Here is a 144,179-nt window from a genome sequence, read left to right on the forward strand (position 1 = left end):
AATCTGTTTTAGCATATTCAACAATTGTACATTACAAAAACTTCCAAAATTCATTTCAGTTCTTATGTATTTTATTGTTTTCAGAATTTCTTATGTATTTCTCTGTTTTTCATCTTTTGTTTTTTCTTTGCTTTTTCATTGGAAATTGTCACTGACAACTTTTCTACCATAATTAGCACAAAACTAATCAATGAAAGCGATTAATTGTAAAAATAATCAGGTTTTTATGACTTTCATGACAGAGCACTGTTCACCATAGGAAATGTACACAAAATCACAAAATTGTGCCCGTTTTGGGGGGGACTTTCCGTTACAAAAATGGGCGTGGCATCACAAAAGTATGCGCGGACGTCGCAAATTTGGTCTCAAAAGTTGCGCGAGACTTGAACAAACAAAGTCAAGAAGCCTCGCGACGAGGCCTTCTCGCGTTACAAATTATAGCGCGAAACGTCGAGGGGGGGGGGGGGGGAGGGGGCGGATTCCGCCCCCGGCCCTTTTAGGGTTAAAGGTTCAAAGCTTACAAGAAAACAGTGCTTACCACATTAAAAATAAAGACAAAAATCAAGAGGGCGCTACAACCGTTTTAACAATAAAAGAATATTTCTTAAAAACAGCCTTTGTTATCGTATATGACAGTACATATGCATTGTTCTGAAGCAGATTATAGCAGGTTTTATCGCAACTTTTATGGAGAAGGTACTAAAAACAGTATTAATTAGGCAAAAACTTCACTTCAAAAAATGTAAATCAAATGCACAAAACTTATCAAATCATGTTTCTTATCTCACGTGAAGAAATTATATCGAGCCATGCTAGTGACTTTTCCCAACCATACATCATTAGGAAAGGACATTATAAAGTTATTGACAACTTACTTTTGTATGCTGGTTGCAGTGATGAATAAAACATATTTTGTTTGAAATAATTTTCTTATGAAACTCACCACATTTGGAGGTCATCGGACAAAAAACTTAGCAAAGGACGTATATGGTAAAAAGGGAGGCCCTAACTTCACTGCCATTGACTCGATGAGCGTTTAATAGCTCTTTTGATTTCGCTTTTGAGCAAGCGACTATCGTACTACAAGATATACATTATATCAAATTTTAGCAAGTTAGAGTGATTATGTCCAAGTATTTATTGACCGTATCTTTTACTTTTCATCTTAGATTTCATCATCATGATCAGCAATAGTTGTTTTGAATATCCATTTTTTTTTGCCAAACACGTCATGTCGACTACAGTTTATTCATATAGACTTCTTTATCTCTAATATTCATCTGTAATTGCAATATGAACTATTATTGTGTTTATAATCTTAATTGACAGTTTGATCCGGATCATCAAATTCCTTATTTGTGATATTCATTTAACATACTTATGTGTAATCCACGTGTAGACTTTTCAACATTCAATTTAAGTTCAAAATGTCCCTTTTTTTTTTGATGGACAGGTATAATTTGAATACTGTTCTTGTGATTTTATTATTATTGATAAACGAAATTGAATACTCGGAAAGAATTGGGGACAGGTACAGAAGGATTTGAATAACCTTTGCTGAAATGTACGAGCAGTCTGTCATCAATAATTTAGAGTGCGCAAATCGGTTAATTAGTTGATTAGAACGATGACAAGCGGTTTTGAATGACGATATTTTGATGCCTGAGCAAATGTAGCATTATTGAATGCTCAGTCTAATATGAAATTTAACGTCAAAAACAATGAAATTAGCGGAAAACATATCATAAAGAAAATTTACTATATCTTCACTTATCCAATCTCGAGGAAGTCTGAACTAGGTTTAACATAGACTTCTATATCCACTTACAACATTTATGTGGTCCTCGAATTAGCTGTAAAACACTGCTCAAAATAATATAGGGCTGTCACATTTACCATATCTAAAGTTTGGATGTCCTCAGAATAAAAAAGAAGAAGCACAGTCTAGGCTGTTTTTTCATAATACCCTCAACATGCTCATAACATTATGCTCATAACATTCCTGCAACAGAGACTCATTTTACTGAATTTTTAGGTCAGCGTAACTTGATTCTATATTTTTCACACCAACTAACAGATTTGAAATTATTGATATAGTTTCCTCTTTTGAAAATAAACGTAGTTCTGGTTATGATGAGATAGATAATTTTATACTTAAGGGTGTTATTTTCTCGGTTGCTGATCCACTTGCTCATATATTTAATTTGTTAATTTTTAATGGTGCGTTTCCTGATAAAATGAAATCAGCTAAAGTATTCCCAATATTTAAGGCAGGTGATAACATTGAAATCAGCAATTATCGCCCAATTTCATTATTATCGTCATTGTCCAAGGACTTAGAAAAACTCATTTATAAGAGAATGATTAATTTTTTGAAGGCACATGAGGTTATTACGAATTATCAGTTTGGTTTTCGCGAGAAACATAGTACTACGCATGCTCTTTTGCATTTTGTTGATAGAGTTGTTCATGCAAATTCTCATTTAGTTAGTATTTTCTTGGACTTCTCCAAGGCCTTCGACACTATCAATCATGATGTTTTACTTTATAAGTTATCGCATTATGGAATACGTGGGAAGGCCTTGGAGTGGCTCAGGAGTTATCTAGTTGATAGAAAACAATTTGTAACAATTAAAAACAATGATTCAGTTGTCAGAGAAGTTAAATGCGGCGTCCCACAGGGAAGTCTTTTAGGGCCGTTATTGTTCATTATTTATATCAATGATTTTTGTCGCGTATCCGACAGCCTCTCTTTTATTCATTTTGCAGATGACACAAATGTATTTATTGCCCATAATGATATTGATTTTCTTGTTCATAAAATCAACATTGAGTTGAAGAAAGTGACAAATTGGGTCAGGGCCAATAGGCTATCACTCAATGCTCAAAAAACGAAATATATGCTTTTTAGTAACACTGTTGATAGTTTAAGTATGAATATAGTATTAGATGACTCTCATCTACAAAGAGTCTCACATACCAAATTTTTGGGTGTCATTGTGGATGACAAACTTTCCTGGAAATCGCATGTTGATAATGTTTGTAATATAGTATCACGCAATATAGGTATAATAAATAGATTGAAATTTCATATTTCACAAAAATCATTACTTATGTTATATTCGTCGTTAATATTGCCTCATCTTAATTATGGAGTATTAGTTTGGGGCAACACGCATCAGAATTTATTAGACAAAGTGTTCCTTTTACAAAAGAAAGCTCTTCGTGTTATCTGTAATTCTTCTGTGCGTTCTCATACAAATATGTTGTTTGCCTCCAACAAGCTCTTAAAAATGACAGATTTGTTTTTGTTTATGATAACTTGCTTCCATCTATTTTTGATTCTATGTGAATTTTGAGTTAAAATATATATTTTCATTTATTTTGGAGTGACCTCGGATCACTCGAAAATTTTGGAGTGATCCCTGAGGTCACTCCAAAGTTAGTGAAAATGAACATTGTCACTCAAAATTCACTCCAATTTCACTCGAAACACTCTTTTTTGTTATTCGTCCCTTCAAGAGTGAACATGTTCACTCTTCTTTTTTTAAAGAGTATATATATATATATATATATATATATATATATATATATATCAACATGCATCAATATACATGTTCAAACATGATAACAGAGAACAAAATGGCAAACAACAAGCAAACATATATCAGATAAAGAATGCATTTGTTCCGAACATTACAGACAGTAAGAATACTAGTAGTCCTCGTGGAGTGTGAGAGGAACAGATACGTTTTAAGTTTGGATTTCAATGTTTCTGTAGATGACAATTGCGTTAACTGAAGAGGTAACTGATTCCACAATTTTGGTCCCATAACGGAGAAATCACGATCATCCCATCCCTGTATTACTCTGGTTGTTTGGATTACCACCAATGCATCTGATGATAAACGTCAGTTATAAAAAACAAACAAACAAACACTCCTATTCCAAATACATGTAGCTAAATATACACGTAGATACGATATTGGTGCAATATTTTTATTGAACTCATTGCTCAAAATTCGTGCATGACTGAATTAGAACAATAGACAGTAGTGCTACTAAATTTTCATTTGCACGTCGAGCAAAGAAATGTCGACTTTGAATGAGTTTTTTCAGACTTTTTCAGCAAACTTTTGCAAAAAATAAAATCATAGCCTTAATATCCATTCTTTTTCCTTTCATATGATATCCCATGCGTCAAAAATGATCAACGCCTGCTCGAGAACTGAATTTGAAAATACGTGTATGATTCCATTTTACCCTGATGGATAGATAGTGAATAAGGAGCCAGTTAGCTTTCCCGACATGCCCAACTTGGCAGATAACCATGGCTTTCATGCTTCAATGAATTTACGCAAACCTGAAGGGAGAGGGTAAAAGAGATTGTTACTGACGGTTGTGAATAGGGTCTTGAATTAGCACATGAATCGTGAGCTTGCCTGACCATGCAGCTAAATACAGAACAAAGAGTGTTCATCAGCGGAATGTTTGGGAAGGTGAGGTGGGAGAAACGGTCCGGAAAAAAACCCAAACCTTCCGAGCCCCCCCCCCCCCCCCCCCCCGAAAAAGACGACTTTCTGCCCTGCACTTGAAACTTTGAAATGTTAGAAGCGCAAGATCAGTGTAAATAAAGTGATGTACCCTCTCTTTCTACTTCACCTCCCCCTTCAAAAACTTCAAAACCCTGTCAGTGATGAAGGACTAACCACGCGTGAGGGAAATGTAGAGAGGAATGAAAACAGTGAAATAAGTTTGAGGTACAAAATCATCAAAATGTGTATCATTGTTGTAATGTTGTTTCCCATAGCCATTGGACTGCGTGCAGCCTGAGCATACTCACGATATTCGTCTTCAATAATTTTGGTTATGTCTCATAGCTTATTCTTAATAAATGACAACAAAGGGTTTTCCATCTCATACAGCATTCTCTGTAAATACCTCCCCTTCCCCCCGAACAACATTCACTGTAGCACTGCGGTTGCTTTGTGGGAATTCAATGGTGCAGATGAGCCCATTGTCTAATGCTAAGTCGGGAGAGCTGAAAGCTTGTTTTTCGACTATCCGTAGAATCGGTAGAAATGAAGCATGTTTTCATGCAATTTTTTTTTAAAGCATGCGTTATTCATATTTGACGCGTTAGGTCTCATTATGAAAGAAGAAAATATGAATATTTGGCTTATGAACTGTGTTTTCCGAAAACGTAACGTTAAAGGTCTGAACAATTCACTAAAAGTCACAATTTGCGCGTGCAAATGAAAATTTGGTAGCACCATTGTTCATTGTTCTAACTCAGTCATGCATAAACAATGAACATTAAGTTGTACATTAAATGAAAGAAGAAAAGTTCATCTTTCCATTGATGTATATCTCATAAAGAAAATGTATGATTTCGATAGTAAAATGTTGCATGGAAACCAGGTTTTGTTTTTTGTTTTTCTGGGACACGCTGTATAGATATATACGCAGGTGAGATACAGGCTACACAGGTGAGATACCACAGGATAATGTACACATAATGTACATGTACACAATCCTTTTCCATGGAAAGGAACAAGATTTGTCACTTACGGTGGATGGTGTGTTGCAAGTCCAGTTTATGCTTTTGTGCTGTTTCTTGATTTCACAAGAGCACAATTTAGATGTTCAATTCCAATGATTCGATATTGATAATTGACAACTTTTTTTTGGATATTTCAGCCATTTCAAAACCAATTTGCATCAAATAAACGTTGAATTCCTCATAAAATTACGTGCTCTTTCACATTTTTTTTTATATAAGAGGTTTCTCATTAGCTTACAAAAAAAATGTTAGAAACCTGAAATTAGGTCTCACCAAAACTGTACGATCTCTTTAATGGCCCGTGGCCATATCCAACTGCCATACCAATTCTACTGGGGTATACTGAGAACCATAAATCAGCGGTGACACTTTGAAATTATCTCACTAGACCTAATCATCAGATCAGAGTTTGTCAATAGTAACTTATCAGATTATGACAGTCTGTAGGCATATATACGGCGATGTCATCTCAGTTGGCCTGATTTACTCAGTGAAATGTTTCACCGGTACTTGAGGTGATCGCACTACATGCCTTTAGGAATATCCAGCTTTCATTACAGTCTATGTAAAACACTTAATGTATCATCGGAAACATTTCGAACTTTTTAAAACTAGTGGCTAGTGATGGGCATATCGAGCTGTCATTTCGATTCTATTGAAGTACTTTAACCCTCTTAAGCCCAAGCTATTTTTTACCCCTCGCAGGGCCAAGGGGGGGGGGGGGGGGCACATTGTGCCCCCCTATATATATATATATATATATTAAATTATTTAATATATCATCATCATATTTGGCACATGGGTAGAGTAACTCATACTCTTCATGATCATACATTTAAATTTTCTCAACGTCACCCATGGAGGGCGCTATTTACCAAAACATAAAGAAATTGAAATATGCTAAAAACATGATTTTTCTGTATAATTACTTTATTCCCATTATATATGTCTTATTATAGATCAATCATTTTCATATTTGCCACAAATGATAGGCAAGTGGAATCTTATCATTTGTTATGGTTGAAATTTCTCAAGGTCACCCAATGGGGGCGCTATTCATATCAACATAAAGGACTACATTATGAGACCTGAGATGTAATGTTTGGGATGGGTACATGTATAGTTATGATATATCATAATTATTTGCATAATAGTGGAATTTTGAGATTGCAAATTGATAACATGATCATAAACTAATGATATTAGAGGCATAACTTGGGTGAAGGTCCTGGGAATCAAAATTTCCCCAAATAGAAGGGCAATCTTTAGAAAATATCATTGTTTTCAATTATTTCTATTATATCTATTGTTTTATGCCTTCGTCACATAAAAACAAAGGAAATAATGAGAAAAGATTTCCAGGACAATAATTACTTAAAATTTTGCTCCTTCAAAAAATTTCAGCCAAGAAACACCGATTTCATACACTGTAATGCTGTTAAATGAAATGGGAAAAGAAAAATGATGCAAAATCTGACTGACATGGTTGTCAGTTTATGGTTGCCATGGCAACCATCAACATCAAATATAGCTAAATTATATATCAAAATGTTCGCAATAAGATCTTAGGAAAAGTCACCAAATTTGGTAGAAATCGGATTACGGGGGAATGAGTGCCCTCCCTCCCCCCACCCCCACCCCTTGGGCTTTATAGGGTTAATGTATCAGCAGTAATACTTTGAGCCAAACTTACAAAACTAAATATCACTTGGCAGTTTATCAAGGATTCATCTCATGAAGTACTTGGTGTAAGGAACCAAGAAGTAACGCATCAGTTATGTATAAAGACCCGTAGGCATATCACTGTGATTGTCATCTCAGTTTGACCAAAGTTCTAAAAGCATGTATCATTTGTGATACTTTGAACTTTTCTCACTAGGCTCAAACATCAGTTCACATTTTATCATAGGAACTTACTAGATATGGACAGTATCTTCAGGGCAATTACCCCCGGCTAAATAATCGTCAGTGACAAGGTTAAAGTGAAGATTAGGGTTATTGTTACGCTTAGGGTTGGGTACGTCTTTGTCGTAGAGGGCTCTTTATTACATGTATTCATTTATGTAATGGGAGTGTGCTTCTCTTCTTTGAAAATATTTCTCAAAAATTTCTTTACAGAATTTAATTTTCTCGTTTTTTAAATTGATTAAACGTCTTATATCCGTAGATCAAATTTTGTCGTGAGATTTTGTGATAGGTAAGAGTCGCCTTTTTTTCGGGCGGTGTCATTTCTGGGTGCTGCGCCCTTTTGGCTTTATCTTACTTACTATGGTTAGGGTAAGGGTTTAGGGTTAGAGTTAGGGTTAGAGAGTTAGGACCCAATGTTGAAAATGATGTTTCTAGTTTACAACAGATACACACAGATGTGTTAGAGATCCTCGAGATATAATTACTGTATTAACTCCTAAAATCTGAAATCTTCACTCTTAGTAGTTTTTGCTCCAGCCGTTTTTAAATTTTCCCCATATATTGTACATGAATATTTGTTCGTTTTGTTTTTTGTTTTTTAAAGCAGATGGAGTTCGATTGTATTGCGGAGTGGTTGGCTCTGGATACTCTCTGTTCCATCATTTGAGTAGGGATTCCCCTTTGTTTAGAAGTATCTGTTCTAAATCTGCATGTTTCTATTTGGTCCTCAATATTGTTCTTTAATCTTGGTAAAAAGTCAGTGTAACACGTGTATCATATCTGGGATGTGTCAATCCAATGCACCCTGCGGGAAACTGTACCACATGCTGCTTTAATACATGATCACATTATATCAATATCGTAAACATAAACACACAACACGACTAGGGAATACACACACAAATATGCTGCTCTCATCAAACTTTTTTTTTTATATTATTCTTGCATGCCAACGATGAACATAACGCAGATGTTGAATTATTTGTAGTTTTATGACATAATTGTAAACGCCTTGTTTTTTAACCTTGAATTATATGAGCCACTATCTTTATGTATACATGTATGTAAACGCAATATCTCGTAACTTTAAACATAACACGTGCGAGGGTGTCTTTTCCAAGCTAAGAAAATATCGTCTGCCTTTGAAATAATCACATACATAATGTATTTATAATACAACACATATATTTGCAGACTTTATTATAAGATATAAAATGAAGTTCTTCAAACACTACGTCTTTCTCTATCATGTCTATGCTCTTACGTGTAGACCCTAACTTGATTCATTACTATGCTACCATTTTAGATATATGAACTTTCCTAGTATATCCTCACATGTTTAATCTTAAGCTTGTGGCTCCATAAGCTTTTGCACCGATGTTTTTGAATCTTGTGTATGTATAAAAATAGCAAGAGGTACCACATACATTTTTTGGTAAGTTTGCGAAATGTACTGATTGTATATTCCAGGTGAACTATGCTGTAAACTTTGAACATTCCAAGATCGAAAGGAGATTTAGCGGTTCTCCATCCCAACAGTGTTTTATTTTTCTTTTTACAAAGCAAACACATCTCATCAAATTGCGTAAAAAATGGGGAGAGATAGGCAAACTAAAACAACAACAAATGTAAAAGTGAACATCACTTTTCTGATTTCCGTCAGCTGAAGTCAGTATCAGTCTATATTCATGCAATCCACAAGTCTTTCAAATCTATACTGTTTCTGGTCTGTCACTTCTATCAATGTATTTCTCTCACTCACCTCACTACAAAACAAGACTTTTCATGCTTGTAATGTAACTTCCCGATTGTCTTTAAAGAGAGGGGAAGTGATATACAAGTTTAATCACAAACCATCTATTTGTCCTCAGGAAAGCAATATGAGGTAGGAAATAGATATTGGCCTGCAGTTGATATTTCACGTATTTACATAAACATTACAAAGTGATACAACACAGTACAAAAAGGCGTATTTCGAGTTCGCCTTTGATTGATATGACTTAGTAGTCAATGCACTAAATTCTGGTATTGAACGTTTTCAGTTTTGACCCATACTTGATGCAGTACATAGATTTCATGTAGATAAACGGGCTATTCGAGTTATCCTAGGAACAGCATATTTACAATTTATAAGAATCATAATGTGGAATTCACAGGGCTATAATCAGTCTGTATTTGCAACCTTCGTAAGTATTTTCACCGAATCTGCTACTCACAATTCATAAATTTCGTTCACATGCATTTAACATACGCTTCACCATGTGAAATACATTGTTTAGTAAGTGTTTTGTGGAACTTGACAGAGCACGAGATATCTTAATCATAATACAACATTGTCTTCTTCTTCATTATTCATATTTAGTCGTATATGTACAAGAAAACAAAACACGCGAAGAGTCATAATTATAGACCAAAAGTAAACTATACCTTCAAATAATGTCATAGACTGTTCTGCACAACGACAGAACATTGTAAACTGATTTCCAATGTCATCACAATGTATAAGATACACTGTGTACCTGATAAACAACCGGAAGAGAGTGAGTTTTAAGTAGTGAAATAAAATAACATCAATGAACGAAGGCAAACGTTATCCGCATTCATTCACACAATTGACACACATAGTAGTACTTGTAGTAGACACACGATGTATCATACTGGATTCTTTCTTCTTACATATGACAATATAATAGTATTTAGATAAGCATTTCTGTACAAATAAAGTTACAGATTTGGAAGTACAATGTATTTGAAATTGCAGTCATTCCAATGTTACAAAGTGACATCATAACTTCTACCATGTGTAATCATTGTGAATGTAAACTGTCGACTGTATGACATATTATGAAACATATGGTGAGACACTGCCTCGTCTAAACAGCATAATGTTTCAGAGATTCAGATAGACAGAGGAATTCTGTGATAAACATTATCACATCAAACATGAAGTATAATTATGGATATAGACCCTCATAGCATTGTAAATTGTATATCCATATGTTGTAAAATAGTTTCACACATTTTATTCATGCTCTGTAGCACCAACTTGACTTATTGCCATATTATACACAGACTTGTACACTATTGATACATAAGACAGGCTATGTGTACCGGTGTGTCTGTTTCTTGGCTATGTAACCATATAAACGGACACAAGTAAAGCTACAAAACACAAGTTTGCTAAGTGCGCAAATGGAATTGTTTGTACATTCCAAGAGCTCTTAAAGGAGCCTGCCCGGTTCTCCATGTATTATCATTTTTTCCTTCACGACAAAGCAAACGCCTCACATCATACTTCATCAAATATAAGGAGAATTACGCTTATTTAAAAAAAAAAAAAAAATCTTCTCTGATTTCGTCCAGCTAACGTAAGTATCCGTCTTTACCAGTCTAGAGACCTTTCAAACTAGCATTGTTTCTATGCTGTCACTTCCATCAAAACTTTATTTTGTTCAACTCAATATCAAACAACACTTTTCTTACTGATAACTGATTATAATCAAAAGTATATGGATAAAAAGGAAAGCTATAGTGTACAATAACTGCGGCTAGTTATCAAAGAAACGCCCACTTATTTTTCTTTTCATGTTAAATGCAGCTATGGTGGACTCTTCCGTGGTCGTGCCTTATCCCACAGAGATACTGGTCATTTTATACATTACCTTTTACCACACTCTCCACTACTTGTCTTTAAGAGAGAAGGAGTAAAAGAAATTAGAGTCTCCTCATGCAGCCAGTAGTAGGTCACACCGGTAGTGATATATAAATAGGATATTACACTGGATAGTTCAGATAAACCAAAATGACAGATAAACTACGGTAAAAATGCACTGCACTTTTACAAATTGCAAGAACATGTACAACAGCAGCGGCAACAACAGACACAAGTACATGTTAAATCAAATTCATTAAACGACATGCACTGTTTAACATTCGTGGAAACTTAACATACACACTCTGTAAAATGCATAATAATTCATGAACATTTATCAAAACATACAATACACCTACTTAATGAAACATATCTTCTTATTCCCATTTGCGGAAGGAGACAAGGATTTCACGAATCAATTTCGGGTTTTCTTTCAAATAGTAAAAAAAAAGTGATTAAGAAAAACATTGTCAGAATTACCCAATGCGATCTAACCGAAACGAAATACTTCATGAACACTAGAAACAGAGCACGGATTCCTGCCAGACAAACTCAGCATCAGACTCTTTCGATTCATATACTTTTTAGATTCCCATCATCTCTATCCAGTCACTCATTCTATTCTACAGACCTCAGCTAATTTACCAAATCCATTCCATAACGTAAAATCATTATAAGCGAAAATGCCTGGATTACCAGACGCTAAGCTGTGTCCAGATGAAAACAACAACAACAAGAACAACTTGCTACATTGGAGTCACGGTGAACTCAACTAGAGTTGCCTACTGTCATACACAGTTATACTTCTCTCATTTTCACAGAGAGGAGAATGATAAATGTTGAAACAACCTACGTTTACGCAAGTAAATCGAGTAAACAGAAAAAAAAAAAAAACAATCAACATACATGAATAGGCCGACGTGCATATGTTAGATACAGGTGTACATGTACTTTCATAAAGTATTAAAGCACACAAAAAAACCCCACATTGATTAAAAATACAAAACCGATTCCTTGACTTCAAATAGATGGGGAATGATACAAGTTGAAAATAAACTGCATTTATGCAAGCAATATTATAGGTGAAAAATGTACATTGTACTGAAGTGGATATTTCACGTATTTACACAAAGTCTGAAACACTTACAAAATGCATACACTTTATTCGTACAAGTCATAAAAAACAGTGCAGCAATCATCACTCGTGTATTTCGAGTTCACCTTTGACTGATAATGTAGCCAATAGCCATTTAATTGGCATAGTTTGCTTTCAGTATGAACCATACTGAATGCCTTACATCAACATCATAATTATGAATAAACAAGCTATTCAGATTATCCTAGGCATAACAAATTTTCATTATGTATAATAACGTGCATGGAATCCAGTGGGCGTTACTGTATTTTCACAAAATCTGCAGTTCATAATTTCCAACTTATTTTCGTTCGCAATCAACATACACTTCACTTTAGAAATACATTCTTTAGGAATTATTTTGTGGAAAGCATACTTAACAAAGTACGAGATATCTTGAACATAATACAACTTTGTCTTTTACTTCAGACTCAGACATGTCATAAAATTAATGAATAACAACTACTTAGTCGTATCTGCATATGACAGAAAACGTGCATGAGACATCAATTGAGAAGACAAAAAAAAAAACCCCACCGATATTTAAACTATCATACCTTCAATTTCATAAGACAAGACCCTATATAATGTAGAAACTGATTTTCTAATTTCATCACAATGTATCACTCAAGCTTTCCCTGTAAAAGAGCGGGAAGGGAGTGGGGTTTCTTGAAAGCAGTGAAATAAAAGAGTACCAGTGAACAAAGGCAATCATTATCGGCATCCATTCACCCCAATAATAAACACAGTAGTAGCTGTCGCAAACACATAATACTTTATACTGGATCCTTTCTATACATACAATCATAAACATAAGACATTATACAGGTGCTTCAAAAATAAGCATTCTGTCGACAAAAAGTTACATTTTGCGAAGTATCGACTATACGTTGATTGTAGTCCTTCCAATCCAATATTTACAAAGTGAAATCTATGATAAGTTGTGTAAAGTATATCATTGCGTATGCATACTGCCAATTTTAAAGGACAAGTTCACCTTCATAAACATAAGGATTGAGAGAATGTAGCAATATTAGTAGAACACATCATTGAAAGTTTGAGGAAAATCAGACAATCCGTTCAAAAGTTATGAATTTTTGAAGTTTTTGTGCAGTACCCGCTGGATGAGAAGACTACTGCAGTGTATGAATAACTTAGATGTCACATGCGTACAACAATATAAGGAAAACATAAAGAGAATTTCACAAAATTCCATCTTTTGAAAAAAGTACACATTCCCCTGACTTGTTACCGACAAATGTTATGGGTAATATTATTCCCCCTGCCTTTAGAAAGAGGCAAGTCAAGTGCTCTTTTATTATGCGAAAAAAAGTGAAAATATGTTGAATTTTCTTTTACATTTTCTTTATACTGTTGTACGCATATGTCTCACAAGCTGCAGTAGTCTCCTCATCCAGCGGTTCCAACACAAAAATTTAAAAAATTCATAACTTCTGCATCGATTGTCCAATTTTCCTCAAACTTTCACTGATGTGTTCTACTAATATTGTTGCATGTTCTCAATCCTTATGTTTATGAAGGTGAACTTGTCCTTTAATACTCATCGAATAGAACTACCCTCAATGTCTACTCAAACCTACGTTGAAAAGAATCATGTAAAGGAATGTAGACATAACATAAGTGCAGGGATCATAGTTTCACGGAGGAAATAAAACAAGGACTAAATCTGTTCCTGAAATTTGCATAGGTCAAAGGTCAACTATCCTTCTTTGTGCTATGAAACCAAGGAACTGGCAGGTGGTGGGACTATACATCCAACATCATCGCAGCAAAGCCGAACGTAGTGTCTTGACTTGTCTCTTGGAACGAATGATTTACGATCAAACCATCACACTTTATCTGTCGCTTGGTCTTAGCGTCTTGCTCAGAACCCGTTTGGCATCTAATCAAGAGGAGCCATAAGGGTGGGTGCGACTTGCACATCGACATTGACATTATGCAACAAATGGGAGAGTTTGAGTGCCTTTCTTGTTTTCATTGTTACAGTCACCTTATATGAACCAAATGTATAAAGTGTAAAAGTGCTATAATACGTACATTGGAAGATGGAAATATCTAAATGACACTATTATGCTACGATTTTGCAAAAAAAAAAAAAAAAAAATGATCAGAGTAGTAATGTTACTGGTACACTGAATTCGAGGAACACTTTCAAGTTTTAAGATATAATGGAAACACGTGAAAACTCTATGACAGACCATAAGATTTTTTGCTGGCATCGCATCCCGGATTGTCAAAGTTGGCATACCAAGAATGTTCACATGACATGTTTCTCCTGTACAGTACCGATCCTGTCAAGACTCCGTTTAGGTCTTTATTGCAGATTCCAGCGATCATCTTCTGCAATTTCAAATTCAAGCAATGACAATGGTTAGGAGTGTTACAAAACATAACAGGCTTCGCATCATACATTATAAAAGATATCTTTACATTCCTTCCATTCATTTTCAGAGTAGTTGTTTTCATCTATAATAGGTTCATTTGAATAGTATCTGATACGGGACACACTGAACACAGTTCTACGAAATTTCATTAACATTCTCTTTCATTCAAATCGGATCTGCAGTTAAGCCCATTGCAATAGCAGGTTTGATGTAAAGAAGTCAGGGGTAAAAATTTCACAGACAGAAATATCAGAGCTAAGGACTAAACTTCTCAATACTTTTTCTACGTATTTGAACAGCGTGCACTAGATTGTTGAATTTCATTTCTAAAAATGAGCAAGCAAAAAGATAGCTTCGACCCTCGACTCGGTCGGTGTGTTCGCCTAGTACATTTTCCAAAAAAAAGTTTCAAGCGATTTAGATGATTCATGTAACTAAGGAATTGTCTTATTCATCTGAATGGAAAATTAAAAAAAATATTCCACCAGAACGCTGCACCTGACCGTTGAATTTCACGTCTAGAAATAATGCTAAAGCTCCCTCGTATAGAAGGGAGGGGGACCCTCCCACGTCCTCCCCTGGCTTGTGTATTATCCCAAATGCACTGAACATAATTTATTTTCGCATCCCCATTAAAACTTACAGCCATGAACTCGACAAAAGTCTCTTACTATCATGCTGACACTACGTTACATTCATTACCATGCAGGAAGTGATAAAAAGAAGTGGTTTATCTCAAGGATTTTTTTTAACGCAAATCCCTCCCCCCCCCCAAAAAAAAAGATGATGCTAAACTTGACAACTATAGTCACGAAGAGATGAGATTCATTTTTTTTTCTTTTCTTGCCTGATAGGCCACATACGTGTAACCAAAATATATCATATAGGTAAACAAATTGGATTTTTTTCGCATAAGAAATTCCCCTCCCAGAAAGTATGGCCCAAGCTAGAAGGAGGGGGGGGGGGGGGCGCCTCGGGAGTGGTACATATATTTACTTTATTTATTCATTTATTGCAGAAAGGCTATACATTTTTAATTATTATACACAGTACATAAAAAAACGTTCCGCAGCGCCTGTAATCATTTATACAACTGCGAACTGGAAATAGTACGTCACAGTTCGGCACCTCAACAGCATTTTTGAGCAATAAATTTGTAATTTATTCAATCACCTCCATGTTTCAAATGTTTTGCTGTTCATCAAAACTACACCACATCTGAACCTCTATTTGTTACTTTGCTCCCTCAGAATCATAAATGCTGTGCTATTCACTGTGAAACAAAAACCAGAACCAGTAAATGACATTTATACCATTTAAAAACAAACAAACAAACAAACAAACAAAGAAACAAACAAACACACAAACAGATCAGAGGGCTCCTACTCTACTATCAACGAGCAGGCTCAGGATCATCTCTCCAAGTCTGGTGTTTTTTTATCCAAACTGTCATGGTAATCTCAATTTTTTTTTTGCCTTTTTTTTCCTCCCTCACTGGGAAATTTGTTATTCTCTTTCATCTGTACACGTATTACAACGTATTTCAAATAACATCATACTTTTTTTCGAATTCAATACAATATACATCAAGAAAAAAGGTGTCTAAAGAGACATCATTTTTTCTGAAACACTGCATCTTATAATTATTTCTTGCAATGAATTTCTCTTTATCATAATATTCCCTTATACTATATTTACATAAATCAAAACGAGGTATTATTCTTTTAATTATTTTACAAACATAAATTTCATACCTCACAGGCATGATAATACAATTCAATGCCAAATAATTGATTTCCCGTCGTAAATGTTATTTCTAACCCCGTGTTAACATTAATCCATTCTCTTAATTCAACCCATGATCTATCAACATTATTGACACTCAAATCTCAAAATTTGACGTTAAGCGGCCTGACTATAAGCGATCAGAACCACCACCAGCTACCGGGCGCAAGGTTGTTAGTTTATTGTGAATTGTGGATATAATGTCTGTCTAGCACACAAGAGGTCCTTGGTTTGAATTCTATCCGATTATATCATCCCCAATATTGTTTTTTTTTTATCATGGTTATTATACTACCTAGCACTCATAATCGGTGTATAGATATGTCGATGAGGGTATATTTGACAAATAATGAATTCTCATGTCTCTAAAAAGTCCAATAATAGCAATAATCTGTGGAAATTGTATGACCTATTTGGCATGGCAACTAACATCCAGAGATTTCTACAAAATCATATCATCAAATGGATTCTTCATGAATTATTCCCATTACTGATGTTGAGCACAAAATTATGAATAATTAATAGTTGTACCTCAAATTTACAAGGTTAGTTTTAACACCACCGGAAAATAGCATATAAAGGTCATTCATTTGCCAAGAAAGGGGCATAAAATAAGGGCAACATACATCATTAGAAGGGCAGACTTATGATGGTGTTAAAAAGTTTATAAGAGGATTTATACAGGTCATAGAGAATTAGATTTGTCATGATACTGTGTAACTCGAATGCATACTTGGTATCCCATGCTCAATGGTAAGGACGAGTTTCCCTTCGGCGTTGACCGCTGCACAGAACGGGTCCAGATCCTGTGAAGTCCGACATCTGATCAGCCTGGATGAAAGACCAATGTGTTCATGAATCTGGCTGATGTAGTGAATATGAAGTCAGACAGTGTCTCACCGGCTAGATATTACTGACAATCTCTATTAACTGTTTTGCTTGCCCTATATGTATCACACAAGCATAGTCACTCCCGCTGTCATTTTATTCCTGTATAGGCCTAATCATGTAACTATGTTTCTCTCCTCCCCTATATAGACCATAGCTCTCGGTGAAAAGAACACTTGTATTTATAAGACTTCTGACTTCTGTATGATTCCATCAATACATGGGAAGAAATGTAAGGATGTGATATGAGTTTGTACTTTTTATAGCGATTTGATTTGATTTGAATTTATTTCCACTGTGTTCTCAAACACACAAAACAAAGAAAGTTGAGTTACAGTGATTACTTTTTGTCTTTTTGACGTACACACACAAAAATTGGAATATAGATATTCTAACAACATATTTTGCAACAAAATTGATAATAGTAGTAGTAAGAAACAAAGAGGGTAGCCTATTCAAAAGCACAGTTTGTAGTACTTAGGCTCCCGACAACTAAATCACATCACAGTGAGACAATTAACACATATTTTCTCCCTTTATTCCTCCTAGTAGTGTGACATACTGGATTCAAAATCAATTAACCAAGAAGTCTTTGTTGTCGTGATTTATGCAAAATACAGAAACCAAAGGCCTGTTCCATAAAGATTGAGAGTAAGATTTATCGTAACTCTTTATAAAACATGACACAGATATGAAAGGTGTCAGAGCGCTCTTATCATACACATTGCTCATATCCACTATGTCAGTTTGTGAGAATTGAGAGGGCTTGCAGGGCATTACGTCTTTTCAAAACATTGAAAATAAAACATCATAACGTTAAAGTGTTGGGCTTCTTGTAAACTCACGATATATTCTTGAGATGAGGGTAAGAGCTCCCAGATCTGATCAACTCCTCGGCTGCTTCATCCCCCAAATACTCATCTGTTACAGACAGTCTGGTTACTATAGGTGGTGCTAGCAATGAATGGCGAATTTGACCGTCCCTTGCGACTAGCGATACGTTGCCCTGTAGGTTTATCTCCACGTTGCGAGAATAGAGTGGCCACGCCTTGTCCACGTCCGAAGAAAAGGTAGGCTGGTCATATTCGATGTAAAGAGATACCATCTCCACATTGGGGCACAGGGAGGCTACGTTTAGCTGCTTGAGAAGTGAGAGGGATTTGACGTCTACCCCGAGATGGACGATGGGACTTCTAACCGAACCACTCTGTAGAGGAATCAGCGACAGAGATAACAAGAACATTCACACTCACTGCCGTACAATCATGTACCAATTATTGGTCTTAAGGCCGTGTCACACCTTTCCGGGCAAGCTACGCGATCTTGCTGCTATTAGGGATTTTCAAGCACGCATGAGAATTTTCTACAGGCGGACAAGAATGTTTCAGCGAATTTCGCACTTGTCTTACCTGCGAGACGCGTGCTACTTACCTTCTACTAATTATGTGAGAACTGCGTAAGAGCTTTGAAACCGATTCGTTTTTTAAGAGAGACTTACGGGTACTGCGAAATACCTGTGTTGGAGTTGCCTGCGATGTGCTGCCGGTATGGGTCTCCTATTGGTGTTCTGCGTGTACCTCTGCCGACAACCCCCCCGCGACCCACCCGTGAAAAAGTTTTGAGCATGCCCAAGGCCTTGACATACCGTATCTTGGGAAGTTTTGCGGCTTAGCTTGCGGGGAAACAAATTTGCTACACGGAGCTCTCCACAGTTGGCCCGCTCCTGACAGTAGGCCTACCTACATTGTTATCACTGTGCATATCTCGCCCATTGTAGTTGCCTGGAGGTGCGCATGTAAAGGCCGTCAGTGTCGATATCACACCTTTCCGGGCAAGCCTTGCGTGCGATTTGCAAAGAGCAATTTTTACTACCCGGAGTTCCCGTAGATGAGCCGCACATGACAGTACCTAGCACGTATATCACGCGTAGTCGCCCGGAGGTGCGCATGCAAATCTTTTTTACCCGCAACAATGTTTAGGCCCTGTCACACCTTTCCGGGCAAGCTACTCGGGCTTGTTGCGTGTAGGGATTTTCCAGCATACGTGACAATTTCTGAGGGTGGACAAGGAATGTGTCTTACTTGCTGGACGCGTTCTACTTCAATTCTACTTGCGAGTATACTGTGTGACCTGTGCACCAGATGCCTGGGGGCTGACAACTCAGTGAAGGAATCCCTCTGAAGGAATGGCAAGAGTCCCACGGAATGTGCGGGACTGCCAAGTACCTGCGCGGGAGTTGCCTACGAAGTGCTGCTGCTAAGGGCCTCCTACTTGCGTTCTGCGTGGACCTCTCCGGGCATCCCCGCGACTCACCCGGAAATAGATTTTGTCATGCTCAAAACTTAGCTGCGGTTAAATGGGACTTGCGTGCGCACCTCCGGGCAACTACAGGCGAGATACGGGACTGCGAAGTACCTGCGTGGGAATTGCCTGGGAAGTACTGCCGCTAAGGGTCTCGTACTACGCGCTAGATACTGTCAGGTGCGGACCAACTGCGGAGAGCTCCGGGTATATAGCAAATTTGTTTTCCCGCAAGTCAAGCCGCAAAACTTCCCCATATACGGTATGACAAGGCCTTAGGCATGCTCAAAACTTGTTCCGAGTGAGTCGTGGAGTCCGCTTGCAGAGGTACACGCAGAGCACCAGTAGGAGACCCTTAACGGCAGCATCTTTCAGGCAACTCTATTGCAGGTACTTCTCAGTACCTGTAAGTTGCTCGTAACAGAAAAAGGATCGGTTTCAAAGCTCTCACGCAGGTCACATGGAATACACCCAAGTAGAAGATATGTAGGTAGGTAAGAAACCAGTGCGAAACTCGCAAACATTCTTGTTCGTCCGGGGAAATTCTCCTCCGTGCTGGAATATCCCTCCTCGCAACAAGCCCGTGTAGCTTGCCCGGAAAGGTGTCACACCACATGACAGTACCTAGCATGTATCTCAAAAGTAGTCGCCCGGAGGTGTGCACGCATATCTTTTTTACCCGCAACCGTGTTTAGGCCCTATCACACCTTTCCGGGCAAGCTACTCGGGCTTGTTACGTGTAGGGATTTTCTAGCACACCGGACATTCCTGAGGGCGGAAAAGGATTTGTGCGAGTCAGCGTATGTGTCTTACTTGCTGGACGCGTTATACTTGCGAGTATACTGTGTGACCTTTGTACCAGTCGCGTGGGGGCTGACAACTCAGTGAAGGAATTCCTCTAATGGAATGGCTGAAATCTCACAGAATTTCATTATCTTTGCTGCATACGGGACTGCGAAGTACCTGCGTGGGAATTGCCTGGGAAGTACTGCCGCTAAGGGTCTCGTACTACGCGCTAGATACTGTCAGGTGCGGACCAACTGCGGAGAGCTCACCGAGGAGTAAATTTGTTTCCCCGCAAGTCAAGCCGCAGAAGTTCCCCCATACGGTATGATAAGGCATGAATGAAAATTGCAAACATTCTTGTTCGCCCGCTGAAAATCTTCTACGTGCTGGAAACTACCTCCTCGCCACAAGCCCGCGTATGTTAAGGTCTTAAAGTGTAACCCGGTTTTAAAGTGTAACTCGGTGCCTAGGCTTCTGAAAATGTGTCTGAGCGATGCGTATGCAGCGGTCGAGCACACATTTCGTGTGCCAATCTCCCATGGGAGAGAGGCTCAGCGCCAGTGGTCCTGTGGTGCAGAATCATTTACGACCAACAAGGGTGTGTGCCTGCAAACTAGCGGTATATCATGATAAATGATACATTTGTTATCATCAAGCACGTTCATTTCAATTCAATTCAATTCGATTCAATTCACTTGTTCTTCAACATGATATGAATGAAATCTTTAAAGAATACAAACTACTTTAAGGCAAAGGACCTTACCTTGTCACCAACGAAATAACATTATTCATGTCAAACTATTACAGATTAATAACACGTACTGAAGAACGTAGGAGTTCACTAAAAGCAATAGCTTGACGTGTACTCCTCAGAGTATAACCTTTCTAAAGAAATAGATTAGAGGGCAACTGGAGAGAGGAAAAGAAAGGAAACAAACTTCTTTTTTTTGCACAAAGAACTAAGGAATGAAAATAGTTACTATACAACGCAGCAGTGGTCCTGTGGTGCAGAATCATTTACGACCAACAAGGGTGTGTGCCTGCAAACTAGCGGTATATCATGATAAATGATACATTTGTCATCATCAAGCACGTTCATTTCAATTCAATTCAATTCAATTCAATTCACTTGTTCTTCAACATGATATGAATGAAATCTTTAAAGAATACAAACTACTTTAAGGCAAAGGACCTTACCTTGTCACCAACGAAATAACATTATTCATGTCAAACTATTACAGATTAATAACACGTACTGAAGAACGTAGGAGTTCACTAAAAGCAATAGCTTGACGTGTACTCCTCAGAGTATAACCTTTCTAAAGAAATAGATTAGAGGGCAACTGGAGAGAGGAAAAGAAAGGAAACAAACTTCTTTTTTTTTTGCACAAAGAACTAAGGAATGAAAATAGTTACTATACAACGCAGCACCCACATCTCGAGACATACGAGGAGGGACAATATTAGAACAAGATGCCTGTACTTCAGAATATAATAGGAAGGGGATGCAGACATGAGCTATAGGTTTGATATGCAGACATGAGCTATAGGTTTGATACATTTAAAGAAAAAGAACAAAATGAAGAAAAAAGAGCAAAATCAACGATAAATAGAACAATTACGATTTTTTTCATAATGTATTTCTTATTTTGTTTTAAGATTTATTAATTTTTCTTCAACATATTTTGCTATAAATTATGAATCAAAATCATTTTCAGCGTTCAGCGAAATCTCAGAAAATATCAGATTACTATGTACATGATTTAAAGGAAAAAATGAATGTGCACAATATTTCTATTATCAAGATATATTGCATTACTAAAATTAATGTGCAAATAATTACATAAGAAATTATGGATTTTTTGTATACCTTCTTCAATAATAAGAACCAAATGATAGAGCTAGGCAAATATTAGTATAGTTAAGTTAGAAGCCTCATGTTAGATCTTGGCGGTATCCAGGCGTGTCCATGGTAGGGGGAGGTGGAATTTTCACATTTCCAGCATCTTCTTGAAAAATATAATTATGACATGTACATCTCAACTAAACTTAAATTTGGGTAATAGCATCCCTGGGTAAAGGAATCCCACTTTGTTTGAAGGGGCACCAAATCCAAAGACCTCAACATACGGGACTGTTTGAACAAAATACACCCAAATCTGGAAATGCAAACTACATTCCCCATGCTTTCACTATATTCTTTTTATTTTATCTCTGCTTTCTTTCTTGATGATTTCCTTATTTCTCATTTGCAAAATTAGCCATGATTAATGGTGAACAAATAAGTATGTTTTCGAAGGTGTTTGTTGATACATTATACCAAACAGAAACAACAATAAATGATATGAAAAGAACTGCTCACATTATAGGACCTGACGTGTAGGCCTACATATTGGTATCTGCTCCACGTAATGTGTGGTTTATTGCACATGATTGTTCTCGAAAACACCCCACAAAATATCGTGCATACAGAAATGATCATCCCTATTGTGATTATTAAGTGTACAAACATTTTACAAGTCACTATGATAAGGAAAAGTTGCTTGGTATATATCAAATACTATTGTAGAGGTTTTAACATCTACAAGTATCATATTGCTGCTTAAAGGGATCGTACAGTTATGATTGAGACCTAATTTTAGGTTTCTAACATTTTTTGGTGAGATAATGAGAAACCTCTTATGAAATATGAAAGAGCACGTAATTCTATGCAGAATTCAACGTTTATTTGATGAAAATTGGTTTTGAAATGGCCGAGATATCCAAAAAGAGCGATTCTAATAAAGTGTGGGACCCACACTTTATTATGATCACTTTGTTTTGCTTTGTTTTTGGCTGTTTCATTCATTCCAAACCCAATTTCAATCACATAAACTTTGAATTCCTCTTAAAATGGTATACTCTGTACTATGATATTATCATAAGTGTTTTCTTGGTATCTCGCAAAAAGTTAAATGCCCAATTCTCATCTCCACCAATACTGTACTATACCTTTATAGTCATACAAGACACTCGCATATCACGCTATAACAACACACTGACACGAGACAATCAAGTTATACATAGATTAGCTGCCAAACCAAATTGTGAAAAGATGGCAATTTTCACTTCTTAAATTTAGGTTGCCAGTATGATGGTTTGCACACACACCTGTCATTCCACCACCACCCCCCTCCTTTCAGTGCTATTTAATCCGTCATCTCCTCATCTGTCATCCACCTCTTCATCTATAACGCCTCTTTTAGAAGAAATAAGCGCACTTCATATTATAATGATGGAATCTTGTAAGTAGGGGAGAAAATTATAATATTTCTTTATCTATGACATGTTGAAATATAGGCATGCAAAATAAATGTACTTTTTCTATTCTAAAACCATAGCAAATATAAAAGTTCTGATATAAATGAGTTGATAAGCTGTGAAAATATAACGTGATTCTGCTGACAGTCGCTTATACACACTGCACAGTATACCAAATCCTTTCCGAGCAATACAATATTAAGATGTATCTTTCATTTCATCTATTTCATTCCATCTTTCTTTTTCGTCAAACATAACATGAAATGAATCAGAAGATATAACATAGGCATGTATTTGACTTTACATGGTAGATAATGGTTAACAAATACGAAATTATACATGCACATCGGCAAAATACAAAGTTATGTTTGGAGGGAAAAAAGAAAGAAAGAACTGAGAGGTTCACTGAAAAGCATGCTTGTAAATTGTGAACCACTCAAAGGATTCTTATGAATACATTAAGATTTTTTTTTAAACAAAGACAGGAGAGTACAAGACAGGACAGAACAAGACAGTAGAAACACAACAACTTTACATGACTTTACAGTAGGGTATACCATGACAGTAATAAAACACAAAAGAATAATGGAAAGAAAGGAGAGAAAGAAAAAGGAAATGAAAGGAAAAGCCAACACGCTGAACATCGGGATCAGAAGAGGGAATTGAGGTGCTGAACATCGGGATCAGAAGAGGGAATTGAGGTGTTTCAGCTCGATCAGCCGAGCAAAGTTTATACAAATAAGATAATGTAAAAAATACACAATGATGAAATCAATGATTGACGATGAACCCTTAGGCTGTAAAGACCAGTTAAGTGATGAATCGTGTATTTCTTAATATGAGTTCACCAAAAAAAAAAAAATTAACTTACGCTTAAACGAATTCAAAGATAAAGAATTTGTTGTATCACAACTTAAAGAATTCCAAAATCTAGGTCCAGTGTATATAAATGTATTTTGAGCCAATAACGTTCTCAGAAGGGGTAAATGAAACTCATTTTATTTTGATCGCCTGGTGGGATAATTATGAAAAAATTGATTTCGTGGAAACATTGAATCAAAAATGCTAGGAAGTGCATTTGTGTTATAATTAAACATAAACTGACCCAGCTGAAAGAAAAACAAATCTTTGATTTTTAAAATCTTGTATCTAGCAAATAATGGATCTGCATGGGAACATGGAGAAATGCCACAAATAATACGAAGTGCTTTTTTTTTTGTAATAACAATAATCTATCTAATAAAGTTTGATGGGCACTGCCCCATGCTAAGATTCCATAATTTAAATAAGGTAATATCAATGAAAAATACAACGTCAGCAAAGAAGACAACGGGATATGAGATTTAAGTTTATTAATAATACCAATATTACGCGAAATTATTTTACTAATATTAATAATATGAGGCTTCCACGAAAGTTTATCGTCCACTGTAATACCGAGAAACTTTGTATGAGATACACGCTCTAAGTGAACGTCATCAAAGATGATATCTGTGCGTAAAACTTCTATAGACTTACTGAATAACATATACAGTGTAGTTCGTTTTCTGAAGATTCAGTGATAATTTATTGTCTCTAATCCATTGAGTCACTTTTTTAAATTTAGAATTAACAGTATCGCCAAGAGTGATTGGATTTTGGTGGGAGAAGAAAATATTTGAATCATCGGCAAAAAGTATAAAAGAAAGTATATCGGATGATCTACAAAAATCATTTATGTAAATGATGAAAAGTAAAGGTCCTATACTACCCTGAGGGACGCCACATTTAATAACTTCAAGACTAGAGCTGTGCTCGTTCAAGGATACATATTGTTTTCGGTTTTACAGGTAACTCCTGAACCACTCCAAGGCCTTCCCTCGTATACCATAATGAGACAATTTATGAAGTAAAATTTCGTGATTAATTGTATCGAAGGCCTTTGAGAAGTCCAGGAAGATACCAACAAGATGGGAATGGTCATCTATAGTATGTGCGGCGTTATCAATAAACTTCAAAAGAGCATGAATGGTGCTGTGTTTCTGACGAAACCCAAATTGAGAATTCGTAAAAACATTATAATAATTAAGAAATTTAATCGTTCTTGTAAATATCAATTTTTCCAAAACCTTAGATAGGGATGAAAGTAAAGAAATAGGTCTATAATTACTTATATCAAAACTGTCTCCTTTTTTGAATAAAGGACACACCTGAGCAATTTTCATACAATCAGGAAAAACAACATAAAATATAGATTTATCAAAAATATGAGAAAGTGGATCAGCAATAGAAAATAAGTTCCCTTTATAATAAAATTACTTACATCATCATATATAACCGGCACTTCGTTTATCATTCATTGCAGTAACAATGTCTATTATTTCATATTTCGTAGTTGGAGCTAAGAAAATAGAACTGGGATTGGATTGACTTAAACATTTTGCAAAAAAAAATAATGTGTATCGGACTGCGGTACTTCTTTTGCCAGATTCTCTCCAATCATTGAAAAATAAGAAATAAAAATATTTGCTATATCACCAGGATCTTCAACAATTTTATTATCAAATCTTATTTTTGTAATATTCAATTTCTTTTTTGATGTATTTATGGCCTGTTTTAATATCTTCCATGTATTCTTCACGTCATGTTTATATTTTTCTACCTGAATGGTATAATATTACCGCTTTTCAGATCGTATGACCTTAATCAAAATATTCTTATATGATGTATATCTATTTTTTGACTCCTCAGTTTTTTTTTTTCATTTTGAATTTATAATACAACCTATTTTTCCTGTTAATTGAACGGAGGAGAGATTTCGAAATCCATGGAAATTTAGGTGTTGTTTTACAATTTACTGACTTATCTTTTAGTTTAGGAATATAATCATCTAAATGCTTATTGATTATCTCCATAAAATTATCACAGTATCACAGACACTTGACCAATCAACCCTATATAAACAAGCGTCAAGACTAGCTAAATTTTCTGGTATGGCTCTACGTCAAAATGAAGGAAAATAAGACTTATTAACCGAATGTTTAAGATCACAGCATGTTATAATTGGAAAGTGATCGGTCATAATCGGATAAGATTATAGAAGAATTCAAAACTTGTAAAGAATTAGTAAAAATATTATCAAGGAGGGTGGCAGACTGATTTGTAACACGTGTAGGTTTGACATGACGTGCATCATAAGGTTGGTCACCTCAGAGTGACAATACATGTGTATGTACGTTTTACAGTGTGCACTAATCTACTTTGATAGTTCAAGGGAAACATTGCACACACGTATGTTATGGAGCCCATTTCAGTCCCCTCCTGAGCTTTGTTTGGGAGGGGAGGATCGATTACCGTACTATTCTTTTGAATTACAAATCGACAGTATTGCGTCATATGCCATCATTGATAATGCCCTTTTCGACAATGCAATGCATATTATATCTTTCTAAATCTGCCCTCAAAGGCTCTAATGTGTAAGATTCCATTATGATTACTCAAAAGCTGAGAAAATATCTTTAGCGAATATTTATTAAGACACTGAGAACAAAAAGAGCAAATACCCAGCCTATTACAAATTCCGAATTTGCTTGTGTCTAATGGTAACAATGAACATTTACATACAATATTTTTGCACACTAATGCATCAAATAAAAAAGGAATTATATGAATAAACAAATACTTGCTGATAAAAAGATGAAATACCCGTGAAATCGTGAAATAAATGACTATAGAAATGGCAAGATTGAAACCTTGTCACACTCCCAGGTACAATGACTTTCCAAAGTAGATATTTAACAAATGTTTAAATAGAAAACTTTTCATGGAGGATACTTTGGCAACTGAATGCAACTTACATTGTAAATTTTGACGATCATAGAATATGTACAGATTATTAGTTTATTTAGATACCGTCACACACTACTACAACAAATACAATACTACCGCTTGGAATACCAGAATGCTGAATAGGTCAACTGGCAGTGGAATAGCTGGAATGTAATTAACATATCCATGCATGTATACATCAGAAATGGCAAGATTGGGAGACTTGTTACAGTCCCAGTCCGAATGACTTCCAAGTCACAGAGGTTATTTGGCAACTGAAAACAACTCAAGTTGAACAATCATCGATTATGATTATAGTCCTATCCATTGCTTTTTTATATCATCACACACTACTACAACAAGTACAAAAAATGAGTCTGGAATGCTAACGCCGAGTAGGTTGGATTTGAAATGCTGCAGCTGAAATGCCAGCATCACCACTGCCTCGACACGCAAATGACTGTCCATCTTCTTGCCATTCGCCGAGCTTTTCTTCGCCATCATCATCTGATTTTCTGCCTGGACGTGGTTGACACTGACACTCAAATAGCGATGTAAACAGAAACAAACACCACAACAACAATACTCTGCAATTCATTTTCGAAATTTTCAAAGTGCAATTCTTATAGCAAGCGAGCGGAAGACGGAAAGAACTGGCTGATAACGTACTCAAAACCACGGATGGTGTGTGAGCAGACGACAGAAAGAAATGGCCTATAAAACTTATCCAAAACCACAGGTGGCGCTCTATATGCGAGACACATTTTCAGAAGCCTAGGCACCGAGTTACACTTTAAGACCGGGTTACACTTTAAGACCTTAACACGCGTAGCTTGCCCGGATAGGTGTGACACGGCCTTTAAATCCGATTTACCCGCAGCCAAGTTTTGAGCATAAACAAAACTTTTCCGGGTGAGTCGCGGGGATTGCCTGCAGAGGTCTGAGGAGAACGCCAGTAGGAGGCCAGTATCTGCCGCATGTCACAAGTAGTTGACCCGCTTTAAGTACGTAGGCTGCCCTTGGATCTATATGCATTTACGCATTTATGCAGGATAATGGCATTCTGTTGGAGTTCTGCTAACAGGAGGACTGTTATCAGACCTTTAGAGGGATGCCTTCACCAAGATGTCAGCCCTCACTCGCCACCCACGCGCCTGACACGCAGGCCACATGGAATGCACGTAGAACGGATCCAGCATTCTGGACGCATGCGAAGCGAAACTCGCCCATATCCTTGTCCTTCCGCAAAAATTGTCCTGCGTGCTGGAAAATCCCCATACGCAACAAGCCCGCGTAGCTTGCCCGAAAAGGTGGAGCAGGGCCAATTTTGGCTGCGGGTGAATAGGACCTGCGTGCGCAGCAACTGGTAACTACGGGTGAGATACGTGCTAGGTACTGTCCTGTGCATGCAGCTCATCTGCGGGTACCTCTGGGTAGCAGAAATTGTTCGCAAGTCGCACGCAAGGCTTGCCCGGAAAGGTGTGACACAGCCTTTACGAGATGATGATGATTTATCATAATCTATGTAATTTTTGTTCAATTGTAATAAAAAAATATATATATAATATGAATTTTGTCCATTCCGTTAAAACATGAAAGCAGAGTAAGTCGCGCGCTCATCTGAGTCTGGCAAGTTCACTTTCAAGCATTATTACAGATTATCATCTAAAAAGAACAGAGAAAAGTTGGGAAAAATGGGGGGGGGGGCTTAAGTGTAATGCATGGTGTTCATTTGAAAATTCTATGGGTTGTGATATATATAATAATTTTATAGTATGACCCTTCATCATTAGTTAAGGGCAGATTCGAAAGAGCAGACTACTATTAAGCTTTAAAATGATGTATTACTCAATTCAAATGGAATCCCCTAACCTATCTAAATACTGGAAAGAAAGCTCACACTCTGGAAAAGTGTGAACTGAGAAAAGAAGCTCTGAAGTATGGTGTCTATTCAAGCTCTTAGTCTTTACCAAGCCGTGCTAGCTGTGAAATGAAAAGGGGAAAAACACAGGATGTAAACCACTTGAGCAACAGCAATGAAGGGATTATCAGATTTGGCAGAAAATGAGCATGTTCTATCAACGTATTCTGTCCGCGATTAATTCCAACTTTCAAAGCGGTAGCGTTATCCTTTCGAAAGTTGTTACACTTGAAAGTGGAGAGTGTGCAAAGGATTTCAAGAAAAACAAAATGCCTCTAAGACATACCTGATCACTCTACTCTCCAAGAAATGAGGATTGTAGAAAAACTGGTGAAAACACACTTTCCCATTCATGGAGAAGAAGGAAAGCTCTTACAGAAAACATGAAAAACTAAAGATTGATTCGGTTGACACATTTCAACTTTTTGAGTCACCATGTAAAATCACGGGTGCGACTTTGTGCTGGTTGTTTTTTTTTTTTTTTGATGCATTTGTAATTTCAGCATTGAATAATATAAGAGATTATTTGTATTTGTATTTATATCATTAATATATTGACATTCGACCCCAAGACCTGAAGATTCCCAAGAGAATCATTGCAGGCAGTACATGCATTATCATGTATTATGTTTCATAACGATACCTTAAAGGACAAGTTCACCTTCATAAACATAAGGATTGAGAAAATGCAACAATATTAGTAGAACATATCAGTGAAAGTTTGAGGAAAATTGGACAATCGATGCAGAAGTTATGAATTTTTAAATTTTTGTGTTGGAACCGCTGGATGAGGAGACTACTACAGCTTGTGAGTCATATGCGTACTACAGTATAAAGAAAATGTAAAAGAAAATTCAACATATTTTCACTTTTTTCGCATAATAAAAGAGCACTTGACTTGCCTCTTTCTAAAGGCAGGGGGAATAATATTACCCATAACATTTGTCGGTAACGAGCCAGGGGAATGTGTACTTTTTTCAAAAGATGGAATTTTGTGAAATTCTCTTTATATTTTCCTTATATTGTTGTACGCATGTGACATCTAAGTTATTCATACACTGCAGTAGTCTTCTCATCCAGCGGGTACTGCACAAAAACTTCAAAAATTCATAACTTTTGAACGGATTGTCTGATTTTCCTCAAACTTTCAATGATGTGTTCTACTAATATTGCCACATTCTCTCAATCCTTATGTTTATGAAGGTGAACTTGTCCTTTAAGCAATTTCCGAGGCGTGGAGGAAAAAGTAAAATTTTAGTATTTTGACTTGACCTCTGATGCCATTGCCCAAACTTTCCTAGAGAATCTTTATCAAGTAATAGATGTATACATCAAGTTTAAAGAAAAGTTTGAATTGAACCTTCTGGCATGCATAGATAAGGGAAATGGAGAAATTTTAAGGATTTAACCTTGACCTCTGATCTTTGACTTGAGCATGTGCACTGAAAAAGTTGATATACATAACTTCGTCCACTCACACATACGATTATTGTATTTAAGGGTCATTGTACACCTCAAATAGTTTTTGAGGCTGTCCACAAAAGTCATTATGGACGGAGGGACGGCTGCATGCATGGATGGAAGGACGTCGGACGAATGGACAGAAGGACGGATGGACAACCCGAACACATAATGCCTCCGCCTCCATAAAACAGAAAAAAAAAAAGATCTCAAGAGAGGCATCCCCGGATATTTGTGTACAAACTGTCTTATGGGACATGACGCCTATTTTAATAATTTGAGATCATACACATGTAGGATGCTACATGCCAAGTTTGGTGAAAGTGCGTCGTGGGATTTTTCTTTTCAGTTTGCTCACGATGGACGCTGGGCATTAATGATAGTAATAGCTCAATCATGTGTCATTGCATCTTTTGCGTATCAGTGAGCTAAACACAAATATGTAATCATACATAATTATGATCACAAGTCCTTTATACATTCGAATCATGTCATTTCATTGGCAGACGAAAAAAACGAAAGCTGAATATTACACACACACACACACACACACACACACACACACACAAACACAAATAACATACATTGAGTGTTAGGTGCACTAAGGTTCTGCCATCATCTGTTCGCGTTCTTAGAGGTGTTTCATTTATAGTGAAACGACTGCCTTTTTGTGCTCCCATTCCGTATCCACCACTGGTGCACCCTTTGCACACCAGCATATCATGAGCGTTGATCCGAAACGATAGAAATGCAACTTTCTTCTTCTTTTTTCATTGATGTAAAGATAGTACATTATCTGTCATTCAAACACAACCTTTTTTTTTTCACTGGTCTGTGATAATGCATACTAAAGCAACATTAAAATACGTATCTCGAATGAAATTAGTTTGAAACAGTGCGTGCCAATTTCTGGTACAAACCTCATTTCCAGGTTCTTCGCGGTTGTTTCCCTCATGTGACGTGGAAAGCTGAAGACCATATTAAGTAGGAGAGAGAAAAGAGAAAAAAAACAGCAGGTAGACGCAAACATCTCGAAAAGTTACGTGCGTGGTATAAACAAAGAAATGCTGGGCTAATCCAAAGATAAGACATGTGTACAAAATCTCACACTTGCACCCATCATAACAATGAAAGAAGCATTGTCAGTACGATTAAATACATCAACACAATTCAAGTACACACAAATATTACTGCTGTATCGAAAAATGATGCTTTGTTACTTCTGCAGTAAATGTACAACTTATCAATTTTCTGGTAATCAAGAAATTCAGCTAGCATAAATTTAGCAATCATTAAAATTCTGCCTTTTTTGTTCACTTTCTAGGCTAAAGCAGGGCACCCATTACCATAATTAGTGCCAATATTAAAGCATAATTACATAATATCAAGACGGACTAAATGCACATCCCAAAGTGACATTGTACTATACAGTATACTGTGGACGGACATGGAGAAGAGCCATTTCAATTTTCGTCAAAAAAAGAAAGAAAAAGAAAATTGAGTTAAGCAACACTTTTTCCCTTTAAGGGTATAGTCGAGGACTAACAAAGATTATCGCTTATAAACCTGCATATTATGCTGGTATAGATAATAGTGTTGTTGAACCAATTAAAAGTCATACAATGTAGGCCCAAAGGATATCTTATTACAGACGGGTTTAACGGTCTCAAAACAAACCCAATTTACTTTTGATTTTTTTTTTTAATCTTACCTCATTCTTAACATGCTGTATAGTAAGGGACTTCAGAAAGGGCAGATGTAAAATCGAGTGAAGGATACTTGTTGAAATTGACATTCCGGACAGAACCAATCGCTGTATCTGGTGATTGCAAAAAGAATAATTGCATTTTTTAAATTACTTTGGGTGTTGATAGAAGTAATTGCCGATAGAGTCACTTTTATACAATCAGAAAGTAACCTGTAGAAAATATAACACTCTTTTAGTCATTGTCCGGTAGTTTGTTTAATCCATACTACTGCAATGCCGCAAACAACGTTGCCCTCCACCCCTAGTAAGCCAAAAGGTTATTTCTGATGTATTACGCCAGCGTTGGCATGGCATTGTAAAAGAAGACTCTCGTTCGTACCTTCACGAAGGCCGAGCTCCAGCATCTCCACAAGTGCCAGTCAATCTCATGGCACCGGTAATTACGTTGCCTCTGTAAGCTCTATGGATTCTGGCAGAGGGTATAACATGTCTTTTCCTGAACAAATCTGCCACCAGACGATCTTTTCATAACTAAAAGTTGAAAACCAACCCTTAGATCTCTATTGATTGACGGAAAAGAATTCTAATTTAGAATTAGAATCAGAAACGAACGCGTTCGACTACACTCAACCACTCAACAGTACATGCAGGCTACTCGCCAATCACAGTTATATTTTCGAGATCGCTCAAAACATGACCACAAAGACGGGGGTATGCGAGCTCTCACTAACACTGTCGCTAACGTGTTCGTATTGCGTATGCGTACCCGCTAGAGGGGTGTGAATAACATGTATGATCGCAAATTCACATAATCTTGAAATGAGGCTAGCAACCGCTTGATATTAACGATGCTTGTGTTTAAGCATTCACTACCAAGTGTGCAGGGTTAACCCCGATTTCACGGAGCGCGCGAACGATTTGCGAAGGACGCGAATGACAAAATCCAACATTCGGAAAAGTTTTTCTCCGAATGTGTTCCGACAATGAAGCCGAAAACTATGCTTGCGCAATTTGTGCGAAGTACCCACGACGTATGTGCGAATGTCGTGTGTACCATTGCTTAAGTACAGCATGTTACGTACACAAGAACACGCGACGGAAATGCGAACAAAGAAAAATTTTAATAATCATGGAAGAAAATGTACCCAAGGACCCGAGGTGGAAGCTGTCTTGAGTTGAAGTTTTTTTTTCTTTCCTCTATTTCTCCTTTCTTTTTCTCTCATTTCACTATTGTGTGTGTGCCAACAGTTTTTTCTAGGACCTATCTTCACTAGTAAAGCATTTAATTTTTTTTTTCAGTTTCTTCAACACATAATCTCTAGTGTCAAATATAATTTTGGCATACTTCAAATTCTGCGATTTTTTTTTTCTAAATCGAACATTTCTTTCTCTTTGCTAGTCTTTAATTTCTTTTTTTTTTACTATATAGTTGTTAATGATTGTTTGACGTTAAGATGTATGCTACGATTTTGATTTGTAGAAAACGTAGGTCATACAGCCCCCAAACATGCGCTTAACGTTCGCGAGAATGTCTCAAAAGGTACGCGAAGAGTTTGCCATTACGTCGTAAAATGATCACAAAAACTTCGCAGATTTCGCGTAACATACGCGAGACATTCTCCAAAGTTTCGGAGTCTGTTTTGGGTTTCACGAACATTTTGCGAACATCGCGAGTGTCTTGTGAAGGTCTTGCGCATATGACGAGGCTTTAAAGACACCTAGGGTGGGATTTCACGGAGCACGCGAACAATTTGCGAAGGACGCGAATGACAAAATCCAGCATTCGGAAAAGTTTTTCTCCGAATGTTTTCCGACAATGAAGCCGAAAACTATTCTTGCGCAATTTGTGCGAAGTTTCCACGACGTATGTGCGAATGTCATGTGTATCATTGCTTAAGTACAGCATGTTACGTACACGAAGATCACGCGACGGAAATGCGAACAACGAAAAATTTTCAGTAATCACGGGAGAAAATGTACCCAAGGAGAGGTGGAAGCTGTCTTGAGTTGAATTTTTTTCTTTCCTCTATTTCTCCTTTCTTTTTCTTTCATTTTTCTATTGTGTGCCTGCCTACATTTTTTCCTAGGACGTATCTCCACTAGTAAAGCATATGATCTTTTTTTTTTTTGCAGTTCCTCCAACACATAATCTTTGTACTTCAAATGAAATTTTACATACTTTAGATTAATTTTAACTGTATTCTGCGATTTTTTTTTTTGTATATCAAACATTTCTTTCTCTTTGCTAGTCTTTAATTTCTTTTGTTACTATAGTTGTTAATAATTGTTTGATGTTTAGGTGTATGGTACGACTTATATTTGTAGAAAACATACAGGTATCATTCCCAAACGTGCGCTAAACGTTCGCGAGAATGTCTCAAAAGGTACGCGAACAGTTTGCGATTACGTCGTAAAATGATCGGAAAAACTTCGCAGATTTCGCGTAACATACGCGAAACATACGCGAGACATTCTCCAAAGTTTCGGAGTCTGTTTGGGGTTTCACGAACATTTTGCGAACATCGCCCGTGTCTTGCGAAGGTCTTGCGCATTTGACGAGGCTTTAAAGACACTTTCGAGAACAATTCACGAGCAAATCACGACCAAGTGTGCGGAAAAGGTTCGCAAAAAAAAATCCAAACTTTTTTGAAATTCTCGCCGAAGTAAAAACGATGTTGGCGAACAATTGACGATGCTTCCGAACCCTCACGTTCGTTTGGCGATCTTTTGCAGACTAAAATAGGAATGCTGGATTTTGCCATTCGAGTCCTTCGCAAATCGTTCGCGTGCTCCGTGAAAACACACCTTCAAAAAGGGTCATGGCAAGAGCTTATAAATATCGATATAACACATACGTGAAAAAAAAGAATCTTCTACCATGCGCATCTTTTAAGGTGATTATTTTAAACCGACACGTCTCAAAGAGGAAGAGCAAGTCTATTCACATTGTACAGGAGAGAGAGAGAGAGAGAGAGAGAGAGAGAGAGAGAGGCAGCGAACCCTGCGGCAACACATGAATAATTCATGACTGTGCAAAATCCCGCTTTTCTGGGATAATTCGAGATCTCGGAAAAGCGAGAGTGTGCCACCCTGAAGGTATAATACAAATGCACCTCATAAATGTTCGTCACGTTTTGTTCTAAATGCAAAGATTTCCATAGTGCATGCATAAGTATTTTATCATGTTAATATGGAGATATTAAGACGGCAAGGATACAAAAACGTTAGTAATACGCAAAATATGAAAACACGCTGTTTTACATAATGTATTATTTTCTTTTTCTACAGAACAAATTGACGGAAAGGACGACTGTTGCGACACGGATTGTCGCCTCCTGCTCGAGGCGACAATCCGTGTCGGGCGTTGGCGGCACGGATTGTCGCCCCCGTCACGGATTGTCGCCTGGCGACAATCCGTGACGAGGGCTGGCGGCACGGATTGTCGCCCGCCCTCGAAGCACATTTTGCTGGGTAATATCGTTCTGGACATAGTCATTGAAATACTTACACATAACTAACATGGCTACATCCATGCAAACATGCCATGTAAAAAGTCATGGTGAGGTTTCAAGGAAGTGTGTATGTGCGCGCGCACATGATAATTTCGTGTCCGTTTGTGTGTGTGTGGGTGTGTATGATGGAAGAATGTATTTATTATGTCAGCTTTTTGCGTATGTGTTTTTTAGCCGCGCGTGGGTAGGGATACCTTGTAAGCTGTTGCTGGCATAAACGTTGATATTGATTTTATCAACAGCTTTGACTTTGATGAGTTGGTTTGGCGGATTTGTGTATGAATTCAGAGTGGTGATTGCGTGCGGGTGGATGCTGCTTTTCTGCGTATTTATCAACATTGGGAAGTCGTTTCATCAGGAAGGAATGTGGTATCGGTTCGGGTGTGTGTGTGTGTGTATGTGGGGAGGGGGTTACAATTCGTTATTGCAAAAGTTCGTTATTCTGAAGGCTCTTTAGTCCGAAGGTTCTTTATTCGAAGGTTCGTTATTCCGAATTTCATTTTTGGATCAACGAACCTCTAGGTACAGGGAATTGTGTGTTTCGGATACTTGAAGCTTCGGAAAAGAAAACGAACCATCCGAATATCGAACCTTCGTGTATGTGTGTGTGTGTGTGTGTGTGTGTGTGTGTGTGTGTTGTGTGAGTGTGTGTGTGTGTGTGTGTGTGAGTGTGTGTATGGGTGTGTGTGTGTGTGTATGTGGGTTAGTGAATGTGGGTGTGGGATGATGAATTCTTTGGTCAATCAGGGGTTGGTGGGTTGGGGGTTGGATTTGAAAAAGGATAGTTAAATGGTATGACAGATTTTGGTAGGATTTAATATTCAGGATAGATGTAGGCCCTAGATTTGTTTCGGTTGGGGGGGGGGGTTGGTCGGGTTTTTTATGACTGATTTCATTCTATTCTAGATTTGTATAATGTATTTGTGTTTTTTTTATGTATATGCCCTTGTAAGTAAGGAGGTGCTACATGATCCAAACCAATATATTCAAGGAATATAGGTTTGGTAGGGCCCTACATGTCAAAACATTTTCGTGAAGAAATTGTTAGTAGGGTTGGTCTATAATCGAATTATCTATGCTGAAGTGAGATTATTTGTAGTATAAAATGACAAATGGATTTGTTTGTGTTTCGAATTGCCATTTGTAACTTTTTTGTTCATGTTATATCCAGAATGGGTCGATTTATGAATGATTTGAATGAAATCAATAAATATCAAGGAAAAACACACACAAAAAAGTGTTGAGTTGGTTTATTTGCATTATGAGGATTTGTTTGAGTGTTTGTTGGTGTTTGTTTGTATTACGTATGTATTAGCGGTGTGTAATGGCAGTTCGTTTGTGCTAAAATCAACTAACGATTGACAAATTTTTTACGGCGTGTGGAAATTATTCGCTCATGCATAAAGCATGCCAAACCTATTCTGGGACAAAGAATAGTGGTATGGACGTTCTAGTTTATAAGACTGATGGAAGAAAATGACTGCAGTGAAAAATGAACAAAGACAAATAACATTTGGGGAGGGTACCTCCCTCGTATGTATTTTCTCTCGGTCTCTCTCTCGCCTAGCCCGCCTCACCGCTGATATTGGTTGACACACCCATACTATTTTTAGATCAACGCTGGTGTGAATTCCTTAAACACGTGCTCATACACTCTGAAGGCGTTTGTATTGCCACAGTAGCGCTACTATATTCCCCATACACACGTAGGTATACAGGCACACGTATACACACAAACAACAAACCACTACCACTATACAACCACCACACATGCAGTTTTTATATATTGTATTATTATACTCCAAACACACACACATACACACACACACACACAACAAATCATACACATCACATATCATGCAGCTCACAATACACACACACACACATACACACGCACACACACACACACACACATACGCATTACTTACCAGTCATACCCCTCCCACCAAAGCTTTATACCGGAGGAACCACCCCGAGCCCGGGGCGACAATCCGTGACGGGGCGACAATCCGTGTCGCAACAAATTTTTTGCCAACACGGATTGTCGCCTTCGAGGTCAAAAACTGGGAACTTAGTCCGGGAGCCAGCGGGGGTCAGCCTAGCTGAAAAGGTTACCAATTTTTATGTATTGCAATTTAGTACATATGCCCCTAAGTATGGAAATGCACGTCTGGCTGGTCATCGGTGGTGGGTGTGGCCAGGAGGGCCAAAAAAGGACCCCTCAAAATTAGGCTAGCCTAGCTGGAAAAGTAACCCCATGAAAACAACTGGAACTTGTTCGTTACACTTACAGGATAAATGAATGACCATTGCCAGACGTTTTAAGTGGTGGGGGTAGCCGCCAGACGCTCTTAAAGGCCCAACTCCAGCTAGGCTAGCCTAGCTGAAAAAGTAACCTCATGAAAACCACTGGAACTTGTTCGTTACACTTACAGGATAAATGAATGACCATTGCCAGACGTTTTAAGTGGTGGGGGGTAGCCGCCAGACGCTCTTAAAGACCCAAATTTTTCCAGCTAGGCTAGCCTAGCTGAAAAAGTAACCTCATGAAACCAACTGGAACTTGTTTGTTACACTTACAGGATAAATGCATGACCATTGCCAGACATTTTAAGTGGTGGGGGGTAGCCGCCAGACGCCCTTAAAGACCAAACTTTTTCCAGTTATAGGCTTGCCTAGCTGAAAATATAACCTAATGAAACCCACTGGAACTTGTTATTTACACTTACAGGATATATGCATGGCCGTTGCCAGACGTTTTAAGAAGTGTGTGTGTGTGTGGGGGGGGGGGGGGGGGGGGTAGCCGCCAGATGCCCTCAAAGACCCAATTTTACCAGCTAGACTACAGCCCTGGCTGGAAAAGTAACCTCCTGAAACCGACTGGAACTTGTTCTATGTTTGTATCTCACCTGATAAACACTGCCGACATAGTATTCTGGTGTTCTTTCAATAACTTTCCACACTTTTGAGCTATATGACCACCAAATTCACTCCTCAGATCATCTAATGATTGCTGTCAAGTGTTAATATTGGTGAAGTCCGACTACGTCAACAGTAAAAAAGTCAATGAACTAGGCCTATGCCATTTGAAAATCTCTGTAATCACAAAGTCGATACGTGGACGAGGCATCACTTCGCTTTTGCCTTGTTAGATGGTGAATATTAAGCTTCCGTTTCTAATTCATACAACACCAGCGTACATGTCTGAGAATAGCAGAAAAGAAGACTAGAGTCTTTGGCAGCAAGTGCAAAATTAAATTCTGTGCCTTATTTGCTAAACAAACGTGGTAGGAGGACAACGACCTGTTAGGCAATATGGCGGACCAATAGCTCTATATTATTAGTGTTATAGAATAAATGACAATGATGTAGTTCTGAAGCATACTTTTCGTTAGATGCTTTTGAAATGACTCAATGTATACTTTTAATCGAACTAAGTATATATCCATGACTTGCTCATGAATTACGGCAGACCGATTCGGTGAGGAAAGTTTTCTGTCATGTTACGGAAGAAGTGAACGTGTCAATATTTTGATATTTGTTCCATAATTATTTCTGAAGTGGTTAAATGTATTTCCCTAAAACAATTTTTCTTTTATATAATACCTACGTCGCATCCAAATGCCTATTCCTTGAAAAAATGTACCAAATGACCATGTATTCAAAGGTCAAAGATCATAGGTTAATGGAAGTAGGGCATACATTGTACAACATTTCACTAAGTTGTTGGGTTTTTTTTTTTTTTTTGGGGGGGGGGGGGAGGCGGCATGATTCAAAGTGTCCTAAAACCTTGTATAATACATGTAGGCCCTATTTAGTTTTGTAGTCACGACTCTTGCTATGTATGATGCCAAACTCTTCCCGCTCATACAAATGCAGCCGTTTCAGGGAAATAATTATGATAATGATTGGTAATGCTGAAGTGGTTCATAACATTCAATTGATACTCTGTATAGAACAGAAAGTGAATTTGACAATGGTATATGATATCCGCAATTTACTCTTTGACAGGTTCTATCATCCGATTAATAATGTATAAATTGAATATACAGTAGTCCCCTATTCAGTAACTACAGGTTAAGTTAGATAAGCTGCATTCATTTTGCACGCGACCATGGCGTTATAGCCAAAGATGATTGAATTCTGTAAATCTCTGTGTGCCTGCACAGGATTGGAAAACGAAACAACTTTCTGTGTATAGAACAACGAAACAGAAACTGGTGCATGCATTATTCTCAGTCACTTTGTTATGCATAATGATGGTTTGCTCATTGCAGTTCCGGAATCTCAGCTCGAGGGACTCGAATTGATCCCAAATCAGTCGGCATGCGTGTATCACCCAAAACAATATCTGAACACAATTATAACTGCAGTCCTCCATAGTCTGTATTGGTTGCCGATAAGGGCTGGTATCAAGTTTGATTTTCATATTATTTACAGTACCTTGTATTTAAATGTTTTCATCGAAATGCCCGTATACGGTATGCGTATCTCAGTTAACTCTTTAAACCATAGTTGTAATCTACGTGCCAAGAATCTCATGTTTTCAATAAGCGTGAACTCCAAGACATGTCGTGATAAGGACTTTAAGACAATTGGCATCGTCATTATAAAACGAATTCCCCTTTTCCAAGACATGTTTTAGATTTTAGATAGAAATATAGATTCGTTTGAATGCATACAAACAGCTTCTTAAATCCTCTTACATTTTGTTTTTAAGATATGGTGTATACTTTAGAAGTGTAAGAAGCATGCTCTTGTTTTAGAGGCTTTGAGTACTGGTAAGAAGCATATGTTATTCTTATAGATTATGTGAATAAGTACGTATTCAAGAACGTTTTGAATAAAACGTATCCAGGCAACTGCATATCATATTTTCACCTCTTCCTTCATGCAGATGTATACTCTTGCCGAGAAGGTTAACTGTTTGATAGATATAGTGCTCACCTTATTGAAAAGGTAATTGGGTAAATTTTTGGTTTCAGTATATTATTCAAACACAACTAAGTTAACTTTTACATTAACATTTTCACAACTCACAAATTCCACACGCACACACATTTCATGATTCACAAGATCCAAGTTACACTAATCCTATTTACTTTGCAGAGTGCAACAACAACAACATAAGTTATATACTGAGCAAATAGGCTTACATCAGTTCGCACTATTCAAGGTTTAGAGTAGTTAAGGAACTAAATCGTACCCGATTATGTGATGCTAAGTTGCACCTTGAGATGATGGGCAATATTGTCCCTATAAAGGAGCAGGCAGTGACACTGACTTGCTCCTTTAAAGGAGCAATTTTGCAGCAGTCATGGAGCAAATAAGCACCACATAGGTGCAACATCATACCAATAAGGCACAAGAATGCACCCTCAAGAGAGGGTGCATTCTTGCATCCTTCGGGCATAAAGTTGCACCTAAAGGTACGAGGTTGCGCCTTTTTCAAGGGGGCAAAGTTGCTCCCGAGGGTGTAACTTTCTCCCTTTCTTGCGGGTACAAAGTAGCACCCAAAGTTCCAAGATTGCACCCTCAAAACAAGGCACAATTTTGGAACTTGGGGTGTTTCTTTACACCCTCACGAAAATTTGCACCAAGATGTAAAGGCTACACGGGGTGCAAAGGTGCGCCGAAAGGTAACGGGTGCAAGATCGCACCCTCAAGAAAGGTGCAACTTAGCACCACTTAGTGTGGGTGGAAAGATGCACCCTCAAGAAGAGGTGCAATCTAGCACCACTTAGTGTGGGTGGAAAGATGTACCCAAGGGAACATTTTCGCACCCTCAATAAAGGGTTCAACTTTGCACCCTCTCTGCAGTATTATTTTATACACACGTGAATTCCTTGTTCCTGTGAGCTACGTTTAATATGAGCATGACCCAGTATTAGACACGTGTCAAGCCTTTGCAGACACAGGATTTTTTCTTCATATTGTTTAAAGGTCATTTAAAACAAATTTGAATATATATTTATTTCTTTTAAGTTAAGAGGAGCAAATGTGGAGATCATGACCTGTGATACATGTTACGGGAAGTCTATATTTTTATGTGTACTCGTTTTTTTCAACTACAAGGAATTACCTATGAGCTAATTGGATAAAGAAGCTGAGCATTCCTTTTTTTTTGCATCAGTTAATGTCAGTGCTGGTGTATTATTCTTGAAAAGTTGGCATCTAAATGTCCTCCAAACCAAGTACTTACTGTATAAAGTTATATTCCTGTGAGTTACGTTTCTTATGAGCATGACAGATCTGTAAACACGTGTCATAGTGGTTACAAACACTAAGTTTCCTTTGCTTTCATCGTTATCAAGAAGCGATTTTGAACAATTTCAGATGTTCTGGTTTTTTCAATTTCGTTACGAGAAGGCAATAATGATTTCATGTAAAACATGTTAAGGAAAGTTGATAGTTTGGTTATTTTATCATTACTCATCTTCGTCTTCTCAACAAGAAGATGATACACATGAGCTCATTTGCTAAAGAAGTTGAAGGATGTTTAATTGCTGGTAGCCACGTAGGGGCTTTTGTCATAACATTTTGCATCTTAATCCCTCGAAACTACATAAGTACATGCATTATTAGTTTATAGATAACATAATATTTTTGTTGTTGCTGTGAGCTTATTCATATGAATTTTAGACATGTTTCTCATATGTTTCTGTCATATGCTTTACTGAAGAACAGCAAATGTTGAGTTTATTGGCAAGAGAGGTTGATCATTACTTTACATTTAAGTTCATTGAAGTGCCGGAGCATAAACTTGTCTTGAAATATTAGCATCCAAAACCCTCCAAACCAAAAACGTGCAGGAATTCCTTGTTGTTGTGAGTTATGTTTCTTAAAGACACTGATTTTTTTCTGCTTTTGCAATGTACTATGTTCAAAAACACTCTTGAACAATTTTCAGATTTCGTTTCTTTCTTAAGAGAAGAAAACGGTGAGGTCATGTGAAGCATGCTCCTGTAAGTTTTATTTCGTTAATAATTTTTCTTTACCCATCTCCTCAACCGTAAGGTGATACGGTACCTAAAAAGTCATAGGCCAAAGGTGTTGAGCTTTACTTCCCCTTTTTAAAGTAAATTTAAGAGCTGGGGAATTATTTTTAAAAAGTTGGCATTGGGATAAGCTATGTACATCGAGGACGAGTCTTACTGAATGGATTTCTTGTTGCAGTAGAATTGTATTTTTTATGAGCTTGATGGAGTATTAGACAATTGTGTAAAGTGTTTGCAAAAACTGTTAATGTATTCCCTTTTGCTAATGTCCAAAGAGTTCATTTGCCAAGTTTTGATTGTCTTTTGTTTTAATCATCAGGGGTTTGTTTTATCATGGTCATAGAGGAAAGAAACTTAATTATAAAAAAAGCCTTCATATAAGAAGAGATACTGACAATTTCATCAAAAGTTGTGATTTTCAACATTTCCAAAATGCAATTGACGAATATTTCTCCCCAGGGCACAGAAAGAAAGTAGTTTTTGGTCTTGTTTTTTTTTTTTTTTTTTCACGTCAGTACGTTATAATACCCGCGGGTTTACGCCCATCCCACCAATTTCCATCCGGTTACTGTACCCAGCCCTGTTTTTTTTTTTTTTTTTTTTTTTTTTTTTTTTACACTGCAAAGCAAATGAGAACACTGATGTTTGAGAAAAATCCCGACATGTTTGATTGGGCAATTCTTTTTTGATGTCTATTATTCTTTCCAAATAAGTTTTTTGGTTATCACTGAGGACAAGTACAGATACCCTATTTCTTCTACCAAAACCACAGCACTGTATATTCTCATATTTCTACAGTATTTCGTCTCAACACTTGCCCTATTGATATTTCAAAGCATATTTCCCTGTGCGCTCAAGAAACTCCCCCATTAAAGGAGACCTCCGGGTGATTCTCAGATTTTTACATTTGTACAACTATGAATTAGTTATACTGAGGACAGAGTTTCAGAATTTGTGATAATCGGGATGAAGATTAAGAATATTTTCAAAAAATAGAACAAATTGCAATGCACAAGGATGATGACATGGGAGAGTCACCATAAGAATGCATGAGTTGGGGCTCAAGGAAGCAGAACAAAAGAATAAGGCATGCATAGATTAAAGACAGGTGAACTCGCAAGCAAGCGGTATTATTATGGAATTACACTGCTATCATTTCTGAAATATGTGAACCTTACAGCGTCTGGGGGCTATGCCCCACCACTTAAAGCGTCTGGCAACGGTCATGCATTTATTCTGTAAGTGTAAGAACAAGTTCCAGTGGGTTTCATGGGGTTACTTTCCTAATTTTCAGCTGGGCTATATCATAGCCTAGCTGGTAAGAGTTTGGTCTTTGGGGCGTCTGGCGGCTATTGTCTGGCAACAATCATTCAATTCAATTCGAGTGTATCACAAGAACAAGTTCCAGTGGGTTTCAGGAGGTTATTTTTCCAGCTATAGCCTATTATAGGCTAGTCTACCTGGTAAAATTGGGTCTTTGAGGGCGTCTGGCGGCTACCCCCCCCCCCCCCCCGCCACCATTTAAAACGTCTGGCAACGGTCATGCATATATCCTGTAAGTGTAAAGAACAAGTTCCATGTGGGTTTCACAAGGTTACTTGTTCAGCTAGGCAAGCCCAGCTGGAAAAAGTTTGGTCTTTAAGGGCGTCTGGCGGCTACCCCCCACCACTTAAAACGTCTGGCAATGGTCATTCATTTATCCTGTAAGTGTAACGAACAAGTTCCAGTGGTTTTCATGAGGTTACTTTTTCAGCTAGGCTAGCCTAGCTGGAGTTGGGCCTTTAAGAGCGTCTGGCGGCTACCCCCCACCACTTAAAACGTCTGGAAATGGTCATTCATTTATCCTGTAAGTGTAACGAACAAGTTCCAGTTGTTTTCATGGGGTTACTTTTCCAGCTAGGCTAGCCTAATTTTTTTTTTTTTTTTGGGGGGGGGGGGGGGTCCTTTTTGTGGCCCTCCTGGCCACACCCACCACCGATGACCAGCCAGACGTGCATTTCCATACTCAGGGGCATATGTACTAAATTGCTATACACATAAAAATTGGTAACCTATTCAGCTAGGCTGACCCCCGCTGGCTCCCGGACTAACTGCACAAGCGTCACGGATTGTCGCCAGGCGACAATCCGTGACGGGGGCCACAATCCGTGCCGCCAGCGCCCGTCACGGATTGTCGCCCCGAGCAGGAGGCGACAATCCGTGTAGGGGCGACAATCCGTGTCGCAACAATATTTATTGATTTCATTCAAATCAGTCATAAATCGACCCATTCTGGGTGTAACATGAACAAAAAAAAGTTACAAATGGCAATTCGAAACACAAACAAATCCATTTGTCAATGTATACCACAAAACTCACTTCAACATAGATAACTCGATTATAGACCAACCCTACTAATAATTTCTTCACGAGAAAGTTTTGACATGTAGGGCCCTACCAAACCTATATTCCTTGAATATATTGGTTTGGATCATGTAACACCTTCTTACTTACAAGGGCATATACATTAAAAAACACAAATACATTACACAAATCTAGAATGAAATCAGTCATAAAAAAACCCGACCACCCCCTCCCCTCCCCAACCGAAACAAATCTAGGGCCTACATCTATCCTAAATATTAAATCCTACCAACATCTGTCGTACCATTTATAACTATCCTTCTTCAAATCCAATCCCCAACCCACCAACCCCTGATTAAACAAAACCTAAATCATCCCACACCCACATTCACCAACCCAAATACATACATACATACACACACACACACTCACACACACACACACTCACACACACACACACTCACTCACACACACACACACACACACACACACAAGAAGGTTCGTTATTCCGAAGTTTCGTTTTTTCCGAGGCTTCATTTATCCGAAACACACAATTCCCTATACCTAGAGATTCATTGATCCAAAAATGAAATTCGGTTATTCCCTAATTCGCTACTCAAACGTGAATAAATTATTTTCAATCCCGCCTCCCTTCCCTAACGCATAACCTGCAAAAGAACATAATATATACATAATACCTGAATCCTAGGGGAGCACCAAGCTTCGACGGCAAGACAGAACGGACGGAGAGAACTGATGACGTACGCGCCTGGAAACCACCCTCACGAACTGCTTCTTGACATGCCGGAACCAATACCGCCTCCCGATGCTCTTATCCCGACAGCTGTTTCGTCCTGGTCATATGGTCCTCTATCTTGAGCTTGCAGGCCGTCCCGACAATACCAGTGATGGACGTCGCAATTCCGTCTCTGAATAAGACGTCCGTTCTGCTGCGTGTCGAACTAGGTCAGTGAGCTCCACAGCTCTCTCCGCCTGCGAAAGCTTCGAACCCGGCACCTGTCAACATTCTTATGCTAATAGGTTAGCTCAGCTAACAATTGAAAATATATTTATTCCCTAATTCGCTACTCAAACGTGAATAAATTATTTTCAATCCCGCCTCCCTTCCCTAACGCATAACCTGCAAAAGAACATAATATATACATAATACCTGAATCCTAGGGGAGCACCAAGCTTCGACGGCAAGACAGGGCTATTCCTATGCCCTCCCCTCTCAGTCAATTAAAGAACGGGTAACAAGGAAACAAAACGCATACAAATTCATTTAGGAGATTTTAATCCAAGTTTCATTCCATAAACAGTGTGTCAGTAATATCTCACATGCTTCATAATAGTACAGAATAAACAAGGCAGTTTATTTGCTTACTAACGTTGTCATATACAATCAACGTTATAACCATACGCAATGTTTTAGAGGCCCAAATTCAAAGATACCGAGAGACGATCATTCATACTATCCTTAATGTATCCATCCTTGGCAGTTTCTGAACGCCATCTACCATGCTTCTTAAACAGTCTATCTGGGACTCCAAATTTTGCGGCCGCTGTAGCACCGCCGCTTCGAAGGCTGTGCATGCCGAACTCTTTCGGTTCTAAACCCACTGCTGACAGGGCATCCCGTAACAGATCCAAACACCTAGTGTATGACAATTGTCCATCCCTTAATTTGTAGGATTCTTTGGACTTACAATAATTGACGGGTCTGAAAAGAAATTTCTCATCAGCTGGATCATCTAACTCCGCAGCCAACAAATACTTCCGCAAAGCCGAAACCGGACAGGTTGGTGTATTAGTAGCACCTATGAGGACCCATGCTCCTTGTCTATAAATATCAGTTTTACTTTTCATAATGAAAATGTTCACATGGGAAACATACATATCAAGATCGCACCTACGAATATTTATCAGTTCGTCATATCGTAGAAATCCAGCATATGCAATCAGTATCATGGCGCATAAACGAATATCCACTAAACTAGTGGAAGAACTATATTTCTCTACAACTGCCTTCAAAATTTCTGGTGTAATAGGTTCCTTTTTTACAATTGGTTTATACAGCAGCTTCTTCAATCCTTGAAGTACAATGTGTAGAAACTTCCGATCACACGGGTTGATGTGTACCTTGGGATTACAGTCATAATGCCATTTTATAGCGTAAAAGGCCGACTCCATCCTGGAGTAAGGAGCACCACTTTGGTATAAATGAATGAGGTATCGACTAATGTCTTCTGGTTCAGCCAGAGCTGAATTTACCTTAAATTGCGTACACCATTCTTCCCAGGCTAACCATTGCAAGCTCTCTTGTATTTATAAACCGTGTTATCAGCTCTTGAAGCTGCCAAAATCTTGGTCAATGTTTTACCATATTCGTCCTGTGGCGAAAATCTGGGAGGAATATAAAAAGAGGAATAGCACAACTTACACCTATCCTGTGTGGTCATTACAAGACATGCTATACATTCGACACCTAAACAACATGGTGTATAGACCCCAAAGGCTAAAATTTTAGATGAATTTCATTCGCCGCTGCCAAGCGCAGCATAAAAATTCATCAAACCGCGGAAAGAAAGCTACATAGCTTTCATTCAGCCCTGCGGCAGATTCCACAGCCATGCGGCTGATTCCACAGCCATGCGGCTGATTCCATAGCCATGCGGCTGATTCCATAGCCATGCGGCTGATTCCATAGCCAGGCGGGTGATGCCATAATATAGTCCTACGACTGATACGTTATGAAATTATGCAGAATTTTCATTTGCCGCTCGCCACCCCATTCAATCGTACACATAACACTGGACTTTGGAATTTCTTTGTCCCAAATATAGAATTCCTATTTCTGCCTTGAACGAAAACTCCTTCAGGATTATCAATCTTTACTACACGCGATATTAATAAACGAGATTCTCTATTCTCCGAAAACAAAAGGGGCCAAAATGGGGCAGAAGGCCAATATGGCACAACTAGAGTTCCCATAGCGGAACACACTCTAACGTGATTCAAAACTTGCCCAATACTATCGATAGGGGGCACCAGCCAATTATTCTCGCCCGCCCAATCGCACGAAAACGCGTCTACTGCATCCGTATTAGGACACCAGTATTTAGAATTAAACTTTGGTAATTTGAAATTAGAGTCATCTGCGAACCTGTCAACAGTATGGGGCCCCCACAACTCATCCAAAAATTTAAAGAATTCAACAGAAACTCCCCAGTCATCGAAATCAATAATCCGACTAAGTGCATCTGCACAACGGTTCTCCTCTCTGGGAACCCAGTGAACCTGTAAAGTGATCCTACTTTTTCTGCAAAAATTAAAAATGTCCAAGCTAAGCTCGTGCAATTCTGCAATCATGCTACCTTTCTCCACGATAGAGACTACACCTCTATTGTCTGTAATTATTTTCGCAACCTTACTTCGCAAGTAGTAGTAGAGGCTACTATGTAATCCCGTGAGATTTTCGTGCCAAAATTGATTTTTTTCGCTAACTTTGTCAATTTGGGGGTGCTGAATCCAAAAAACTTTGGTTCCATTTTTTCTGACCACGTCTTCAGCCGCCATTTTGAATTTCAAAATGGCCGCCCTTGCAGACTGTATTTTGACCCATATTTCATAGAGTGAGCATAGTAGAAGCTTAAAATTTGGTGCAAAATGCATGGGTGTGATGTCAGACACTCTGATAAATCTCTGTCTGATATTGTGGATTGTTTTGATACAATTTGTAGGCTGCCATTTTGAATTTCAAAATGGCTGCCATAGCAAGCTGTATTTTTACCCATATCTCATAAAGTGAGCATTGTAGAAACCTCAAACTTGGTGCAAAATGCATCGTTATAATGTCAAGCACTCTGATATATCATTTTCTGATATTGTGGATTGCTTCGTAGAGTTTGTTAGCCGCCATCTTGAAATTCAAAATGGCCGCCATAGCGTTTTTACCCATATCTGTTTGCAATTATTGTAGAAGCATCAAATTTTTAAGAATGCACATGCTTGTGGTGTTCAATGGTCCAGCACAGCTGTTTCCTAATTGTGGATCATTAGATAGACCACCATGTTGAAATTCAAAATGGCCGCCATAGAAAACATAATTATAATACTGTGGTAAGCGCCTTAGATGAATGTGCCAAAATTGTCCTAGTTAGACTGAATTTATTTCAAGTTCACGCAGAATGACAGCCATCTCTCTATTCAAAATGGCCGCCATAAATTCAAAATGTAAGGATGAGGTTCTAATTACGTCATCAAGAGATGCTGAGGGGCAAGAACTGCGTAAGGGGGGAGGGGGCATACCACTGTCCGATAGTGTGGGCAAGCGTGTAAGCGTTACATCCCATACAGCCAGGCGGGTATGCGGTTTGCAAACTGCGCGCTAAAACGGTTCGTTTTTGCCTCTCAGGCAACACGTTATTTTGCGTTGTGGAACCTCGTTAATGATTATATTTAATCCCAATCAATGAATATTTGTATAAAAGCAAGCATTGATGCAATTGAAGGTGATCTTAAAAAACTTGATGCTGCCTCAAGAGAATGAAGACAAACGAGGAAAAGTCTCGCAACGGCAAGAAATGCTATGGTCACCCTACCAGGTATCCCATTCACAAGCTTGTTTGTTGGCCATAAACTGAAACACTTAAGGTTTGATAGATATAATTATTTCTGGAATAACACAGAATGAAGAAGGAATAAGTAGGCTATTCCTGATTGCCCTTGAGTGGGTCATCTTCAATTATCAAGACTTCCAAGATGCTTATGGCTGTACAGCCAATTATTCTAAAACTACAAAGGAGTAATGATAGCTCAGTTCTGTGGCGCTTGCATCTATCAGAATTTCTCCACAACTTAGAAGATCATCACACGAGGGTAATGTAAGAAATTGACACTGCCTTGAAGCTGATAAATGTGGTGTTTGGCAGTCAGGTATCAGAAACATTCAAGGGAGATACTCTAGAAAGAGATGAAAAGGGCAGTTTTAATGTTTTGTACTAAGAATTTGTATCTGCGAGAATTAGAATATATTAATCTCTGGAATATTGTGAGAAAGGCCAGACATTGAACTCGTTCGAAAAAAAAAAATACACCACGTAAGACTGGATCCAAAGTCATTAAGCTTAAGGAATCGCAAATTCTTCATAACATTTCTACTGGTTCTACAGCCTGATACATGTAGACCTGTCATTATTCGGTCATTGCTGAACGATACAATTATTGAAAGGTATAAGTTCTAAGCAATTCCACAATCACTCTTCATCTCATTGTTTTATGGCCTTCTCCTCATTCTCCCTATTAAAGGTTCATTTTTCCTACCCATGAATGCCTTAGAAACTCACAAAACTGAGCCGAATAATGAGCCTGAAAGTTGAAATACTGAGCAGTCAATTCCATCTGACACAGAGACCATGGAAAGAAAAAAAAAAGAGTTCATCAAAGATGCCATGGGAGTTACTGTCACCCGTCACTCACAAGAGATAGCCTCATTCCATTGTATTAGAGCAACGAGAAAATCAGAGATATTGATGATTATTACGTAGACTCTAACATTTCAATTATCCTGATGGATCTTGTAGGTTTGCTTCACTTACTGCATTGCATGTTGTCTGCTCCATCACTGGAAAAGGAAATGATAAAGGTACAATTGACAATTTTGAGAGATTATGCTCTGCAGTTTGTTGCGAAAAAACAGGAACAGGTAAAGGTCTGCATTTTAATGCCTTTCATGGTGCTGGTTGAAGTTGAAAATTTGAGGATGTCTCCAAGAGCAGATGGACCAAGAAGTATCTAAACCTTGAATCATGCAGAATGTGCTATGACATAGTCCGTGCCTTCCAGATGTTTGGCGTGGATGACTTCAACCAGGACAATTTCCGGCTTTACCCTCGTAGAGACTTGACGATATAACCAGAGAACGAACCTCGTAAACTCTCACAACCTAATTTGTGCCTCTAATACATATGAATATGATATATTAGATTGTAGATATTTCGAAAGGGTATGCATAAACTGTTCAATTATTATAAAATGCTTCGAACTTCCTACATCAACGGTAGCCACAGAATTCATTATCATGCTCAAAAGCAAGAAATGCAAAAGTCATTATTTCTGGAAGAATTTAGAACTAATTCTCCCCTGTGTACAGCTTTAGAGTGCTGTTTTTAAACATATGTGCAGGGAATGAGCCTAGAAAACATTTAATTATCTAAGTGACTATCCCATGAATTGTTAGAGTATATAGGGCTAATATTGTAAGTTCTTACAACCAAATCGTCTAAATGGGGCATTATTTAGTCAGTCAGACACAGTTATAGAGAGTTTTGTTTTGAAAGTCATTTGTTTTTAATATCAAAATCACATGATTTCCCATTCACAAATTTTACCCAAATGCTATGCTTTTGAAGGAATGTTTCACATGGCAGCATTTTCGCATTTCAACACAACAGTATACCTACAGGACAGGAAACACTTGAAGTCATTGACTTATACATGAATGTTTCACCATGCTTGGGTTTGCAGTTTAAAGATCTTACAGCACCAAATATGGTCGAAATACATCTTGAATTTCAAGAGTGGCGACCAATACAAATAATCCATTGTTACAGAATGTATAGGCCCTATGTGTGTGTGTGTTTAAAGAATGTACACTGTAAGCCACTATAAACATTGATATGTCTAAAAGTTGCTTGTAACCAGAGATATTAGCTGAAAAGCAGCCAATTTGAATTCTAAGAAGGCAGCCTTGAAAGTTAGGCCTATCTGCAATTTTAGGGAGGGGAAAAGTGCATCTGAATGAAGCCCGGTTTATGCTCGAAATGTGAACTGTCTGTATTGCGTACAACATGAGATATGGGTCAAAATATACATTCTGGTATGGCGGCCATTTTGAATTTCAAGATGGCCACCTTTAATATCAAAATGAGCCATCGTTCACTCAGAAAAAGATGTTTCAGAATGTCTGACAACATACGCATGCTCTCTGCCCCAAATTAGAACCTTACACAATGCATACGATATGAGATACCGGTCCAATTACATGTGTTACGGTAGCCATTTTGAATTTCAAGATGGCCGCTAAGGAAAATGATCCATCATTACATAAATAAATGTACATATTAGCATGACTGACATCATAAGCATGCTTTTTGCCCCAAATTTATACTCTACATAGTGCTTACAACCTGAGATATGGGTAAAAATATGTTTAGCTATGGCGGCCATTTTGAATTTCAAGATGGCTGCCTAAAAAATGTATCAAAGCTATCTACAATATTAGAAAATGGTGTATCAGAATGTCTGACATCACAAACATGCTTTTTGCATCAAATCTGAACCTTCTATGATGCTCACATTATGCAAATTGGGTCAAAATACAGTTTGCTATGGCGGCCATTTTGAAATTCAAAATGGCGACTGAAGACGTGGTCGGAAAAAATGGAACCAAAGTTTTTTGGATTCAGCACCCCCAAATTGACCAAGTTAGCTAAAAAAAAATCAATTTTGGCACGAAAATCTCACGGGACCCAATATTTCGACATAGTAGACTGTACTATAGGGTGCAAATGATTTCAACGCCAAACTTAGCGCCATAAGTTCTCTCCAAGTGGAGCTTTTCGACATTTCTACTTTAGTCCAGTTTCTTGCCATTTTCATGCCAGCACACTCACCAATCCAGGCTCCACAGCCTGACTTACTGGCATCAGAGTATACAATGGTCTGTGGAATAGAATACTCAAACAACATGCGTTTATTAAGGATGACAAGATTTTCCTTCCAGAAAAATAACTCGGCAATCAAGTTATTGTCACTGTCTATATTGTACTCTTTATCCCAATGATCTCTGCGAATGATTTCATAATGCATAAATCTAGTTTTTAACTGAGTTAAAGCACCCACTACTGGGTAAAGAGAATTGATCTTTCCAGCGATAGCCGCTATTTTTCTTGCTGAAACATTTGGCAAACGTGTCTGAAAAGTGTCCAAACATGACTCCAGGTCCTTCATCCTCCTCTTGGTAATCTTTAGACAACCAATACTGCTATCCCATGTTAACCCAAGCCAATCCAAACATTGGACTGGGATCCACTGCGATTTCTCGACGTTAGGTACCAAACCTGCTTTTAATATGTCATCTTTCACTGCCTTGGCCACGGCTTCGCATGTATCAAACGAAGCAGCACGACCCCAACCATCATCTAAATACAAAACAATGAATATCCCTTTACTTCGCCAATGGTTCACAATCGGTTTGAGGCATTTTGTAAAGACGTACGGAGCTGTGGACAGGCCAAACGGCAATACTTGAAAAGTATAATATCTAGGACCATTACCAAAATCCCAACTAAATCCTAGAAAGCGAGTATGGTCCTGAAAAATATCAAAATGATGATAACCTGACTTAAGGTCAAATGAAAACATAAAATCTCCCTTTTTAAAATAAGTAAGTGCTATATTCCAATCCTCAAATTTAACTTTGTCCTTCCACAAATATTTATTAACTAAACGTAAATCAAGAATCAGTCTCTTTTTACCAGAGCTTTGAATTGACACTGAAAGGGGGTTAACAACATGAGGTGCAACAAAAGACTCAACAATTAGTTTTTTCTTTAATAGATCAAGAACAGCTTCATTGACAAATTCAGGGTAAGACAAGGCAGATTTATTGTTTCTTGATTCTAGTCGGGGAGGAGTCTGCAATAACGGTAACATATAACCGTGTTCAATGGTATCTAACACAATTTGAGATGCACCAATGTCTTTCCAAAATTGTATTGACGCCTTTAGTCTTCCTTTGACTATCGGTTCTGAGCTACCTTGCTCATATTCAAAGTAATTGTTTAAGTAAAATTCTTCTTCGTACCGTTCACTTTCAGCAAAAGCGATACTGCTAGCTCCGCTAGGGCAGTTAAAGTCTGTCTCCGAAATATCTCGAGAAGTACCGGAAGCTGTTTCCAACTCATCTTCCCGGGAAGACTGGATTAACTTGGCGCCATCGCCATGCAGCGTGTCATACCGAACGCCTGTACGTGGTAAAATCACAAGAGAACTCAGATCAGAAGTACTAGCTCACGAATTGGTTATGCCCGCTTCCAACAAGAAGTAGACTACATTATCCATTCATCATTGATGACAACATTCTTCATTATTCCTCTGACCTCTCTCATACACTATCATCTCATTGTTCTTCATCGCAATCATGTTAAGAACACAGTTATCCCGTTGCTTACGGTCTAGTTGAATACGCGAGTCTCGCTCGATACAGCCGCATTAACAGGGCGGACTTGGCTGTTTGATTTTCCACCCCATTTTCACTTCTAATATCTAAGGTGTTACCCCAAGGAAGTCTATGTCAGTTCCCTTGATTCATTAAGTATTGAATGTTATTTTCAGTCAGATTAACATTCCACTATATGTGAATTTCTAGGTTTTAAAGTGTGCATTCGAGGGCTCCTTTTTCCCCGAGATAACTCATGCTTAGTATCTGAGTGGAGAACGGCTATCACGAGATAACTCGTGCATCGTAGTCAACGGATTAAACGATCAAACTAATTTACCTTGCTCATTTTGTTCCATAGAAGCAGGACCATTAGCGTTGCTGCGCGATGTTATCCCTGATCGGGGGACCTTGGTTACCGGCCCCTGGACACCCCCTTCTCCAGTGCCCTTGCTTTCCGCACGCGAAGCAGAAATCTGTCGACTTTGGCCCACTGCTGGCCCCTCGCCAACCAAGTGTGGGGGAGTTACCGGTACCCCCATAAGCGTATCTACTTTTTCCGCTAAAGCCGCGAAAAAAAGTGACCAGAAGAAGGGCTTGCAGTCCTATATCCATCACTCTTCGGAGGTTTGCCCTTGGCGGCTGGGATGTTCCGAGACGATTTGCGTTTTCTCGCCGCCCTTGCCTGTGCCTGCCTGATACGTTTTTCATCCTCGGAATCGCTTGCAAGGTCATCGCTCAGATATTCGTCAACTGCTGACCACCCTATAAAATGAGATAGTGCTGCTTGCATAACAATTAAATAATTTGTAGAGAATCACATATTGAAGAATTCACCGAAGCTGACAGACTGAAACTTATTTACATAATAGCAGCAGCCTGCTCAATGTAATGCATATTTCTGTCACGATACAAATTGCAGGTTGTATATATATCATGGAATTTCCATAACGAGTGTTCAGCCCTTATCGCCATGGCCTTACGGCGTACCCAGCAGGGGGGGGGGGGCATTTGCCCCCCCCCCCCACAATTTTTTCCATACTGTATTTCCATACATAATCATACAATTTTTCATTTTTTCACAGTGTGCAACAATCACTCAATTTCACTTCTAAAAATACATACATTCTAGCCCAGGCGCTTCACGCCCTCGCTTTCCTCATTATCACACCAACGATTAGAACCTCTCACAAGAATGTTTATAATTCTTTTAAAACACTAACCTGCATCAGATTTGTCGGCAAGCCTGATTAACTTCTTTCTTTTCCTGATGTCGGCTATGCCCTCTTTCAACTTGGAAAGGGCAGCAACGTGCTTGCCTTCCTCCAGTAAGGCCACGCCCTTCTCTAGCTTTTCCTGCAAGCTAGAGTTGAATTCGAATTGAACTCTGTTGCCCTTGAAACGAAATGACAATTCCGACGCCCTTTTTAGTTGTTGAAGTTCCGTGGAAGCGGCAGAGAGCTTTTTCTCGCTTTCCTCTTTCACTTGGGCGATAGAAGAGTCAAAATACTCCTTGAAGGAACCGAAGGCCTCTTTAATGGCGTTGCTCACAAATGACGGGGTCAGTGTTGCGGGTTGAGAAACTGTGGGGACTTCAGAACCCAGAGTGTGGTCTTGCTCTCTGCTGAATTCCTGATCCGACATTTTGATTTCGGAGAGCAGAGTCACATTGCCGCTAGTGCACGATAAGTGTAGAAGCGAGAAGGAATAAGACGTCCGTTCTGATGCGTGTCGAACTAGGTCAGTGAGCTCCACAGCTCTCTCCGCCTGCGAAAGCTTCGAACCCGGCACCTGTCAACATTCTTATGCTAATAGGTTAGCTCAGCTAACAATTGAAAATATATAATAACGAACCTTCGAAATAATGAGCCTTCGGACGAATGAGCCTTCGGACGAATGAGCCTTCAGAATAACGAACTTTTGCAATAACGAAATGTAACCCCCTTCCCACATACCGACGCACACCCGAACCGATACCACATTCCTTCCTGATAAAACTTTATTTCCCAATGTTGATAAATAAGACATAATGGACCGTATGCAGAAAAGCAGCATCCGCCCGCACGCAAGCTCCACTCCGAATTCATAATTATACAAATCTGCCAAACAAACTCATCAAATTCAAAGCTGCTGATAAAATCAATATCAACGTTTATGCCAGCAACAGCTTACTAGGTATCCCTCCCCACGCGCAGCTAAAAAAACACATACGCAAAAAACTGACATAATAAACACATTCTTCCATCACACATACACACACACACACAAACACACACACACACACACATGCACAAACGGACACTAAATTATCATGTGCACACATACACACTTCCTTGAAACCTCACCATGACTTTTTACATGGCATGTTTGCGTGGATGTAGCCATGTAAGTTATGTGTTAGTATTTCAATGATTATGTCCAGAACGATATTACCCAGCAAAATGTGCTTCGAGGGCGGGCGACAATCCGTGCCGCCAGCCCTCGTCACGGATTGTCGCCAGGCGACAATCCGTGACGGGGGCGACAATCCGTGCCGCCAACGCCCGTCACGGATTGTCGCCCCAAGCAGGAGGCGACAATCCGTGTAGGGGCGACAATCCGTGTCGCAACAAGGGGGATGATGTAAAACACAGATGAAAACACCCATCACTTCAATAAGTAGATCCGATGACATTGCCTCATTAAAGTTTTCCATTTAATTTTACACATAAAATCTTCACTATTTTTTTCTATCCTATTAAAGAAACCACTATTATCCACATTTGTAATATTAGTACATGTATCTTCTAAGGAGTGACACCTAAAGGTATATAGGATTATGGGTTATGTCAGCATCTCCTTTTCAATTTTCAGTAGATATTAACATTGGAATCATTGTTGTGTGTACTTGGGAAACCCCACCCATTTATTCCTTCAAAAAAAAATGGTTTCTGATCGAATGATTACAATCCTTCTCTATTAAAGAAAACTTTGTAACTCCATTCATTTTCGATTCTAATCAAAACGGTCAACATGAATCTCTCCTCTATGGCCTACTATACGATATTACACTGGAATATAACAAATGCAAATTAAGATACCCTTGCTTCTGATGCTGATGTCTTGAGGGCAAGAAAGAAACCGTCGGCTATGTTGACTTCCTCTAGCTCCAGAGTCTTAAGGTTTGGCATGGTGCAAATACTCTTGGCATATGCCTCTGATGCAGCAGCAGAAATGTCAAATCCTCCAGAGTGTTTGATTGATTCCAGCTGTGCAGTACAGAAAGAGGGTGAGAAATAAAATAAAATACTAAGGGAAGACTATCCTATCAGTGTGAATATAATACCTCCATGTTTTCATCCCTTTTCCTCCCTCCGACACAAACAAATGAACAACACATAAACAAAGAGTACATATTATCGAATAAGGATCCCGACCGATTGGCATGGAGGCTTGTAAAAATTTTCATTCTGAAGACATAATGTAACATTGTGGTCACATAACTGTAAGTTTGAACAAAGCAACAATCTACACCAAAAGTAAAAAATCCATGAATTCAGATTCTTAATGTTTGGTCGGTAACAGGTGCTCTTTTTTTTTTACACAAACCTTGGCGGCAGCAAGAGGTAGATCATGAAATGTGGACTTATGGATTTGAGCTGTGGAGCGAAAGAGGGGGGGGGGGTGATTTGAAACACAGATGAAAAAGAAAACCCATCTCTTCAGGCAGAAAATAAAATGGCATCACCTCAATAAAGGTCCTTCAACGTGTCAGATTGATTCGAGCTATTGTAGAAATGAAGGTAATATCATACAGGTATTGATGATGATTACGATTTCATATGCTCATAGAAGCTGAGATAGCCCTATTATATTTATATACATATACATATCAAGTATAGATATGTTTATATACATTTTTTTTTTCTCTTAACACAACCCTTGCCTGCACCGAGTGGTAGATCATTAAATGAAGACTTATAGATTTCAGCTGTGGAGTGAAGAGGAGGGGGATGATGTAAAACACAGATTAAAACACGCATCACTTCAGTAAGTAGATACGATGACATTGCCTCAATAAAGTTTTCCATTTAATTTTACACATAAAATCTTCACTATTTTTTCTATCCTACTAAAGAAACCACTACCATCCACATTTGTAATATTAGTAAAGGCATCTTCTAAGGAGTGACACCTAAAGTTATATAGGATTATGGGGTTATGCCAGCATCTCCTTTTCAATTTTCAGTAGACCTCAATATTTCAATCATTGTTTTGTGTACTTGGGAAACCCAACCCAATTATTCCTTCATTTTATTAAAAAAAAAAATCGGTTTCTGATCGAATGATTACAATCCTTCCGTATTAAAGAAAACTTTGTAATTCCATTCATTTTCTATTCTACTCAAAACGGTCAACATGAATCTCTCCTCTATGGCCCACTATACGATATTACACTGGAATATAACAAATGCCAATTAAAATACCCTTGCTTCTGATGCTGATGTCTTGAGGGCAAGAAAGAAGCCGTCGGCTATGTCGACTTCCCTCAGCTTCAGAGTCTTAAAGGTAGGGAATCCCATTTGCACGCCTTAAATGAAGAGTTGTATAAATACAGTGGTATGTTGAAGAGAATATCATTTTAGAAACTCCCATAAAGTATTGAAAGTGGAAGGTAACATTTAGTACATTTTTTTGACGGTTAGATTTTGAATTGAATTGTTTTCGGGGCTCACCGTAAATTCCAGTACATTACTAGGCTACCTTTGCAGACCCATGTACTGCATGTGTGTCCATTATGTATATTTTGTGAAGAAAGTTCATCAACACTTACAAACATTTCTATATATACATTCTTACCACACACTCTATATGTTATTACATCAGCTCTTGTACTTTTAGATTTGTGTTTATAGATCACAAATACAGAAGAATGCAACAAAAAGGCTTAAGTGTGGCTGACACACAGAACTACTGAGTAGTTGAGTTTTGTGCATTATTCAAATTTTAGATAACTGTTGACTTCCAAATTTCTAAGCAGTGTCCTAAGCAAGTCCCCTGAGGTTCATATTTAATGTTTTGCTGCATTTTGGGAGGTCTGCAAAAGGTATCCCCTACCTTTAAGGTTTGGCATGGTGCAAATACTCTTGGCATATGCTTCTGATGCAGCAGCAGAAATGTCAAGTTCTCCAGAGTGTTTGATTAATTCCAGCTGTGCAGTACAGAAAGAGGGTGAGAAATAACATAAAATACTAAGGGAAGACTATCCTGTCAGTGTGAATATAATACCTCTATGTTTTCATCCGTTTTCCTCCCTCCGACACAAACAAATACGAACAACACATAAACAAAGAGTACATATTATCGAATAAGGAGCCCGACCGATTGACATGGAGGCTTGTAACAATTTTCATTCTGAAGACATAATGTAACATTGTGGTCACATAACTGTAAGTTGGAACAAAGCAACAATCTACACCACAAGTAAAAATCCATGAATTCAGATTCTTAATGTTTGATGGGTAACAGGTGCTCTTTTTTTACATAAACCTTGGCAGCACCAAGAGGTAGATCATGAAATGTGGACTTATGGATTTGAGCTGTGGAGCGAAAGGGGGGGGGGGGTGATTTGAAATACAGATGAAAAAGAAACCCATTTCTTCCGGCAGAAAATGAAATGGCATCGCCTCAATAAAGGTCCTTCAACGTGTCAGATTGATTCCAGCTGTTGTAGAATTGAAGGTAATATCATACAGGTATTGATGATGATTACGATTTCATATGCTCATAGAAGCTGAGATACCCCTATTATATTTATATACATATACATATCACGTTTATATATATATATATATATATATATATATATATATATATATATATATATATATATATATATATATATATTTCTCTTAACACAACCCTTGCCCAGGCGCGTAGCCAGGATTTTTCAAGGGGGGGGGGGGTGCGGTCACTAAAAAAACGGACCTTCGGTACCAATACCAATGATCACACACACACACACACACACACACACACACACACACAATTATATATATATATATATATATATATATATATATATTCTTTGGATGACCGAACTACAAAAGTTGTATAAAAATTTGCGCACGAAGCGCGCCGCAAATTGTGAATTTTGACTGTTTTAATGACGTTTTAAAGTCTCGAGGAAATTTGTGTTTTTGTCTGATGCATGCAATCGCGTTACGGTATTTCATCTAGGAAATAGTAAAAACTCATTTTGCCAGGAAGTTGCAAAGTTTAATTGTGTTCGAGACTCTGCGCGCGTAGCGCGCCGCAAAATTGAGAATAGTGATTTTCCTGGTGTTGTTTTAACTTTTATTTTTTCTATTGTATACCCGCGTTAGCAGGCCTGAAGCCAGGATTTTTAAAGGAAGGGGGGATTGCGTTAATTAACAAAACGGTCCTTTGATACTGTCCCGGGAGGGGTAGCGACAATTAAAAGGTGGACACCATGCTCATACATGGACTTTCAAAATGGCCCCTAAACGAGTAATGATCATATGATTTTTTCGGGCCTTAAAAACAAGTATTCCTTAAATGTTTCCTGCACCCTAAAGAAGTACTTCATCATGATTGAACAATATACCATTTTCCCAAATTTCGGCCTTTTTGATACCCTTTGATTATATACGCTCGTACATCACACTTTCCATCTAATCCGTGAGAAAAAACGACCCCTATTACGCGTTTTCTTTAGCGAGTATGATCACGGTGTCCACCTTTCGGTTGGAGTTTTCCATCCCATTGGATGCTGTTTGGAAGATGAAACATTCACTTTACTATACAGTATATCAGCCGTTGGTATGCGAGTTTGTCAAAAACGAAAATAAATAAGCAAATTTTTAAAACAAAATGAATTGTAAATGTGAACCATTTATATTTTGCCTCCTTGTGGTAGGATATTTCCAGCATTTCCGAACTTTCAAATAATCATTTTAGATTTAATAATATTAAAGGTAGTAGATCCGATTCGCAAACATCTCCAATGTCAAATGTCATATTAACCATCATGCTAAGAGGGTTTTCTTTGTGAAATTTGGAGGTCAGTGAAATTCAAAAATTAAACATCCGTTAGCCATTGGAAGAAGTTGAGTGCAAATTCAGACCTCAGGCTTAGTGCTCAGATGTTTTCCTATTTGAGTTGATCTGTCCTACTGTGCACACTAAGATACATACTGGAATGGTTATTTCTTATGTATTAAATTATAGTAGCATATTTGGTTACTAGCTGTCTCTAGGCATTTTCGAATTTGGGCTGCAAAGAGATCCACTACCTTTAAGTTAGAAGAGAGATAAGTAAATAATGATAAAATAAACAAACAAAAAAGAATGAGTTTCTTTTGTAATACTATCTGACAAACTTTTTACTTTACTATTTTACTTCATAGCTCAGCACTTTCCATTCTCTCTCATACCCTCTTACCCATTACATTTAAATGAAATACAACTAAAATGAGTTTGCGTGCCTGCATAATACTCTTTGGAAATTATAAGTGAAAATGTTCTTAGGTTTTGGCTCACTTTAAAATGAGAACCAATAGAACTGTCACAACATGAGAAAATGTATAAGTAATAATCAACACTACATTTCCGAATTTGGCCTGCAAAGAAATCCGCTACCTGTAAGTTAGAAAAGAGATTAGTAAATAATGATAAAATAAACAACAAAAAAGAATGAGTTTCTACCGAAGTACATATTGATACATAACATTTGTGTTTGTGTGCATGGGGACGATCCGATGGTTCATACAACAAAAGGGTTTCGTACAATTATTTTTAACATTGTTAAACGTACTCTCCAACATTTACGTAGCATATAATGTGTCTTTATATTTATTTGGATTGTTATCTTGAGAATTGCTAAAAACCGTTATTATGAAAAAGTGGACCTTTCAGAATTTGGGAGGGTGCGTACGCACCCGACGCACCCCACCCCCCCCCCTTCCCTGGCTACGGGCCTGCTTGCCTGCACCGAGAGGTAGATTATGAAATGAAGACGTATAGATTGTAGCTGTGAAGTGAAGAGGAGGGGGATGATGTAAAACACAGATTAAAACACGCATCACTTCAGTAAGTACATACGATGACATTGCCTCAATAAAGTTTTCCATTTAATTTTACACATAAAATCTTCACTATTTTTTCTGTCCTATTAAAGAAACCACTACCATCCACATTTGTAATATTAGTACATGTATCTTCTAAGGAGTGACACCTAAAGTTATATAGGATTATGGGGTTATGACAGCATCTCCTTTTCAATTTTCAGTAGACCTTAATATTGGAATCATTGTTTTGTGTACTTGGGAAACGCCACCCATTTATTCCTTCATTTTATCAAAAAAAAAAAAAACAAACAATAAATTGATTTCCGATCGAATGATTACAATCCTTCTGTATTAAAGAAAACTTTGTAATTCCATTCATTTTCGATTCTAATCAAAACGGTCAACATGAATCTCTCCTCTATGGCCCACTATACGATATTACACTGGAATATAACAAATGCAAATAAAGATACCCTTGCTTCTGATGCTGATGTCTTGAGGGCAAGAAAGAAACCGTCGGCTATGTTGACTTCCCTTAGCTCCAGAGTCTTAAGGTTTGGCATGGTGCAAATACTCTTGGCATATGCTTCTGATGCAGCAGCAGAAATGTCAAGTCCTCCAGAGTGTTTGATTAATTCCAGCTGTGCAGTACAGAAAGAGGGTGAGAAATTACATAAAATACTAAGGGAAGACTATCCTGTCAGTGTGAATATAATACCTCCATGTTTTCATCCGTTTTCCTCCCTCCGACACAAACAAATACGAACAACACATAAACAAAAAGTACATATTATCGAATAAGGATCCCGACCGATTGGCATGGAGGCTTGTAACAATTTTCATTCTGAAGACATAATGTAACTTTGTGGTCACATAACTGTAAGTTGGAACAAAGCAACAATCTACACCACAAGTAAAAATCCATGAATTCAGATTCTTAATGTTTGATGGGTAACAGGTGCTCTTTTTTTACATAAACCTTGGCAGCACCAAGAGGTAGATCATGAAATGTGGACTTATGGATTTGAGCTGTGGAGCGAAAGGGGGGGGGGGTGATTTGAAATACAGATGAAAAAGAAACCCATTTCTTCAGGCAGAAAATGAAATGGCATCGCCTCAATAAAGGTCCTTCAACGTGTCAGATTGATTCCAGCTATTGTAGAATTGAAGGTAATATCATACAGGTATTGATGATGATTACGATTTCATATGCTCATAGAAGCTGAGATAGCCCTATTATATTTATATACATATACATATCAAGTATAGATATGTTTATATACATTTTTTTTTTCTCTTAACACAACCCTTGCCTGCACCGAGTGGTAGATCATTAAATGAAGACTTATAGATTTCAGCTGTGGAGTGAAGAGGAGGGGGATGATGTAAAACACAGATTAAAACACGCATCACTTCAGTAAGTAGATACGATGACATTGCCTCAATAAAGTTTTCCATTTAATTTTACACATAAAATCTTCACTATTTTTTCTATCCTACTAAAGAAACCACTACCATCCACATTTGTAATATTAGTAAAGGCATCTTCTAAGGAGTGACACCTAAAGTTATATAGGATTATGGGGTTATGCCAGCATCTCCTTTTCAATTTTCAGTAGACCTCAATATTTCAATCATTGTTTTGTGTACTTGGGAAACCCAACCCAATTATTCCTTCATTTTATTAAAAAAAAAAATCGGTTTCTGATCGAATGATTACAATCCTTCCGTATTAAAGAAAACTTTGTAATTCCATTCATTTTCTATTCTACTCAAAACGGTCAACATGAATCTCTCCTCTATGGCCTATGTCCTATTAAAGAAACCACTACCATCCACATTTGTAATATTAGTACATGTATCTTCTAAGGAGTGACACCTAAAGTTATATAGGATTATGGGGTTATGACAGCATTAGACCGGGGGCCCAGAGCATTTATTCAGCTGAAAAGGGTCACACTTTTTGATGGTCTCATCATATAAGGATGTGGCCAAGGGTCAATAAAATTAATTGCTGGCAAGTCACATCCTGTACCGTAAGCCTAGGGGCGACAAAAAGCGACCCCGAAAAATGGATTTATTCAGCCGAAGGGGGTCACGGGCAAAAGTTGGTGGATATTTTTCCTTTGGGTGTACTTATCATGAAAACAGCAATGTCAGCTATTTTATCCTGTACGGGGCCCCAGACAGTAGCCCAAAAGGGCCCCACAAATATGGTGTTATTCAGCTGAAAAGGGTCACGGCTAATTTCTTTTGCAATGGAAGCAGTTCCCATCAGAGATATCCAAAACACCAATGCCAGCTATTTTATCCTGTACGGGGCCCCAGACAGTTACTGTAGCCCCAAAGGGCCCCACTCCCCATAGGCCCTACGTACAAACACACACAAACATTGATTTTATTCAGTTGAAAAGAGTCATGGCTAATTTCTTTTGCAATGGAAGGAGCACCAATCAGAGATATACAAAACATCAAAGCCAGCTATTTTATCCTGTACGGGGCCCCAGACAGTAGCCCAAAAGGGCCCCACAAATATGGTGTCATTCAGCTGAAAAGGGTCACGGCTAATTTCTTTTGCAATGGAAGTAGTACCCATCAGATAAATCCAAAATACCAAAGCCAGTTATTTTATCCTGCACGGGGCCCCAAGACAGTAGCCCCAAATTGCCCCCTTACCCCCTCCCCCCCCCCCCCACACACACATTGATTTTATTCAGCTGAAAAGGGTCGCGGCTAATTTCTTTTGCAATCGGAAGTATACTCATCAGAGATATCCAAAGCACTAAAGCCAGTTATTTTATCCTGTACTGGGCCCCAGACAGTAGCCCCAAATTGCCCCCTACACACACACACACACACACACACACACACACACACATATTGGTTTCATTCAGCCGAAAAGGGTCACGGCTAATTTCTTTTGCAATGGAAGTAGTACCCATCGGATATCCAAAATACCAAAGTCAGATTTTATCCTGCACGGGGCCCCAGACAGTAGCTCCAATGTGTTTTGCTTTATTCTCTTTATTGTTTACATCTCTTCTTCTTCTTAAATATGCGCTCCTTCGTCTTCGCGACAACGACAACGTCCTCCTCCTCATCATCAGTTTTGCTGTTCTGGCAAACATTTTCCAGCGTATTCGATTTTAGAGCGGCGAGAGCGGAAGACATGCGTAATTGAGTCTGGGAAAGCGTAGGAACAGCGTTGCTAAAGCGGCCAACAGCGTTATCGAAGCAGGAATGAAGCGTCGTAGGAACAGGCCTTGATTTTAAACGAGAGTAGTGAACTTAGTGAGAGCGTCGTTAATGCGGGAAGGTTGTGCTTTGATCAAGAAAGCGGCGCAGCAGCGGGACCATGTCGTCGGTGTCTAGTTTAGACTACTTCCCGTTCTTGTGCCACTGTTACTACGGTCAGAAAAACCTAGAATAGTTATGCTCATCCCGCGGTATTTACACTGTCACTGCTCTCTCCCCGTTTGAGCTACGATTCAAAATAGGTCAATCTTGATGGGGAGATGGGGAAGAAATTTTGAACCAGTTCAAAATTTCTTCCCGATCTGTAAAATTGCCAGATCCAACCCCATCACCCAAACGCTGCTGCTACGATGCTCCCGGTCCCCGTACACTTTTGCCGCTCTCTCCCGATCTGACAGATTGAATAGATCGGGATGCAGATCTTGATAGTGGAATTACATGTGGGGACACTTTAGGAACACTCCATGGGGACCCATACAGCTATATAACTGGTTTCGGTGTTTTTGATACCTCGCTGAGTACTACTTCCATTGCAAAATAAATTATAGCAGTGATTCTTTTCACTTAGAATAACAGCTACTGGCTGGGGGCCCCTTAACTGGATGGGTTTGTGTTTTACGTATCTCAGCTGTTAATTCCACTGCCAAGGAAAATAGGCATACATGACTCTTTTCACCTAAAAACACTTAATTCATATGGGGTGGGAATACCTTGGGGCTATACCTGTCAAAGGCCCTGCATCCGGGCCAATTTCGCACCTCTTTTAATCGAATTCTTTAATGTTGAATTAAATTTAGCAAAAATGTCGCCTAGATGACATGGTAGTTCAATGTCATAATCTCTTCATTCAAATTCATTTTGAAACATTCACATTACCTCTAACCTTATTCTAAATAACACTTTTTTCAACTGAAATCCATATATAAGACAAGCACCATTCCACTATCCGTTCATTCATAAATTCATAATGATATAGTCACGTGATCACATGCTGCACTCGTTCATTCAAATTGATTTCTGGCCATCTAATAACATGGCTGCAGTCCAGATATGTTCATGCTTGACCTCTTTCCTTATTTTTTTTTCATCGTAGTTATTGTTTTGTAAGCATCATAGCTTTTCATGTTTTCGTATTCGTTTAAGAGACTTTGACACCATTTTTTTTTTTTTTTACGTGCTTTTTGAATCCGAAGAAGTAAGAAGCCACAAATTATCTTGCCGTTACGAGCGCCTTATTACGGCGCTCGGCCAGTTCCAGAAAGTCAAGGTTATGATCCTCAATTTTTTTTAAATAATTATTTCTATGTCTTCTAGAGATATACGTCTGTATCTATTGTGCTGTCATGACTATAAAAAAAAAAAAGTTAATCTGCATTACTGGTACACGCATAGGCCTATAATGACATGTATATGAAAGAGAAGGAGCGTTACCAGTCTGGTTACAGAACAACCAAATCCAGTTACACTAGATTAGAAATATGATACTTTTACTGCTTTACAACAGTAATTTATAGATGAAACGAAAACACACATAGAAAGACACGTTAAAATGATCTGAAACAAAGAAATAGCATGATTTGAATTTGAATCAACACGTTTGGAATTTGACTGTCTTTCGCGAAATTTAATGACTGAAATAACCTTTTCGGCAAGTCAAGGCGAATTTGAATGAACGTAGGGTACCAGTCAATTTGAATACCCATTGTACGAATTCGAACCTTCTATCAAATGAACCGACAAAAGTGCGAAATGGGCTGGGAAAACCTAACTGGCTTTGATGTTTTGGGTATCTGGGCTACGGTCACAACTCAGAGCGGCGACCGACCGATTTGTAGCCTGCTCGGTCGCCGCTGAGATTTTGGCACTGCCAATCAGTTTTTGGAGCTGATGAGCAGGCTGACAGCCCCAGCGAAAATCGAGCAGTGCCCGAGCGATGATCTGTCGATGTCCTGTCGGTGACTCGTCAGTTGCCGGCCGATTTTAGGTCAAACCTGGCGAAATGCGAGGATCCTCTCAGCGCAGAGTCCGATCAGTCACCGAGCGATGACCCGTCGGCAACTGAGCGGTCTCCCACCGGCCACCGGTCGATTTTTAAAAAATCGACCAGCGGCCGACCGATGATCGGCAGGGCATCAGAGGTTTCCTGTCGGCGTACGGGCGGTGGCCCGTCGTTCCCTGCCAGGATGTTCTCACGAGCAATATTTGGGGCTGTATGTCCATTTTGTATAAACAATAACGCTCTTTCTCTGCATCAGAGAGGTCAACGAGGTCTAAGATGTCGTTGATTCCACCTCAACTACTTCGACAACGAGATCCACAAGTCCAGCAGTTTGTGACAATCGGTCTCATTAGGGATTTAGCATGCTCCCCCAACAGAAGTCCTCTCTTGGCCTTATTTTTGTAATTATTGTTCCCCATGTTATAGAACAATGTGTGCTCCTCAAAAAAACTAGAAATGTCGCTACAGCGACTGGTTATACCCCCGCCAAACAACATTTCATAAGCTTTGGTCAAAAAACTGAGGAAGTATAGTTAAATCCGCAAGATCTTTCCTTGATCTTCTGCCATTAATATGCCGTTACCATGGCAACGTACTTTCGCGTACTGTCGAAAAATGCGTCTTGCACATCTACAACCAAAGGCACACATCTGTACCAAGTTTCATGGAAATTGGGCAAAAACTGAGGAAGTAGTTTGCAACACAAAATTTTCCATCATTTTGGCTCATAATATGTGAGCTGTTACCATGGCAACATACTTTTTGTCACTGTCAAGAAATGTGTCATGCTGACCTATATCCTAAGACAAACATTCAGTATAAATTCCATGAGAATTGGAAGAACACTGATGAAGCAGTTTTGCCATGAAGCATTTTGCCCTATTTTTTACCAATAACATGCTGTTACCATGGCAACGCACTTTTTGCCACTGCGGAAATATGTGTCTTGCACAATAACATATTCAGATGAACATCTGTACCTAATTTCATAAAAATTGATCAAAAACTGTGGGAGGAGTTCGCGACGCAAGATTTGTACCCATTTTTGCCCATAATATGCCGTTACCATGGCAACGTACTTTTGGGTACTGTCAAAAAATACGTCTTGCACATCTACAACCCAAGGCACACATCTGTGCCAAGTTTCATGGGAATCGGTTGAAAACTGAGGAAGTAGTTCGCGACGCAAGATTTGCAACGGACCGACCGCCCGACCGACCGCCCGACCGACCGCCCGACCGCCCGACCGACCGCCCGACCGACCGCCCGACCGACCGCCCGACCGTCCGCTGATTCCTATATACCCCCTTCAAACTTCGTATAAAAAAAACTGTGCGATTTGCTCTTCCTGCTCCTCTGTGAACCGTTTGCTGGAGTTCAGTGATTGTTGGATGGAGGGCAGGTCGTCATTTGTCCCACAGTTGCTATCCTTTCATTCCTTGTCCTCCATGTCTCCAGCCGACGTGACCGAGTTCTCTTCTTATGAGTGGACAATTAGAGCCACAGTTTCCTGCTTCTTCCTCCGGGGATAAACCCTGGTGACGGTCGTCTTGCCTCTTTCTCTCTCCATACCTGTTCCAGACGGCCCCGATTTCTCCTCCCCTTCTTATCGCTTTGAAGTGCTTTTCCTTTGCGCTTTTGGCATTTTCTTGTGAATGAAAATTGTTGGGAAAATCAGGCTGAGTTGATGACTTCGTTCAGAAATCTTACTGTTTCTCTTGGCGGGTGCTGGGCAGCTCTTTATATATGCCCTGGGGAACGCCGCTGTAAATTAAGCAGTCGCCGCCCGGACGCCGGTCAGTTTTTTAACTCGCCGACCGGTGACCGACCGGTGACCAACCGATCTCCCATCGGTCATCGAGCGGCCACTGCTCGGCAACTGATTCTCTTGGGGCTTATTATTATTTTTTTTTTACCTAAACCGCCCAACGGCGACCGCTCGATAAGATCGGTGACCGCTCGATTAGGTCGGTGCCTGGGCGGTGCCTGGGCGGTGGCCGCCCAGGCACCGAGCGTATTTTGGACGGCGAGTAGAAATCGAGCGGTCACCGCTGAAATTTTAACTCCGCGCTAAAACTTCAGCGGCGACCGACCAATGCCCTAAAAATCAGCAGTGCCTGGTCGGTCACCGGTCGGCGACCGACCGATATTGGCTAAAAACTCGCCGAGCGGTCGCCGAGCGGTCGCCGAGCAGGCTGATTTTGGGGGTTGTGACCGTGAGATGTAAACTAAGGCCTACTTCGATTGTAAAAGAAAAACAACTATGACTCTTTTCAGCTAAATGATGTCATAATAATTATGTGGGGGAGGGGCACTTTATGGCTACTCTACTGGGCCCGGTACAGGATGAAATGACTGGTTTTCGTAATATGAGTCATCTCGGTTGTGCGCTATACAGAAGTATGCTTCATTTGCAAATTTCTTGGGTGTTTTGCTACTGTAGTAACCTATAGGACTCCGTATACAGGATAAGATGACTTGCTTTGGTGTTTGTGATCTCTGTTCAGTAGGCCCTGATATTTACGTTACAAAAGAATTTGTAAGACCATTTTCAGCTGATTCACAGTACATGTATAATGGATGGGACACTGTGGAGCTACTGTCTGGGGCTCTGTACAAGATATATAACTGACCTTGGTGTGTTGAATATCTCTGATAGGTATACTTCTTCCAGTGCAAAAGAAATTACCCGTGTTTGGGCTATACTGTCTGGGGTCCCGTGCAGGATAAAATAACTAGCTTTGGTATTTTGGATATCTCTGATGGGTACTACTTCCATTGCAAAAGAAATTAGCCGTGACCCTTTTCAGCTGAATGAAATTAATGTGTGTGTGTGTGTGTGTGTGTGTGTGTGTGTAGGGGTGCACTTTGGGGCTACTGTCTGGGGCCCCGTACAGGATAAAATAACTGGCTTTAGTGTTTTGGATATCTCTGATGAGTATGCCTACTACTTCCGATTGCAAAAGAAAGTAGCCATGACCCTTTTCAGCTGAATAAAATCAATGTGTGTGTGTGTGTGGGGGGGGGGGGGGGAGAAATTTGGGGCTACTGACTGGGGCCCCGTGCAGGATAAAATAGCTGGCTTTGGTATTGTGGATATCTCTGATGGGTACAACTTCCATTGCACAAGAAATTATAGCCGTGACCCTTTTCAGCTGAATGAAACTAATGAGTGTGTGTGTGTGGGGGGGGGGGGGGGGGAGGTACTCTGGGGCTACTGTCTGGGGGCCCCGTACAGGATAATAGCTGGCTTTGGTGTTTTGGATATCTCTGATGAGTACCACTTAAATTGCAAAAGAAATTAGCCGTGACCCTTTTCAGCTCAGTGAATAAAATCAATGTGTGTGTGTGTGTGTGGGGGGGGGGGGAGGAGGAAGGGGAGGGGGGGGGGGCATTTTGGGCTACTGTCTGCCAGATGGGGCCCCGTGCAGGATAAAATAACTGGCTTTGGTATTTTGGATATCTCTGATGGGTTCTACTTCTATTGCAAAAGAAATTAGCCGTGACCCTTTTTAGCTGAATGAAACTAATATGTGTGTGCCGGGGGGGGGGGGGGGGGGGGGCTCCATTGGGGCTACTGTCCGGGGCCCCGTACTGGATAAGATAGCTAGCTTTGGTGTTTTTGACATCTCTGATGGGTACTCCTTCCATTGCAAAAGAAATTAGCCGTGATTCTTCTCAGCTGCACGAATAAAATCAATGTTTGTGTGTGTTTGTACGTATGGCCTATGGGGGTGGGGCACTTTGGGGCTACTGTCTGGGGCCCCGTAAAGGATAAAATAGCTGGCATTGGTGTTTTGGATATCTCTGATGGGAACTACTTCCATTGCAAAAGAAATCAGCCGTGACTCTTTTCAACTGAATAAAATCAATGTTTTTGTGTGTTTGTACGTAGGGCCTATGGGGGGTGGGGCCCCGTACAGGATAGAATAGCTGGCATTGGTGTTTTGGATATCTCTGATGGGAACTACTTCCATTGCAAAAGAAATTAGCCGTGACCCTTTTCAGCTGAATAACACCATATTTGTGGGGCCCTTTGGGGCTTCTGTCTGGGGCCCCGTACAGGATAAAATAGCTGGCATTGCTGTTTTCATGATAAGTACACCCAAAGGAACAATATCCACCAACTTTTGTCCGTGACCCCCTTCGGCTGAATAAATCCATTTTTCGGGGTCGCTTTTTGTGGTCCCTAGGCTTACGGTACAGGATGTGACTTGCCAGCAATTCATTTTATTGACCCTTGGCCACATCCTTATACGATGAGACCATCAAAAAGTGTGACCCTTTTCAGCTGAATAAATGCTCTGGGCCCCCGGTCTACATCTCCTTTTCAATTTTCAGTAGACCTTAATATTGGAATCATTGTTTTGTGTACTTGGGAAACGCCACCCATTTATTCCTTCATTTTATTAAAAAAAAATGTAAATCGGTTTCTGATCGAATGATTACAATCCTTCTGTATTAAAGAAAACTTTGTAATTCCATTCATTTTCGATTCTAATCAAAACGAGCGCCCGAAATCGCCACGGCCTAAATAGAAAGAGGTGAGATGCTTTTTCTGTGGAAAAACAGGTCACATCAAGTCTGAATGTAGGCGATTGCTTGGACAAAATGAAGCAAAAGAAAAACAAAAGCAAAAAGCAACACACGGTTTAGTCCATGCAGACACACGTGCACAGAAAAGTTCAGATGCTGAAACAAAAGAGAAACAGTACCAAGCAGCCACCAATGGTTTTGTTAAGTCAAGTGTAAGTGATGAACAGCGTCATCCAAATGTTGTGAAAAGCAGTGTCTCAAAAATGACAGATACGTGTTCAAGTGGTCGTGTGTATGAAAAGTACAAGGACTTCATTTTCAAGGGTACAGTTACCATTGCTGAATTTATAGTACCGGTTGTCATCCTTCGTCATACTGGAGCTACACAATCCCTCATGGTAGGAGATGTGAAGAGTATGCCCATAGACTGTAACACGGGTAGAAAAGTACTGATACATGATGTCAACGGAGGAACGCAGGCAGTCCCTCTATTCCGAGTGAATTTGGATAGTGGACTGATTTCAGGGGAAGTGATTGTGGGAATTGTTCCATTTATCCCTTTGGAAGGAGTTTCTTTTTTGCTCGGTAATGGCCTTGCAGGAGGTCGAGTGAGTGTCCTTCCGGTTGTTTCTGAAGTCCCAGTGTACGAGCAGGAAAGCTAAAAATTGGTTGATGAATTTCCAGAAGTATTTCCAACATGTGCTATCGCCAGGTTTCGAGCAAGCGAAGCAGAGCGTGAGAGAAAGCAGTTTGAAAGTGAAATTTCTCTTGATGACACATTATTTGAAAGGGTGACTAGTGAAGATGAAAGAGAACAAAGTTGGGAAGAAGGTGTGTTCAGTCAGCCGGCTTTAATCAAAGCACAGATGGAAGATGAGGAATTGTTGAAGTTGAGAGAGGGTGCATTGACTGTAGATGAGCCGAAGGGAGGGCCAGAATGTTTCTATGTAAAGTCTGGTGTTTTGATGAGGAAATGGCGTCCTCCAGACTGTCCCGCAGATGAGGACTGGACGGTTGTCGACCAGATAGTTGCTCCTCCGCCGTATCGAAAGGAAATTCTACGTCTTGCACATGAAATTCCGATGGCCGGACACATGGGTGTCAAGAAGACTCTGTGTGGAATCAGAACTCACTTCTTCTGGCTCAAGATGAGAAAGGATGTGTCTGAATTTTGTTGAACGTGTTATGAATGTCAAGTGGTAGGAAAACCACAACATGCCATTAGACCTGCGCCGTTGACTCCTATTCCGGTATTTTAGGAATCATTTAGCCGTGTGATGGTAGAAGACTTGGATGCAGTTGTGAGTGAGAGTGTCCTACACAGTGCTGGGAAAAGTACAGAAGAGTTTGAACCTGATGCTTCAGATTCTCAGAGTGTGAATTTCAAGTCAGGAATGATTCCGCGAGTAGAGAACTCAAAGGCACCAGAAAATCCAGAGTTACTGCTCAGTCATCTGTCTGAGATGCAGAGAGGCAAGATGTTGTCTACATATTCCAGGAATTTCCGGAGGTTTGCAGTGATAAATTGGGCTGTGCGAAAGACGCTGTTCATACAGTAGATGTTGGTGAAAATGCACCCATAAAGCAGCATCCATATCGGATTCATCCTGCTAAGAGAGAACAGGTGGATAGGGAGATAGATTTCATGCTTGCAAATGGAATCATAGAGCCCAGTAATTCAAACTGGACCCACAGTAGTGCTAGTCGCAAAGGCAGACGGAACGTCCAGATTTTGTATAGATTACAGGAAGGTCAATACCATAACCAAGACTGATTCGTTTCCGCTTCCTCTGATTGAGGAATGTATTGATCGGGTAGGAAGTGCTGAGTATGTCAGCAAATTGGATTTAATGAAAGGGTATTGGCAGGTGCCATTAGACAAGGATGCAAGAGAGATCTCGGCGTTTTTCACGCCCTCCGGGTTATACCAGTGTCGTGTCATGCCCTTCGGGATGAAAAATTCCCCCGCACCTTTTCAACGCATGATGAATCGAGTTACTGCTGGTCGTGATAACTGTGTTGTCTATATAGACGATGTGTTGGTTTTTCAGCAATACGTAGGAGGAGCATGTTGCTCATCTTCGAGAGCTGTCCCGGAGGTTGTCACATGCAGGACGATGAATCTGGCCAAATGCAAGTTTGGGAAAGCTTGAGTGACTTACCTGGGTCACAAGGTAGGCCGAGGTAGCGTCGCACCACGAGATGCCAAGGTCCGAGCCATCGTGGACTTCCCAGTGCCGGCATCGAAACGGGAGCTTCAGCGCTTTTTGGGAATGTGCGGATTGTACCGGAGATTCGTCCCCAACTTCAGTCACATGGTGGTGCCCTTGACGAACTTGTTGAAAAAGGGTACAACGTTCCAGTGGTCGAGCTGCCAGGGTGCGTCCAGAAGCTGAAGGCCGTCCTCATGAACGATCCCGTTCTCATCGCACCAAACTTCGAGAGGAGCTTCCAGCTGGCTACGGGTGCTAGTGACCGAGGAGTAGGAGCCGTGCTACTTCAGGAAGACGACAACGGACATAGCAAACCTGTGTGTTTCTTCTCCAAAAAACTGAATCGCCATCAGCAAAAGTATTCAACTGTGGAGAAGGAATGTCTCAGTGTTGTTCTAGCCGTGCAACATTTCGAAGCGTATTTGGACGGTGGAAGAGACATCGTGGTGTACACAGACCATAACCCATTCACATTCTTAGAACGCTTCAAGCACAAGAATCAGCGTCTCTTCCGTTGAAGTTTGATTCTCCAGCCGTACCCACTGAGAATTGTGCACATAGCAGGAAAGGACAACAAATTAGCAGACGCTTTGTCGCGAGTTTGAAACTGTGCACGCGCTGATAATGTTGCCGAACGATAACAATCTCAAATCTACAGTAACACCTACATTAAGCTGAACATTTCAAACAAGACTCAAAACAGGCAAGAAACTGATGATTTTGTTTTTGTATATGACAACGTATACATGTGTTCATGTATCCTCGTTCAGTTTTTCCTGTCCCAAGGATTTGTGAAGAAATTGTATTTATGTTAATCATGTTTGTTTTAAACGAAAAACAGTATGATTTATGTGAGTGATGCTAGGTATGAGAAAGTACTAGTACACAATATTCGATCTTTATAAGAAAACATCACTTGAAAAATCTCATGTGTTACACGCCAAGCATTGTATGATATTTTGGAAACCCAACATTACAGGAAACGTCAGGATACAACATTTGTGGTGTGTATAAAGATTACAGTGAAAGCTGTGCTTCAGTTGCACACTTCTATTTTGAGTTCATTCAGTGTACCCCAAAGAGTCAAAGGATTCATATTGTTATGTATACCGATACATTACAGAGTTACTGCTAGCGAATGCAAAAAATAAACAAAGCAAAAAACAGCATAGCAAAACACAACCGGCCAGTCACAGGAAAACTGTTGATTAAATTTTGAGTGTTATGTCAACCAATTTGTGTTTAAACAAAAGAATTTATGTTGTTTTGTATTAATGAAAAAGTGTTGAGTGACAGTGAGGCATCAAAAAACCAAGATATAATGCCATTATTTTTTGTAAATTAATAACCTGTATACAGGCGCGCCGGAAGCAGTTTTGGATTGGGGGGCAAACATTAGAGGGGGCTCAAGGTTAGACCATGCATATGTTACACAATATACACATGCACACACACACACACACACACATATATATACACACACACGCACACACATCTATAATATATATACATATATATATATATATATATATATATATATATATATATATATATGTATAATGTAAAGTGGCGTACGGTGGGTCGAAACATGGGGGGAACCATAAAGTAATTTTGACGATCTGTATGCTTGTGCGTGTGTGCGTGAGCAATAATGGGACTACAATACATTACGGAATGTGATACATTCAACAACGCAGTCATTGAGGAACATTGTAAGTTTTCCTTACATGGATTATGGAATGACGGTGTGAAACGATCGAAAAATTATATACTGTCAGCAACATAAGGTGAATGGCATAACAATGAAATGCGAGCGAGCGAAGCGAGCGAGCTTGAAAATTTTGATATTCTACAGTTCCAAAACTGGGGTTTGTAGCTATATCTTTCACTTTGGAAATTAATGGGGCGGCGCATCGGGCGCAACTGCTGGCAATTACTGGCAGCAACATTAGGAGAATGGCATAACGATTCAATGCGAGCGAGCAAAGCGAGCGAGCTTGAGAATTTTGACATTTTACAGTCCCAAAACTCCCGTTTGTAGCTATATCTTTCGCTTTGGAAATTAAGGGAGGGGGCATCGGGCGCAACTGCTGGCAATTACTGGCAGCAACGTTAGGAGAGTGGCATAACGATTCAATGCGAGCGAGCGAAGCGAGCGAGCTTGAAAATTTTGACGTGTTACAGTCCCAAAACTCCCGTTTGTAGCTATATCTTTCGCTTTGGAAATTAGGGGGGGGGGGGCATTGGGCGCAACTGCTTGCAATTACTGGCAACAACGTTAGGAGAGTGGCATAACGATTCAATACGAGCGAGGGAAGCGAGCGAGCTTGAAAATTTTGACATTTTACAGTCCCAAAACTCCCGTTCGTAGCTATATTTATCTTTCGCTTTGGAAATTAAAGGGTGGGGGCATCGGGCGCACTACTGGCAATTACTGTCAGCAACATTAGGAGAGTGGCATAACGATTCAATGCGAGCGAGCAAAGCGAGAGAGCTTGAAAATTTTGACGTTCTAGAGTCCAACAACTGCCGTCGTAGCTATGTTTTTCGCTTTAGAAATAAAGGGGGAGGCGCACCGGGCTCAACTGCTGGATGCGAGTGAGCGAAGCTAGCGAGCTTGAAAATTTTGACATTTTACAGTCCAAAAGCTGCCGTTTGTAGCCATATTTTTTCCCTTTTAGTCATATATATACATGTTTATTTTATTTTCTTTGTTTATTCATTTATTTTTATTATTATTATTTTTTTTGGGGGGGGGGGTGGGGCTTTTTTTTTTTTGGGGGGGGGGGGCAAAAATGCGTTTTGCCCCCCCCCCCCCACTTTTTGGATGGGGGGGGGGGGGGCTATGCCTGTATATGTATTTCGTTACAGAGTGACAGAGTGACAGAGTCACATTTGTGTGTCGAGTATAATCTCGATATTTTCCAGAGCTTGCACATAACGAGTGACAACACGTACATAATTATGTGTCAAGGGACAAACAAGAAATGTCCGGTTGTTAAATATTTGTTGCTGTTTTGGCTAACTTATGACGCAGAGTTGACATAAGTATAAGATTTATTAGCAAGTACATTGAGTAGATGTACACATGTGTCATAGTGTTTAAATACGATTTTGTTATAATCAAGAGATGCGTGCTGTTACCTCATTCAGTGAAACTCCAGTGAAAGTTTGTGTTGGAGAAACAGACTCCCCTCGTAATCACCTACACCAAAGCAACAGCCCAAATCCCCAAAATATTGAGAAACTCTCTCCCCACCCTCCACAGAGCAGAAGAACTCCAAGCCATCTTCCTTGAACCCCCCATAGTGTCCTACAAAAGAAGCGCATCCCTCCGTGACCTCCTTGTATGCGCAAGAGACCGACCCCCACAACCTACCCCCGCCACCGCTGGAGCCCCAGACTTCTTTGAATGTAAATCCACGCGCTGCATTATGCACTCAGTACATCACAGAAACCAACGAATTCAAAAGCTCCATCACAGGCCAACACTACCCCATCACCACCCACATACACTGTAAATCGGAATGGACAATTTATTTAATAACCTGCAAAAAATGCCGAAAATAATACGTCGGCAAAACTGAAACCTCACTCCACACAAGATCCTCTAACACCCGGTCAGAAATAAAAAAAACTTCCACACTCCCCAACGCAAATCACTCCCATACACTGTGCACTATAACCTGCCAGATCACACCATCAACGATCTCACTGTCAGTGGCATCGAAGTCATCCACAACAGACAAAGGCCCACAATTCTCAAACGTGAATCATTTTGGATCAACAAACTCAAAACCCTCCAACCCAATGGCCTCAATGTAGAGGAATAGCCACCCCCACACAACCTTGTTTCCACGCCCCCTTCCCCTCCCACTCCCACGCCATCAATTGGCGGCAACCTAGCCCACTTGCCCTGCATACGGAGTATTCTCATTCCCCCCCCCCCCACCCCCTCCTCCACCCACGCCCACGACCGTGCGCACTTGTCCGGGCCGGCGCGCCCACAGCCCATGCACTCCATTGTGTCCGCCTAGCCCCCGACGCGACCCGCCTTGCCCCACTCTTTCACCGTCAGCTGATCATTGGCCTGTTCATCCTCCCGGAATTGCGACAACCATTGCGCCAATTGCTGCTAAAAAAAATGGACGCAGGCAGATTCGTCCTGCTGCTGATATTCTGAGGGAGACAGAGATATTGTCTGCTATGATGACATTCTTCAGCTTCAGATCCCGAAGGTTTGGCATGGTGGAGATACTCTGAGCGTATGCCTGTAATGCAGCAGCCGAGATAGAAGGTCCTCCAATGTGTGTGATTGATTCCAGCTATTGTAGAATTGAAGGTAATATCATACAGGTTTTGATGATGATTACGATTTCATATGCTCATAGAATCTGAGATACCCCTATTATATTTATATACATATACATATCACTTATACATATATGTATATGTATAGTAAAACACACACACACCTACACACACATCGAATGAACATATATATATATATTTATTAACACAACCCTTGCCGGCATCGAGAGGTAGATCATGAAAAGAAGACTTATGGATTGTAGCTGTGGAGTGAAGAGGAGGGGGATGATGTAAAACACAGATGAAAACACCTATCACTTCAGTAAGTAGATACGATGACATTGGCTCAATAATGTTTTCCAATCTAATTTTACACATAAAATCTTCACTATTTTTTTTTCCTGTGTGTGTGTGTGTGGGGAGGGGGGGGGGGATTAATGCATTGTATAGATACCCTTGTTCTTGATGCTAATTCGGCGAGAGTGAGGTAGAAATCGTCTGTGATTCTGGCATCCTTTAGCTCTAGAGTCCGAAGGTTTGGCATGGTGCAGATGATTTCTGCTAAGGCTCTTGATCCAACAATCGAAATTGTAGCTAATTCCATTGATAGCTCCTTTTTCCATGTAGCATCACAGGAGGAGGTAAAAGTATACGTTGACAGAATTAATATTCAAATTCATGTAAATGCACTTTATGTCTTTTATCCCCCTCAAAAAATAAAAGCTTCATAATGTAGACATAAAAGTGGGAAAAGAAAGTCATGAATTATCACTAAGGCGACTGGAACACTTTGACATAGATTATATACCTTAAAGAACAATGTTACGTTAAATTTCTTCCTTAACTGTCCGTATAATGATTAATAACACAATACCATAATCTAATGTCACATATTACACTTTCAATCAAAATGAGTTCAATAATTTCTGTGACATATTTCCCCACTCTCCTGAAAGACAAAGTGAAGTAAATTTAGAGAAGCACAGAGAAAGAAAAAAAGAAATGATATACCGATCCTCGTTTCACTCCTGAGAGAAAATGATAAGCACGATGCTGATGGTGTCCGATATATGCCCGTTCAAGAGTTAGAAGATGTGGAACTACGCAGATGAATTGGACTAAGGCCTGCCATGTCGCAGCCGAGATGTCAGATCCTTCATGTTGACACAGTGATAAGAACTGTGAAGTACGGTAGAGGGGAGGCTCCGAAGACTAATGCATAAAAGAATGTCATACACTAAGTATATTTAATTTGCCATATCAATTGGCATAATTTTGCTCTTTCCGAGCACTATTCGGGTCAATATCATCTGTTTCACTACAAATCGAGATGAAATGAAACGGCACTTGGGCTAATTATGCAGTTAGTGCAATTTCTAAAGTACCAGTAAGTGTAATAACATGTCCTAGTATGAACATGGTGCACCTTTAATGCCCACGCTACGAATACACAACAATGGAACTATAAGTCCTACAATACCCGTTTAAAATGAAATTCATAATGAAAATGAAAATCATTAAAACGATGAAAAAATCAAATACTCTCCATCCTACATTCTATGGTCGTGTAGCAACAAACGTGAACTCACAGATCTATAAGGGCAGCTGGTTTTTATATGTTACATTATTGACAAGAAAACTATTATTTGCAGTGTTATGAGTGAAAAAAGGGGGTTTACATGTCATGTTTTGTTCGTATGTATTATGTAATTAGTCTTACAGTGCATATAGATTCACCATATATATTTCCATTAAATGCCCCCATCCCGATTTATGTTTTTAATGTTTATTTCTTTCTCACTCCATGTATTTGTTGTGACAAAAAGCTTAGGAAGACAATCCTGATAAATTTTGAAAGCTTCTACAATTCTGCCATCCAGAGACTTTCTTTGAAATTATTCATGTCTCACCCTTTTACAAGGATACATAAATATCTACCCATTTCTCTATAACCTTGTTATGGTGCGTCATTACATAGCCCAGATATTTTGGAGATCATAAAAGGAAAAAAGAAACACGTATCAATCCAATTTTGACGAATATACTTTATAGCATGGAGAGGTCTATTCTTTAAAAAAAAAAAATTACATGTCTGCGTATGAAAGTAGAAACATGGCCTAACCTCTATACCAAATACAAATCTGCCCCAACCCTCCCCCCCCCAAAAAAAAAAAACATGCGATATTATACAGCTTGTGTGCCGACCCATTACATACCACTCTATGTATATACACACATTGTTGATAATTTCAAAGAGGACATAATTCAAGAGTGAAAGCCAGTGATCACGAATTATGTGATCGTCACCAATATCAACCAATATTCAATGTTGATAACAGTTTCATTTTTATTTCTTGGGGCAGTTAATGGTAAGCGGCTTTATCATGTTTTTTTTTTCTTGTTTTAATCGAAAAAAATATTAAACGTGTACTAAAGATTCACTGATTAGTAACTAACACCAAGCAAACACACACACACACACACAAATGATATACCCATAGTCCAAGTAGTGATGCTGATGTTGTAAGGGAGATAGAGATATTGTCTGCTATGATGACATTCTCCAGCTTCAGATCCCGAAGGTTTGGCATGGTGGAGATACTCTGAGCGTAGGCCTGTAATGCAGCAGCAGAGATGGAAGGTCCTCCACAGTGTGTGATTGATTCCAGCTATTGTAGAATTGAAGGTAATATCATACAGGTTTTGATGATGATTACGATTTCATATGCTCATAGAATCTGAGATACCCCTATTATATTTATATACATATACATATCACTTATACATATATGTATATGTATAGTAAAACACACACACACTTACACACACATCTAATGAACATATATATATATATATTTATTAACACAACCCTTGCCGGCATCGAGAGGTAGATCATGAAAAGAAGACTTATGGATTGTAGCTGTGGAGTGAAGAGGAGGGGGATGATGTAAAACACAGATGAAAACACCCATCACTTCAGTAAGTAGATACGATGACATTGGCTCAATAATGTTTTCCAATCTAATTTTACACATAAAATCTTCACTATTTTTTTTCCTGTGTGTGTGTGTGTGTGTGTGGGGAGGGGGGGGGGGGGGGATTAATGCATTGTATAGATACCCTTGTTCTTGATGCTAATTCGGCGAGAGTGAGGTAGAAATCGTCTGTGATTCTGGCATCCTCTAGCTCTAGAGTCCGAAGGTTTGGCTTGGTGCAGATGATTTCTGCTAAGGCTCTTGATCCAACAATCGAAATTGTAGCTAATTTCATTGATAGCTCCTATGTAGCATCACAGGAGGAGGTAAAAGTATACGTTGAAAGAATTAATATTCAAATTCATGTAAATGCACTGTATGTCTTTTATCCCTGCTCATTCACATTTTATCCCCCTCAAAAAATAAAAGCTTCATAATGTAGACATAAAAGTGGGAAAAGAAAGTCATGAATTATCACTAAGGCGACTGGAACACTTTGACATAGATTATATACCTTAAAGAACAATGTTACGTTATATTTCTTCCTTAAACTGTCCGTATAATGATTAATAACACAATACCATAATCTAATGTCACATATTACACTTTCAATCAAAATGAGTTCAATAATTTCTGTGACATATTTCCCCACTCTCCTGAAAGACAAAGTGAAGTAAATTTAGAGAAGCACAGAGAAAGAAAAAAAGAAATGATATACCGATCCTCGTTTCACTCCTGAAAGAAAATGATAAGCACGATGCTGATGGTGTCTGATATATGCCCGTTCAAGAGTTTGAAGATGTGGAACTACGCAGATGAATTGGACTAAGGCCTGCCATGTCGCAGCCGAGATGTCAGATCCTTCATGTTGACACAGTGATAAGAACTGTGGAGTTATGTAGAAGGGAGGCTTCGAAGTCTAATGCATAAAACAATGTTACACACAAAGGACATTTAATTTGCCATATCAATTGGCATAATTTTGCTCTTTCCTAGCACTATTCTAGTCAACATCATCTATTTCACTACAATCGAGATGAAATGAAACGGCACTTTGGCTAATTATGCAGTTAGTGCTATTTCTTAAGTACCAGTAAGTGTAATAACATGTCCTAGTATGAACATGATGCACCTTTAATGCCCACGCTACGAATATACAACAATGGAACTATAAGTCCTACAATACCCGTTTAAAACGAAATTCATAATGAAAATGAAAATCATAGAAACGATAAAAAATCAAAATACTCTCCATCCTTCATTCTATGGTCGTGTAGCAACAAACGTGAACTCACAGATCTATAAGGGCAGCTGATTTTCATATGTTACATGACAAGAAAGCTATTATGACAAGAAAACTATTATTTTCAGTGTTATGAGTGAAAAAAGGGGGTTTACATGTGGGATATACGAGCCACATGCACACTCATGTTTTGTTCGTATGCATTATGTAATTAGTCCTACAGTGCATATAAATTCACCATATATATTTCCATGAAACAGTGTTAAATGCCCCCATCCCGATTTATGTTTTTAATGTTTATTGCTTTATCACTCCATGTATTTGTTGTGACAAAAAGCTTAGGAAGACAATCCTGACAAATCTTGAAAGCTTCTACAATCCTGCCATCCAGAGACTTTCTTTGAAATTATTCATGTCACACCCTTTTACAAGGATACATAAATATCTACCCATTTCTCTATAATATTCCTTGTTATGGTGCGTCATTACATAGCCCAGATATTTTGGAGATCATAAAAGGAAAAAAGAAACACGTATCAATCCAATTTTGACGAATATACTTTATAGCATGGAGAGGTCTATTTAAAAAAAAAAAATTACATGTCTGCGTATGAAAGTAGAAACATGGCCTAACCTCTATACCAAATACAAATCTGCCCCAACCCTCCCCCCCCCCAAAAAAAAAAAAAAAAACATGCGATATTATACAGCTTGTGTGCCGACCCATTACATACCACTCTATGTATATACATACATTGTTGATAATTTCAAAGAGGACATAATTCAAGAGTGAAAGCCAGTGATCACGAATTATGTGATCGTCACCAATATCAACCAGACGTGAAAACATGAACATTCTACATTATTACTGTTTTATTCAATGTTGATAACAGTTTCATTTTTATTTCTTGGGGCAGTTAATGGTAAGCGGCTTTATCATGTTTTTTTTTTAAATAAAAAAAAAATATATTAAACGTGTATTAAAGATTTCCTGTAAAGTAACAAACACCAAGCAAATACACACACACACACACACACACACACACACAAATGGTATACCCATGGTCCAGATGTTGGTGCTGATATTGTAAGGGAGACAGAGATATTGTCTGCTATGATGACATTCTCCAGCTTCAGATCCCGAAGGTTTGGCATGGTGGAGATACTCTGAGCGTAGGCCTGTAATGCAGCAGCAGAGATGGAAGGTCCTCCACAGTGTGTGATTGATTCCAGCTATTGTAGAATTGAAGGTAAAATCATACAGGTTTTGATGATGATTACGATGTCATATGCTCATAGAAGCTGAGATACCGCTATTATATTTATATACATATATATATCACGTATACATATATGTACATGTATATATATAGTAAAAAAACACACACACACACATCTGATGTACATATATATATATATAAATATTGTAACTGTGGAGTGAAGAGGAGGGGATGATGTAAAACACAGATTAAAACACCCATCACTTCAATAAGTAGATACGATGACATTGCCTCATTAAAGTTTTCCATTTAATTTTACACATAAAATCTTCACTATTTTTTCTATCCTATTAAAGAAACCACTACCATCCACATTTGTAATATTAGTACATGTATCATCTATAGGGAGTGACACCCAAAGGTATATAAGATTATGGGGTTATGCCAGCATCTCCTATTCAATTTTCAGTAGACATTAATATTGGAATCATTGTTTTGTGTACTGCCGTAATCTGACAAAAGGAAGCAACTGACATTTGGTAGTTTTCCTGTAAACAAGGGAAACGTGTTTTTCTTTTAGCTCTCAGTAATGCTCTTTCTCAGTTCCCTGATAGATATGTTTTCAAATTGTACTCAGAGGACAGATCTTAGACATGTGTGAATGAATATATGATTTCATGTTTTTATTAGCATTAAGTCACTTGCTTCCTTTTGTCAAAGTATTGTTGTAATAATGTCATGCAGTATAATCTGACAAAAGGAAGCAACTGATTTGTTTTACTGTTAAGTGTAGGTTCATGTCTTGTAATTGTCATATTAACCATTGCACTCACTTACAGTGACACATAGAGAGAGACAGAGAGAGAGAGAGAGAGAGAGGCAGAGAGAGAGAGAGACACGCACACGCACACACACACACACACACACACAAACACACACTCGGCAAGGCACAAACTAGCATGCACACCTTCGCTTGTACACGTACTAGCTACAATGTAACTTAGTACAGTGCCAGTATGTAGAAATTTGAATACCAACAGACACAGGTTGTACAGAACCACACACACACACACACACACACACACACACACACACACACACACACACAGCATCTTACAATTCTCTACTTTGTGTACTCAATATCTGTTTGAGGTGCAAGATCTTATTTCATCAGATATATTTCATTCTCTTTTTTTCCTCATTGTCTCAAGTCATGTATACATCACTCATGATAAGAAAGTTATAAGAAATTGATGAAGGAGTTTACTTTATTAAAAACTGCATGACAACAATAATGACAATAATGATAACAACATTGAAACTTCTAAAACTACAAAAAACTTAGATAACACTGTAACAATTATCAGCCCACACAAAAATGTTACATAAAATATTAAAAACTGAAACGATCTACATTTCATATGGAAAATGAGCATGGAGTTCTATCACTTGCATGTACAGTGTACATCAAAACTATATGAACATGTATCTAAAAAGATGTATGTACGTATGACTGCATTGCTATTACAATTTACAAATTTATAGTACAAAAAATATTTGTCAATGAGTTTCACAAATTTACTCCTGACATCATAGACTGAAAAGCATTGATAATTGCTAATATGGAATTATATGACATAATTGGATGATATTCTGTCTTTGATATTGAATTGTTACAATCCATCACAGAATCCTTCTTTTCTTTTCCCATATATTGCCTGAAGATGCCAGTACCGATATGTGTAACAGTATAAAACATTAATTTGCTATCTGAGCGCATGTACATTTCTCAAGATAAAACGTGCAGAAAAAACATTTTAACATTTTGATAATTAATGCAAAACATTCCATAATAATTGTATTTGCACTTCAGTTTCGGTATGCAATGTTGAAAGGCAAGATTGTACGCAGCATGTGATAAATAATTGGCATAAAAGGGCAGTATTTTGAATTGGCAGAAGTCCCTGAAAAGTATGGCACTACAAAATGAACACACATATTCAGCATAAATAAAGTGGCACAAGACAAATCAAAACGACATTCTTCTCACTGCACTAATAATTCCTACAACAGCATCATACTTTGCTTGGATGGGAATGCACACATTTGCTTATATTACAATTTGTACATGTATTCTATTTTTTAACAAATCAACAATGACCACGCATGTACAAACATTGTTGATAATAAATCCATCACAGAATCCTCCTTCCGTCCTATTCCCATACACCGTATGTTACTTGCAGATACGGTAACTTGTGTGTTTCAATATAAAAAAATACATGTAATTTGCTAAACTTACAGTGTATACAATACAATTATAAAACATACATACACTAATAGCATCATGTTCACATGCAAAATAAGAAAATATCAATCAGTTGAAGAAACACGACCAGAAAATGAAATAAAGCCTCCTCATATTACGTGTATCGTGTCCTTCATTAGAACTGAGTTGTTACGATGTGAGTTGAAACATTTAAACGTTGTAAAGATCATTTCATTGCAATGCTGAATGGCAAGACTGTGTGTTGCACTTGGTATAATAATTGGCACAAAAAGGCAGTAATCTTGAATCGATAGAAGTCCTGAATAGTATGCACTACAACATGAATACGGGTGTCCAAAATAAATAAAGTGGCACAAGACAAATCAAAATGAAACTCTTCTCACTTCTGATGATTCCTACAACATAATAATACAATGCTTTGGTCTGATGGGATCAATATTCATGACAAAAATTGGATACATTATTAAAAACATATATCAAACATGCTTGATGTCCTTATCGACCATTAATGTCAAGCCAAGTTTGTTGTGCTGTAACGTCTTCTTACTCATTATCAATGAGGTCTTGAGAAGTTTGATTCTCAACAATGTCTCTCCAGAACTGACATCTGTTTTGAGGCATAAGCGGACACAACTTCATCACGATGTCATTCTTCTTGTTGCTTGAGATTCCTCGTGCACCATTTTTTTGGGGAAAGCGTTGCCCCTTCAACAGCTTCTCTGCCACTTTCTTCTTCAGAAATTCTCCACACAGGAATTCTTTATCCTCAGCTGACGTTTTCCAGTAGATCTTGCTGGAGCCCTGGCGAAACTGAGCAACACGGACTGTATTCAGAACTGGTTTGTTGGTGAAACCTGCACTGCTCATTCCATTTTCCCACAGACTGAAGTCTGCTGGTTCCATTTTGATCGCAGTACCACTTTTATTGACAACCTCGACGAAGTCTGAAAAGTCATAGATGTTCTTTCTTGCTCTCATGCCTTTCTCAATCTGGGCATGGAATGAATCAGCAGACATGAAGGTGTGTCCTTTCTCAAAGTAATTCAGGGTGATGGTGTTTGGTCCTCCATCCTCATTGACCATCAGTGCCAAGCCTGTGTAAAGAACCCAGTTCTTATTTTGGGCTGCGCAGTTGTCCACCCAAAATGTGAAGTGCTCGCAATCTCGGTAAACTCCATCATGAATGATCTTGTCGAAGGTGCTCACAACATCTTCAGCTTGCCGACCAGCAATGCCCTCATGCCAAACTACTCCCACGGGCTTTTTGTTCCTGCCCGCACCTTTTCCTCCAAGGGGAGCAAATGTCTCATGAAACAAAACAAGTCTTCTTGTGAACACACATGTTTTAACACCTGGCAGCCTTGGAAGCATGATCACCTTTTGCATGTCCACCGAGAAAAATGCCTCCTTATCCCCATGCTCCCTTTCACTATCTTCTCGGTATGCCTTTCGACTCATTCTTGCATTTTCATTATGGGCTTTCCATTCAGTACACTTTGTACATTTAGATGTGTCATCATTGTCATGCTCGTGCTTGTCATAGAGCATACACAGTTCACATTCTTCCTCCCCCAATTTGGCAAAACTGATGTTTAGGTTGTTAACGGTTTTTCTATATGTGTTGTAACCTGCAACACCTGGGTGTAATTTCTGGAAGTCATCGTACATTTCTTTCATGCTCAGTTCTGGTGGGAGGTATTTCCGAAGCGGTGCATGTTCACGCCTGTAGTGACTGATGCATGGATTGAAGGAGTTGATATGGTCTACTATGATTTGTTGGTTTTCTGCTGAAAGTTTGTGTTTGGGTTCATGTCGTCCTCTCTTGTCATCTCTCTCCGGTGATATTACTCCTGGCCTGGCTGAGTTGAGTGTGACTGTAATGATTTTGTCACTTGTGTAGCCGATGGTGCTCAAGAAGAACTTTTTGCAGACAATGTGTTGCTGGCCTCTCTCGTCAGAGAATTTGTATACACGTGTATGATTCCTGTCATAGAACCCTTGAAGATTTGTCCCTGCTCTCTTTGTACCGGTGACTTGGATTTGATCAAACAACCACTGCCTCCGTGCTTCATACGCCATTTTCCAGAACTGCTCATGGATAGCTTGACGCCGATCGTGTTGAATTTTGTCATTGCATTTTCTCTTGCAGCCATTGCATGGTGGTCTGATTGCATGTTTCTCCCTTGTCCTGTCCAGCTTGTGACATGTCGAATTTGTATCAAATCTTGCCCTCTTTGCAGGATTTTCAGGTACGTTGTCAGGTTCTGGTATTTCTTGCAGTGGAGTTGTCTGAGGAGTGCAACGCTCATTACCCGGAACAAGAGGAACAGGTTCTTCACGAATGTTGGGTAGAACCTCATCTTCTTTACTTGCTGGATCGATATTCTCATCGTGATTCACCACACCACTACAAAGAAGGGAAAACAAGGGCAGAATGATTGTAGTAAATAAAATTACATGAAATTGAATTGTATCATTGTCATTGAATAAGAAGATTTAATATGCAATATGGGTGTAACAAACAACTGTAAGTGCACTACCAATTATTATGCCACCAGCATTATATTTGCATACCTTATTTATGCAAATACTGACGCTAACGATACAATGTGAATCATCAAATCAGCAGAACATTGAGTTGGCAACTGTGTTCCAATACAAAATTCATGCACATATCCAATAGTACAGCTGAAAAAAAGGTCAAGGTACATACACTGTATATGTCTACTGCCACATCCCCCACAGTTGCCTTTATCCAATGCATACACCTGTACATGTACCGGTCATTTCTACTGAAATATGATAAAATCAAATTTGGATCGCAGTCACAGTCTACCGTTGCACAAGTGAGCTGTACCGTAGTACAACATTGTATACGGTACAACTTTTTATTTACTGGTAAAATTTCTTTCCCAATATTGCAATTCCCAATATTGCAATTATATTGCTGTACACTAAGCATCCTAGAACTTTGAAAATTTTGAGCACTCTATTATTTCTTTTCTTTTGAAATACCATTCCCTGTTGACTTATTTTTTATTCTCAAGCCCAATTGCAACATTACAATATAGTAGTGCTTTCTTTACACATAAGTGAGTACATGGGACTACACTAAAACTGGTCTAGCATGCGGTCATGACGTACACACAATTATTCATGGGTCTATGTCCACCCTGTAAAAGCATATATGCATCAATAACATTACAGTTCAGTTAACAATATCACATATAAGATATTCAGATACTTACGCATTTCTCAAATGGGCAAAAACATCAGAGAATTTCAGCATATTTGGATGACTTCACCACCACACACTTCACCACCACACTGCACGATGGAAGCTCTAAGAAAGCCAACCAGGTGTAAGAAGGTCTGTGATTGGTTCATTCCCGCATGTTCTCATATTTGTCCTCACAGCTGATTGGCTCACTGGAACATGGTCAGTTGCTTCCTTTTGTCAGATTTTTATGTTGATATCTGTGCAGTTACTTCCTTTTCACATATTAATATCTCATAAATGAAACATCAGATGACTTTATTTTGTTCACCATTGGTTAGAGCATATCTCAATTACCACAAAACCAGTGAAAAGTCAATTTCCATAAAATTGTCAGTTGCTTCCTTTTGTCAGAGTAGGGCAGTGTACTGGGGAAACCCCACCCATTTATTCCTTCGTTTCATTAAAAAAAAAATCGATTTCTGATCGAATGATTGCAATCCTTCTGTATCAAAGAAAACTTTGTAATTCCATTCATTTTCGATTCAATTCAAAACGGTCAACATGAATCTCTCCTCTATGGCCCACTATACGATATAACACTGGAATATAACAAATGCAAATTAAGATACCCTTGCTTCTGATGCTGATGTCTTGAGGGCCAGAAAGAAACCGTCGGCTATGTTGACTCCCTCTAGCTCCAGAGTCTTAAGGTTTGGCATGGTGCAAATACTCTTTGCATATGCCTCTGATGCAGCAGCAGAAATGTCAAGTCTTCCATAGTCTTTGATTGATTCCAGCTGTGCAGTACATGAAGAGAGTGAGAAATAACATAAAATACTAAGGGAAGACTATCCTATCAGTGTGAATATAATACCTCCATGTTTTCATCCCTTCTCCCCTCCCACACACACACAAACACACTCACACAGAGTACATATTATGGAATAAGGAGCCCGACCGATTGACATGGAGGCTTGTAACAATTTTCATTCTGAAGACATAATGTAACATTGTGGTCACATAACTGTAAGTTTGAAGAAAGCAACAACCTACACCACAAGTAAAAAATCCATGAATTCAGGTTCTTAATGTTAGGCATGTAACAGGTGCTCTTTTTTTTAACACAAACCTTGGCGGCACCAAGAGGTGGATCATAAAATATGGACTTATGGATTTGAGCTGTGGAGCGAAGGGGGGTGATTTGAAACTCAGATTTAAAAAAAACCCATCTCTTCCGGCAGAAAATGTGACCCTCTACAACAAAAGGATCCTAAAGTCGCTGACGGGCGAGCCAATCATGGGACAGAAAAATGTTATTTTCAGGTCTTTCCTTTGATCATTTAGCTTCAAAATTTCGGCAGATGATAGAAGATACATTAGACTACAAAATCATGTTAAAAACAGTAATCCAAACGTTTTGACAGATTTTGGTGATCTGGCTTCAAACTCGATTTTCTCGGCTCACCCGTCAGCGACTTTAGGATCCTTTTGTTGTAGCGGGTCACAAATGGAATCTTTTCAATTTATATCATACAGGTGTTGATGATGAAGTGAAGAGGAGGGGGATGATGTAAAACACAGATTAAAATACCAATCACTTCAACAAGTAGATACGATGACATTGCCTCAATTAAGTTTTCCATTTAATTTGACACATAAAATCTTCACTATTTTTTTCTATCCTATTAAAGAAACCAATACCATCCACATTTGTAATATTAGTACATATATCTTCTAAGGAGTGACACCTAAAGTTATATAGAATTATGGGTTATGCCAGCATCTCCCATTCAATTTTCAGTAGACATTAATATTGGAATCATTGTTTTGTGTACTGGGGAAACCCCACCCATTTATTCCTTCATTTCATTAAAAAAAATCGATTTCTGATCGAATGATTACAATCCTTCTGTATCAAAGAAAACTTTGTAATTCCATTCATTTTCGATTCTATTCAAAACGGTCAACATGAATCTTTCCTCTATGGCCCACTATACGATATAACACTGGAATATAACAAATGCAAATAAAGATACCCTTGCTTCTGATGCTGATGTCTTGAGGGCCAGAAAGAAACCGTCGGCTATGTTGACTTCCCTTAGCTCCAGAGTCTTAAGGTTTGGCATGGTGCAAATACTCTTGGCATATGCCTCTGATGCAGCAGCAGAAATGTCAGGTCCTCCAGAGTGTCTGATTAATTCCAACTGTGCAGTACAGAAGGAGGGTGAGAAATAACATAAAATACTAAGGGAAGACTATCCTGTCAGTGTGAATATAATACCTAGATGTTTTCATCCCTTCTCCCCTCCCACACACACACACACACACACACACTCACACAGAGTACATATTATGGAATAAGGATCCCGACCGATTGGCATGGAGGCTTGTAACAATTTTCATTCTGAAGACATAATGTAACATTGTGGTCACATAACTGTAAGTTTGAAGAAAGCAACAACCTACACCACAAGTAAAAAATCCATGAATTCAGGTTCTTAATGTTAGGCATGTAACAGGTGCTCTTTTTTTTAACACAAACCTTGGCGGCACCAAGAGGTGGATCATAAAATATGGACTTATGGATTTGAGCTGTGGAGCGAAGGGGGGTGATTTGAAACTCAGATAAAAAAACCCCATCTCTTCCGGCAGAAAATGGAATCTTTTCAATTTATATCATACAGGTGTTGATAATGAAGTGAAGAGGAGGGGGATGATGTAAAACACAGATTAAAATACCCATCACTTCAATAAGTAGATACGGTGACATTGCCTCATTAAAGTTTTCCATTTAATTTGACACATAAAATCTTCACTATTTTTTCTATCCTATTAAAGAAACCACTACCATCCACATTTGTAATATTAGTACATGTATCATCTCAGGAGTGACACCTAAAGGTATATAGGATTATGGGGTTATGCTAGCATCTCCTATTCAATTTTCAGTAGACATTAATATTGGAATCATTGTTTTGTGTACTGGGGAAACCCCACCCATTTATTCCTTCATTTCATTAAAAAAAAATCGATTTCTGATCGAATGATTACAATCCTTCTGTATCAAAGAAAACTTTGTAATTCCATTCATTTTCGATTCTATTCAAAACGGTCAACATGAATCTCTCCTCTATGGCCCACTATACGATATTACACTGGAATATAACAAATGCCAATTAAGATACCCTTGCTTCTGATGCTGATGTATTGAGGGCAAGAAAGAAACCGTCAGCTATGTTGAATTCGTCTAGCTCCAGAGTCTTAAGGTTTGGCATGGTGCAAATACTCTTGGCATATGCCTTTGATGCAGCAGCAGAAATGTCAGGTCCTCCAGAGTGTCTGATTAATTCCAACTGTGCAGTACAGAAGGAGGGTGAGAAATAACATAAAATACTAAGGGAAGACTATCCTGTCAGTGTGAATATCATACCTCCATGTTTTCATCCCTTTTCCTCCCTCCGACACAAACAAATACGAACAACACATAAACAAAGAGTACATATTATCGAATAAGGATCCCGACCGATTGGCACGGAGGCTTGTAAAAATTTTCATTCTGAAGACATAATGTAACATTGTGGTCACATATCTGTAAGTTTGAACAAAGCAACAATCTACACCACAAGTAAAAATCCACGAATTCAGATTCTTATGTGTGGCATCTAACAGGTGTTTTTTTTTTATTATTATTTTTTTACACAAACCTTGGCGACACCAAGAGGTAGATCATAGAATGTGGACTTATGGATTTGAGCTGTGGAGCGAAAGGGAGGGGGGAGTGATTTGAAACACAGATGAAAACACCCATCTCTTCAGGAAGTAGATAAAATGGTCCATTGAATTTCACACATTTGAAATCTTCAATCAGTTTTTTTTTTTTTTAAATTCAATTGCAACAAACAAACCACTACCATCTATACTTGTAAGGGTTACGCCTGCATCTATATAAGAAAGGTGGTTATTTGTGTTTCGTGGGATGTATGGAACTATAACATTATAGACTAATTGATCTTCATAGGAACTCAGATAAATTAATATCATTCAGATTGACCCTATATAAAGCTCAAAATATTTTGATTCCTTTCCAGGTCCAAGGGGGGGGGGGGGGGGGGGGCACATTGTACCCCCTATATAACCTCTTTATTATTTGATATATCACAGACTTATTTGGCACATGGATAGAGCAACTCATACTCTACACATGACCCAACATCTAAAATTTCTCAGTTACCTATTGAGGGCGGTTATTTACCAAAATATAAAGAAATGCATATTAAATATGCTAGAATCATATTTTCCTTCATATTTCTTTATCACCAGTATATATTCCTCATTTTTTAAAAATCAATCATTTTCATATTTACCACAAAGGGAAAGCAAGTCAACCATCACTATTTGTTATGGTTGAAATTTATCTATGTCAACATGTGGGGCGCTTTTCATTGCAATATACTGAAATATATTAAACCTATGATGCATTGCTTGGAATGGGTACATTATCTTGGTTTCACATTTGATATTTCCATAATATTGGAATTTGTAGTTTGCAGATTTATGATAAGAACAACAAATTATATTACAGGCAAAGCTTGTGTGAAAATGATACAAAATAAACGGGCATTCTTGGAAAATGCTGCATTTTTTATTATTTCAATTATATCTATTGTTTTATGCCTACGTCTAGCATAAAAAAATGAAGGATATAACAAGAAAAACATTTCAGGGTAATTCACAACAATAATTACTTCACATTTTCGTTCTTCCAGCAAATTACAGGCAAGAAAACCCTCATTTCATCCTTTAAAAGTTGATTAAAATTGTAACAGTAAATTGTAACTTTTTTTTGATGGCTGCCTGATGTGTGTTTGTGTGTCAAAATCTGCTCGCAGGACTTTTTCTGCGAACTGTGTCTATATCTTGGATATATGAAGAGTTTCAAAAGGTACTACATCCATAATTTCAAGTTCTGAGAAAAACGTGATTTTTAAAATTATATTTAGCAAGCTCAGACTGGAATGATATTTCCCCCTATTATACTGCTAGATGATACAATACTAAAACCACTCTCTAAGAAAATCCAGGTCCATTCATTTATTTTTTTATGAATTAAATATTTTTATATTTTGTGAATGTAGTACCATTTGCAACCGAAAGTGGATGTAGTACCTTTTGAAACCGAAATTTCACATGCCAGAGATGTATTCAGTGTGATGTTATTTTTTTTTCATCTATTTCTTTTCAGCAATGGTGTTGATGGGGATGGGATACGAGGTCAAGGGGTCCTAGGTAATTGACAATGCCCTGCCCTATTTAGCATCAAGAATAACAAACCAATGAGCATCGTAAATGCCCCACTTCTCCCTTGCTGACTAATATTTTGAATGAATGACTGTCATTAGTCATAAGCATGGGGGGATCCATTATACGTGAACGGTTATAGATGGGGAGGGGTCACAATAACTCACCAGGTGATTTCTCTCTTCCGTTTTCTCCTTTTGTTTTCCTCTCGCGAGCTTTATCTCAAGATCTCTTATCTTTTTCCTCTTTGTATTAAACTTTTGGCCATTTTTCTCTCTGTGAATTCTTCCTTCACGTGTCTCAAGAATACTGTATTCATTATTTTTTCTTCATTTTTTCTTCAATGTAACTTCTACGCGAAAAGGTGGAAAAGCAGCATCTGAATGTGCTGTATTTTCTCAATGGTGTAATTAAATTCATTACATGAATTTCATTCTTGTATGTTCTTTATCAGGTAAGATGAATCTGATAATCTAATAGCTGACAGAAATCAAGACCTTCGATGAGTAATATGACACCTATACTAAACGCACATTTGGTATTACCTTTGTGACATTGTATAAGTAAAAGATGTCATGTACAACAATGAATATATATCTATTGTTCAAAGCTGTATGTCACTATGTACTTTCAAGCCCTGGGGCCTGGTACTTGACATCATGCGCGTATAGAATAGCACAGCATACCCACAGGTAAAGCACTGTTGGTAGGGATGTCAGAATGTCATTCCATTGTTTACATCTAACAAAGTAACTGAGCTTTCAGACTAGTAGTCAAACACTTATTAGCTGTTAAGCTATTTGTGTAAGAAATAGACCATACCTACAAAATGTCTGTACTTTATTCTGGGGACAATTAATGGCCCAAACTCAACACCCTAGCAGTAACGCACGGTACCGGTAACTAACAGTATGTGGGACTACGTGAGAGTTGGGTAATTTCTCCAGTTTCTCCTTTGCTCTTGTCGACTGCTTTTAATTCTCGATCCTTCTCCTGGGATGGTTTGTTTTGTTCTCCTTCATTTTCCTACATTGAGTGATAGAAATGTGATGAGTTTTTGAAGATGTTGGTCAGATTTGAGTGGTGATCTTAACAGAAAGCCAAAAAGCCAAAAGCCAACTTCTTTTGTTTACGGATTATTAAGTCAGTAGATAATAGTAGAGGGTCAAGCCAAAGCTGCTCTCTGATTGGTCAATATCCCGATGATGTCATTGGAGTGGATGTAGTACCTTTTGCAACCCAACTAAAATGGATGTAGCACCTTTTGCAACCGAATTGTTGGAAATTCAGCTTTTCGTTAGTATAGGTGTAAAGAGGTCCTAAAAATGAGTACATCAAGACCAAAAAGGGAATTTTGATGGAAAATGGATGGAGTACCTTTTGCAACTGAGCTCTTCATAATAAGAAGCATTCAGCACCTTGTGAGTATGTAGATATTGTATAATTCATCGCTCAAATGGAGTAGTTCTGGAACTGAAATCTTTGACTCGAGAGCTCCATGAATCAACTTTGACTGTGTTGGTCCCAACATATTGGCACTTCTGTGACAGTTCAACCCTCTACCCTGTATCCAACGGCGTAAATCCGTACTGAGGAGTGGGGGGGGGGGGGATGATTGGCGATAGTCACCATCACCACGATTACAAGCCCATAACTGGACCGGCGCAGCCCTGGGGGGGGGGGGGGGATCAAATGTCCCACTCTTTTCCATGCAAAGTGGGAGGGAAGTGGCAGCAAAAATATGACGACTTTTTTTTCTTGTTGTTGTTTGTTTGTTTTTTCGTGTCAGCCGACTTTCGGCTTAAAATCAGACCTTAAAAGTATGAAGACTTTTTTGTTGTTGTTTCTCTTGTCTTTTGATGTTCTTTCTTCTTGACTGACAGGCGATTTTGCCCCCCCCTTTCAAAAATGTAGCGCAGCCCTGAATAATGCCCCAATAAATTCAAGAAAATGCTAAAAAGGATATCCATTTCTTGAATAACGTAGTAGATATTTTCCTGTAGCTATTAATTGTATTCTTCAATTTTCTTGATTTAAGTCAGTGAAGCAATCATCACAGGGGCATCGTTCCGTTGTAATGATGGGGGGTAGGGGAGGGACTTTGAGTTTGAATATCTGTGCGAGGGAGCGGAGCGGCCTGGGGGAGGGTGTGGGAGGGGGGTATCCCCCTCCCACAGGAGGAAAATTTGGCATTTTCAGACCTCAAATTCAGCGATCTGGTGCACACTTTTGGTAAAATTTGGGATTTTTTTCTTATAAAAAACAAGCAAGAAAAAGAAATATTCATAGATAATTGAATGACTACATCGTGGTATTTCAGCTCTTGCTCCGCCTGTGCGACATCACTGTGAAGGCCTATACTAAATAGTGGGGCCTATCACCGGCGTAGCCAGGATTTGATCTTAGGGGGAGCGGTTAGATGCGAGGGAGAGATGCGAGCGAGGGGTTCCCCCTCCCACAGTGAGAACTTTTTGCATATTGATTTGTAAATGGTGCAATTTGATTCATTTTTTTTTTGCGTGTTCTATCGACTTGAAACTATCCAACATGTTTAAGGTAGCAGTACATTTTATGTAGATTATTATTGAACAATTTTGCCTATAAAACGGTATCACTTAGAGAAACTTTTTGTCTTAATTCTTACGCTGGAGATCATGAACGCGATCATGAATTTTGACATTGTACAGTCCAAAAGCGGCCGTTTGTAGCTATATTTTTTTTTCCGCTTTGGAAATTAAGGGGGGCGCACCGGGCGCATTTGCTGGCAATTTAATAATAGCAGCAACATCAGGAGAATGACATAACGATTAAATGCGAGCGAGCGAAGCGAGCGAGCTTGAAAATTTTGACATTTTACAGTCCCAAAACTGCTTTTTGTAGCTACATTTTTTCGCTTTGAAAATTAAAGGGGGGGGGGGGGCACCGGGCGCAACTGCTGGCAATTACCCGGCAGCAACATCAGGAGAATAGCATAGCGATTAAATGCGAGCGAGCGAAGCAAGCGAGCTTGAAAATTTTGACATTGTACAGTCCCAAAACGGCAGTTTGTAGCTATATTTTTTCGCTTAGGAAATTAGGGGGTGGGGGCGCACCGGGCGCAACTGCTGACAATTACTGGCAGCAACATCAGGAGAATGACATAACGATTAAATGCGAGCGAGCTTGAAAATTTTGACGTTTCACAGTCCCAAAACTGCCGTTTGTACACTGTAAAAACATCGGTGTTAGATTTAACACCACGGGTGCTAAATCTAACACCGATCAAACTTCAATAAAGGACCACACCCACAGGTGTTAAAAATGCACTGTGATGGTGTTGAAAAGTGTTCACCTGACACTTCGTGGTGTTAATTTGACACTGTACCTGGTGTTATTTTGACACTGTACTGGTGTTAATTCAAAAATGACACCACATGGTGTTGATTTGATATTTGTTGGTGTTAATATCAATGGTTTAACACCCGTCCAGCTTCAATAAGAGACCACACCAGCTGGTGTTACTTTGGTGTAAATTTATTTTCACATTTTTTTCAAAAATCTAGTATTTTAATGTAAAATTCTTGATCGTCTTGTTTAAATTAAAAATCAACAAGAAGTGCAGTTACTAAGAAACTCTTAAAAAAAAAACAGTTTAAAATTTGGAAATGACACCCGGAGGTGTTAATTTAACACCATAAATGAGCACCGAAATTTAACACCAGCTCGGTGTTCACTATTTAACACCGGACTTTTGGCAGTGTAGCTATATCTTTTTCTCTTTGAAAAATAAGGGGGGGGGGGGTGGGCGCACCGGGCGCAACTGGGAATTACCCGGCAGCAACATCAGGAGAATGGCATGACGATTAAATGCGAGCGAGCGAAGCGAGCGAGCTTGAAAATTTTGACATTTTACAGTCCAAAAACTGCCGTTTGTAGCTGTACTTTTTTTCGCTTAGGAAATTAAGGGGGATGGGGGCGCACCGGGCGCAACTCCTGGCAATTGCTGGCAGCAACATCAGGAGGATGACATAACGATTAAGTGCGAGCAGGGAGGTGTTTCTCCTCCCACCTCCCTGATGCAAGCGAGCTTGAAAATGTTGACATCTTACAGTCCAAAAACTGCCGTTTGTAGCTATATTTTTTTCGCCTTGAAAAATAAGGGGGGGGGGGGGGGGCGCACCGGGCGCAACTGCTAGCAATTACTGGCAGCAACAAATATCTCGTAAACACATTTATGATGTAATCTGGGGAAATTTCAATCCCAGAAGTGTATACCATTTTTTTTTTTTTTTGAGAGGGGGGGGGATCCTCCGTTATTTGAAAGTATATCTCCTTCCACCCAAGGAACAGTTGCATTTCTTTAAACTGAAATAACAGACCTGGTGCACACTTTGGATGAAACATTTTGAAATGTGTCAATCTAAAGTGTATTAAGTAGAAATGCTTGAACGGGGAGGGTATGGGAGGGGTTAGGTCTATCTCCCTCTTACGCGAGGGAGATTTTGTATTTTCAGAATTGAAATTCAGTCATCTTTGGGTGAAATAGTTAGACAGTCTTCTATCAAAAAAAGTAAGAACATTTCCACATCTCGGGAGTTACAAGGAGGAGCAAAATGATCTGTTTGTCCCCGATACTTTTATGGGGGAACCATCCTCCTCCCCCTCCATCGACGCCTCTGCATAATATGAGGGAGCTTTTGTACGTGAAAGATCTGCTGCACACTCTTTGATAAATATAAGGAAATAAAACGTCAATCTCAAAAGTGTACAAAGTCTATCGAAAGGGACCCAGTAGCTTTTACATATTTATGATTACAATTCAGGGATCCGGTGCATAATTCTGGCGGTAGTTGTCTAATTTTCCATAAAGAAAGTTCGAGATTTGACCTCATCTCGGGAATTGCTTGGGGGACAAAATGATTTGTCTCCCCCAAGTTCATCCACTGCACACGATTGAACTTTTAAAACGCTCGGTTTCGCGCGCTTGCGCTTTTTTTTTTCGGGGGGGGGGGACATAATGGTACTTGGCAGAATAACGAAGAACGGTTTCCACAAAAGTCGAGTTGTAGTGGCAAGGTATAGTGACAGCTCTTCATGTAACCCGGGATAACTTGTGACATGCGACAACTAACACACTAGTTTTCCTTTGATCAAAACACTATTGAGAACAAATTGCTGGATAAAGGTGAATACATATATAGTTTTATTCATTTGAATAAATTCATTCCGCGAGATCAGTTTTGTACATTATGTGTTGATTTTTTCTTAAAGATTCTTTTGTATATTTTATTACCATCTAAACACCATTCATATTTGCAGAAATCAAAATGAGTTCAGCCCTTCCTTTTCGTAGAGATAGTTCTATTTATTTTGCTCACCTTTTTTCCATCTTTGTCAAGTTAATGGCTTCATATCTGGCCCCTATCTAAGCACGATGACATGATAAGCAACGTTATTTTCCAACAACATAACAGGCTCATAAATACAGTTGTAAAATTCATTCTGGATCACGGCACACTTCAGGTTTTATGCATTCTTACCAACGTGTGAAAATTATTTGGTAAGGTACAATATCCGTTCCAGTACTCAATTCCAAGTAGGTCCTATTCACTGGAAAAAAAAAGTGAAAATCTTTTCGTACTATTCTGGCAAACTGTTAGAATGTCTCGTCTTTTCTGTGGGATTGTTTAATTAGGGATTAAAGAATCCATTTTTCTGTTCGTGAGATGAATGTTGCATATAAATAACATTGGCTGCGAATAAACTTGTCTTATTAATCTATTGAACTTTCTTGTGTTTTTTGCACATCTCCCATGAAAACAAAAAGAAATCTGGTTAATAGGTCTGAACCATTAATCTAAAGCAATGTTCATTAGATTAAAGGAGGTACTTGCATAAAATTATGGGAATCGACACCCGTTCCTTTTGTTTTTTCTGGAGGCAAACGAATTATACTAACTGAGCAAAATCACTGCCAATATGGAGAGAGTAAATGTGTTGCAATTCCTACGACTAAAACTCGTTCAAGGCTGTTAACGAACTCGTTTGTTATCTAGATCTTTGGGTAACTCATGCGGAGCTCGACGTGAGTCGTATCGCGCTCGGCATGGTGCACTCGTTCACGCCAGTGCCGTATATTAATATACGGCACTGGTTCACGCCTACGTCCATGGCCCTACAGACTGTGTTGCATCAAGGAGGTGGGAGGAGCACCTCCCTGGTTGCATGCAGCTGGTTGCTATCTCGTTGTGTGGCTACGATAGTAGTTCAACATCTGAAGCATGCATTACGGTCGATATTGCTCTTCATGCATTGGCGTGCGAGAGAAGCACTGTTCAGCAGTATGCTCTCGTCACGAGGCGGGCGTGCGAACGTCATGGCTCATGCATTACAGTATGTAGCCTATAACCTAGGTGGGGATGCAGCTGGTCTGATGCGACGAGACTACGAACAGTGGATGCGCGCGAATACACCGCCTATGATCCAGTTGTTAGTCGTTGTTTTCTTTTTTTTTTTAATCGGTGGCAGTCTTCTTACACGGAAAAAAAAACCTGCCACCGATCGTGGCGCCTAGCGGACACGGTAGATGCGTCCACTGTTCGTAGTCTCGCTGCATCAGATGTATCGCTTGGCAAAGACAATTACCTCGCTGCATCATACGTTTAGCTTAACAGGAAATAACAAAGACAATAATTGCATTCTCCGCCTAGATTATAGGCTATGCAATAATCCATCATGCTGAAATCAATATCGCCATATCTGCCAGTCCTCTCAATCTTCATTGCCTGGGTCATCCTTGAAGGAGAGAACAATTCACACTAATCCTGTTGCCTATTGTCGAGACACAATGGCCACTACCGCTGGAGGACCCAGCACAAGACAATCTGCAGCTGTGACATGCCAGGTAGTGAAAGAGCTTGTGAAGAATGACGAGTTCAGCTCACTCCTGAAATCCATTGTACGCGAGGCCATGGAAGAAAAGATGGGAGAACTGATGAAAACAATCCAGGTTGTTCAGGGTGAGGTGCTGGACCTGCAACGCAAAAACTTCACACGAAAGAGAAAGAGATCGATGCATTGAATAAAACTGTGTCAACACTCAATAATGAACTGCAAAAAGTCAGCAATAGTGTCAATGACGTCGAGCAGTACTCTCGACGTTCTTGCATTCGAATCTTCGGTGTGGAGGAGAGGCCTGGCGAAGACACTGAGGCCACCGCAGCAGACATTATCCGTGACCGGCTAGGTATCACCTTGACGCCAGGAGATGTAGATCGCTGCCACCGCACTGGAAAATCACCAAAGTCAACGATAACACCAAACGCCCGAGAACAAACAAGACACCATCGGTCAATCATCATGGAGCTATCGGCCTACAAAAAGGGACATGAAATACTTGTGAACAGGAGGACGCGGAAGGGATCTGGAATTTCCATTGTGGAGGATCTGACAGTTAAAAACCAAGCACTCCTGGCAAAAACTCGAGAGAACAGAAAGGTTCTGGCAGCAAGGTCAGTAGATGGCAAGGTCATCGCCCTTCTGCCTGCCAGTGGTGGAAAAACTGAAAAAGATGATACGAAGTGAAGATGACCTCATTCTATAGATTTAATCTGCCAATACTCTTGTTATACTTCCTCAGAGAGCTTATTGTTTGTACGTATTCTGGGCTACTTCCATGATTTAAGCCTCAATTTCTTTTACAGATTGTATTGTTTTTATTCTTTTCTAGTATTGGTTTATAACTTCGCTCAGTGAATGTGTGTGTGTGTGTGTGTGTGTGTTCATTGCAGTACTTCTTCTACTCAGTCATGGCTGTGTTTCAGAAATTCTACCATTTAATCACATATGTGATGACAACGAATTCAAATTTACCCTATATCAGTATTTTCATTTGTCAAAAAACATAGATATATCAAAATTGTATTCACTTGTGATAAACCCTTTTGAAATAAATTCAGTGAATTTTGATAATGAAACATTGAATGATACAGATATTAAAGATGACAATCAAGTGATAACAAGGCCTAAATGTCAATATATGTTTGATGATGATTTCCGTTCCTGATTTTCTCATGAACAATCAGATTTCTCTGTTTTTCACTTAAACGTGACAAGTCTCCCTAAAAACTTTATCACTTGATTATTGTTTTAGTGTTATATCTCTCTCTGAGATTTGGTTTAATGAAAATACAAATTTCAAATTCTATAATATTGAAAATTGTTCTTTGTCTTATATGTTTAGAACTCAGAAGGCTGGCGCTGGAGTTGATATGTACATCCGGAATGAATATCATCATATAGTACGCAAAGATTTATCATGTATTACAACAGGATATGAAATGCTTTTCATTGAAATAGTCATAGAGAAAAAAGTCTAATTGTAGCATGCATTTACAGACCACCAAATACTGATATACCTTTTCCTGATAAAATGCACAATGTAATGGAAAAATTGGAATTTGAAAAGAAAGATATTTACTTCACAGGAGATTTCAATATCGATTTATTGAAATGTGGCGTACATAATAAAACACAATATTTTTTTGGGATATGATGTATTCATTCAATTTATACCCTTTGATTACAAAACCAACTCGTGTATCTACCAAACATGCTTCTTTGATTGATAATATTTGTACGAATGTTTTATTGAATGATCAGTTCCAGACTGGTATCATCTATAAGGATCTTTCTGATCATTTTCCAGTTTTTTGTACACTTAAAAGAAAATTCATGGTTGTGGTAGACAAAGGAAAGAAATATATCGGGAAAAGATGAATAAAAAATGAAAATATATCATTATTCAAACAAAACTTGAGGTTAACTGATCGTACAAATGTTTGCAATCAGAATGGTGTAAATGAAAGTTATGATTTTTTCTTTGAAATGTTTTCCTCCATATATAGCAGTTGTTTTCCACTGCGATCTACTCCTTTTAATTCAAATAGTTTACGTTGTAGAAAGCCTTGGATTACGAAGGTATATTGAAATCTATACATCACAGAAATAAGCTGTACAAACTGAGTTCGAAGAATTCAAGAGTTACCTATCATGAGAATCATACGAATTATAGAAGTAGACTTACAAATACTATACGATATTCAAAATATAGATATTATACTGATAAATTTTCTTCCTTAAAATGTGATATGAAGAAAACATGGCAATGTATAAATGATATACTTGGAAGGAAGAAAGATATCTCACTACCTAAATGTAGTATAATGATAATGTGAAGTTTTCATCGAGACAAGATATTGTACAACAGTTGAATTCTTATTTTGTTATTGTTGGGGCAAAACTCTCATCATCAGTACCGAACTCTTCACGTGATTTCACTGATTATTTTTCGTATCAAAATAGTAACTCTTTCTTCTGTACATCAGTATCTACTCATGAAATAGTAGATATATCTGCATCTATTCAAAGTTCAAAGGCAAGCGGTCCTGATGATATCTCGCCAAGAATTGTAAAAGAATGCATTCATTGTTTTGTTGAACCCCTTTGTTATATTCATAATTTATCTGTGCAGTTTGGTGTTGTAACTGATAATCTCAAAATAGCCAAAATTGTTCCGTTATTCAAGAAGGATAATCCAGAATGTATTGAAAATTATATACCGCTTGCGATTCTTTCTATATTTTTGCTAAAGTTTTGGAAAGACTTATATACAATCGTCTCTTTAAGTTTGTAACCAAAAATAATGTATAGATACCTGAACAATTCGGATTTCGAAAATATTTCTCTACATGTTCTAGTGTAATATCCTTCACAAATTATATTTTGCAGAAAATTGATGATGGTAATTATTGTTGTGGAGTATTTATGGATTTGTCAAAAGCTTTTGACACCATCGACCACAAGATTCTAATAAAGAAATTGTATTTATATGGAGTGAGAGGTGTACAATTACAATGGTTTGAAGATTATTTGTCCAATAGAAAACAGTATGTGATGGTCGATGGTGTCAGATCCTCTTATCTCTCTGTAAATATTGGTGTACCACAAGGTTCTGTTTTGGGTCCTTTGCTTTTTGTTATTTATGTTAATGATATAGTAAATTGTTCTTGTGTTTTTAAGTTTTTACTCTTTGCTGATGACACAGTGGTTATGTTTTCACACAAGGATATTGCTTTATTGATAAGGACAGTGAATACGCAACTTCAGTTATTAAATGAATAGTTTAAGAGTAACAAATTATTTTTGAATTATCAAAAAAAGAAATATGTTATTTTCCATTCTATAAATAAAAGAGTATTGTTGAATAGTGATACTTTAATGATAGATAGCAATATTATTGAAAGAACTGATTCAATTTCTTTTCTAGGTATACTTTTCAATGAATCCCTTAGTTGGAAACTTCATAATATCCAATGTTTCTCCAAAGATCTCATGGACAGTTGGGATTTTATCAGAACTCAAACATTTTTTTTCTTTTTACCAAGAAAAAATATTATCATTTATAACTCTTTAGTATTGCCACATGTGAATTACTGTAATAAAATTTGGGGCAAAACATATAATGCACATATTAATAAACTTGTTCTTCTTCAAAAACGAACAATACGTTTAATAAATAATGCCCCATCTTGTAGCCCCAGTATATCTTTGTTTACTAAATTATAGATTTTGCCACTGCATGAACTTGTCAGATTCAATATCCTTATCTTTATGTTTAAATACGTATCCGGGCACTTACCCCCTGTGCTTGTGGGGATTCCAGCTCTCATGTTTGGATGTGTATTGGTCGATATAGTAAAAGATGACTTCGCTGTTCTAAATTATCTCAAGAGTTTATCCTACTACTTGCTTCTTGACCTTCAGTCTCGTCTCTGGAGTGCCATTTAAAGGAGATATTTTGACAGCTGTTGTTATTTCTCCACCACGTGTTTTGTTTTCACTGTCCCACCTACTGGATTTTGTGTTTGCTGCTCATATTTCTTTCATCACTTGTCAACTGTGACCTCGTCTTGCCATGGCAACCATTTCAAACAAGTTTGCCACACTTGAGGATGAAGGAGATACTGATTTGTCTTTCAAGATTAATGAGGTGGTAGAGGGGGCAATGCAGCTTGTCCCTGACCGTGAGGGTGGAAACAAGCAGCTTGTGGGGGACATAGTGAAGGCTGTGGTTGCTGCATTGTTGCCAATGGTGCAGTCCATCGCACATCAACTTCTGAGTGTCCCACAGGTGTCCGTGCAGAAGGTGCAGGCCACAGTTCAAAATCATGACAACAGACTGGACGAGGTAGAACAGTATTCTAGGAGAGACAATGTTATCATGCGAGGGGTGCCTGAAAATGATGGCGAGTCTACAAATGCCGTAGTCATCGATGTTGCTGCCTGCGCAGGGGTTGCCGTGTCTGAGGCAGATATCAGCACCAGCCACCGCGTGGGGAGGCCTCAGCCCAATAAAATGAGACCTATTGTTGCGCGTTTCGTACGTCGTGACCTCCGCACTCAGCTCCTCCGTAGTAAGCGTAAGTTAAAGGACTCGGAACAACACAAGGACATAATGATCATGGAGCATCTGTCCCCTGGGCGTGCCGAGCTTCTTCAGGCTGTGAAGCAAGACGAGAACACCGAGAAGGTATGGACGATCGATGGGAAGGTGCATTGCACTCTGAAGAGCGACCCGCACAAGAAGCACATCATCACGGTCCGGATGACCTATTCAAGCACCTTGGATGGAGTGAGGACAAGCTGAAAAAGTCGGGTCTCTTCCTTGACATTTCGACCTAGGAATTACCCGGTCCTCTTTCATCTACAGATTTAACCCAGATCTCATTTATAAGTTTGAATGTTAATGGTTTGCAGAGTAAACTAGATATTGGAATTTTGGACTTACATTTGCAAGCATATGATGTAATCTGTCTTTTCGAGACAAAAACAGACACACCAGATCTGTCTCAATCTCATATTTGCGGTTTTCAGTGTTATAGTATGCCAAAATATTCCAATAAACAAAAGTTTGGTGGTTTTCACGGTATGTGTATTCTGATGAAGAATCATATCTTTAATTGTTCTGAAAGAATTCATGCAACAGTTTCTGAATCAATTTTATGGGTCAAGGTAAATAGTAAAGTTTTAGGTTTTGAGTTTATTGTTGGTGCAGTGTATTTGCCATGTGAGGGATCAATTCACCATTCTAATGAAGTTTTTGACAACCTGGTGCAGGATATTATTGATATTAAAAGTAGACATGATGCACCCTTTTGTTTGCTGGGTGATTTCAATGCCAGGACGGGTTTGCTTGATGATTTTTTAGATGTAGAGGATGTGTTGACAGATCAGACTGGATTAGGCTTTTGTAATGATGTCTCTGATATGCATGTAACTACTGAAGGCCTAGATATTCCAACTACTCGTTATAATACTGATGTCCATGTAAATAACAATGGAAAGTCTGTTATTGATGTGTGCCAAAGTTTTGATCTCAGGATTGTTAATGGAAGAATAGGGGAAGATCAGTCTGTTGGAAAATACACATGCTTCAACAACAATGGTGGTTGTAGCACTATTGATTATGTTATTGTATCTCGTCAGTTATTTTCTAGCATTACTCATTTCAGTATTGATGTATTTGATAAATGTTTTTCAGATGTTCATTGTCCTGTCAGTGTGACCTTGCAATCGCAAAATTCTAAATCTGCTGTGAATGTCGACACTGTTTTTAACAACTCTCAAAACGCTGCAGTAGACAACGCCGTCTTAGATTCACAGCCTAATGAAAGTCAACGTTATTATTCCAGTGGAACAGTGACAGCGCTGCAATATTTAAACAGAAAATCAAGGACTCGGCTGAGCTAATGTGTGAAAATGTGGAATGTTTAGATGGGAATGCAAATCAAGATAGTATCGATTTTTGTTACTCACAACTATGCAATATGTTCGTCACTATCGTCAGTGTTGCACAAGATGTTGGCATTAATTGTAAGTGGAGACAATCTCGACATAATGTAAACACAAATAAGACTGTCAATAAGGATAAAAACAACCATCAGCCTGGGTTTGATGCAGAATGCAGAGCTGCCCGTCAGGAGTATTTGAATGTTAAAAATCGATTAAAGAGGAAGCTTAAATTTCTGGGCAGGTCAGGGGCTACATGTCTGTTGAATCATTATGAGTCTACAGGAAAGTTTTATAAGAATTTATCAAGACATAAAAGAAGGACATTTCACAGAGATTTGAATGAATCTCTCCGTTCATTACAGACATCCAATCCGAAAGAATATTGGCAATTGCTCAACAGTAATAATCAACGCAAAGTAGGGAAAACAGGAAATGTTTCATTAGGGGATTTTGTTAATCATTTTAGTCGTTTAGGTAATAGCCAAGATGACCAGCCCACAGGCCTGGAAGATAGTACCGGTACTTCAGTTATTGTTGAGGCAGATGGTCCCTTGGATGCCCCAGTCACTTTGGAAGAAGTGGCACTAATGATTAGGAAACTTAAAAATTCAAAAGCTTGTGGAAAAGATTTCATAAGAAATGAATTCCTTAAGAATTGTCCCGCAGAGATGCTTCATGTGTTGGTAAAGTTCTTTAATGTGGTACTGGACAGTGGTATTGTTCCAACTGAATGGTGCATAGGGATTATCATTCCTATTTTTGAGAATAAGGGTATAGACACAAATCCTGATAATTATAGAGGAATAACTCTTCTCAGTTGTCTAGGAAAACTTTTTACTTCCATTTTGAATCATCGAATCTCAGAGTTTTTCGAAAATGCTAGTATGTTAGGTGAAGAACAGGCTGGCTTTCGTTCTAATTATTCTACAATTGATAATATTTTTGTTTTGAAGACTATAATTGATGTTTATCTGCAAAATAAAAAACGCTTATACTGTGCATTTATTGATTACAAGAAAGCATTTGATCTAATTGATAGATCATCTTTATGGTACAAAATGTTGAAGATGGGACTTAGGGGTAAACTGTTTACTGCCATTAAGAATATCTATGAAAGTGCTAAATCATGTGTGGCGGTTAGGGGGGAGATGTCAGAGTTTTTTACTTGTAACACTGGTGTACCACAGGGTGAAAACCTTTCCCCGCTTTTATTTGCCATTTATCTGAATGATTTTCAAGAATACGTTGGAAATTCATATGGTGGACTTAAATATTTAGAAAGTGAGATTTCTAACCACCTGGATTCTGATAATGTCAAAAAAGCTTTAAATCTTTCTTGTTTACTTTATGCAGATGACACAATAATTTTAGCAGAAACTCCGGAGGAGTTGCAAAAAGCTCTTGATGTGTGTAGATAGTTATTGTCAGACATGGCGCGACTGTAAATGCAAGCAAGACTAAAATTGTTATTTTCTCCCGTGGGAAGGTTAGAAGAATTCCTGAATTCGTTTATGCTGGTGATCCACTTGAGGTTGTAGATGACTTTGTGTACCTTGGAGTTAAATTCAATTATAATGGTAGTTTTAAAAAGGCAATTTCTAAACAAGTCACACAAGCTAGAAAAGCACTTTATAGCATGTTGGTCAAGGCTAAAAAGTTACAGCTTTCTGTAGACACACAGTGCCACCTATTTGATCATCTTGTTTTACCTGTTTTACTCTATGGTTGTGAAGTCTGGGGTTATGAGTGCATAGACCAAATTGAAATTTTCCATAGGAAATTCTTAAGAAAAAATTTGCTTGTGAACAAATGTACTCCTGATTGTATGGTTTATGGTGAAACTGGACGTGGAGTAATTTTGAACCATATTAAATGTCGAATGATTGGATTCTGGTTGAGATTAGTCAAGGGAAAAGAAACCAAACACTCATGTACAATTTTCAAATTTCTGCTGCATTTACAAGGCGACATGCACTCCCCGTCAAAATCACAATGGTTATTATTTGTCGCAAATATTTTTTATTATGCAGGGCTAGGGAATGTGTGGTTAGCACAAGGGGGTGGATTTAGTGCTGCATGGATTTCACACACCTCAAAAGTTAGACTTTTTGATATGTTTATTCAAGAGTGGAGAGCAGCAACATGGTCAAATAGAATCTGTACAAATTATAGAATGTTTAAGGATAGCTTGATGTTAGAGAAGTATTTACAGGTCTTGTGTAAGAAAGATTATATTACGTTAAGTAAATTCAGATGTAGATCTAATGGATTACCCGTTAATAAGGGCAGGTTTGATACAAGCTTGACAGATGAATTGCATTGTACTATCTGTTCATCCGACGATATGGGGGATGAATTTCATTATATTTTTGTTTGTCCCTCTTTCAACAAAGAGAGATTATTGTATTTACCAAGTAGCTTGACGACCAGTAGACCAAGTGCATTACATAATTATGGCCAAATTATTCAATTCAACTAATGCTTGCCATTTGAAAAACTAGCCAAATTTGTCAGAATTATTATGTTTCAGTTCTCTTCAATACCAAAGAAGAAAGACAGTATTTTTGTAGAAAGTAAAGTAGATGTGAATGTTTGTACACGTAGTGGTAGAGTAGTTAAACGTCCTTTACGCCTTGTTTTGTAAACATATTTATTCATATCTGTTATTTTCACATGTACATATACATTATCACTTATATTTTTGTATTCATATATTGTAAATATGTTTGTACTCTCATACCCCGAGAGGGGGTCGATAGAGTCAATAAAATCTTACAAAAATCTTACAAACCCTCCTAGGGCAATCACCCTCCAGGGCAATTACCCCCTAGGACAACTACCACCCGGACAGCTACCCTCCTAGGGCAACTACCCCCAAGGGCAATTACCCCTAGGACATCTACCCCCGGATAACTACCCCCGGGTAACTATCCCCTGGATAACTACCCCGGATAACTACCCCCCAGATAACTACCCCCCGGATAACTACCCCCTGGATAACTACCCCCTGGGTAACTACCCCCCGGATAACTACCCCCAGGATAACTACCACCCGGATAACTACCCCCAGGATAACTACCCCTAGGATAACTACCACCCGGTTAATTACCCCCCGGATAACTACCCCCAGGATAACTACCACCCGGATTACTACCCCCAGATACCCCGAACCCCCCCCCCCCCCCACCCCGCCCCCTCCGGGTACTTACCCACTAGACAACCCTCCCTCCCCAAAAGCTACCACCCGTTGTAATTTTTCCATAAGTTCATAACACCATATCAGAAGACTAAGGTCATGTACATTAATGCATCTTTCTCTTATACTGTCATCATTTACTCTTTTGGCTTGTCATTTTCTACCGTTATAACACATAAGACGATAAACATTAAAAAATTAGAGTTGATTTCAATGCAATTCATATTCCCTTAACATTAGCGAGGGACCCTTCGATATAAAGCCATAATTTCTGATAGGATCCGGGCACGGTTTTATGAAAGATATCAGTCCTGACAAGCTGTCAGTCCCACACATTTACCAATTGTTGTAGGTTGATCCAAGCAGGTCCATGGTAACAAGTCAGTGACTAGAGCTTATCAATCAAGCAGAACCCATGGTTTTATTGAAATTATTAGAGACTAACAAGATGTCATAACTGGCAAATTTTATCAAACGGTGCCCTAATCTGTCATAAGAGTATAATTACAGCTTATTTCACATTCAAGTAGAATTGTGCTAGTTTTCGAATTAAATGTTCTCGATACTTTAAGGGGAAATCCAGTTCAAATATAAGTTAGTCTGATTAAAAAGAGTAAAATATTACGAGTTTAACGGTATTTTTTTTTTACAAAACACCCTTAGTTGCTAACGAAGTCTTTTGTCCTGCACCCTCTTTTTGAATAGATCTAGAAAGTTGTAGTTGACAAAATCCTTTTTACATTAGGGCTGCCCTGTTTTATCCAAGCCATCTCAAGACTATTTTTTTTTTCACTAAAACTTGAATACTTCTTGGAATAACGTGCTCTTTAATATTTCGTTAGGGGTTTCTAGTTATCTCATCCAAAAGATGTTAAAAACCTGAAGTTAGGTCTCGACCAAAATCAGACGATATTAAAAATGTTGTTTTTTTTTTTCAATTGAAATAGCGAACGTTGTTCGAAAATAACAATGAGAGACGTTATTTTCTGGGGGAGAGTTATTGTAAGAGGAGTTATTCTTTGGAGCCTAATTTTAACAAGGAGTAATTGTCAAGGGAGGTAATGCTCTGTGCAACGGCGTAGCCAGGATTTCATCTTAGGGGGGGGCGGTTAGTGTGCGAGGGAGCGAAGCGACCGAGCCCGAGCGAGCGGAGCGAGCGAGGGGGGGGGGGAGGGTGTGGGAGTGGGGTGTCCCCCCTCCCACGGTGAGAACTTTTTGCATTTTGATGTTGTAAATGGTGCAATTTGATGCATGTTTTTGCGCGTTTTATCGACGTGAAACAGTTCCACTTGTTTAAGGTAGCAGTTTATTTTGATGTAGATTATCATTGAACAATTTGCTTATAAGATGGTATAATTTAAATACACTTCTTGTATCAGTTCTTTTCACTGAATATCATGAACGCGACTGAACCCGAGCGAGCGGAGCGAGCTAGGGGGAGGGGAGGGTGTGGGAGGGGGGTGTCCCCCCTCCCACGGTAAGAACTTTTTGCATTTTGATGTTGCAAATGGTGCAATTTGATGCATTTTTTGCGCGTTTTATCGACGTGAAAGTCCCACTCGTTTAAGGTAGCAGTTTATTTTGATGTAGATTATCATTGAACAATTTGCCTATAAAATGGTATAATTTGAATAAACATCTTGTATTAATTCTCTTCACTGAATATCATGAACGCGACTGAACCCGAGCGAGCGGAGCGAGCGAGGGTGGAGGGGAGGGTGTGGGAGGGGGGTGTTCCCCCTCCCACGGTAAGAACTTTTTGCATTTTGATGTTGTAAATGGTGCAATTTGATGCATGTTTTTTGCGCGTTTTATCGACGTGAAAGTCCCACTCGTTTAAGGTAGCAGTTTATTTTGATGTAGATTATTATTGAACAATTTGCCTATAAAATGGTATAATTTAAATAAACTTCTTGTATTAATTCTTTTCACTGAATATCATGAACGCGACTGAACCCGAGTGAGCGGAGCGAGAGAGGGGGGAGGGGAGGGTGTGGGAGGGGGGTGTCCTCCCTGCCACGGTTAGAACTTTTTGCATTTTGATGTTGCAAATGGTGCAATTTGATGCATGTTTTTGCGTGTTTTAACGAGTTGAAACAGTCCCACTTGTTTAAGGTTGCAGTATATTTTGATGTAGGTTATCATTGAACAATTTGCCTATAATATGGTATGATTTAAATACACTTCAGGGCTTTTTACACTTGTGTTTCTTAACCCCGGACTTTCTCTGACCCAGGACTATCGTTAGTCCCGTACCAATTTTTCAGCTTTTTACACCCGCCAATTAGTCCCGTACTATCTCTTGTCCGGGGCTAAGGAGAAAACTGACCTTTTTACACTCGTATTTCTTAGCCCCGGACTTTCCAAACCACATGAATATTCATAATTACGCTGTGTACTGTACACGTACACGCACGCACCGGCAGCACTTGATTGCCTCGTTTCTGATTGGTCAGTGAGGGTCGGACTTCGTCTCCGTCGCTTAGCCCAGGATTATTTTTTCGTTCTGTTTACACTCACTTGCTTGGCACCGCAATTGCGGTGCTAGCACCGCAATTGCGGTGCTAACCCCTGCTATTTTGCAGGGCCAGATAGTACCGTACTATCGGTGGGGCTAGCCCACTTTGGCAAAAACGAGTGTAAACAGAAAGTGGGCTAAGGATAGTCCCGTACCAACGGTGGGGCTAAGGCCCCCCCCCCCCCCTTAGCCCCACCGTTGGTCCGGGGCTAAGCCAAATTTTACAAGTGTAAAAAGCCCTTTCTTGTATTAATTCTTTTCACTGAATATCATGAACGCGACTGAACCCGAGCGAGCGGAGCGAGCGAGGGGGGGGGGGGGGAGGGCGTGGGAGGGGGTGACCCCCCTCCCACGGTGAGAACTTTTTGCATTTTGACGTTGCAAATGGTGCAATTTGATGCATGTTTTTGCGCGTTTTATCGACGTGAAACAGTAACACTTGTTTAAGGTAGCAGTATATTTTGATGTAGGTTATCATTGAACAATTTGCCTATAAAATGGTATCATTTAAATAATCTTCTTGTATTAATTCTTTTCACTGAATATCATGAACGCGACTGAACCCGAGCGAGCGGAGCGAGCGAAGGGGGAGGGGAGGGTGTGGGAGGGGGGTTTCCCCCCTCCCATGGTGAGAACTTTTTGCATTTTGATTTTGCAAATGGTGCAATTTGATGCATGTTTTTGCGCGTTTTATCGACGTGAAACAGTCCCACTTGTTTAAGGTTGCAGTATATTTTAGTGTAGATTATTATTGAACAATTTGCCTATAAAATGGTATCATTTAAATAATCTTCTTGTATTAAACAATTCTTACACTGAATATCATGAACGCTGTCTGTTCAGCAATCAAACAGAAAAAGCACAGGGTGTAGATAGGGGCATATCCCCTCCCACACGAAGGTGATTTTGCGTTTTCAGACCTGAAATTCAGCGATCATGTGTAAATTTTTGGTGCAATACTTTTTCATCGAAGTGAAATCACGGAATTTAGCTCTTATTCCGAATGTACACCATCTGTATGTATAAAGTCTAGTGAGGTAGAGCTTAGGGGAAGGGGGATTCCCCCTCCCGCTCGCGGAGTTTTTGCGTTTTTAGAATTGAAATAAAGCGATCTGGGTACAGCCACAGTCTTTTTCTATGCATGGCGGAAGGGGGGGGGGGGGGGGGCGGGCGAGCAGGGAGAAGGCGTGGGCGAGTGTTATCTCCACCCTTCTCTTCCGATGGAGCTTTTGCCTTTTTAAGGTTGAAATTGAGATATCTCGTATACGCATATTTGATGGAACCAACATTTGGGAAATCAAAAAAAAAAAAAAAAAACTGATGGGGCGGGGGGACTGAGGGAGGAAAGGGTCGATTAAAAGGGGAAATTCCCCTTATACATGAGGGAACCTTGAGTTTTTCGGAATATAAGTGATAAGTCTTGTGCACTCAGAATTATTCATATTTTTTTTTTAATCTAAAAAGTGTACTAAGCTAGGGAAAGAGGCACAGAGGGGGAGGGTTTGGGAGGGGGATACCCCCTCCCAAGCACGAGAAATTTTGCATATTTTGAATTGAAATTCAACGATCTGGTGCACACTTTGAGTGAAATATTCAAAAAATATCTTATTTGATGAAAGGTTCAAAAGGAGACCCGCTTCATGTGCATGCATACAATATACACGCATTTTTTTTTCCGCCTCCCAAATCCCCGGTCCAAATCTTAGGGGGGGGGGGGGGGCGACCGCCCCCATCGCCCCCCCCCCCCTGGCTACGCCAGTGGCTCTGTGGTGATTATACGAAGGAGGTGACAATCTCTTCCCACATCCCTGATATAGTAGTTGTTAATGCCAAATGATGCAGCAGGGCAATTCCGAATGAGCGTTAACGGTGTAACAGTAAAATAGTTACAAAATTGATGAAACAATGCAAAGAAATCAAATTACGAGAGAGAAACGAAGTACACAAATAAAGATACAGTGCACTCCCGTTACAACGAACACGGTTATAACGAAATTTCGTTATAACGAAGCAAAACTTCTGGTCCCAAAATTATCGCCACTAAGGTCTATGGTACAAAATTCGCTTATAACGAAGACGGTTATAACGAAATTTTCGTTATCACGAAGTCTTTTCTGCGCGCCACTGAAAAAGAAAAACAAAAGAAATGTGCTCCTTTATAACGAAATGCGGATCGCATTCGAAAATGCATAGCGGAACAAGCATATTTTATAACGTCTCTGCATGAGCGAACGCTTCACATCACTATGTTCACTCCGTGTATTACGCACAGTTTCCGGGAGGATCTTGCGTTATTGTAATACAATAATCTGAATTCAGATAAGGTTTGTTTTATTGTTTCGAAGTCCTTTAATACAACTAAATGTCAGTTAGTTCGGAAATGAAATAGGGTTAAGTTATTAAGTACATTTTGGCGTTATTCACCTAATAAAAAAAAAATGTTGGTGTGCGCCTTCCTAGGTAGCCCCACAACTTTTGAGCTCTGTATTTGTTTGAGATTGTGTTTGATTTTGTGCAGCGTTGTTGTATTCTGTTTGCAAGTGATGATTCATGGTGTTTTTGTGCTTCAACTGGGCAAATTTGAAGGGAAGTTATCAAGTTGTTCCCTTGTATTTTCAAGATTTGGAAATCACTTGGCTAATACTGGAAGGAAACTACCATAACCTGCACTCTTGCATCCCATGTACAGTACCAATGTCTACAGCACTACAGCCTGCAATCTTTTGTGAGAGGATTAGCATCTTTCGCTGCAAGAATGGCAGGGATCAAACTGTGGTCTTTGTGCTTTTTAGTGACTATAGTCACGGTATCTTTGACCCGTGGACTTGAATGCAACTATCCTATTGATGCCAATGAATGGAGGAGAGCTGCATGCATTGAGAGTACATCCAGAGGCTCCCGTGTAAAACTCTATGAACAGCCATTCCCATACTACAGCAACTCTACAGCATGTTTTCAACTAGCCATCCAGTTGTCTGGGGACGTCCAACTAAATCCAGGCCCATCAAGCGACGAGCGTCACAACGATCTTCAGAACCACCGCGACATGGAATTGCCCTCCCACAGTCAGGCGAACATAAGGTATGATGTTCCCACACTTCATCGTCTGAACATCAAACGCCAGCAGTCGATGCTATCACATGATTTATGGCACAGGATCTGTGAGCTGGGTATCGGACGCAGAAGACGTACTCATTGTGGTCGACGAGCCACCAAGACTCACTCTGAGATGCCTACTACCATCAGGGGTCACCGCTCTTCAGACCAGAATGAAGAGAAAACTGTTTGTAATCACCTTCAAAGCGATGACGACAACAATGAACTCACTTAACATTTGACTGATTTTACTTTCTCTGTTAACATACACTGTAGGGATTGAAATTAGCACATGTAAACATTTGCAGTTTGTTTCCAAAATGTGACCATATCAGGGAAAAATTTGTGAATAATCCCTTTGATGTTTTGTCTTTCTCTGAAACCCATTTGGATAACACTATCAACGATGCAGAAATACAATTTGAAGGATTTTCAGTTGAAAGAAGGGACCGGAACCGTCGCGGAGGCGGTGTGGCAGTCTACGTTTCCAATGCGATATCATACAAACGGAAATGTGATTTTGAGCACCCTGATATTGAATGTTTATCGATAGAACTGAAAATCACCAACATGAATCCCATTCTGATTGGTACATATTATCGTCCTCCTAAATCAGACACACGATATCATGAATGTATGGTTGCGATAGCATAGCCCAGGCCACGCATACCGGTCTCGAGAGTGTTATATACTTGGTGATTTCAATTATGATATGTTCACGATGAGAGAATCTCGGATAGTTAAACAGTTATGTAATCATTATAATTTGCATCAGGTGATTGAGCAAGCGACTAGAGTAATTGAGAACTCTTCTACACTTATTGATCTTGTTTTAACTAACCGACCTGCAAATGTATGTGAAAAAAAAAGTGTTGCCACGCACGGGTTGAGTGACCACAAGCTCATAATGTAGTATATAAGCATTAAAGACTAAAATTACCTCCCAGGATTGTGCATACACGGGCTTTCAAGCGTTTGAATGTAGACGCTTTTTGCAAGGCACTCTTAGATGCCCGTATGGATACGGTTGTTAAACAGGGGGATTTGGAAGAAGGATGGAAAGTATTGAGAAACACTTTTACTGAGATTTGTGATACCCATGCTCCTTTTATTTCGTTAAGAGTAAGAGGGTTAAAGACACCATGGGTTACCCCGGAGTTCATTAATTTGTCACGTGAAAGAGATTATCTTCGTGCGAGGGCTGAGCGAACAATGACTCTTTAGCATGGAGACATTTCAGAAGTTGTCGAGATCATGTGAATAATCTGAGGACCACACTAAAAAATGAGTATTGCCAATACCAAATTGTGTCAAACAAAAATAATAAATACCCAACTATGGAAAGTGTTAAAGAGTCTTTCTCCTACTTCAACGTACAGTGTACCGTCCAGTATAAGTCGAAATGGTTGCTGCGAGACAGATCCATTGAAAGTGGCTGATACATTTAATCGTTTTTTTTTTGTGTCAATCGGTAGTGAACTGGTAGCTAAATTCTCTTCTGCAGAAACCAGAGTTGCGCATGGGGATAATTATCACTCAGTCACTCCAGGTACCTTCGCTTTTGTGAATGTAGATGAGAGTTTTGTTATGAAATAGTTGCAATCAATTCGGACTGACAAGTCAACCGGATTGGACGGTATCAGTGCCCGCCTGCGTATTTTTTATTTACACGCAAGCCTGTGGCTTTTGGCAATTAAATTCAATGTAACCTCTCCTGATGCGTCTACGCTTACTCCGCTCGGGTTGTGTGTTGCCATGAGTTCTGTGAGTATTTTCTGTGGTACTGTACCCTCCGCTCGCAACGATTCGATTCGTACACGTGCATGCAGTGAGTGTGTGCACGCGCTGTGAAAGTTTTGCTTGCCGTGGTGGACCCTCATCCGTGCAATTACTACAGAAGTACATGTATAAATACGTATAAAAACGGGTGAGAGTGCGAAAAACAAGACAATACAAAACAGAACAAAAAATCTGACAAGAAGGAGAGGGAGAGAGAGAGAATCATAAGAAAAGAGATAAAAAAGCAATGAATTTTCTGTGATATCTCATCAATCATGCACAACAGTGATCAATATTATTGCGGGTTCCATGGAAGACCACAACTTTTGGTATATGATGGGGATGTGCAGGCCACTAATGGGCTACAGTGACCAAAGATTATAGTTAACGCTTATAGTCTAGGTCCAAACATGTCGTGAATTCACGTATTGGTTATGTGAGGAGGGACTGAAGATCGATGAAGCCAATCCTGCCTACCGCCACCCCACCCCCCACCCCCGATATTGAAACGCATATCGACCAATAGGCCTACACATGCTGACGAGTAATGTATAATGTAACAATTTTCGATCTCCATAGATTGGTGATTGACAAATTGACAGGAAAGATTGAAGAGAAAAGGAGTGGAGAAGGAGCGCATGGATGGAAAGCTTGAAGGGAGAGTAGTTGAAAGTTATGGAATAGGCTATACAATGGTACATGTACATGCATAAGAGTTGTGAAATAACATGATCGCTTAAATCTATATACATTGTATGTACATGTATTTATTTCTCAGCCCCAACCCCCTCTGTTATATCTGTTGCTATTAAAGGCCCCTAAGTTTATCTTCAGACTGATGGTATATTTTGTTTCTCACTGACCTGCCCGTCTTTTCTTCATATACAGTCAAACCTGTCTTAGCGGCCACCTGTCTATAGCGGCCACCTGCTTATAGCGGCCACTGAAAAATCCCCCGAACGAAATTTCTGTGTTATAGACCCTCTATATAGCGGCCACCTGCCTAACGCGGCCAGCGGCCACTCATTTTGTATCCCGTGGAGTGTATCAACCTGCGTATAGCGGCCACAAAAATTTACCTGAACGGTTTATCAGACATGAATATGTTGACTTTTGCATTCTTTGCATACATTCTTCAGACTCCTATAGCTCTATCACACAGACTTGATTGACAAACGCAGCTCTTCGTCGTGAAAAGCCGTATTATTACTATGCCAACTTGACTAGATATAGGCTTCAATAATGCCGCCCTGAATATATGCTACAAAGGCAAAGACAGCTTGCAATATCATCATAGAATTTTACCAATATGCCGAATAATTAGTGATTAAAATTCCTTTGAATACACATATAAGGACAATTGGATTCTCGTTTCGGAATATTGTTTATTGTTCACGTCAGCTTTGCACATTACCGATCCCCGCTTCAAAGTCGCTCGCGCGCAATCCCCACACATGCAAATCCGGTACGAACCAGTACTTCACGCTCGAAATGTTATTTTGAAGACTTACAAAAATTCAAGATAATCAAAATAAAGATTCGATATTCAAGGTAAAAATGTTTTGGAAGTTAATTTATTTTTATCAATTCAACAACGCCTTTATTTTGGTTTTTTTTTAAATGGATATTTTTTTTCCATTGAAGAGCTCGAATCTGTCTTGCCCCGAGAGAAACAACGTCAGCATCGTCAGTGTCCGTGCTTACTTTCAGCCAATTGTTACGCACCAGCTGTATTCTCCCCCTACAACGCAACAAAGTTATCAGCACCGTACGTCGGTTTTTTTTTTCTTTTCTTTTTCTTGCATCCATATCGCATTGCATCACATCGTTTTCACCGCCGTTCAAGTTCTTTTTTGTGTGTGTTTTTTTTTTCTTTTTCTGAGTTTGCTTCGAATACCACAACTCCCAGATGGCTGCCAACGCTGCAAAAGCGCCAGGAGGGCGGCATCAGCTCTCCTTAGAAAAAAAGATGGAAGTCATCAGAATGCACGACAAAGACAAGTTGAGCGCCCGTACCATCGCCGAGAGGCTTTCTTCTCAAGGGCATTGCTGCGGGAGAACTCAAATCCAAAACATACTGAAGAGGAAGCAGGAATGGATCGAGGTGTTTGAAAGAAATGTACCACTCGACCGCAAACGAAAGAACCGAAAGACAGCAAATGATGAACTGAACGCCATCCTCTACGAATGGTTCAAGGATTGCACGGCTCGGCTTCTCCCTGTTAGCGGTCCTCTTCTTCAGCAGAAGGCAAGGGATGTAGCAGTGCAACTACAGCTCGACGACTTCAAAGCATCAAACGGCTGGTTGGAGGCTTTCCGTCGGCGGCACAACATCATCTTCGGCAAGATGAACGGAGAGAGTGGTGGAGTCGAGACAGATGTTGTAGATGACTGGAAACAGAGGCTGCCCGAACTGTGCGCTGACTACGATCTCCGTGACATATACAACATGGATGAAACGGGACTTTTCTTCAAGGCATCTGTTGATTCTACCCTCCACTTCAAAGGGACAGACTGCTCTGGCGGAAAACGGTCAAAGGAGCGCATCACTCTCATGCTGTGCGCCAACGCCGTCGGAGAAAAGGAGCCTGCGATGATCATCGGCAAGTCAATCAAACCACGATGCTTCGGTAGGATCGAACGTAAGGATCTCCCTGTGGACTATCATGCAAACAAAAAGGCCTGGATGACCAGCAATCTCTTTGAACTCTTCATGACAAAGTTCAACGAGAAGATGAAGCGACAACGTCGAAAGATCCTCATGCTCCTTGACAATGCTCCTAGCCATCCTCACTTGCAGTTGTCCCACATCAAACTGGTCTTCCTTCCTCCGAACACCACTTCCGTCACCCAGCCCATGGACCAGGGAATCATACAAGCAGCGAAGTTGAAGTTCAGAAAGCGTCAGTTGAGAGGGATCATCCAGCAGATGGAGCAGGAACCAGGCTTAACTGCCCCTGATATCATGCGACGTACCAACCTCCTCCAGGCCATTTACTGGGTCGATCAGTCATGGAAAGACACCAACGCGGAAACAATACAAAAGTGCTTCCGCAAGTGCGGTGTCGGCCCCCAGGACGTCGGTGAGGTAGAACTTGAGCCAGAAGAACCAAGCGATGGACTGGAAGATGTGTGTCAGAAGGAGCTGGAGATGTCCTTGGAGGACCTGGTGACAATCGATGCTTCTCTCGTGACAACTGATCCTGACCAGGCTTCAACTGTGCAGGATTTTCAGCGTCGGCTTGAATCCAACCATGATGACGGTGAAGACAGCGAAGAGGAGGAACCACAGCTCAGCCAGCTCAAACTCAAAAATCTTGTTGATGTCGGGAAGAGCATTGCAGACATACAGGCATTCGCAGTGAGCAAAGGGTACGCCGAGATTCTCAAAAGATGCGATGGCTTGGAAAATGCAGTCCTCCGAGAGCGTCAACGACAACGACAGGAGGTCCGACAGACCACGATGCTTGACTTCTTCAAAAAGATTTGATGTTCTTTGACACTTTCTAACGGCTCTTTTCAGTGCCAACCATTACCAAACGGCCCTTTTCAGGGCCACAAACGGCTCTTTTCAGAGCCAACATGACACCGAGTGAGATACGTCCCCGTCGTGGTGTCGGTAATGCGTTGGCCTGGGTCGCGTAGCTGAATCTCACTATACATTTGTAGTCAAATCTTCACAAAAATAAAAAAAATAGTAATAGAAAAAAAATCAAAAGAAAAGAAGAAGCCTAAAATAAAATTAAAAATGAAGTAGGCCCTACACGACTTGTGAATTGCACAAACAAAATCTTCGTACTCTAGCTGCTAGTGCAAACTTATTTGCCTATTTTTAAAGAATAACATTCGGTATTCCATGCTATTGTGCAATACACGTGTTAAAATGCAAAATGGCCGCCGACCTGTCTATAGCGGCCACCTGTCTATAGCAGCCACTTTTTTGGTTTCCCTTCGGTGGCCGCTATAGACAGGTTTGACTGTACTAGTTTCAAAGACTCACTCTGCATATTCATTTTCCGACCTCTCTCGACTTCCTCCTTTTTCAAATGCAAGACTCGTGTATTTTTCCCTTCCTCGATCACTGCTTGAATTCTCATACAATTGATTTGTTTCTCATACTCTCTCTGTCTCTCTCCTTCTCTCTTTCTCATTTTAGAACTTTACAATGTTTGTTTACAAGACCACTTTCTATAACTCTCTACAGTGATCAGTTTGTCTAGAAAAAGTCACGTGCAAATTATGTACGAAGGAAAATTACCCCACTATTGCAGGTATTCATTATGCATTTTATTCACTTCTTTATGTTCAAGCACTTTTTTTCATGAAGGTATACTGAGTATACAGATGTAATCTGATCCTCCAATATCTAAGAAGTATTGTATTACAAACTAGAACTATCACTCAATGTTGTACTTTAACACAGTTACTGACATTTGCCACATCTCAAGTAAAGTGCTCAAAACCTGATTAAGTGAGTAAATGAATCAACAGTTTCTATGATTTTCATTAAAGATAATGTTACCATGGCAACACAATGTCTGACATTAAGAAAAAAAAATGAAGTTTGCACAGCTCTATATCGTAGCTGTCACATGTGCTAAATTTCAAGTCAAATGCTCAAAAACTGAGGGAGTTAAAGGACAAGTTCACCCTCATAGACATGTGGGTTGAGTGAACACAGCAATATTAGCAGAGCACATCATTGAGAGTTTGAGGAACATCAGACAATCCAATCAAAAGTTATGAATTTTTGAAGTTTCTGCTCACTCAAGGCTGGATGAGAAGACTACTATAGCTTGTGATGTCACATGAGTACAACGATATAAAGAAAGAATAAGGAAAATTTGACATATTTTCACTTTTCTCGCATAACAAAAGAACACTTGACTTCTCCCTTTCAGAAGGCAGGGGGAATAATATTACCCTTAACATATATGTCAGTAACAAGTCGAAGAAATGTGCACTTTATTCAAAAAGTAAAGTTTTGTGAAATGCTCTTTTTATTTTTCTTTATAAATATGGTTGTACGCATATGACATCATACACTGTAGTAGTCTTCTCATCCTGCAGTGACTACGCAGATTCTTTAAAAATTCATAACTTTTGAAAAGGATTGTCAGATTTTCCCCAAACTTTCACTGTTGTGTTCTATTGATATTGCTGCATTCACTCAATCCACATTTATATGAAGGTGGACTTGTCCTTTAAGTTAATTCACAATATCATTGTATGATTTTCATTCAAAATAAAATCATGCTGTCACCATATTGTGTCGAGTCCATCAATGTCAACAATATTCGACCACTAATGTGGCTGTCGTATCTTTAAGCTATATGCTTATTTGACAACAGTCTTCTGCATTCACACTCCCGATCTTGTGCCATCATTCAGTGACATCATTTATTCCGAATGGTTTCCAATCGACGTGTTCTCTTACTCTTTTCTTTAATCTGTACACGTATATCTCAGTTTTATATTCGAATGTACATACTGTATGTTCCATTCTCTTTTAAACAACAAGAAATGACTATTTCTTTTTTTGTTTTTCCATAATCTTTTATTGATTCCATATTCAATACAATTTCATGATAAATCAAATCACATGTATTACAGAATCCACGATTCAACAAAGCCAAGCTGTACTTTCAGCAGGAACAGTGCATTTTTGTAATACATGACCGATGCAGAAAATTTTTTATTGATTTGAATTTATATCGTATAATGTCATAACAACCACTTATGTCATAAGACGTAGACGACAAATTTCATAACGACCGCTAATGTCATTACACGTCGACGACAAATGTCATAATGACCACTAATGTCATAACATGTCGAAGACAAATGTCAAAAATTTCAATTTTTACTGCAAATGTCATCACATGACACGTCGACGACAAATTTCATAGCGACCACTAATGTCATAACATATGGACGACAATTGTCAAAATCGGATTAATCACAAATGTCATAGCACGTCGACGACAAATGTCAAAATATCCATTTTTACTGCAAATGTCATAACACGTCGACGACAAATTTCATAACTACAACTAATGTCATAACACGTCGACGACTAATATCAAAATCCGATTAACCACAAATGTGATAACACGTTGACGACAAATGTCAAAATTTCCGTTTTTACTGCGAATGCCATACCACGTCGACGACAAATGTTAAAATCGAATTAATTACAAATGTCATAACACATCGACTACAAAATATGTCTAAATCTGCAAATTTACTGCAAATGTCATAACGCGTTACAGGGGAGGATCCAGGAATTCCGTAAAGGGGAGACGCCTTTACAAAATCAAAGGCATGGCGCAACCCCCTCCCCTTTTTTAATTTCATTTCTTTTGTTTTAGCAAAATAATAATAGAGACGGGGAGGGGCGCCGCGCCCCCTCTAGATCCGCGACTGCGTCGTCAAAATTTCCATTTTTATATACTTCAAATGTCATAACACGATGTGTTACACGACCAAAAAAAGGTTAATGGCAAAACCATGAATGCTGCATTACAGGGGCGGATCACGGAATTCCGAAAAGGCGAGGTGCCTTTGCAAAAGTAAAGACTGCCGCACCCACTCCTTTCTTCTCTTTCTTTTTTCGTTTAAACAAAAGAAATAAGAGGAAAATAACGAGGGGGGGGGGTTGCGCCAGCCTTTCATTTTGAAAAGGTGTCTCCCCTTTACGGAATTCCTGGATCCGCCCATGAAATGCAAGCAATGAGTTTTGACATTTGTGGATGACGAAATCGCGGGGTGAGAGGGGGCGCACCCCCTTTGATGACCCTTTCTGTTTTTGTTAAAACAACAGAAATAAAAAGAAAAAAATAGGGGGTTGCGCCAGCTTGTATAGTTTTGAAAAGTCGCCTCCTTGTAATGCAAGCATTGGGTTTTGCTATTAACCTGTGGCTGACGCAGTCGCTGATCTAAAGGGGGCGCGGCGCCCCTCCCCGTCTCTATTTTTGATAAAATCAAAAAAAAAGGAGGAGGTTGCACCAACCTTTGATTTTGTAAAGGTGCCTCCCCTTTACGGAATTCCTGGATCCTCCCCTGTGACGCAGTATGACATTTGCAGTAAATTTGGAAATTCTGACATTTGTGGTCGACGCGTTATGATATTTGTGGTTAATCCGACTTTGATATTTGTCCCATGTGATTTGTGGTCATTATGACATTTGTCGTCGAGGTGTTAAGACATTAATGGTCGTTATGACATTTGTCGTCGACATGTTATGACATCAGTAGTCGTTATGACATTTGTCGTCGACGTGTTATCACATTTGCAATAAGAATTGAAATGTTGACATTTTTGGTCGACGTGTTATGACATTTGTGGTTAATCCGAGTCCGACATTTATCGTCGACATGTTATGACATTATAGTGGTCATTATGACATTTTATCTTCGACGTGTCGTGACATTTAAGTGGTTGTTATGACTTTTGTCGTCGACGTCTTATGACATATAGTGGTGGTTATGACATTACACGATCCAAATTTAAATCAATTCATTAGGAATTTTCTGCATCGGTCATTTATTACAAAAATGAAATACTAAGTAGTCATTTCTTGTTGTTTACAAGAGAATGGAACATACAGTGTGTACATTCGAATATAAAACTGTGAGATACGTGTACAGATTAACGAAAAGAGTAAGAGAACACGTCGATTGGAAACCATTCGAAATAAATGATCTCACTGAATGATGGCACAAGATCGGGAGTGTAAATGAAGAAGACTGTCGTCAAATAAGCATATAGCTTAAAGATACGACAGCCACATTAGTGGTCGAGTATTATTGACATTAGTGGGCTCAACACAATATGGTGACAGCATAATTTTATTTTGAATAAAAATCATACAATAATATTGTGGATTAACTTAACTCCCTCAGTTTTTGAGCATTTGACTTGAAATTTGGCACATGTGACGGCTATGATAGAGCTGGGCAAACTTCATTTTTTTCTTAATGTCAAACATTGTGTTGCCATGGTAACAGTATTTTTAATGAAAATCATAGAAATTGTTGATTTATTTACTTACTCACTCAGGTTTTGAGCAATTGACTTGAGATATGGCAAATGTCAGTAACTGTGTTAGTACAACATTGAGTGATAATTCTAGTTTGTATTACAATACTTCTTGGATATTGGAGGATCAGATTACATCTGTATACTCAGTATACCTTCATGAAAAAAAGTGCTTGAACATAAAGAAGTGAATAAAATGCATAATGAATCCATGCATTAGTGGTGTAATTTTCCTTCATACATATTTGCACTGACTAAACATGTTTCTAGACAAACTGATCACTGTAGAGAGTAGAAAGTGGTCTTGTAAACAAACATTGTAAAGTTTCAAAATGAGAAAGAGAGAAGGGGGAGACAGAGAGACGGTATATATGAGAAACAAATAAATTGTATGAGAATTCAAGCAGTGATCGAGGAAGGGAAAAAATACAGGAGTCATAATTATGCATTTGAAAAAGGAGGAGGTCGAGAGAGGTCGGAAAATGAATATGCAGAGTGAGTCTTTGAAAATAGTATGAAGAAAAGACGGGTAGGTTGGAGAAACAAAATAATATACCATCAGTATAAACTATGAAGATAAATTTAGGGGCCTTTAATAGCAACAGATATAACAGAGGGGGTTGGAGGCTGAGAAATAAATACATGTACATAATGTATATAGATTTAAGCGATCATGTTATTTCACAACTTTCTGATACACGTATACCATTGTATAGCCTATTACATAACTTTCAATTACTCTCCCTTCAAGCTTTCCATACATGCGCTTCTTCTCCATTCCTTTTCCCTTCAATCTTTCCTGTCAATATTTCAATCATCAATCAACGGAGATCGAAAAAGTGTTACATTATACATTACTCGTCATGTAAGCCTATTGGTCGATATGGGTTTCAATATCGGTGGGGGGGGGGGGGAGGGTCGGGCAGGATTGGCTTCACCTTCGGTCCCCCCCCCCCCTCCCCCACATAATTATATTGTAGCCAATACGTGAATTCGCAACATGTTTGGACTTATAGACTATATATATATATATATATATATATATATATATATAGGGCCTATATACTACATAAACTTTGGTCACTGTAGCCCATTAGGAGCCTACTAATCCCCATCATACACCAATAAAGTTGTGGTCTTCCATGGAACCCGCAATAATATTGATTACTGTTGTGCATGATTGATGAGATATCACAGAAAATTCATTGCTTTTTTATCTCTTTTCTTATGATTCTCTCTCTCCCCCTCTCCTTCTTGTCAGATTTTTTTTGTATTGTCTTGTTTTTCGCTCTCTCACCCGTTTTTATACGTATTTATACACGTACTACTATAGTAATTGGATGCGGGTCTACCACGTCAAGCAAAACTTTCACAGCGCGTGCACACACTCACTGATGCACGTGTACGGCGAGCGGAGTAAGCATAGACGCATCAGGAGCGGTTTCATTGAATTTAGTTGCCAAAAGCCATAGGCTTGCATGTAAATAAAAAATACGCTGCCCGCCTTCTCAAACTGGCTGCACCTCTTGTTAGCAAACCGCTTATGGTGCGTTCCCACTGCCGATCAGATCAACTCGATCAATCCCAATCAAGCTTTTTTGGCCTGGTCGGGCTCGCTCGGCATTGGTATTCGGGGTCGATCTATCTTGATCGGCATCGTTCCTGCTTCCTTCCCGATAATTTTGGACATGTCCAAAACATTCGAGTAGGAAGCCCGAACTTCAACAGCTCGGGTAGTGATCGAGAAGAGATCGAGCTGATCGGGAATCGATCGTATAGAAATCTAGTGTGGTCGGGACGGATTTTCCCCCGAGCTCAGTTCCCGATCATCTCGAGTTATACTCGAATGCTACACGATTGATTTCAGATCATCTCGATCCAGGATTCATCAGTTTCACGAATAACTCGACAGCTCTACGACCGATACAGGACTGCTATTAATTGATACTCGACTAAGCTCGATTACGCACTCGATCAAATACGGAACACTTTTTGACAGTGGTTGCAGCATGTGCAGACGTACTTTCTTAGCACTCATTTATTGTTCTGGTATTAAGAGAAGTTACATGCAGTCCTTGGCCACGTTAGAAAGTTAAATATCGTCAGTATTTTCAGCCATTCCTGGCCCACTGAAGAAAAGAATAGGGCCACGAAGAGAGAAAAGACAACAAACAGCAGACATGGTAGAATTAGACTCTCCAGACAAAAATACCAGAAGAAAGAAAGGAAACACGACTGAAACTTAAAAAAAAATGAATAAATAAAAAAAATCGGTATACTGGCAATATGACTGTAACGTGAAAGGAAATTTTCTACATTAGCTACTTTATTTATAGACTGAGAAATGTTTCTTGAATTCTTTTGCTTGCTTGTGTGTTTCAAAGTTGAAGTTGGATACGTTGATATAAAACCTATTTCTTACGCTGACCTGTTAAAACAGGAGTTGTAGCGTAGATTCATAAATGCTCAGTGACTTACTTTACCTCTATTTACGTAGATGTTACACTTTTGCTTCGCTTGATAAGGTTTTGGTTATTGAGAGTTGTATGGACATTGCTTGAAGGCCACCTTCATATCGATTGGCTGGGATGAGTTGACAAAAAACAACAACTAAGATTTTCCTCATTTTTTGCTAATATGAAATGTTATGTATGCTTTATTTTAATAATAATATACTCTCTTCCACATAATCAGCACACTTCATGAATTTAGAAATTAATATGATACATATATTTTCTTTTACACACTTTTGGGCCTATACTTTATCAATGTATACATACACATTTTTTTCATTCACTTTTTCATTCTTTAACAATGAGAACAATAATGTCAAAGAAAACGACTCATTAGGGTTGTAGAACAGTCAATTTCTTTCAACTCTATAATGATGCATCTATGGGCATATACACTGTAAAAACATCGGTGTTAGATTTAACACCATGGGTGTTAAATCTAACACCGATCAAACTTCAATAGAGGACCACACCCACTGGTGTAGAAAATGCACTGTGATGGTGTTGAAAAGTGTTCACCTGACACTTCGTGGTGTTAATTTGACACTGTACCTGGTGTTATTTAGACACTGTACTGGTGTTGATTCAAAAATGACACCACATGGTGTTCATTTGATATTTGTTGGTGTTAATATCAATGGTTTAACACCCGTCCAGCTTCAATAAGAAACCACACCAGCTGGTGTTACTGTGGTGTAAATTTATTTTCACATTTTTTTCAAAAATCTAGTATTTTAATGTAAAATTCTTGATCGTCTTGTTTAAATTAAAAATCAACAAGAAGTGCAGTTACTAAGAAACTCTTCAAAAAACAGTTTTATATTTGGAAATGACACCCGGAGGTGTTAATTTAACACCATGAATGAGCACCGAAAATTTAACACCAGCTCGGTGTTCACTATTTAACACCGGACTTTTTGCAGTGTAGGCCTATGTTTCATTTTAGACCAATTTAATTTCAGTCCACCTATCTAATACACTTACGAAGCGTGGAGGTTTAACACACTTTTTTTTTTAATGAGACATCAAACTTACAATCCAATGTAGATTTGCTATTCTTTTTATATATCATATTAGTGGAAAATGGGCAAAGAAAATGGGATTCCATCGGGATTCGAACCCGAGAACTCCGGATTGCTAGCCCGTCCTCTATCAACTGAGCTATAAAGACCTAGTACAGTGTTCTTCCCAGAAACCCTTAATTCTCAATGCTCGAATGGTCAGAAGCTATAGCAGTGTGTTTGTGTGTGACACACACGAGCACATTCAAACCTGGCATAAGCCCGAAGGATATAATTCAACTTGGGGATAAATGCGAGGGATCACCGAAGCGATCCGATGCAGCTTTTTTAGAGTATGTAACAAATAAATACAGAATAAGCTGACCAGAAAAAATACTGTATATATTTTTAGTGGAAATATGAGCGAAGAAAATGGGATTCCATCGGGATTCGAACCCGAGAACTCCTGATTGCAAGCCCGGGGCTCAACCGACTGAGCTATAGAAAGCCCTAGTTTAGAGCTCGTCCCAGAAACCCTTAATTCCCAATGCTCGGATGGTCAGAAGCTATCAGTGTGTTTGTGTGTGACACACACGCGCACATTCAAACCTGGCATAAACCCGAAGGATAATTCAGCCTGGGGATAAATGCGAGGGATCATCGAAATGATGCAGCTTTTTGAGTATGTAACAAATACAGACAGAATAAACTGACCAGAAAGAATATAAATCATAAGTGGAAAAATTAGCAAAGACAATGGAATTCCATCGGGATTGCTAGCCCAGTGCTCTACCGACTGATCTAAAGAAAGCCCTATAGTTCAGTGTTCGTCCAAAAAAACAAAACCCTTAATGCCCAATGCTCGGATGGTCAGAAGTCATAATAGCAGTGTGTTTGTGTGTGACACACACGTGCATGCTTAAACCTGGCATAAACCCGAAGGATAATTCAACTTTGGGATAAATGCGAGAGATCACCGAAGCGATGCAGCTTTTTGAGTATGTAACAAATAAAGACAGAATAAACTGACCAGAAGGAACACTGTATATATTTTAGTGGAAAAATGAGCAAAGAAAATGGGATTCCATCGGGATTCGAACCTGAGACCCGAGAGGTGTTCTTATATATACTGCAAATATTGAATGCATGTGAACGAACCTATTATATCATACATGGTGTCCCGGCAGACAGAGTGCTACAAAACTGTCTCTTATATAAAAAGATATGAGCGACTGAATGAAATCGTTGCATTATCTAATAGAAAGAACACTTCAAATTTTATTTGACACAATGATAATCAACCTTCGCCTTGATCTCCCTGAAAATTTGTGATTTGCAAAATCTGTAACTTTGGGCACTGATATCTTACTTGACCGAGCAATAGTGAAGACATAAAACTGATAACGAATGCATCCAATATAGCTACTGAAAACGGATAAAATGAATGAACACAACTGAATGCATTTTTGTACCTTTTTGAGTGGCTCACAAACAATAGTGATCAGTCTTTGTCATCAATTTATAGACCAGCGCAGCAATTTTTGTCGGAAACTTTATCTTGCAAAGTTGTCAAAGTTGTCCCTCTGTCAAGAATGGCTAGGGTCGCAAAAATATCAAAAATGCAAATCACAAGTTTTCAGGAAAAATTACTGTAGAATCGAAATGCCTGCACGAGAATTGATGATTGTGGTTTCAAAATAGGTGTTCGTCTATCAACTACTAAAGATAATACTTTCTTTCGTTCATTCTTGCTTTTGCAATTAAGAGTCAGTTTTATAACACTCTTTTGGGCCATGCCGTATACAAACATAACTACTGAGTTGTCTTATTTATAACCAAACGAATAACTGTAACCAATTCTTCTATCACTCGATCAGTGTACGAACCTGCCGACCCATTCGATGCAAGATCTTACACAGATCGAGTCATGTCGACCTGGTCTAAGAAGTCTAGTAGAAATCGAGTATTGACCGTGAAGTGATCGTGTATTGATTGTGTGTAGATCGGGATGTTCGAGTAGAGATCTGTGTGGTTGTCGAGGAGAGATTCTGGAGATGTCGAGAATGGTCGGGTGTGGATCGTAAAAGATCGAATAGCGGTCGGGAAGGGATCGTGTTGAAGGACGATCGATCATTTGGTCGGGATTGCTCTGGTAAAAATTGGTGATCGGGATTGATCTCGCTTGATCGAGTTGATCTGATCGGCAGTGGGAACGGGGTATTAAGCCCCCGTTCCACTATCACGATTTGGACCCCGATCTGTCCCGATCTAGCAGATCGGGAGAGAGCGGCACAAAGCGTACGGGGATCGGAAGCATCGTAGCAGCAGCGTGTGGAGGTCGGGGTTGGAGCGGGCATTTTTTCAGATCGGGAAAATTTTTTGAACCGGTTCAAAATTTCTTCCCGATCTCCCCGATCAAAATTGACATATTTTTAATCGTACGGCAAGCGGGGAGAGCGTAGTGACAGCGTAAACGCAGCGGGGAGAGCGTAGTGACGGCGTAAACGCAGCGGGGTAAGCGTAACAAGGTCTTTCTGAGCGTAGTAACATCGGCACAAGAACGGGAAGTAATTTTAGCTGTAATTTTCGAAGAAGAAGAAGAGATGAAGAAAAAGAAGAGAAGAAAGCAGCGAAGCAGCTACCCAAAAGACGAAGAAAGAGAGTCTGTACGTGATGCTGAAAGAGGAGGAAGAGGACACAGCAGAATTTTGAAGAATATGAAATCATCTACAACTGGAGGAAGACGGACTATAAAAGCAAGGACATCAAGAAAAAGCCTTGGAAAAATCAGCACGTCTTTGTTTATACAATGCATTGCTGCAAAAGAACCGTGAGTTGAGGAGCCTCTTCGAGGTCCACAGTATATATTTTCTTCGGTTCTGCATGCTAATAAGTTGACTGACTGCAGACCGACAGTCGAATCGGGGTACATCGGGGCACATCGGGCACTTTTCAGCTCTCTGAACGGGGTAACAGCGTGATAAGATCGTATAGATCGTTCAGAGCGTAGATACAGCGTGCATCGATCGGATAACATCGGCAACATCGCACTGACAGCGTAGCTACATCGTTCTAAAGCGTACCGGCAGCGGCAGAGATCGTAATGTCTCATTCCCGATCATCGTAGTAAGAGCGTAGCAAGCACTTGGCAGTCGTAACTGCAGCGTACTTACAGCGTTCTAACATCGTACTGTGTCCAGATCGGCTCAGGTTTTACCCGATCCTTCCCGACCTGAGAAAATTGTCAAATCGTAGCGAGAACGGCATAGTGGAACGGGGGCTTTACTGACCTTTTTGATCGTTCCCTTGGATCTGGGGTAATTCCCCAAGAATGGAAACTAGCCACCGTCACCCCCATTCACAAAGGAGGGGATAAGGACAGTGTAAATAACTCCTATTTCAATTATTCCAACAATAATGAAGGTGCTGGAGAAAGCTGTTCACACTCGCGTTCACACTCAGTTGCATGATTATCAGGCTGACCTCGACCTGTTAACACCACAACAATCAGGCTTTAGGAAAGGGTACTCAACAAATACAGTTTTAATGTATGTCAGTGATTATGTATTCAGGAATATGGACAGCGGGAAACTGACAGGTTTGGTATTCCTAGACATAAGGAAAGCTTTCGACTCCGTGGATCACGGCCTGTTGTTACATAAACTACGTACATATGGTATAGGTGATAACGCAATATTATGGTTCAAATCATATTTGATAGGTCGGAAACAAAGCACAATGATCCAAGGGAAAAAATCTGATACACTGGCACTCAAATCAGGAGTACCGCAGGGTTCTATTTTAGGACCCCTGCTCTTCACGCTTTTTGTTAACGACCTACCCTCTGTTGTCAAACACAGCAAAATCGTTCTGTACGCAGATGACACTGCTATTATGTATAGCGCTTCGAGTCCCAAAGAGTTAGAAACTGTATTGAATGACGATCTAAGGCGAGTAGAGTCTTGGTTGAACTCGAATCGTTTAACACTCAACACTGAAAAAACAAAGTTTTTGTTAGTCGGCACCCCACAGAGAGTAAATGGTATCAGGGAAAACATTGATATTCAGATTGAAAGTGTGTCGATAGAACATGTGAAGACGGTCAAATATCTTGGTGTTTGGTTGGATCAACACTTGACGTGGACTGAACATGTTGCCCAGGTATCTGCCAAAATTGCTTCCAGGCTAGCTTTGCTTCGAAGAGTAAGAAAGTATTTGACTGTAGAGAGCGCTAAGCTATTAGCAAGTGCTCTGATATTACCTTACTATGATTACTGCTCAAGTGTGTGGACAAACTCAAGTCAAAGAATAAAAATTTAATATATTCTTATCAAGCAATACAAACAAACAGCAAGAATAGTTTTGCAGACAAACACTCGAACCTCAACGAAAGAAATGTTCACACGTCTAAAATGGATAGATATGGAGAAGAGATGGAAATTTCAGAAAGGAAAACTTATGTTTGACATTCTGAATGTTTCTGCCCCTGTATATCTGCAGAGTATGTTTTCAGCTGCCATGAGTGTACATCGATACAGTACGAGAAACGCTCAAAGTAGAGGTTTAGTTGTACCTAGAGTAAAAACTGAAAGTGGCAGAAAGGCATTTTCTTTTGATGGTGCAATACTTTGGGATAGTTTTCCAAGTGAAGTGAGAAATGCTCAAACAAAGCAAACATTTTGTACTCAGTTTGTGAAAAGTCGGCAATGTTAAGATGCTGCATTGGTGATTATCATATACATGATTACATTTGATAATTTGGTATCAGTTTGTTTTTTGTTTTTTCACAAGCAATATTGTTGTGGTAATGACTTGAAGTTATATACACACATGTGTTTTCTATGGTATGTACAAGTTTGTAGGAATGCAGACCCACCTTTGGTAGTTGTCGGTGAGTATAAGTGCTGCGGTGACAGGTTTTGTTTTGTTTTTCTTTTCTTGTCTTGTCTCTTCTCTTCTTTTCTCTCTTTTTTTTTCCTTTCTCTGTTTTGAAGGTCATTCAATTTGCCAGTGGATGAGATAGGCTTTCTGGTTAACTGTTGCACAATGTGTTGCCATGGTACCATGGCAACAGCGTTTTCACTGACAAACACAGAAATTACTGATATATTTATTTTTCTCAGATTTTGGGCATTAGACAAGAGATATGATATACAGCTGTATATGTAAATGCCAGTGGGCTGTGTATTCGTATTCTTATTTTATGTTGAGTAACATATTATTATGTTCATAAGTTTGTTATTAGTAAGAATATAATAAGTGTACTTATTTGTGAATCTAATTCTCAGTGGGCTTCGAGACTTCTTCCTCTTCTTTTTTTCTTTTTTTTCCTTTTGTATTTATGATGCTTCAATTGATCTTCACATTGTTGTTATTATTACAGAGGGGCCCACATTCTGCAAGCTCTGTCTTTTTAGTGGGTCTCTACATTTTTCGCACTTTAAGCAAAGTTATACATGTACTTCATTTCGATCACTTCTGCTTCTTTTTTACTACAATGTATAATTCCGATAAGGTTCTCAATTGCTGTACATTCTTTTTGATACATAATGTTCTGTTTACCTTATTCTCTGTTGTCAAAAGAAGTGTGACTTCTATGTTTTTTCGAAAAATGAAATAAACTTTAAATTGAATTGAATTGAATTGAATAATATGGTTGCTGGCTGGGTTCATTTCTTCCCGCTTTGGGTAGGGGTATTTATCACTCTCAGTGACAGTTTTAATTTTTGATGAAATTTATGGTTATTGTTTGGTTATGATAGTTACGTAGGCCCACCATGTTATTATTGCTTGTTTGGCTAGTAAGCGTGTAATTGTCAGTGTATAGTTATTGTGTGACTGTATGTAGGGGACTCGGTGGAAGAATTGTACTTGTCCACATACAGTGTGTTGTATTTGATGTATATGTCTCTGTCTTGTCAACTGTAATGTTTGTTTGTGCAGGGCCCCCAGTAAGAACAGTACTTGCCTACTGATGGGGCTACCCTGTCGAAAAAAGACTGAATAAATAAATAAAATAAATAAATTATTCCAAAGGTTCGTTAATCCGATGATGAAATATGGTTCTTATTACGACGGTTCGTTAGTCCGAAAATGATAGGAATTCAAAACGTTCGTTAATCGGAACAATTACAAAAAGTATCGTTAATCCATGGTGGAAAAAAGTGAGTACACTAACAAAAATTAAGAATTGCAATCCTTATAATCGTCTTAAGATAAATAAATCTTCGAAATAACTAACCTTTCTCATTTTTTTTTTCATTAACAAACATTCTTCGGAATAACGAACCTTATTTCATTTTCGGATGAAAAAGCCTTCGGAACAACGGACTTTCTGAATAGTGAACCCTTCTCATTTTTTGATTTACAAACCGTCAGAATGACGAACCACATTTCATCTTCAGATCAACGAACCTTCGGAAAATGAACAATATATTATTTTAATCTAAACGATGAACTTTCGGAATAATTATTCTTCGGAAATGCGAACCTTCGGATAAACAAACCATTGGAATCCCGGGAATGGCGAAACTTCGGAATAAGGAGCCTTCGGAGTAACGAACTTTAGTAAGAAACGAACCTTTTAGTCCATGGGCCAAGACCAGATTTTTACGATATTGGTACAACTTAAAGGGACAAATTCTGCTTATGCATTTTGAAATGGTATGTATCTGTAGATGATATTTTGCTATGATAGCAATTCCAGAGAAGTAGCTTAGTCTCAGTATCAGCCGTTAACCCTCATAACTCCAAATACCTTTTTTAAGCTCGGTAAACCATGGAGGGCACAATCCGCTCCCTCTATCATTTCAATATTTTTCTATCAATTGCTCTGAAATGTGGCAAAAATGTAACTCAAGATATACTCTGCAAAATGGCACCATCAAAACTTTTCTTGAAAACCACGAAGAGGGAGCAATTTGTCAAAATACAAAGAAAACAAAGAGAATTCCATTAAATAATATTAAACTAACTAATTTTAAGACATATGTCGGGCAGTCAAGGCGAAATTGCAACTAGTTTTTGCTGTTGATTTCTATCTAGACATATAAAGACACATTTGAACTTCATTTTAACCTTTTCGGAGCATTTACAGGTCCAAATCTTAAGAAAATGGTGTTTACCACAGAAAAAAATCAAGACAAAACACAAGAGGGCGCTGTAGTTTTTTTTCAAACATAATTGAATACTTCCTTTAAAAGCATTAAATTTTAGTATTTTATGTTGTGAGTACATAAAATGATAAGTAACAAGAAGCTAAAAAAGAGTCAAAATGTGAAACGGAACTTGCTTATGTTTATTTGTTGCCATGGTAACCAAAATACTTTAACACTAATTAAACATATCTTATACAACGTTATGATATATGCGTAATAAGTTTCGGGAAACGACATCAAATTTGGAGGTGATCAGACAATATATCAAACTTATAGTGAGCAAAATTTAAAATTTTCAGTATCAGCGGAGCACCTCTCTCTCCAAATTTTTGCTATTTTGGAGATAATAACAATTCATCCACTGTCACATAAACAAATGCGAGGGAATCCCCATTCCATTGCATTCTTCGTGTTCTTAGAGTTGTTATTGAACTATGCGATCAACACTTTGGAGAATATTTAGGGGAAAAGAGTGAAAAAACACGGCATTTCAAAGGACACTATCAATGGCGAAATTGTGTCAGTCATGCACCTTTTGTCAAAATCATGATTACTATATTCGTAATCAAATAATTCTGTACCACTCCAAATATTTCGATATCATTTTGACATAGACACCTCAACAAACAACTCCCAAGTACCAAAACGTCAATAGCGAGATATCTACATATTCAGCAACATTAAGAGCGCAACGAGAGATAGCAAAACATCCTTCTTAATACTTATAATTCTGCAAAACGGGTGAGTTAATGTTACTAAATATACGAAACACTCTTCAGAGCAAATTTACTTCGACACCTAATGGAAAGGATAAAGTGACAGGAAATAGGATAGATAGTGCCATGATAATCACACCAAAAGATATGCGAAAAACGAACATTAATTCTAATTCAAACAAACTAATGAGCAAACACAAAATAGGCACGCAGATGTATATTGTGGACGTTAATCGAAAAAGAGAGAGTTTTGGGGCGGCTTTGTTCTACTGTCTTGTTTTTATGTACGATTTTCGATATACTGGGGAGTAGCAAATCGCCGCAAATGCAAATAGAGCTATGTCGACGGAGCAAATTAGTGCTTGTTGCAGAGTATTGGCAGAATTTTCAGAGCAATTGCATTTTGGTAGAGTTTCATAAGTCTGGAACAGGGAAGAATTATTATAACGATCCCCTCTGACACAAGGCATACTTATAGTAGATACAGTATAAGGTATAGTATAAGTAGATACCGAGAAACAAATAGAATTGAGTATATGAATATAAGAACGACCCAAGTCCAATTTTTGGCCAAATTCAGTTTGACATGGGAAATTGTAGCTTATGCATGGACTCATTTTGTGTATAAATGATAAATCCTAATTACCCCCGGAAGTGCCTGAAATAAATGAGTTAAATCTTGTAAGAATGAAGGACTTGGGTCATTCTTACATTCATATCATAGCGCCCTCTCTCGTCCTTCTCTCATCTCTATAGCAGAATATCATGTATATGAATCAAAGAACGATCCAAGTCCATATGAATTAAAGAACGACCCAAGTCCATCACACAAAATGGCCGCTCCACAATTAATGTTGATGTTAATTGTCATAATAATATATATGTTCTAATTTATATATACAATGTTGCCTTCCCATCACAGTTAAATAGAATATTATTGGACAAACAAAAAAGATATGGAGTTTTTTTTTTAGTTTACTCGAAATGGTCTTTCATGGACTTGGGTCGTTCTTATATTCATATACTCAATTGCTAAATCGAAATTACTTTGCTCCTTGCCATGCGTCATGCTAGAATAACCAAGTTGCGAGAAGCACAATTAATAACCCCTCCCCCCCCCCCAAAAAAAAGGATAATTTCTTCAATTGTTGAATGGCTTACTCAATATCTGATAAATCATTTGAAAATGTGATGTACATGTAAAAAACAATCTGGTTTGGGGGTAAAAGTCTAGGAATGGGAATGGACAAAACCCTCCAACTCCCTTGCTGTATACAACCCATATGGGGTACGATCGCAGTCATTTGCTGGTATCAAGATCTGCAAATACCTTGTGAGGCTGTTATCTAACTTTATATATAATGGAATTTACATCAGTACTCCGCTCTTCCGCTCTGTATAATCTCATCATTTTGAACTGCCATCTTTATTGTGATTACTCCATAATTCCAATTTTCATTGTTCTTCCAAACAGGAAATTTATTATCACTTATCTTATTATAATAATATGTAAGCCTTGATTAAGCTATGTCTTAAAATTATTCATTGATTCAATAGTCACTCATCCAGATGTAGCCCTTGAATCGGCTATAAAACTGCTCGGCAAAAGATATGAAAATATGCACATAGTTAACAGTGGAATGTAACAATTTATCGTAGAAATAAATTTCCACGGGTATTTTAGCGAGAAAATGAATGGCAATGAATGATAAGAAAACACCGTTTTGCGGTAACGTCTCCCATTCCATACTTTTTTTCCTACATAAAGAGAGGACCCATGTAGAACAGCATTTGGATATTGCCGCGGATGCCTTGAACGTAGACTATCACTCCACAGAGAGATACACCGTGTTCAAAACAGCGCGCTCCGTAGAGACCGCGCTTTATCGTTCTGTGTATATTCTCGGTTCAGACGCGCGGGCTGATTATTAAAGCCCAGAATGCATTGATTAAAGACTACATTTTTCATGACTAAGCTACTCATTTGGAATTGCTATCATAATTTGATACACTTATATATCCCATACAAACAAAACGGCACCACAAAGGTTTTGTCCCTTTTGGTGGTACCAATATCTGACCTGGTCCATGGACTATTTGGAATAGCGAACTGTTACCAAATCCTACACCGTCATTTTCTACACATGTGTGACAACACAAACAACTTTATGCTCTCTTTAAAATGTAATATTTAAACGAAATTAAAAAGGTACCCTCCCATTTTACATAGTTTCCAGCGTATGATGAGGATTCAACAAACAATTTTTTTAATGCGTGGTTTCCTTCTTTTCGTTATGCATCGCATATTATATTTGTTCGGTTATAACGAAATTTCGTTAAAACGAAAAAAAAAAAACAACAACAACATGCCGGTTCTGAGCATTTCGTTATAACTGGAGTGCACTGTACATGAACACACACGAGATAAATCTCTTGTAATGAGAGAACAGGGGCGTCACCAGCTTTTTTTAAAGGGGGGCGCGTTTTGACCCTAATGTAACGAGATTTTTTGGACAGAAATTTGGAATATAGAAAGCTCTCAATCCCTATATAGTTACTGTTTTTTTTTTTTTTTTTTGAGGGAAACCAAGCGGGGAAAAGGCACCGGCGTAGCTAGGATTTCATCTTGGGGAGGGGGGGGGGGGAAGGTGTTAGTATGCGAGGGAGCGAGCAAGGGGGGGGGGAGGGTGTGGAAGTGCCTGTTGTCCCCCCCCCCCCCCCCCCTCCTCCTCCCACGGTGAGAACTTTTTATATTTTGATGTTGTAAATGGAGCAATTTGATGCAGGCTTTTTGCGTGTTTTTTATATTGACTTGAAACAGTCCCACTTGTTTAAGGTAGCAGTATATTTTGATGTAGATTACTATTGAACAATTTGGTTATAAAATAGTATCATTCAAATAAACTTCCTGTTTTAATATTTACACTTAATATCATGAACGCGGCCAAGCAAGAGCGAGAGGAGTGAGCGAGGGGGAGGACTTGGGAGGGAGTGTCCCCCTGTCACGGTGAGCACTTTTTGCATTTTGATGTTGTAAATGGTGCAATTTGATGCAGGTTTTTGCTTGTTTTATGGACTTGAAACAGTCCCACTTATTTATAATTCAAATAAACTTCAAGTGATAGTTCTTACACTGATGTCATGAACGCGACCGACCCCGAGCAAGCGGAACGAGCAAGGGGGAGGGGGGTGTGGGAGGGGGTTGTCCTCCTATAAATGGATTATGAAATGACGGTGTGAACTGACAAACTGGCAGCAATATCGGGAGAATGGCATAACGAATACACGCGAGCAAGCGGAGCCAGCGAGCTTGATAATTTTACAATTTACAGTCCAAAAACTGCCGTTCTTAGCCATATTTGTTCGCTTTGGAAATAAAGGGGGGCGCACCGGGCGCAACTGCCGGCTATTACTGGCAGCAACATCAGGAGAAAGGCATAACAATTAGATGCAAGCGAGCGGAGCGAACGAGCTTGAAAATTTTGACATTTTACAGTAAAAAAAAAATGCCGTTTGTAGCTATATATATATTTTTTGCTTTTGAATTTAAGGGGGCGCATCGGGCGCAACTGTTGGCAATTACTGGCAGCAATATCAGGATAGCATAACGATTGCATGCGATCGAGCGGAGCGAGCGAGCTTGAATATTTTACATTTTACAGTCCAAAAACTCCAGTTCTTAGCCATATTTTTTCGCTTTGGAAATTAAGGGGGGGCGCACCGGGCGGAACTGCTCGCATCAATTACTGGCAGCAAGATCAGGAGAATTGCATAACGATTAAATGCGAGCGAGCGAAGAGAGCGAGCTTGAAAATTTTGACATTATTTTTACAGTAAATAAGAACTGCCGTTTGTAGCTATATTTTTTCGCTTTGGAAATTAAAGGGGGGCGCACCGGGCGCACCTGATGACAATTACTGGCAGTAACATCAGGAGAGTTGCATAAAGATTAAATGCGAGCGAGGTTGAAAATTTTGATTTTTTACAGTCCCAAAACTGCCGTTTGAAGCTATACCTTTTTTGCTTTCAAAATCAAGGGGGGGGGGCGCACCGGGCGCAACTGCTGGCAATTACTGGCAGCAATATCAGGAGAATTTAAAAGCGAGCGAGCTTGAAAATTGTGACATTTCACCGTCCCAAAACTGTCGTTTGTAGCCATATTATTATTATTATTATTTTTTTTTTTTGCATGAAGGGGGGGGGGGGGGGGGGGGGGCGCGCACCGGGAAGAACTGCCGGCAATTACTGGCAGCAACTTCAGGAGAATGGCATTACGACTAAATGCCAGCGAGCGGAGCGAGCGAGCTTGAAAATTTTGACATTTTACAGTCCAAAAATTGCCGTTTGTAGCTATACTTTTTCGCTTTGGAAATTAAGGGGGAGGGGGGACGCCCGGTGCCCCCTCCCCCTAGATCCGCCACTGGTAGTCAAGGGTGTTGGTTTATGTTCATGACTGGGGGAGATATGACCAGCGAGGTTGCGTCGAAGTGACCAAGCGGGGGAAGGATGTCCAAAATCTGCACTTTAGGGCATCAAGTTCATATTTAGTTCAAGTTCATATTTATCCGTTTTTTCCACAATATACAAACATAAATCTCACTTTCTTAAGTGACAAAAACAATGCATACAATTGTACAGAGAAGGCAACAATAATAGGAAAAAAAAACTAACAGTAGCGATACATTGCAATAGGTGCTAAGATAACGAAAATGAAATGGTTTTCAATATATGCATTGTGTGAAAAAAACGGAGGGACCCACTAAAAAGACAGAGCTTGTAGAGTGTGGGCCCCTCTTGTATTAGAAGCCCGATGTAAAAATTGAATTGAAAACAGCAAAAAATCCGTACAAAAAGTTCGTCACAGAAAAGTATGGGAGCCCACTAAGAGACAGACGAACAAACAGTTATACATAAAACAACAACAAACAGAGTTATGAACATGCAACAGGACTGGGACAGCAACAAGACTACTTGTAGGAGGAAAAACAAGAAACAAACAGACTTGACGACACAAGAGGAAACAAAGACTATAGCGTGATAAAGAGGTAACAGAATAGAAAGGAATATGCAACACAGACAACGATCCTCGGAGGTTTGAGGAAGAAAGAGAAGAAGAAAAAAGAATATAGAACAAACCCTTCAACTGCGAAGTATAGGTTAAAGAAAATCTTATAATCAAGGCTTGAGCAAGAGCTAGAATAATAAAGAGAACGGCAATGCCGATATTGCGGATGAGTAACAAAGTAAGCCTATTAACTAATCTGATTCTGCGAGTCGTCATTATAAGATTGTAAAAGAAAAAGACTTTAATGTCCTTTTAAAGGAGTATATAGATGGAGCAGATTTTAAATCATGATTCAGGGAATTCCAATAATTTGGTCCAGTGTAAATAAGTGTATTCTTTGCTAAAATCGTTCGAAGAAGTGGTAAATGAAACTCGTTAGAACGCCGGGTGGGGTAATTATGGAATGATTGATTTTTTTGAAACATAGAACCAAAGATAGGTGGGAGTAAATTGTTATCATACATATACATGAATTGACCTAAGTTAAATAAGAATAATTCGTTGATATTTAATAGCTTATAACAGTCAAACAATGCATTTGTATGTGAACGTGTAGGAGAATTAGAAATAATACGGAGGGCTTTCTTTTGCAATAATAATATAATTCAGCAGTGTCTGATGAGTATTGCCCCAAGCTAAAATTCCGTAATTAAGGTAAGGGAGTATCAAAGAGGAGTATAACACTAATAGGGTCTTTTCAGGAATATAGAATTTCAGTCTATTCATAACACCTATATTGCGAGAAATAATTTTGCAGATATGATCAATATGTATTTTCCAAGAAAGTTTATTATCTACAAAAATACCAAGAAATTTAAAACATGACACACTTTCTAAATTACAATCATTCAGAACTATTTCTGAATTCAAAGAATCAACAGCATTGCTGAAAAGCATATATTTTGTTTTTTGAACATTCAAAGATAACTTGTTAGCTCTGA

The 144,179-nt window shown here is 39.0% G+C and overlaps 3 protein-coding genes and 1 pseudogene across 3 annotated transcripts; 2 read left to right on the forward strand and 2 right to left on the reverse strand.

The window, feature by feature from the left end:
• Positions 1 to 14,070: 14,070 nt before the first annotated feature.
• On the reverse strand, positions 14,071 to 93,463 carry LOC139727801 (uncharacterized). Its single transcript, XM_071638772.1, has 11 exons — positions 93,458 to 93,463; positions 93,213 to 93,380; positions 92,064 to 92,231; positions 63,239 to 63,406; positions 57,777 to 57,944; positions 32,624 to 32,731; positions 31,833 to 31,880; positions 18,182 to 18,543; positions 17,182 to 17,279; positions 15,837 to 15,936; positions 14,071 to 14,619 (listed from the first exon to the last, which is right to left on the reverse strand). The coding sequence occupies exons 1-10, from the start codon at positions 93,461 to 93,463 to the stop codon at positions 15,890 to 15,892; spliced, it is 1,341 nt and encodes a 446-aa protein (XP_071494873.1). The 3' UTR covers positions 14,071 to 14,619; positions 15,837 to 15,889.
• Positions 46,905 to 55,238, reverse strand: LOC139727809 (uncharacterized; annotated as a pseudogene).
• Positions 93,464 to 106,279: 12,816 nt separating the features above from the next.
• On the forward strand, positions 106,280 to 107,011 carry LOC139727802 (uncharacterized). The gene has a single exon (XM_071638773.1). It carries the CDS (start codon positions 106,280 to 106,282, stop codon positions 107,009 to 107,011), a length of 732 nt encoding a protein of 243 aa, XP_071494874.1.
• Positions 107,012 to 120,636: 13,625 nt separating this feature from the next.
• Positions 120,637 to 122,235, forward strand: LOC139727803 (tigger transposable element-derived protein 4-like). The gene has a single exon (XM_071638775.1). It carries the CDS (start codon positions 120,655 to 120,657, stop codon positions 122,233 to 122,235), a length of 1,581 nt encoding a protein of 526 aa, XP_071494876.1. The 5' UTR covers positions 120,637 to 120,654.
• Positions 122,236 to 144,179: the final 21,944 nt, after the last annotated feature.

This window comes from Diadema antillarum, unplaced genomic scaffold (assembly GCF_040938485.1).
Source record: "Diadema antillarum isolate AM-2024a unplaced genomic scaffold, OU_Dant_1.0 seq00000152_RagTag, whole genome shotgun sequence".
NCBI classification, from domain to species: domain Eukaryota; kingdom Metazoa; phylum Echinodermata; class Echinoidea; order Diadematoida; family Diadematidae; genus Diadema; species Diadema antillarum.

Excerpts from the sequence above, each read along its gene's own strand:
- LOC139727801 (XM_071638772.1), bottom strand. Across the intron at positions 92,232-93,212 it reads CATCAGCATCAGAAGCAAGG|TTGGAATTAATCAGACACTC; the intron begins GTATCTTAATTG and ends TGTACTGCACAG. Across the intron at positions 31,881-32,623 it reads TACAGCATGTTAAGAATGAG|CTTTCCACGTCACATGAGGG; the intron begins GTAAGATTAAAA and ends TATGGTCTTCAG.
- LOC139727802 (XM_071638773.1), top strand. The coding sequence starts at position 106,280 with ATGGCAACCATTTCAAACAAGTTTGCCACACTTGAGGATGAAGGAGAT.
- LOC139727803 (XM_071638775.1), top strand. The coding sequence starts at position 120,655 with ATGGCTGCCAACGCTGCAAAAGCGCCAGGAGGGCGGCATCAGCTCTCC.